The sequence below is a fragment of the Musca vetustissima genome, unplaced genomic scaffold (genome assembly GCF_032173495.1).
Source record: "Musca vetustissima isolate MV318-11 ecotype Yass unplaced genomic scaffold, APGP_CSIRO_Mvet_v1 utg16188, whole genome shotgun sequence".
NCBI classification, from domain to species: domain Eukaryota; kingdom Metazoa; phylum Arthropoda; class Insecta; order Diptera; family Muscidae; genus Musca; species Musca vetustissima.
The window spans coordinates 3,886-138,111 of NW_026880015.1; the positions used below are offsets into that span (position 1 = coordinate 3,886).

A 134,226-nucleotide genomic window follows, 5' to 3' on the forward strand; every position below is an offset into this window, starting at 1 on the left:
TTCATTTAAAGATTTCATGATCTTCTAACCTTGAAGCTTCCCAAAACATTTTTTTTGGTATTTGTTTCCCATTGAATAATCATCGTCTCCTCTGTAATTTACTTCAATTTAACACTTCAGAAACCGAACTACTGATTATGTCATTATCACAAAAAAAATTCGTGTAGTTTTTTTGTCAAGAATACTTGTGTTATTGTGTTTTTGCCAACTTCAATGTGAATGATTTTGGAATACATGTCGAAAATTGGGTCTTTTACCTTGACTTAGATACGAAACTGACGATTAAAGGTAGTTTTGTATTTTTTTTTTATTTTCACATTGTTTGGGTATTGTTCTGTTAGTTAGTTGGTAGATGATATTTCGTTTTCAGTTGTTGGTATTTTTCCCTTCAATTACAGAAGTTTTTTGTGAGACATAAGAAACTGCGGAAAACTAAGAAGAAAATTTTGCAGCTAAAATAAAAAAGAAAAACCCGCTGGCGGCATTTTCTGTGCAAGGACCCTTAGTTTCAAGTGGGTCACAGCGAGGAAATCTGCAAAGCAAAGTGGAAACACATGTTTACACATTGGTTCGCCTGAAAAAAAAACTGCACAAACATAACGGTCTCATCATAATGAGCGACACTTTCATAACAGTCATCATCATCAAAAGGGACACACACATGTCCTTTGTGTGGCTGCATTTGCCCGAGAAGGATTACACAAAGAGCCCATTATGTATTCAAGGCTGACAATTACCCACGCACATGTGCGCTGGCCTTTCGTCACTGTCTATCTGCCTGTCTGACCGCCACTATCCAACAGCAAACAGGAAGTGCAGTCCTTCCTTTTTTCATGGGTTTTGTGTATCAACTTACCAGTATCCTCCTCTCTCGCTGTCTCGAAGGTTTGTTGGCCTTCTATCCGGTTTTTACCTGTTGTCAAATTTTGTGTGCACAGTTTTTTCAGTTGTCTGGCCATTCTCAAGTTCATTAATTATTGTTTTTGTGTTCGAGTTTATTTTGAAATTTAACACGTTTGTTTTTTTTCAGTAGGTTGAGGATTATTTGCATTGCTTGTGAATACAAAAAAAAATTAATGAATCTAAAAATACGTGATGCATTGTCTATGTCTCAACTGCAAAACCACAATGACATGTTCTATAAAATATCGGAATGGGCTTTTTTATAGTACAGAAAATATGATTAATTAGTTGGAGATTTCTGACAAATATATGTTTTTTCAAGCCCCTGAATAAATATATATATTTAAAATTCACCTTCTTGTTATGACACAAGAAATATTTTTTAAAAAACCACAAGTCTTGCGGATACTTGAAAAAAATATTTTCAAAATAAATGCACGATATTTTCTTGCTCAAAGGACCAAATATTTTGTAAAATAAACTCACGTTATTCGTCTGCTCGAAGGACCAAATATTTTAAAAATAAATCGACGCTGCTCTTTTGTTCGAAGGACCAAATATTTTTCAAAAAAAAACGCTGTTCTTTTGTTTGAAGACCACTTATTTTTTAAAATAAATCCACGCTATTCATTTGCTTGAAGGACCAAAAATTTTTAAAATAAATCCACGCCTTGTTGGGCCTTTGAAAAAATATTTTTGAATAAAATATTCTTCAACCGAAAAATATTTTTCAACCGATCTTCAGAATATTCCTTTGTTCGAAGGAACAAAAATATTTTAATAAAACCTTGCCTTGCTTGGAGAATATTATTTTGCTCGAAGGAATAAATATCTTTTTTGACAGATACAGGCATTGCTAGGAGGAAATTCTTTTGCTCGAAAGACCAAATATTGTTTTTAATAAGTCTATGCCTTGCTGGGAGAATATTCTTTAGTTCGAAGGACCAAATATTGTTTTTAATAAGTCTACGCCTTGCTAGGAGAATATTGTTTTGCTCGAAGGACCAAATAATTGTTTGTAATAAGTCTACGCCTTGCTAGGAGAATATTCTGTAGCTCGAAGGACAAAATATTGTTTGTAATAAGTCTACGCCTTGCTAGGAGAATATTCTTTTGCTCGAAGGACCAATATTTTTTTTAATAAGTTTACGCCTTGCTAGGAGAATATTCTTTATCTCGAATGACAAAATATTGTTTGTAATAAGTCTACGCCTTGCTAGGAGAATATTCTTTTGCTCGAAGGACCAAATAATTGTTTAAATAAATCTACGCCTTGCTAGGGGAATATTCTTTTGCTCGAAGGACCAAATATTTTTTTAATAATACGCCATGCTAGAAGACTTCTCTTCTGCCCGAAGGACCGAATAATGGTTTAAATAAATCTACACCTTGCTCGAAGGACCAATATTTGTTAATAAATTCACGCCTTGATAGAATATCGAAGAACCAAATATTTCTTAATAAACTCACCGCTTGCTAGGTAAATATTTTTTCGCTCGAAGGACCAAAAATATTTCAATAAATCCACTCCTTACTAGGAGAATATTCTTTTGCTCAAAGGACAAATATTTGTTAAAAGAAATGCACGCATTGAAAGGAGAATAATTTTTTGCTCGAAGAACCAAATATTTTTCAATAAACTCATGCCTTCCTAGATGAATATTCTTTACCTCGAAGGACCAATTATTTTTTAAATAAATCCACGCCTTGCTTGGACTTAAAAAAAAATATTTTTTAACAAAACCTTGTTTTGCCAATGGCTCGAAGGACCAAAATTCATATTATCGTTCGTTTTAAATTCCTAGGCTAAAAAAATCACAAAAATTTCCACTTTTCTTTCGTTGCTTGAAATTATATTCTATAAAACTGAACGCATGTGACCTGAGACAAATTTCGGAATATTCTTATGCTCGAAGGACCAAAAGGAAGGACCGAAGGAACAATTTGTGTTTTTCATAAAAATCCATCAAAAGTTTCCTAAAACACTACTTCAGTTAGCCAACATAGAATTACCGGTATATGCTTTGGCTCGAAGGACCAAAATACATATAATCGCTTTTTTTCAAATTTCTAAGTTCAAAATTCACAAAAAGTATTAAAAAATTTCATTCTGTGTTAAAGAACAAATCAAATATTTTCCTCTTTGCAAATATCCACAGAAAAAATTTCCTGAAACCCAAAATAACTCGTCGAACATAAAAATCATCACAGGTAAATCATCAAAACCCATTTCTTATTACTGCTCCTTTTTGTTGACATTTTCTTCGTTGCTGTTTCTTCTATGTTTCTCTCTTTTTTTTTGCATATTTTCTGCCAACATTTGCAATTTTTTTTTTGCACCATTCAAATTGTGAACGATATCTCCGAGTGGTACCTACTAACTGCTTGACTGGTTGGTTGGTTGGCATAGTTGGTTGCTTGATGGCTAGATTGGTTGGCTGGCAATGGCTTATCATCATCAGGTTTCCACCAAAAGCACATTTAACGACATATGAATGGAAGCGCAGGGTAGCAGAGAGGTATGACTTTTATGGTGAACAGCAAATCGAAATTGTAACAAAATCTGTTTCACAGAAATAAAGAGCAAAGCTTGAAATAAAACTATTGTGGTAGTGATGGCGTCTAGCCATTCAGTTTGTGGCCTCAATAAAATTGTTTGCTTTCGGTTTGTTGACTGCAAACCCATTGAATCGAAGGACCAAATTTGCAATATCGATGTTAGATATTATTTAATAGAAATAAAGAAATAAATGTTCTCTAAAATATTAATATTGGAAACAATTGAATTGGCTCGAAGGACCAAATATCCAATTGCGAAGCTCAATATACTTTACATGGTCTCTGGAAAATAGATCGAAGGACCAATTGAATTGTAAATTTTCACAGAGGTTGGCAATGACTCGACTCGAAGGACCTTAGTTTAGTAGATCAAAACGTTCGCGAATAACCGATCGAAAGACAAATTGCACGGCAACATTTTAATGAATTTTGGCACCATAAACGTTTCACAGCGTCTCGAAGGACCAATTCATGATCTGTACAAAAAAGATCACGGATTTTCCTCGAATAACAGATCGAAGGACCAATTTGATATCAACTTTTCCAGTACTTAAACACATTCTGTGGAATTTTACTGCAATTTAATTACGAGTATCTTCAGAACTTCTGAAGATATTTGTTCGCATTCTTCTTCAATGTCAGAATGAGTTTGAACATGCCCAAAATCTGGAATAATTGATATTTGTTTATATATTCGAAGGTGAAGTTTATCTAGTTAATGAACTTAATGAATATTTGATAAAGAAAATACATACACACATGCATCAGATAATAGACATATTCTATGTAAATAATCTCTTCATGGTGCGGAAATTGAGGTCGTTCTATCGAATTTTTAAACATTGCAGAGGGATACATGGGTATATAATATTTCACAATGAATTTAGATCAAGTTTAAACGTGCTGAAGTGAAAGACATTAGCGGAAAGACGATCAGTTCAATACAATAACTCACTATGGGGTTTAACAAGGGTGAGGATTTAGATTTTTAGTGATTGAAGTAAATTCAAATTAATATTTATTTCCTATTCTTTGCAGTTTATATCTTCATTGCAATTTGCTACATATTGTGTCCGATTCAAGCCCTAACGATGAAGAGGAAAATCTCACGTCAAAATTCCAATCTTTGTGCCAATCATGCCGTCGGCGATTTGGTAGAAAATCCCTCGGATTGCAGACTTTTCTATTTCTGTGGTGATGATGGTGAACTAATTGAGGCTTCCTGTCCCTATAATATGTTCTATAATCCTCAAACGAAATTGTGTGATGTGGCGGAAAAGGTGCCGCATTGTCAACCGGGAAGTAACCAACAAAGTAGTTCCTCTGTCCAACAACCCAGCTCCCCTGTAGCCTCCGTTAACGCCGAAGATGTCCTGGCAAATGCCAATCGCTATTGCTTCGATTTATATGGCCAGGAATCGCAATCAAATTCCCTCGTTTTCATTGCAAATCCTCAAAATTGCTACCAGTATTTTATGTGCTATCATGGTCAGGCCTTGGTCCAAGAGTGTAGTGCTAATCTCTATTGGAATCCCAAAATGGGAAAATGTGATTTACCCACAAATGTTAATTGTATCCCTCCCGCGGTTAGTAATGCCAACTCTATGCAAATATCACCAGCCCCAGGAGGAGAACTACCGCTGGAACAGGAAACCATGTGCCCCCTATATGGTCATCATATTTTCCCTCACACGGAACGTTGTGATTTCTTTATCTATTGCGTTAAGGGTCATGCTATACTGCAGAAATGTCCTTTCTTCCATTATTTCGACGTGGAAAGTGGTCAGTGTAAGGTACGACCCATGGCGTTGTGTATTAAGGATTTAAATTTGAAATTCCGTATGAATACATTTTGAAAAAAAAATTGAATCACCAAAATAAATAAAATTCCCTTTTGTAATTGCAGAATCGAATTCAAGTTACATTTTTTAATCCAAAGAACATTTTTCAATAAAAAATCGATCAAAATAGCGTTTTCCCAACACAAACAGGTGTTCTTTTATTTACAGCCTAAAATTATGCATCACACATTGCTTTATTTTTTAATGTGATTTTGGGACCAAGGATCTTTTAGAGGTCTTTGATGAAACACTTAAATTTGAGGAAAGTTTGGTCCTTCGATTGAGAGGAAGTCATGTAGGAAGTATTTCATACGACTGACGAAAAAATAGGGCGGTTCTCTTCCACATTCTCTCACTTGAATTGGTTCTTCGATTAGGATTGGTTTTTTATAGGTAAAAACATATTAGAGATAATTTTGGCACCAAGAATACTATAGAGGTATTTGAAGGAACACATAAATACAGCCAACTTTTGGTCCTTCGATTGAAGAGGATATCACCTACATCTGACAAAAAAATTTGAGTTTTATACTCATTTAAATTGAGCGTTCGATTTTTTTTAGATAAAACCTATTAGAGATCATTTTGGGTCCAAGAGTGGTCCATTGATTGAAGAGGAAATCATGAAGAAACTGGTTCCTACGGCTTTCACTTTTTCTTATTTGTATTGGTCCTTCGATTAGGCATTTCGTTACACAAACAACTATTTGAAGGTTCTGAATTATTCGGAATAACATTAATAAATCTACCACCCCTAAGCTTAACGAAGATGGCCTTCGATTAAGTAGTTTTTTTATTAAACATCTTTGAACCAAGATTTTGTTAGTGGTCTTCGATGAACCACTTAAATAAAACCAAATTTTGGTCCTTCGTTTGAAGCGGAAGTCACGTGGGAAGTATTTCCTACGGCTGACGAAAAAGTGACCGGTTCTCTTTCAGTTTCTCTCATTTGAATTGGTCCTTCGATTAGGCATTTAGTAACGCAAACAAGCCTTTTGGGGTGAAGTTTTAATTTTCTTGGGAAGAAAATGAAAAAAAATATTCCACTAAAGAAACGCTTCACGAATTTGTTGGTCCTTCGGTTAAGCGAATTTTTTATTATGCAAAAATTTAAATATGGATTAAAAATTATTTTCTAAAATGTTTGGTCCTTCGATCGAATAGTTTTTGTCTATTTCAGAATTTGTTTTCATTAGAATTGGTCCTTCGATTAGGAACATTGTGACAAAACAGCTATTTTAAAGGGAAGTTTCTATTTCAGATGAAGAAATTTTAAGAAAAAACTTTCCGCCAAAGATAAACTTAACGAAAATGCTGATCCTTCGTTTGAGCTATTTCTTTTATTAAAAACATTTTTTTGGTCCTTCGACCATACACATTTTTTCTTTTTTGTTTGTATTTTAGATTTTCCATCAAATCCACAATCAATTTAAAAAGAAATTCCAACTATTACTCTGTTTGGTGGACGAATAACATGTGGCTTGACCACGCAAAACACAAACATTGCGATTATAATCCCAATCCATATTGGGAGGGCATTGCATCACCATGAGATACCCAAGGCGGCATAAGTAATAATAATTACAATTGGTGGGATGGGGAAAAACATCGACGGTATGGTCTTGACATTGTTCACGTGGTGAAACTGAATGGAGCTGGATATAAGAAGGAAATATTTATTCCAATTACAAAATAATGTAAATTTTTCTTGAAAGACCCACCTGACACTTAACATTTTCCGGATAATCACATTTACGTGTGCGAACATCAAAATGCAGTGAATGTGAGCAATGCATAGCAATCGGTTCACCATGATAGCACATAAAATAATCCGAACAGGATTTAGGATGTTGTAGGAAAACCAAATTCAGTGGATCATCTTCTGCGGGACATTTAACGGCAGTAATGCTAGCTTGAGTTGTGGAACTGGCAATTGATGGGAGTTTTGGGGTAGTACTTGAAGTTGGCACAGCAGAACTTTGGGTTGGTTTAATGCTAGAGGGTTTTACGGTTGTTGTTACTATGGCCGAAGAAGATACGCTTGATACTGAAGGTGATGGAGCTGGTGCTGATGTTACCACATTGGGAGGTATTTCTGGATTACTTGGTTCAATTTCGGGGTTACCGGGATTTACCACCTCTCCTCCCTCGCCTTTTCCATTTCCCTCTCCTTCTCCAGTTCCTTCGCCTTCACCATCTCCCTCATCACCTTCACCATTATCGGTGCCTTCAAATTTTTTACAAACATCCTCACTGACATCGCATGTCTGATCAATTTCCGAAAAATATGGTGCCTCCTCATCACAATCCCCTTCAAAGGACTCTTGGCCATAACAGAATATGTAACGCGAGCAACTATCCGGACTTGCTATATAACGATTATCGTTACCCTCACATTGGGCATAATATTCGGCGGAGATCAATTGACAAAACCATGGTGACAAACAGATCGCCATAAAGGCAACAATCCAGATTGGTGGGCTTCCCGTTAGCATTTTAAGTAATTTTTTATACAGCCGTCTCCGTACTTCTTTGATGAGTAGATTCCAAATAACTAAAGAATTTTTGGCAATTACTGCGATTCTTATTATAAGGTGTTTAAGAAAAAAGTATACCAATTGGAGTTATCTCAGTTAATTGCTCAGACAACATAATCGAGTTGTTATTAGGTTTATTATCGTGGTTAATTGATTTCGTTTACAGATTTTCATTGCTGTTTTCTTTTTCAATAATTAAAATTTTGCAGAAGGGGAATTCCAAAGATAAGCTTGTCATATCTATTCTAGTCAATGACCTTTCCCACTTTAATGATAAGACGTAATGATTTATGTTGCGTACATTCGGTCCTTTGACTTCAAATATACGACGTTTTTAAGTCGAAGAACCAACTAAGATGGAGGATATTCGATAAATGTCATAACAATGATAGATAGATTACAGATAGATAGAAGGTCTTCATGAAGACTAACACATGACTTCTATGTAGAATTAAATCGACCTAGAAAAATAATAAAATATTTTGAACATTTGTTCCTTCATATTCTATATTTAGAAAACCTGTATTCTCAATCAAATCGAAGGACCAATTAAAATCAACCGAATTTAGAAATTCACACAAAAAATCGTATTTCCACAATGACTCGCCTCGAAGGACCAAAAACACGTTATTATCAATGTAATAGCGACGAGTAGACTTCTAAAGATCAATTTTGGGTCGATTTTGAACTATTTTCCCAAAAATACTCAGCTCGAAGGGCCAAAATCACGTTAGAGTTAATGAACAATGACAATGCGGTCTCGATACGAATTGACAACTAGGAAGAAGCCTCTCACTGTCCGAAATTGCAGGAGGATGTTGGAGTAGAACTTTTCTACATCTGTGACCATTTATGGCTTCGGAGACCGCTTGTTTATGCACTGACGTCTTGGATGCTTTCACGATAGCGCCTAAAGTCCTGGCGGATGTGTCGCGGAAGCGGAAAAGCAATCACTGTGTGATGATTGGGATGACACGGCAGATAGCATGCCAGCAGGAACTGTCTAATCAACCACACATTATGTTACTCGACTCCTGGTCTCCTCATGGAAGTGATTGACGCTCGTCATCTAGATCTCTATTATGTGTCGCTAAGGAAAGATGTCCAGACTGTAGCAAGATATTTAAGGATGGAACGTATGTCGTTGCCAATGTTTCTTTATCATTGCCCCAGGAGGTGCCATAGCCAAAGCTTTCCGAACTTACTTCTAGTTTTCACTTGTGGTTGAGGTAGTTGGAATGGCGAGAAGAAATGAAGGAGGTTATCAAAGACCATACCAAGAATTTTCAGATTATGGACGGTGCCGATACGCCTACCTTCAATGGAAATATCAAGTTCCAAATTGACTTCTCGCGTCCAGGAAGTGAAAAGTTACACAGTAGATTTTTTAGTGGATAGTTTGAGATTGAAATGGACCGAATTCTTTTTTTGTGTTTTTTTTTTCGAGTCGATGCCAATAATAAGCCGAACATCACAATACAACCAATGATGAAGGGAATATGGACTAGTAATTAGAAGGGCTGTACTGAATATTGGTAATATTAAGAAGGAAGAGGTGCTGTTGACCTCTAATCGGGCAAGAGGGTGCAACTATCACGAAATATTACCCAGTCTCGTAATAAAAATCCGCAGAAAGTCAGAGTTCTGTGGTAGTTGTGTAGGGTACCGTATGGTCGGCCCCGTCCGACTATACTGCTTCGCTCACTGGTTTTATTATCATCTTATTTCTCATTACTTTTTATTTATATTTGTTTCACTATCTACAAATCATCATTGTACTTTTTATTTATTAAAATCTTAATTATTATTTTCTTGTTTTAATGCCACTTATAATTTACAATCTTTATCCTTTATAAAAAAATGCTTTTAAAACACAAGCCTATAAATTCTACACCTTTATAGTTATTTCATTAAATTTTTTTTACGTATTTTCTTTTATTGTTTTTAATTTTTATTATCACTTTATTTTCTACACTTCCTTCTATTTATTTCTTTTATTTTCTCACATTTTTTATCTCATTAAATAAAAATGCCTTTCAAATAATCATTGATTAACTTACCTTCTGGTTTCTTCAGCAACAGTTGGCAACCTTGTTAACGGCGTTGGTGTTTGTGGTGATGCACTTTTGACAGCTATGCTTCTTGCACTTTTACAATAATGACAACAACAACGACGATGACGGAAAAACTACCCTATTCTCCAAAAAGGTATTAACACATAGAACAGCAATGATGACATAAAAAAACTGAGCCGATGATATTCACAATGAGGAGTTGTTGAGCCGAGGAGCCAAATCACACGAGAGATAGAGAGAGTGAGACGAACACAGCAGGTTGGTGTGAGAATGAATAACCACCGTTTTTATTTTTTTGTTGTTGTTTTCTCGGAGATGAAGGGGTTTCTGTTTTTAATTGCTGCTGCGACTGCTGCTGGTTGTTGTTTCTTTTTTCTTTGTTTTTAATTTTATTTCATTTGTGTGTTAGAATTCTAAAATGCTGTGTTGTTGTTGTTTTTATTTTGTGGCGGGTTATTGTCTTGTTAAAACAGGTGCAATTGCATTTTTATTTGTTTACACTCTCTCTCAAATCAAACACAGATGGATGCCAATCAATGATGGCTGAGGGATTATTTTTGTTTTTCTTTTCTTTGAGAGACACAAATCAAACAACACGACAAAACAAAACTTTGTTTGTTCACAAAATAAGGAGAAGCAGACACTTTGAAAGGAAGAAAAACCAGAAATAAAAAAAAATAAAATTAATGATGATCACACGTACACACACACCTGTACAATTATGTTGATGTTTTTAGAACAGAATAGAACATGAATTATTATTTATAATTAAGAAATGGTCTTATTGTTTTTTGATAGATGATGTTCTTCTTCTATTTGATTTCTGTTTCTTGATTTATTTAACTTGCACCACACTAGACACACACACATAAATAACACCAACGACGATGATGATGACGACGACAACAACCCTGTAGGAAATGTCTACAGTAAATCAGTATTGACTTACTATTGACATTGTCACCAATACTGTTGACCGACTATACCCAACACAATGCATTTTACTATTGACATTTAACATGTGCTTGTCATTGGAAATGAACTAGTGACTTGGTCAGTAGTAAGTCAGTAGTTTTTAGATATAGACACAGCGTCGCATATGTGGACACGGTCAGTAGTAAGTCAATAGTTTGTATATATAGACAAAAGGTCACATATGTCACTTGTAAATTTTTTATAATTTCTTTTGCTCAAAAATTTTTTCACCAATTAATTAATTAATTTAATTATTACCATTAATAACTTTAAACTCGCGTTTTTAATAAAATATCTGTCTATTGCCGCCAACATATTTATAATTAAAGAAAAAAAGAAGAAGCATAACCATGCTCAGTTGGTTGTTAACATAACAAATGCTTCTTCTTATTACATGATATGTAGACAAGTTGTAGAAAATATGGAGACATGTCGCCACAATAGTAGACAAAGGCGATACAACACCCCACATTTCCTTCAGGGAAATTAACTAAAACAACAACAATCGTAATGTACACCTATGTATGTACGTACACACACGCGGGGGGAAACAAACAATCAAACAAACCGAGTTCCTATACAATTGGCTTGTTGTTTTTGTTGTTGTTATTTTTGTTAGCCGGTTTTGGTTGATGAATTTTGTTTCGTTTCGTTTGTGTTTGCTACAACTGAATGCCTTCGTTTGCGTTGTGATTATTCTTGTTGTTGCTGGTTTGCCGTCGTTGTTAAATGCCGCCTTTTGGTGTTTTGTTGTGTTTTTGTTGCTGCTGCCAGACAAAATAATAATGAAGGGAGAGAGAGAACAGGTAGTCGTTGCCTGATTTTTACTTTATTATTATTATTATTTTGTAATTATTTTCGTTTTATATAGATTTTTTTTAGTTTAATAAAAAATATTTGTGATATAAAAAATGTAATCTAATATTGATTTGACTGCAATATTGTTTAACTTGAAAAACTATTTTTTTTTAGCAAAAAATGTCTTTTTTAGTAAAAAATTACTATTTTTTAATAAAAAAATTACTATATTTAGTAAAAAAAATACTATATTTTAGTACAAAAATTGCTATTTTTTATTAAAAAATACTATTTCTTTAGTAAAAATAATTATTTTTTTAGTAAAAAATACTATTTTTTTAGTAAAAAATAATATTTTTTTAGTAAAAAAATACTACTTTTTTTAGTAAAAAAATTACTATTTTTTAGTAAAAAAACACTTTTTTATTAAAAAAAATAGTTTTAAATGTTTGTCTAAATTTTACAACACAATGTTTTTTTTAATTATTTTTCTTAATTTGTATATCCACTTTTTTAGTTTTTTAAAAATTATATTCTTTAAAAAATATTTTTTTTTAATTTGAAAAAAAAAATAATTTTTTATAAAAACAACAAACTGGGATTAAGTCCGGCTACTTTCAAAAACAATTTTTTTTAAATTTAAAAACAAAAAAATATTTTTTGTCAATTTTTAAAAATTATTTTTTATTGTATTTTTATTGTATTGTATTTTTAAATAAAAAAATATTATTTTTTCGATGTTCGATTCATTTTTCTCTTCACTATTTTTATTAATTTTTCGTTTTTTAATAGTTTTTTCTTTAAATTTTTCTAATATTTTGAAATATTTTTTCTTTTTAATATTGTGTTAACAACTCCCTTTCATGGACCACCTCAATTTATTTTTGTTTTGAAAATAGTCTTTATTTTTTTACCTTTGCACTTAGATTTTTATTATTTATTATTGTAAGAAAGCGTTTTTTTATTTATTTCAGCACAATTTATTAAAAATATTTTCTCCACCGATTTTTTTTTTCAGAAAAATTACCTTAATTTTTCACGTTTGTTTTCTCATTTCACAACACTTTCCCCCCGAAATTATATTTTTTTCTTGTTGTTTTAATTTAATTTCTCAATTATTTACAATTGTTGTTGTTTTTTTTCTTCAAAATTTGTTTTTATTTTTTGTAAATTTTTCCCCTCCGTATTTTATTTTAGCCTTTTTTCTGAAACAACTTGGTAACGTAGCGATTATGGTGGTTGTTGTTGTTTTATTTTTTTCGTTTTCCTTTTTGTATTTTATTTTCTTAACACTCTATTTGGTTTATTTCGATTATGTAGGTAGGGTTTAAGCCTTTGTCGTAGCTTACGTTTTATATATATTTTTTCTGCTTCTTCTTCTACGGTTGTTTTAACTCCACAACACGTCGTGAAAACATAAAACTCAAAGCAAAATAATCGAAGAAAAAAAGAAACAAACGGGCCAAAAACGAAATATATACAGCCGTGTTCACAATTTTTTTTTCTTTATTAAACAACCAACAATTTTACACGACAAAAAAGACGTTGCGCGTACTTTTCGTTTTACCGACAATGCTAACGTTTTGAAATCACACGGTGAACTAACACAAAATGCCGACACTCTGCTGCTGCTGCCAGCAATAACATCATAATTACATTGAGTGGTGCAGTAGTAGAGCGCTCTCACTCTCATACACTCTTTCATGTGCCGCACGAACGCACACACACGCACATACTCTGTTGTGGGGGCCTCTCTCACAACACAACCACTGGATAAAAACAAAGAAATGCAGCAAATCAACAACAACAACCAATATGATTGGGGGGACAGAGATTTTATAAGAGTTTGGCATGTGCATGCAAAGAATGAGAGAGAGTGTGTTGTGTGGGAGCATAACATGGGGAAATACAGAGCCGCCGTTAATATTTTGATTCGCATCTCTCTTTTGCATATATCACACAAACAAAACGGTTATTTTTATTTGGCTGTGCATTTGAGTTTCTTTTAAAACTCACCTGACAATGATGACAGGTTGTTGTTTAATGGATGGAAATAGACTATGTAGAAAATTAAAAAGGAAAACAAAATATTAATTTTTTGAATAAAAAAATATTAAAAATGGCAGGTTATTGTATTGGTTAAAATAAAAAAATAGACTAAGTAAGAAATATAAAAAATGTTTTTCAGGAATGATGAATGTACAACAATAATTATATTTTGTAGCAGAGAGAGAGAGAGATAAATAACACCGGTAAATATGGGGCCGGTTATATGGTTTGCCCTTGTCATGATCTGCGCATTTTTTATTTCTTGAAAAAAGGAAAAAGTAGACAAATAGACTAAGTCAAATATATGAAAAATATAAAAAAAATATTTTGGAAAATAGCTTGTTTAAGAAAAAATGGACTAAGTCAAAAATTAAAAATAAAATATTGTTTTCAGCAGATAAAAAGGAAAAATAGACTAAGCCAAAAATATGAAAAATTTAATAAAGATAAAAAATCATTTTTGAAAATTTATTGAAAAAAATTATCAAAAAAATATTTTTTAGAAAAAAAAAATTAAATAAATAATTTTCATTAGAAAAAAAAATGAAAAATCAAATAATTTTTCTTTTTTTCAGCTGAAAAAAGAAAAAATAGACTAAGTCAAATATTTGAAAAATATAAAAAAATTGGATGATAGCTTGTTTAAGAAAAAATGGACTAAGTCAAAAATTAAAAATAAAAGTATTTTTTAGCAAATAAAAAGGAAAAATGGACTAAGTCAAAAATATGAAAAATTTAATAAAAAAATATTTTGATAAACTCATAGGAAAATATACTAAGTCAAAAATATAAAGAGTGTTTGTACTTCAAATGGTAAAACGGAAAAAAGACTAAGTCAAAAAAATATTTTTATTTTTTTTAAGATAATTGGACTAAGTCAAAAATTACAAAAAAAATCACTTGACAAAAATAGACTAAGTCAAATATATGATTTTTTTTAAATATCGGAAATATAAATATTTGTAACATTTTTATTATTTTTTTTTTTTTTTTTTTGAAAATCTTCTGTTTATCAGAAGTTCATTTTAAAGGGGGGAACAAAAAATGGACTAAGTCAGAAATATAAAAATTTTTTTTTTTTGATAATTTTTTTAATTGACGATTCAACAATGGGATTTTTTTTTTGGTCTGCAACGATTCAAACGGTAAATAGACTAAGTCAAAAATATAAAAAAAATATGTAGCTAAAGATTTTTTTTTTTTTTTTTTTGAAAATATGGACCAGCCCAAACGGAAAATAAGAAACTCCCTTTTTTAAGTAAGATGAGGGATGGAAATTCTTAATAGTTTCGAAAAAATAGACTAAGTCACTATGAAAAATAAAATATTTTTTGGAATCAATTTTGAAAAATATTTAAAGCAGCTGCCTTTTTTGAGGACTCCAGGATTTTTTCTTCAAAAATAATAAAAACAAAAATAGAAAAATATATAGCTGTGCTGTTTTTTTTTTATTGCAGACTCCAGGAATTGTTGATTCGAAGAAGTTTTTTTCTCTTAAAAATAAAAGTCCCTCAGGAGTATTTGTAGAGGTTTTTTGCTTAAGTGGCCCATAAGGTTGACGTTGGATGTTCGCAATAGACTAAATAGACTATATTTTTTGCAGAACTATTATCAGTTTTTTTTCGAAAACTTCAGATGATTTAATACTGACCTCGTATATTTGATTGATTCAATTTTAAAAAGAATTACACCCCCTCACCCCTATATAGACCTCCTCGACAAACCATGTCTGCCTTGTGTAATAAAGTAGCAGATATATCAACTTTCCGGTACATGATGGAACTAGACACACATTGGATCGTGATAAAAAAAATCTATTACAACGTCTGCAATCACCTGCCAACAAAACAAACAACAATAATAACAAAAAGAAGAAATACACAATCATTATGTCTTGTAAATTAATAATTAATTTTACAACAAAACAAAAAATTAGAAAACATTACAAAATGCAGATAAAATTGCAGAAAATATCGAGATGGCTCAGGGCAGGGCTCTATATAAATAAATAGGCTCTAGGCCATTCGACTAATAGCAACAAGCAGTCGCACATACAAAAGTTGATGTCTACAGAGCAATGAAGGGCAGTAAGTTATTTCGAATTTTTTAAATTACAATCTATTAAATATCCTTTTTTTCTTTCTTTTCATTCCGCTCATCCTCTTTTGCCGCACTACCTTCATAGTAAATCTTTTGTGGTCATTACTGATCATTGGACCAGTGATAGTAATTGCCAGGCAACCTCTAAATAACAACGTCGATTGTCGCCAACAATCGGATGGTGCATATTTAACAGATCCACGAAGTTGTTCGCACTATTACATATGCTATCAGGGTCAACGTTATCGCCAACGCTGCCCCCAGGGCTTGTTCTACGATGCCCAGGCGAGGATGTGTAATATGGCCGGTTTGGTTAAATGTGTCCAGCTGAGACGAATGGCATTGAGATTGTTGGAATATGTCGAGGAAAAGAAGGCCGCAACAACAGATTGTGGAAATGTAGAGACCACAACACCACCACCCCCAGCTGGGGATTGTAAAACTACGACAACTACTAAGAAACCATGTCATCCTGTAGAAACTACAACAACTCCGTGTCATGTACCTACAACAACAACGACGACGACATGTCATCCAAATTCGCCAACCACAACTACAGGATCCTCAACTGAATCTAGCACAACCACAGGACCCTCAACAGATTCTACCACGACCTCTGAATCCACGACAACAACGACATGTCATCCAAATCCGCCAACCACAACAACAGGACCATCAACTGAATCCACCACTACAGGACCCTCAACTGAATCCACAACCACAGGACCCTCAACTGAATCCACCACCACAGGACCCTCAACAGAATCTACCACCACAGGACCTTCAACAGATTCTACCACGACCACTGAATCCACGACAACAACGACATGTCACCCAAATCCGCCTACCACAACTACAGGACCGTCAACTGAATCAACAACCACAGGACCCTCAACTGAATCCACCACCACAGGACCCTCAACAGATTCTACCACGACCTCTGAATCCACGACAACAACGACATGTCACCCAAATCCGCCAACCACAACTACAGGACCCTCAACTGAATCCACCACTACAGGACCCTCAACTGAATCCACCACCACCTCAGGACCCTCAACAGATTCTACCACGACCTCTGAATCCACGACAACAACGACATGTCACCCAAATCCGCCAACCACAACTACAGGACCGTCAACTGAATCCACCACCACAGGACCCTCAACTGAATCCACCACCACAGGACCCTCAACAGATTCTACCACGACCTCTGAATCCACGACAACAACGACATGTCACCCAAATCCGCCAACCACAACTACAGGACCCTCAACTGAATCCACCACCACAGGACCCTCAACAGATTCTACCACGACCTCTGAATCTACGACAACAACGACATGTCACCCAAATCCGCCAACCACAACTACAGGACCCTCAACTGAATCCACCACCACAGGACCCTCAACTGATTCTACCACGACCTCTGAATCTACGACAACAACGACATGTCACCCAAATCCGCCAACCACAACTACAGGACCCTCAACTGAATCCACCACCACAGGACCCTCAACAGATTCTACCACGACCTCTGAATCTACAACGACATGCCACACAAATCCGCCAACCACAACACCTTGCAATTTACCCCCAACAACCACCACCACCCCGGCCAAATCTCCCTGTGATACAACAACTCCTTCACCAACTACAGGACCTTCAACTGAATCCACAACCACAGGACCCTCAACTGAATCCACCACCACAGGACCCTCAACTGATTCTACCACGACCTCTGAATCTACGACAACAACGACATGTCACCCAAATCCGGCAACCACAACCACAGGACCTTCAACTGAATCCACAACCACAGGACCCTCAACTGAATCCACCACCACAGGACCCTCAACTGAATCTACCACCACCACAGGACCCTCAACTGAATCTACCACCACCTCAGGACCCTCAACTGATTCTACCACGACCTCTGAATCTACGACAACAACGACATGTCACCCAAATCCGCCAACCACAACTACAGGACCCTCAACTGAATCCACCACCACAGGACCCTCAACAGATTCTACCACGACCTCTGAATCCACAACGACATGCCACACAAATCCGCCAACCACAACACCTTGCAATTTACCCCCAACAACCACCACCACCCCGGCCAAATCTCCCTGTGATACAACAACTCCTTCACCAACTACAGGACCTTCAACTGAATCCACAACCACAGGACCCTCAACTGAATCCACCACCACAGGACCCTCAACTGAATCTACCACCACCACAGGACCCTCAACTGATTCTACCACGACCTCTGAATCTACGACAACAACGACATGTCACCCAAATCCGGCAACCACAACTACAGGACCTTCAACTGAATCCACAACCACAGGACCTTCAACTGAATCCACAACCACAGGACCCTCAACTGAATCCACCACCACAGGACCCTCAACTGAATCTACCACCACCTCAGGACCCTCAACTGATTCTACCACGACCTCTGAATCCACGACAACAACGACATGTCACCCAAATCCTCCAACCACAACTACAGGACCCTCAACTGAATCCACCACCACAGGACCCTCAACAGATTCTACCACGACCTCTGAATCCACAACGACATGCCACACAAATCCGCCAACCACAACACCTTGCAATGTACCCCCAACAACCACCACCACCCCGGCCAAATCTCCCTGTGATACAACAACTCCTTCACCAACCACTACTCCTCCCTGCCCACTAAAGGCTAGACAAGAAGAGGAACTTCTACCAGTTAGAATATCTCCAAGACAGGCTCCCCTATTGAAGGCCAGAATAGAAACCCCGGAAGGTTATTCCTTGCCTCGACTACATCCGGTCTGTGTTGGCCAAACCTATGGCACCCTGGTACGTGATCCCAACGATTGCAGTAAATTCCATGCATGCCTGACGGAACGTAGCCTTGAATTTAAATGTCCCAGTGGCCTCTATTTCGATGAGACGAAAATGGTTTGCAATTTCCAGCGTTACGTTAAATGCAGCATCGCGAATGATAACAACCACAACTAAGATCTGGAAAAATGTTTCAAAATAAAAATAAATTGAGAGCTTAATTTAAAATTGATTTATTTGGGGGTTAAGACTAGGCAGGAACGAAGCGATGGGAAGTCCAAACTTCCATTAACTAAGAATTTGAGAGAAAGTGGGACGACAGATACCCCAATTATTGCACCTTTTTCGCCACGGAAGGTGTTGGTGCTTGTGAGTCCTCCAATTTAAAACTAGGTGCCAAATTCTGTTGCCCCGACTTCTTTTCTACACGCAGTTTTTGTTTCGGCACCACCGGTCCATCCGCTCCTCCCTCCTTATCCTTTTTCGCCTTCTCCGCCGTTGTTTTCTTATCCTTGGGCAAGACATTCAATAACTCCGCCGACATATCTATGGACTGTGGAATATTCCGATAAATACCCAAACCCATTTTCTCCTTAACCTCTACAATATTTTGTTGAGCCACCTGGCGGGCCTTCTCCGCCCCCGTCTCTAACAAATAAATTAATTCTTCCTTCCTCACCAAATGATCATCGATCGCCAAACGAATGGGTTTCAAATGTTCGACCACTGCCTCAGCTACCCTTAACTTATAACGTCCAGTATCAATGGAACGAGCCTCCTCCACCACCTTTTCAATTGGTGTTCCACTAACCATTGAATGGATAACAATTAAATTCGAAACACCAGGTCTGGCTTCGGGTTCATAGGTTACATCGGAGGTGAAATCGGTAACAGCTTTTTTAATTTTTTCCACAATAACTTCGGGAGCATCGCGTATATTTATTGTGGCTTTCGTGTCCAAATCAGATTTGGACATTTTCTTTGTGGGATTGCGTAGGGATCGAATGCGGGCACCATCATGATTATCGATCATGGCATGACAAATTGGGAAGGTTTGCCCGAATTTCGTATTGAAGATGCGGGATAAATGTTGGGTTAACTGGATGTGTTGCAGCTGATCTTCACCAACGGGGACATGGGTGGCTCTGGAATAAAAAATGAAATGATAAGTAATCAAAGAAAAAAATCGGAGACCTCAAGAAGGTCTTTTTTTCAATAGAGTAAATTCGGAGTTCATTTTTTTTCTATAGAAAAAAATCCCCAAACCTCCCTGAGGTCTTTTTTCTATAGAAAAAATCGCTAGACCTCCCGGAGGTCTTTTATTTATATAGAAAACATCTCTGGACCTCCCTGGGGTCTTTTTTCTATATAGAAATAAATCGCAAAACCTCCCTGAGGTCTATTTTTTCTTTAGAAAAAATTCGCAAGACCTCCCGGAGGTCGTTTTTTCTATAGAAAAAAATCGCAAGACCTCCCGGAGGTCGTTTTTTTTCTATAGAAAAAAATCGCAAGACCTCCCGGAGGTCGTTTTTTTTCTATAGAAAAAAATCGCAAGACCTCCCGGAGGTCGTTTTTTTTCTATAGAAAAAAATCGCAAGACCTCCCGGAGGTCGTTTTTTCTATAGAAAAAAATCGCAAGACCTCCCGGAGGTCGTTTTTTCTATAGAAAAAAATCGCAAGACCTCCCGGAGGTCGTTTTTTCTATAGAAAAAAATCGCAAGACCTCCCGGAGGTCGTTTTTTCTATAAAAAATCTATAGATAAAATTTCAAGGCCTCTGGAAGTTCTTCTACTTACTTATACAACATAATATCGGCAGCCTGCAATACTGGATAAACATATAGACCCAACGGGACATCCTTGACCTGCCGTGATTTCTCTTTATACTGCGGCAAATGGCCCAGCCGCGGCATGGTGCATAGACAACTTAATATCCAACCCAATTCTGTGTGCTCCTGCACTGAGGATTGTACGAAAATTGTCGATTTCTCGGGATCCAAACCACACGCCAACATGGTGGCAGCCATTTCGAAAATATTTTCACGTAAAACTGCAGGATTCTAATTAGAAAAGATTTCAATTTTAAATTTCAATATTTCAAATTCGAAAAAATCCGACCACCCACCTTTGGTATTGTTATGGAATGCATATCGACTATGCAATAGGTAACATCATCACCACTGTTCTGCAGTTGTGCCCACTTTTGGACAGCTCCCAAATAGTTACCCAAATGCAGTTGGCCGGTGGGTTGTATGCCAGAAAAGATTTTTCGAGGATATTTGGCATTCTAAATGTGGGGGGAAATTTCTTATTTGGAATCTGTATTGAATGGAAATTTCAAATCCTTACCTCCTTTTCCTCTTCAATGGTGTGCGTCGTTGGTGATTCCTTTGTTCTGTGTGTCGTTTGGGTTGAAAGACTTCGTAAATTTATTCGTACATTTTTCACCCTCTGCCATGGTAGATTTTGTAGAATTTTATTCAAATTCATGTTGCCTTTAGTTGTATTCTATTTTTCTTTAATAATTTTTGGAATATTTTCCAATTTTCATAGAAAATTTTAATATTTTGTTTGATAACTTGCGTCACTTGAAGGGAAATGCCTGTCTGTTAGCAGAGTTGATGGCAGCGCTGCGGCAGCAGCGACAGCTGTAGAGCAGCACAACATGTGAGCAATCAAAACAAAACAAAACACAGCTGTTTCGTTGTGTTGCCATATTCATACTGTCTGTGTGAAATAGTAACATTTTTGTCAAAGAGATGGCGCTATAGTAGGGATTTTGTGTGATTGAATAAATGGGAATAAAAAATTATATATCTAAAGAAAAAACCGGTGACCTCCCTGAGGTAGTTTTTTTCCTTATTAACATCTCTCCCTCCTGACTCACGTCCTACTAAAAGTTAGAATGTACAGAGCCATGTATCCATGAGCAGCTAAGGTACATATTTAACTTTCTCCAATGGTGGTGATTTATGTTTCGTATTCATGGATCGACTCCAATTTCTGTCGGGAATTTTACCACAATGTTCAAACTTTCTAAGCCTAGTGAATTTGTGAAATCCTCAAGTGTGGAGAAATCACAAAGTTCCTGAAAGCATCTCCTTGTATTATTAAATTTACGACATCCAAGGAATATATGTGCGGCCGTTTCGGCTTCTCCGCAGTCCTCGCATAAATTATCTGGTGCCACATTCATTTTAGCTAAAGTGCTCTTGCAGAAACAGTGACCACTAAGGATTCTATTGATTTGTTTTTGTGAAAAAGAGTTCAAATTACAATTTTTTAATCGGTGTGTTCTTGTCAGTTAGGGACAGATTTTATAAAAATGAGAGTTACCATTTGGTATGTTCCCGTACTGCAAAAGTCTACTACTTTCTACTACGATAACGAATTTTCAGTGGCTTATAGTGAAATTTTATGGAGAATATTTCTTTCATTGGTATCATACCCCTAAAATTTAGAATTCCGCAAAAAAACACCTCCTATTGAAAAATACTAAAAACTAATCCCCAAAAATAGTCTATTTTCTATAACCCAATTAGTTTACTAATATTTCCGGGTTTTATATTATAGCTAGGCGTTTCTCATGTTCGGTGGCATATAGTGGAATTTTATGGAGAATATTTCTTCCATTAGTACCATACCCCTAAAATGTTTTCTATAGCAAGAAATCACCACCTATTTGAAAATATTAAAAACTAATCCCCAAAAATAGCAACTTTTTTATAACGCAACTTGTTACTGATATTTCCAGGTTTTAATTTATAGCTATGCGTTTCTCATGTTCGGTGGCATATAGTGGAATTTTATGGAGAATATTTCTTCCATTGGTATCATACCCCTAAAATGTATTCTATAGCAAAAAATAACCTCCTGCTGAAAATTACTAAAAACTAATCCCCAAAAATAGCCTATTTTCTATAACCCAATTTGTTTACTGATATTTCCAGGTTTTAATCTATAGCTAGGCGTTTCTCGTGTTCGGTGGCATATAGTGGAATTTTATGGAGAATATTTCTTCCATTGGTATCATACCCCTAAAATGTATTCTATAGCAAGAAATAACCTCCTGCTGAAAAATACTAAAAACTAATCCCCAAAAATAGCCTATTTTCTATAACCCAATTTGTTTACTGATATTTCCAGGTTTTAATCTATAGCTAGGCGTTTCTCGTGTTCGGTGACTTATAGTGAAATTTTATGGAGAATATTTCTTCCATTGGTATCATACCCCTAAAATATATTCTAGAGCAAAAATCACCTCCAGTTAGAAAATACTAAAAACTAATCCCCAAAAATAGCAATTTTTTATAACCCAACTTGTTTAATGATATTTCCGGGTTTTATATTATAGCTAGGCGTTTTTCATGTTCGGTGGCAAATAGTGGAATTTTATGAAGAATATTTCTTCTATTGGTATCATAGCCCTAAAATGTAGAATTCCGCAAAAAATCACCTACTATTGAAAAATACTAAAAACTAATCCCCAAAAATAGCCTATTTTCTATAACCCAGTTTGTTTACTAATACTTCCAGGTTTTAATCTATAGCTAGGCGTTTCTCGTGTTCGGTGACTTATAGTGAAATTTTATGGAGAATATTTCTTCCATTGGTATCATACCCCTAAAATATATTCTAGAGCAAAAATCACCTCCAGTTGAAAAATACTAAAAACTAACTTAAAAAACCTATTTCCTATAACCCAATTTGTTTACTAATATTTCCGGGTTTTATATTATAGCTAGGCGTTTCTCATGTTCGGTGGCAAATAGTGGAATTTTATGGAGAATATTTCTTCCATTGGTATCATACCCCTAAAATGTACAATTCTGCAAAAAATCACCTCCTATTGAAAAATACTAAAAACTAATCGCCAAAAATAGCCTATTTTCTATAAACCAATTTGTCTACTGATATTTCCAGGTTTTAATCTATAGCTAGGCGTTTCTCATGTTCGGTGACTTATAGTGCAATTTTGTGGAGAATATTTCTTCCATTGGTATCATACCCCTAAAATATATTCTAGAGCAAAAATCACCTCCAGTTAGAAAATACTAAAAACTAATCCCCAAAAATAGCAATTTTTTATAACCCAACTTGTTTACTGATATTTCCGGGTTTTATATTATAGCTAGGCGTTTCTCATGTTCGGTGGCAAATAGTGGAATTTTATGAAGAATATTTCTTCCATTGGTATCATAGCCCTAAAATGTAGAATTCCGCAAAAAATCACCTCCTATTGAAAAATACTAAAAACAAATCCCCAAAAATAGACTATTTTCTATAAAATAAAATTATAAAATATTAAAATATTATAAAATATATAATATAAAATTATAAAATATTTTTAAAAAATTCGCCACTTTTACCAATATTTTTTTCTAAAAAGCCTAATTTTTAAAAAAAATTCGTCACTTTTACAGAATTTTTTATCTGAGATCCCTAATATTAATATTCATTTTATTATACACGATTATGATAGTCCTTGGAAAAAATATTTTGTTAAGAAGTGAATACTTTTAAAAGTCCCGAAAAAAATAATTTTCAAAATGTATATATTATTATTTCACCCACAATATTTAGTATTTTCTTCTTAACCAAAATAAATATTTTTTGTTCATTTTGTTTTTTCTTTCAAGAGAATTTTCAATTTTTTCTTTATTCGCTTTGTTTAAAGAGATAAAATTTTATAGACGATTTTGTAGTTTAATTTTTTGTTTCATAATAAAAATTATGAATTAGCATTAATAATATGTATAGATATATTTTCAAAAAAATCCTGCTATAAGCAATACAATATTTTAAATTTATTATTAAAAAAAAAGAAGACAAAGAGAGAGATTGGAAATATTTTGTTGCTGTAGTTTTTTAACTAGTGCTGTGTGTGTGTTGGTTTGCCTAATCACATTTTTTTACACACCATTTTTCAATGGTGTAAGAAAAATATTTTCATACAAAATAAACACGGAAATTCTTTTCTTAGTTTTGAACCATCATACATTTTGTCTGTCTGTCAGTATGTGTGTGTTTTTGGTTAACTATTTTATGTAACTTACACACTAAAGCATCTTTTTTTTGACAAATTGTTTTAAACGAGTAGTATTTTTGTTGGCCTTAATACCTCTACTAATCCAGCAGTCTTATGTGTGGAGGAAGGTATTAAAGTTTTAAACAACACTAGACATTCTTTTTTGTTTTTGCCTTTTTTCGATATCTTATTACCTAACAATTACAACATTTTATTTTTGTATTTCTGTAGCAATTTGTGTGTGTCTGTGTGTTGGTGTTTTCTCTTCCCCCTCCCGCGTCCCTTTAAAGACCACCATTCAGAGGAGTTTTGCTACCCATTTCTGTATCCGAAGCCTCAGCTGAGGTGGTGCCACCACCACCATTTAAAAACAATTCCGCCGCTCCTCGACCATTGGGTGTAAGGAAAGTGCTGCTGCCGGTTCCATTTAATTTCAAATTATTTATTTTTGCCGTAATTTGTAAATCATCTTCATCCGAAGAAGCATCGGATTGTTGCCGAGGCGATAGACGACATCCTCGGGCAATGTAATTCGGCAAACGTCCCACGGAAGCCAATATTAAACCCAAAAATGGGGGTGAGGGTTTCAGAGGGCGTGACAAATATTCCGGATGGTATTGTGTACCCACATAATAGGGATGATTTCTCAGCTCAATAACCTCCATACGCTGCTTGGTATCATCACAGCCCACGAAGCGCAAACCTTGCTCCTCCAATTGGGGTACATATTTGGGATTGACTTCATAACGATGTCGATGACGTTCATCTACACTCTTGGGATTTCCATACAATTGCTTAATAATGCTTGGCTCCTCCGAGAAGATTGTGGTACGTTTACCCAAACGCATGGTACCACCCATTTGTCCTGTGTGATGTTCCGGCATATCAATTACCAAGGGATTCGATGTCTTAGGGTTAATTTCTGTGGTATTGGCATCCTCCAGGCCCAAAACATTGCGGGCAAATTCAATAACAGCAGCCTGCAGACCCAAACAGATACCCAGGAAGGGTTTGCGATTTTCACGACACCATTTACAAGCCTTAATTTTGCCCTCAATGCCACGGGAACCAAAACCACCGGGAACGAGGACACCATCACTTTCACACAACAGCTGCCATTCTTTGTGGTATTTGGAAGGGGCATCCTGCAGGGTTTCATTTTCAAGCAGGCTGGAATCAATGAAGTTCAAATTGAGATTATAGCCCACAGCCAGGGCGGCATGTTGCAAAGCCTTGATCACCGAGGCATAGGAATCCTTGAATTTGGTGTATTTGCCCACCAAGGCAATGTTGACAGTTTTGCGTAAGGTTTCTGAACGGCGGGCCAGGTCCTTCCATTTTTGTAGGCATCTAAAAATGAAAATTAAATTAGCCACACATAACTTCAAAATGTTTTTCCCACTCACTTTTCTCTCTTGCTAGGTTGTATGTTCAACTGCAAACGCTCATTTAAGAACTCAATCACCCCGTTTTGTTCCATCAGCAGTGGAACGTGGTAAATGGAACTCAAATCATGTATACAAATGACCTGATCGGGTGCCACATGACAGAAATTCGAAATTTTCTCCTTAACCTCTGAACCAATAGGTTTCTCTGAACGGCATACAATTAAATCAGGACTTAAACCAAAACCTCTCAACTCCCGCACTGAACTTTGTGTGGGTTTAGTTTTTGGTTCACCCGTCGATGAGGGTGAAGGTACCAGGGAGACATGAGCACAACAGAAATTTTCACGTTTTACACGAAATTGGAATTGACGGAAAGCTTCGACGAAAGGCATACCCTCTATGTCACCAATGGTGCCACCCAATTCGATAATGCACACCTGGGGTTTGGAATCACCACGGACAGGGGTTTCGGCAACGCGTTCAACCCATTCCTGTATGGCATCGGTGATGTGGGGGACGACTGGAAAAAGAGAAAAAATCTGTTATTAAATATTTCGGATCAATAAAATCTTTTGTAATTTTTACCTTGCACAGTCTTGCCCAAATATTCACCCTTGCGTTCCTTTTCAATCACCAATTGATAGATTTTACCCGTGGTAATGTTGTTGTCACGGTGCAGCGTGACATCCAGGAAACGTTCATAGTTGCCTAAATCCAAATCGACTTCACCGCCATCATCCAGGACATAGACTTCACCTGGAGAGAAGAAGGGGGAGGAGAAAGGAGAGATAGAAAACATATTATTATAAATTCTAAATTGTGTTGCCTACTTTTAGGCCCAGTGTAATGAAATATGCTGTGGTCTTTGGCAAGGTAAGGAAATTCAAATTCAATTGAGTTAAAAAAAAATAATTTAAAAAAATCATTGAAAAAAATCTACAAAACAAACATAACCTCAAATGTGAAAATTTTTAAAAAAATTAAGGTGTTGAATTTTCATGGTCAAAAATGTTGGAATGATTTTTTCTAAAAATGCAACTTGTGACATTTTTTCATGGTCTGTTGGAAGTTTTCTTTCATTTGGCACATTGTTGAAGGTGTGGTGAATTTCTCTCCAAACTCACCACACCTTGAAAATTGCGTAATTTTACGTAAATAATGTTAATAATACCATTTCATGGCGTTTAAAATTATTTTAATTCAATTTTGACTCAGAAAAAAATCATAAAAAATTACAAAAATATTCAATTTTTTTAATTTTTCTCAGGATTTTTTAATAAAAATGCAATCTTAGAAACTATTCCATAGACTAGTGGACGTTTCCTTTCATTTGACATATTTTTTAACGTGTTGTGAATTTTTCTCCAAACTCACCACACCTTGGAAATTGCGGAATTTTATGTAAATAATGCTAAGAATGACATTTCAAGTTGTTTAAAAATATTTTATCTCAATTTTGATTCCGAAAAAATAGAGGAAAAAAATTGTCTTCTCATCGGAAACCAATCTCCAAAAGAAGAATACCTGCTGCTCTTCGTTAGGAAGAAGGATATCTCAAAAGTTCAGTGTAGAAAATAGGTTATTTTTCGGGTTAGTTTTTAGTATTTTTCAACAGGAGGTTATTTCTTGCTATAGAATACATTTTAGGGCTATGATACCAATGGAAGAAATATTCTCCATAAAATTGGACTATAAGTCACTGAACATGAGAAACACCTAGCTATAATATAAAACCCGAAAATATCAGTAAACAGATTGGATTATAGAAAATAGGCTATTTTTGGGGATTAGTTTTTAGTATTTTTCAATAGGAGGTGATTTTTTGCAAAATTCCACATTTTAGGGCTATGATACCAATGAAAGAAATATTCTCCATAAAATTGCACTATAAGTCACCGAACATGAGAAACGCCTAGCTATAATATAAAACCCGGAAATATCAGTAAACAAATTGGTTGATAGAAAATAGGCTGTTTTTGGGGAATCGTTTTTTAGTATTTTTAACAGGAGGTTATTTCTTGCTATAGAATACATTTTAGGGCTATGATACCAATGAAAGAAATATTCTCCATAAAATTGCACTATAAGTCACCGAACATAAGAAACGCCTAGCTATAATATAAAACCCGGAAATATCAGTAAACAAATTTGGTTATAGAAAATAGGCTAGTTATGGGGATTAGTTTTTAGTATTTTCTAACTGGAGGTTATTTCTTGCTATAGAATACATTTTAGCGGTATGATACCAATGGAAGAAATATTCTCCATAAAATTTCACTATAGGTCACCGAACATGAGAGACACCTAGCTATAATATTAAACTCGGAAATATTAGTAAACAAATTGGGTTGTAGGAAATATGTTTTTTTAGGTGAGTTTTTAGTATTTTCCAAATGGAGGTGATTTTTGCTATAGAAAACATTTTAGGGCTATGGTACTAATGGAAGAAATATTCTCCATAAAATTTCACTTTAAGTCATCGAACATGAGAAACGCCTAGCTATAATATAAAACCCGGAAATACATAATCTTAAAAATTAATTACAATTAATCTTAAAATTAAATCATCTATAAAAACCAGTATTTTATATAATTCTCTCTTTGATTTTTTTATTTTGAATAGAATTCTTAGAGTCTTAAGACATTTATAAACTAAATTTGAGATACATGTAGTATTTGTTTGTGTAGGTGTTCATATAATAATAAATGCTTTGTTGTTGTTGGTAAGGGGTTTCTACAAAGTTTTTTGAGTGGTAACTAAACCTAGAAATACATTTATATTTTTAAGAAAAGTTATAAAACATATTATGTATATATAAAACTATATAATAATAAAGAATAATAAAAATAAAATAAATGCTGAGATATTCTGAGATTTTCAAACATAATGATAACATAAATTGTTTTAAATTTAATAAAAAACAAAACTAAGTAGATAATTCAAGTAGTTTCTTATGTTTTGTTTTACATTAAAGGATCAGGAAAATAGGTTATGTTTCCTGTTAAAAAGGAACTATATATATTAAAGAATAATATTTATATATACAATGCAATCATCATAGGTCTGCTATATGATTTAAATATATGTATAAGGAATTACAATGTTTAAGGCTAGATATGTTTTGGCACATACATATACATACAAACAATTAATTGAGATAAAAATTAAAATCCCTTATATCTGGGATTTCATTTTTCAAATCCTTCATATTATATATTATCGATTTTAAAAAGTAATGACTTTGGTTTTACGATTTTCCTTTTCTTCATTTTGTTAAGAATGAATGTCCCACTCCTCCTCCTCTTATTTCGATTCCTCCAAATCCTCTTTGTAGAGTTCCTTAAATATTAACTTTTGTATTTTGGTTCGAATCCTCAACTTTTGGGCAGCTGTCAGTTGCTTCATATAAGGATGCAAAGACAGCAGATAATGATAATCATCATCCTCGGGCACCAGGGGAGTGGGTGTGGCCGTCGACGTATCCATTGATGAGGAACCATTGAAATTACTATCTTCCGAAAGTCTTGGTCTTTTTAATTTCAATGCCGGTATGAGACCATTTGTGTAGGAATATTTGGTAAAATTTAAATTTTCATGGCTGCCATGTAGACAATTGGCCCCATTAAGGGGGAAATCATCGGAACGTTCTTTGCTCATGACCAGGGCGGCAGCATTATTATTGCTACTGGGTGGTGGATGATGGGCCTTATTGTAGAGCGGTGGTGGGGAGACAGATCTGATTTTTTGCTGGTGACCACCACCAGTTCCACCACTGCCTGATCCGCCACCTCCTCCGTTTTGTAGACAGGTATTGGGTAGTACCAATGCACTGGGCAGATTGGTGGTAAGGGATAATGGCAATACCGAAGGCAGTGGATTGTTTGAGGAGATTCCACCATTTAGTTGGGCAGCGGCATTGTTCATAGAGGCCAAGGTGGCAGCCACGGCAAAGGCTGTGCTATGGGCCACCGGCGGTGTACCTTGGAATAAATTTAAAGCTGTCAAGGGGGCTGGCACCCCGCCTGCTGCCGATGCCGTGGATGAGGGTGGTGAATTTGAGGTTGTACTAGAAACTGATGATACCGAACAGGAGGATAACGATGAGGAGGATGAGGCGGCCACGGCAGCAACTGGTGCCGTATTCGATGAGGATGAAACTGGTACCGTTTGTAGTGCCAAGGGTGAGGAGCCGGCCAAGGGTGTGGTGCCAGCCACAGCCGATGTTGTCACAGCCATTGCTGTTGTTGTTGCCATTTGCTGGCTGCTTAAACTCAAACCCAATGCCAAGGGACTTACGGCTGTTGTTGAGGATATTGTGGTAGCCTGTTGCTGTGGCGGTGTTGTTGCTGCAATTGGCATTAGTAGAGGTGTTACGAGGCCTGTGGGATTTGCAATTGACGCCTGCGTCAAATTTGCTGCCGCTGCAGCATTATCCAATGATTTCTTTGATAAATCCTGCACCTCCTTATCAAAATTTTTACGCTGATCTTCTAGTTTTATGATCCCGGCTCCCGGTACACTATTTACCACTGAGGTAAGAGGTTGGGAGTGGGCAGCAGGTGGTGTGGTTTCGGTAACTTCATCATCATCCTCCTCAACATCATCTTCATCGAACTCTTCATCACTGTCCTGGAGGCGTCGTATTAGCCCATTGGTGAGATCCGGTTCCACCACTGTTTTCTCGCAATCCTGACTTTGCTGGGCAAAGAAAAAGGCCTGATCTTGTTCATTTTTAGGGACACGATGGCGCATGTGTTCGGCTAAAGGGGGGAAATTACAAATTTTAGAAGCTTCTTCTGTCAAGTTGGTCCACCAATACTTACTCAAAAACAATAGCGCATAATAGTGTATCCACTTCGATTCAAAGGTGGCCGGTTCAACCAAAAAATCACCATTATCTGCACGGGGTATACGTTTGTATTCCACACGGAAATTATCACGCAGACCCTTCCATTTGGCTTTCAAGACCACCTCTGTAAACCAAAAACAAAATTAATAGCCCTCCTCCTCCTTCGAGTAGTTGCTATACTTACTTGGCAGTTTATGTTCCGCCGACAGCTCATCCCACATTTGCTCCAGGAATGCCTTATTACAATGGAAATTTCGATTCCATATTGCCGGACGCTGTTCCACGTCCCGAATGAATTGTTCAACGTTTAAAACAATTGTGGATTTTTTGGGAGCCATTTAAGGCAACAAATTTCCAAATATTTTACGAAGATCTTCAAAAAAATAAAAAATTAGGCTCATCAATTTTCAAAACTTCATCGAGCATTTGACGACAAATTGACAATAGAACCAAGGTGTACCACTCGCGGCGTCATTACAGTAACTCCTACACAACTTGTTCAACCGTTATGTTAAGCACAGCGCAAGCTGAAGAATCTCACAACGCAAAAAACACCAACAACAAAAACAATAAAAAAATTCAAAATCAAAGCAATGCAAATTTCCAACTCCCTATTTCTTTGACTTCTTTTTTGCAATGGGGAGCAGAGCATTGCTTTTTATTTTTCTCCATCTCTCTTCAGCAGGCACTCTCTCAGGCAGGTTGTGAGTGACAGTTCATTCTATGGCTATTCTTTCCTTTTTGCATAGCCATCACACATGTGTGTTCATGCTTGTTCATTTGACAAAGTGGTATTGGTTTATTTGCTTCCTCTCCCCTCCCTCTGCTCCAACATGTTCACCCATCAAAGGGAGCTACGCAAAAACAGAGAACCAAAGACGCTTTGCCAAACAAATGTGTGCATGCAAGAACAGCAACAACAATGTTTATTACTGCTTCTTCTTCTACTGGTATATTTTGATTCTAATATGTGTTTGTTCGTGCATGTGTATGTTTGCCTCGACTCTGGTCTGCTTGGTGACAAAGAATTGCAATAACTATGGCAATGGCAAAAATTGAATTGCTACAACAACAAAAAACATTAGTAGCTCCATCACCACTAGCCAGCCGGTCAAAAACCAAATGACAAGACAGCTTCATCGAAAGAAGCAGCAGCAGCTCAGGATGTGAGGTGTTATTGTCAAATGTGAGACACTGTCACATTAAAAAAACAACTAAATAGCAAGTGAAGTTTTGTTATTGTATGATTAGAGAGACAGAGGGAGAGAGAGCTAAGCTTGTTTTACAGATGAGAGGCTGAATTAGCATAACAATTCAATAGAAGGAATATATCGAATAGAATTATTTTAGACAGGACACATCCGCGATTAAAAAAATATTTTTTTAAATACACGATTTTTTGAGTATTCGAAAAATTCCAATAGATTTTTTTTATACAAAATCCGCGACTTTTTGGATGTTGGAAAAAATAAAACCTCACTGGTTCGAATAAAACCTCAGAGTTCGAAAAATGTTCTTTCAAAAATCCATCCCTAGTGTGGGTATTCCAAAAAATTTTTTCTTTAAAAAAATTTGCAATTTTTTTTTAAATTCTGAAGACCCCTAGACAGCCTGAGTATCAGTTAGTAGATTTTTAATAATCTACTTGATATTTCAATAATAATTCTCCGATTTTTGTCACTTTATTATGGTGTAGGTGAGAAGGCACGTTGGGCGCCATTTTTATTATTTATTTATTTTTTTAGTTGATGACCTAACGTAGCATTTATTTGATAGTTGGTGTAACCTATGCCTATCTAGACGACCTCAATAGATATCTACACGATTGTATACGGAAAATATTGGCGTGGTCCCACGTTGGACGCCATATTTTCAATGATCTGCTTTAAAATCGACTTGATATTAGATGATTAGTGTATAGATATTCTGGAGGATAACTAATTATTATCATATTTTTTAGAATTTTAAGGTGCAGATAAGATCCCACGTTGGGCGCCATTTTTTCGATGGCTTAAATAAATATTTATTTCATAGAATATGCAACTTTTGGGTATCTAGGCAATGATAGATGACCCTAATTGATATCTACACGATTGTAGATGGAAATTATTGGTATGACCCCACGTTGGGCGCCATATTTTCAATAATGTGCTTTAAAATCCACTTGATATTAGCTGATTGGGGTATAGATTTTTTAATCGAAATATTAATTATCCTAGTTTTCTAATTTGTTTAATGTGTAGGTGAGACCCCACGTTGGGCGCCATTTTTTTCGATGGCCTAAATAAACATTTATTTGATAAAATATACAACTTATGGGTATCTAGACAATGACAGAAGGAATATCTATCACGATTGCTGATGAAAGTTATTGGTGTGGTCCGATGTTGGGCGCCATATATTCAATGATCTGCTTTAAAATCGATTTGATATTATATGACTAGTTTATAGTTATTTTAAAGAAATAGTTTTTTTATCCCATTTAGTATTTTTTAAGGTGAAGATGAGACTCCACATTGGGCGCCATTTTCTCGATTACACAAATTAGCATTTATTTGATAGCTGTAACTTATTATTATCTAGACGGTGATAGATGACCCTAATATATATCTAGCATAATTGCAAATGATTGGTGTGGTCCCATGTTGGGCGCCATATTTTTAATGATATGCTTTAACATAGGGTATAGCTACTTTAAAGGAAAAATTTATCCCATTTTGTTAGTTTTTAAAGGTGCAGGTAAGACTTCACGTTGGGCGCCATTATTTCTGATGACCTAAATTAGCATTTATATGATAGTAGATGTACTCTATGGGTATGTAGATGGTAATAGATGACCCTAATAGACCCTAATGTCCCCAATAATATCTAATGGGAATTTATTTTTGTGATCTCACGTTGGACGCCATATTTTCAATGATCTTCTATAAAGCAAGGTATAACTATATTAAAGGAAAATTAATAAGTAATCCATTTTGTTAGTTTTTTGAAGGTGTAGGTGAGACCCCACGTTGGGCGCCATTTTTTTGGATGATCTAAATTAGAATTTATAAAGTACTTATGGATATGTAGATGATTATACATGACCCTAATATACCCTAATGACCCCATGAATGATATCTAATGGAATTTATTGGTGCGATCTCACGTTGGGCGCCATATTTTAGCGATGAAAAATTTTTCAACATAAACATATGATATGCCAATAGGCGGATTTATAAATATAATCATTTTTGCAGAGGCATCTCCCTACCTCCCTCTCTAACCCACCTTATGAAGATTTTAACTCTCTGTTCTAAAGATTTTGTCTTTCTTTCAAATGATCACAAAAATTCAAATAACAAAGATTTTGTCTTTCATAAAAATTCTTAAATTTCAAAACACAATGGTGGTTTATCCCAAGAGTGTCTAGTTACGTCGTCTTCACCAAAACATTTTTGTTGTATTTTTTGGCTGAAATTAGCAAAACCGTCAATTAGCAGCAGTTTTTTTGGGATAATATTTCCAAAGTTTCTGTTTTCACTTTAGAAGAGCGAAGCTTTCAAACCTAGAGCATTTAAATTTTAGTTTGGTCTCATTTTGTTTTTTACTTTTTCTTGGGCGTCTCATATTTTCAGCACTACATAAAGTCTGCTCAAGTTCGCCTTCTTCTTCATTCTCCTGGCAAAGTTTTAGGTGTTTTGTCTGTGTGGCTGTTTCCATTTCTTGGCTGGCAAGCCAAAACGAACAAAAAATCGGCAATTTGCGTTTCAGACTAAAAAAAAACGGCGACCAATTTGTCTGTCCACCAGAGCAGACGCTTGGGCTTGTCTGTGGCTGTGCGCTGCTTCATTCGCACTTCTTTCTTTCATTTCATTCCTTCTCTATATATGGCAAAGATTAAGAAACACTTAGCCAAGCATTTCCTGTCGCACAGCTAGTGGGAATATACAACGACAATAGCAACAAAAAAATACAACTTGAAATCCAAAAAAAAAAACTCCGCAACTCAAATCTGCATGAAATTTACCTACATGCGGATGAACATACATATATATCTGGTAGAAGAAAGAAAGAACTTGGAACATTTTTAGTTCTTTTTTTTGGGAAAGAAAAACAACAACGATCGTTATGTCTGTGCTGCTAATATGCATAGGAGGACCTGAGACGGCATAGCCATGAGCAATTTAAATTTATAGCGGATTTTTTTGTTGTTTGGTTTTCTAGAAGGCAAAATATTTACGGAATAAGAAGTATGTTCCAGCTCCCGCAGTTAAAAAGAAATTTCAGATACAGATTGCCAGTGCTACCAATGGCATGCTTGATTGAATTCCTAATTGATGCAGAGAATTCTAAAGACGGAATTCTAAACCCTTGGTGGATTTTTATTACTTCGAAATTGTCCAGCTCCTGCAGTTAATAAGGGATTTCAGTTGCATGCTTGATTAAATTCACAATAGAAACAAAAAGGTGGAAATAGATTTTTACCCCCTTAATTATTACGCATATGGAGAGTGACATTTCCGAACGCTAATCTGGCATCCTGGAGGCTTTTATATACCCAAACGAACCTTTTAAATAAGGTATAGGATGCTATTAGTCATAGTTATTTTAACGCAATCAATTAATTGTTCGAATTTTTAAAGTTTATAAATGTATTGGTGAGACCCCACGTTGGGCGCCATTTTTTCGATGACTGAAATTAGCATTTGAAAACAGATGTAACTTTTGAATCCCAATCCTCCTCTATAGTTTGCCATTGATTTTGTAATTTGTCTATGAGACCCCACGTTGGGCGCCATTATTTATTTGATAGAAATCGAAACTTATACCCATAAGTATAAGTCCCTAATAGCCCTATACACTATATTTGATGATCTCTATGTGGAATGGAGGTCTGGTATGTAATCCGCTATGGTTTGCCAGCTATTTTAAAGCTATTAGCGAGACCCCACGATGGGCGCCATTTTTTCGATTATTTAAATTGGCATTTATTATACTCCTATATCGTTTGCCACTCATTTTGTAATGCGTCTTTGAGACCCCACATTGGGCGCTATTTTTTTAATGACCTAAATTATTATTTATTTACACCATATTTTATGATCTCTATGTGGTATGGAGGTCTGGTATGGACAATTGTTCAAGGCGTAGGTTTGACCCCACATTGGGCGTCATTTGTTCGATGACCTAAATTAGTATTTATTTGATTGAGGATAAAACTTATGGGTATCTGGACGGTGACAGATACCCCTAATTGCCGTCTACACGATCTTCACTGATGTCTATAAAGGTCGACTATGTGGTAGACCTCCTGAAATCCTCAAACATATTTTTGTTCGAATTTCTGAAGTTTTTTAATGGTATTGGTGAGACCTCACGTTGGGAGCCATTTTTTCGATGACCTAAATTAGCATTTATTTTATTGAAGATACAACTTATGAGTACCTGGACGATGACAGATATCCCTAATAACCGTCTACACGATCTTAGATGATCGCTATGAAGGTCGACTATGCGGTATGTAGATCTACCCTTATCGCTTACCAAAAATCGACGTCCTCTTCTGTAACAAATCTATTAATTGTTCAATTTATGTTGGTCTTTAATGCTTAGGATTCCACGTTGGGCGCCATTTTCTTCAAAACGCTGATAGTAATATCTAATAGAAGTCTACGCGATACTTCAAAATCCCTATGAAGGCCGCCAGATGCCATAAGAACATTTTTTCCTATATTCATATATTTTCCTGAAAAATTCTACCAAATCTCTCTTTTGCACCGATGCTTAACTATTTCCATTTTGGTTTCTCATTTTGTGTCATGTGTTAAAAATTCCATTTGCCTTCGAACTTACATGACTCAGAATTTTAGCCTTCTTCAATGGAGAGTCATTCAGTGAATGAATGAATGCGTGTATATCTGAATGTGTGTGTTATGTGCCCTGGGCCTTACTACACTTAAATGTCGACCGTTATGCTTTGGTGGTTATGACAAAACGTGCTGGCTGTGCCTGAATTGCTGGATGACTGGCAAATAGAATTTTAGCTGATGACTCTTGAAATGTGCCTGCGTTGTGTGTTTTATTCTTTAAAATTGTAGCCACTGTGTTGTTGTTTAATTTTTGCAGATAGGTTTTAAAATCCTCTGATGCATGGGAAGAAGGCAGCAGAGTCCTTATATACACAATGTCCTTGTAAGATGAAACTTGATGACCTTTATAAAAATAATGACGATGATGATGCTTTGTAATTGAATTGTAATGTTTTCTTATAAAGATGAAACAGGTCATTGAAAATATGGCGCCCAACGTGAGGCCCCACCAATAACTTCCATATATCATTGTGTAAATATCTATTACAGGCATCTATCATCGTCTAAGTACCCATAAGTTACATCTTCTATAAAAAAATGTTAATTGGGGTCTAAAATAACAAGTGGCGCCCAACGTGAGGTCTCAACCTACACCTAAAAATTGACAAATATCGTATAAGCATTAGTTTTCCTTCAAAATACCCGCCATAAGTGTAATTAAACATCAGTTTGATGCTAACACAGACCATTGAAAATATGGCGCCCAACGTGAGGTCTCCACCTAAAACTTAAAAATTCGAATAGTTTTTAGGTTTCCTGTAAAATAATCCATTTAAGGTACATATTTTTTAATGGAAATCATTTCCTTTCCTTTAACATAGTTATACCCAAATCATATAATATCAAGCAGAAGATCTAACAAATCAAAATTATGGCACCCAACGTGGGGCACCACCAATAACTTCCATTTACAATCGTGTAGATATCTATTACAGCCACCCATCATCGTCTAGATACCCATAAATTACATTTTCTATCAAATAAATGCTAAATGAACCAATATAAAATATGGCGCCCAACGTGGGGTCTTACCTTAAACCCTAAAAAATTACAAAAATCGGAAAATCATTAGTTTTCCTTTAAAATAGCTAAAACTGAATCTTCTGCGCTACCAAATATGGGATGAAACAAGTAATTGAAAATAGACTTCAATAATTTTATCATTTAAAGATGAGATCCCACGTTAGGCGCCATTTTTTCGATTACCTGAATTATCATTTATTTTATAATTATTGACAGTTAAAAGTATCTAAATACTCCACACAAGTGTCATCAAACATCAGTTAGATGCTAAGTTAGGCCATTGAAAATATGGCGACCAAAGTGAGGTCCCACCCAACCCTCAAAAATTACAAATTTCGAAAAAGTTTTAGGTTTTCTGTAAAATAATCTGTTGTAAAGGACATCTATTTAAAGGAATTGTTCAGATTGAGAATGTGGCGCCCAACGTGGGGTCCTTCGAAAAAATATTAAATTTGGACAATTAAAAGTGTTGTATTTAAATAAATCTTTAATAATCTTAACTAGAGTGTATGAGGGTCTCCAGACTGCATTAGGGCTATCCCGGATTGAACCTCTCTCCCCCAACATAAAAAGAACAATTTGTCTTCATCATTAGAGTATGGCTGTTTGATTACAAATACAACATAAAAGAGTGAAGCTGGGGAGGTATAGACTTCGGTGATGGGTCACTCAATGATGACGATGATGATGCTGGGCACAATTAATATGCCAGTAAAGCCCCCCAACTCCGAACACGCACACACACAAATCCAAACGAAACTGATTTGCGCTAGCATTAAGGATTTCAATTTCATAAATGTTGTTGTTTTTGTTGTTGTTGCTGAATGTGAAGAAGAAGACGACGATGACTACTTCTGCTGGCAAACGATAGAGGATGGTGGCATGGTGATTGCGAATGATGGTGATTGAGGGTCTTGGTGGCTGGCTTTATTGGTCGTCTGTTAGTTTGTTTGTTTGGTTCTCTACTCAATACGATACTCAATGTAAAAGACGCCATTAACAAAACGAACGAATGAACAGGCAGGACAGACAGTCAGACAGACGATATAACAACAAAGTATTAATATTAGCAAACATTCATTTTAGTCTGGCTGCTTGACAGCCAGCCAGCCAGCCAGACCAGTCGACCAGCCAGCTAGCGAGTCGAGTCATCCACGGCAACAACGACGACTAGTTGGAAAAGCAAACATCCATCCATCCAAAAGGGTCGCACACCGCACAGCCCCGTACAAAGTAAAAAAAATCGCGCATTGCGAAAACGCAAACGAATGAAAATTGGAAACAAGCTCGACAAACGATGAACGGCAACGATGACACCGAGGACTACACGGAGAAATAGTAGCTGCCGGGCAAAGCTGGCTGGCTGGCAGACGCACACAAAATTGCCTGGTGTGTAAGTTCCGCTCTTCTTTGCATTCCTTCTTGTCTGGGTCGTCGGTTGGTTTGTTAAACGCCTCTATACTTTGTCAGAGTCCAACACAGAGGATTCAGATTGTGTTAGGCTGTGTGTGTGCGTTCGGAAATTGTGCACACAACCATAGCCCAAAAAGCAAGCACGTCGTTCCTGACAATGTTTGTTCGTCATCATGTTTTATGCCGCCAATATTGGACCACCAGCACCACTACCACTGCCGCCAACGCCAGCCACACAATAGAGACTCATCAGCATAAAAAGGCCTAGCCGGTGTAAAACTGATGGGAGGGGAGAGAGAGGTGAATCATCTGGCTTGTAAAGCTTAGAATGAAGGTAGAACCATCATCTGGTGGTGGCAGAGTTTGTGCTTGCTTTACAGCAAATAACAACTACAGCAACAACAACACCAAAAGTTTCACAATAATGAAGTAATAAAAAATCCCCAGACCAACCATCATCAGCATCAGGAGCTAGCATGACAATAATAGCAAAAGCAACAACAACATCTTTATGTTCCTATTCTTACAAAAAGTCTGCTTCGAACTAACAACCAGGCAGGGCAGGACAGGCAAAAACATCATTATCATCCTCATCCATCCCAGTATTCTCGGTTTTGCCAAAGCAAGATTTTTTAAAGAATATTTTTTCATGCATAATCATACTTTTAGGCTAATACCTAGAACAACAAGATAACATAAATATAATCGCCCGGAAACACATGAAATTTGCCAAACCAAAAAATCATTCAGACAGCAGTCATTCACTGAACTCAACTTCAAAACTCGGGCGTACAAAGGTAGGAAGACAGACGTAGAGAAGTAGAAAACGCAATAATCGGAATAAACGCTATGTACACAAACATATATTTATGTGTATGAATGTGTGTGTAAGTTGAGTACTAAGCAACAATCAGGTCCGACAGTCAATCAACCGTGCAGCTATATAATACGAACCTCATTCAAGCAAACTAATTTAAAGGATTTCGGGGACCAAGAAGAAGGACACCTACTCGCTATCAGATTACGATTTATTTGGGGATCTACAACCAGAACTTCTGGTTTTTTTAAAGAATGTATAATTATATTTTTAGGCATCGCCAGATATATATTTCAACGAAAACACAGGTAATTGTCCAAATATAATAACCTTTCAAAGGACCCCACGTTGGGCGCCATATTCTCAATGTCATGTTTTAGCATATACCTTATGTTAGAAGACAACCTCTGGGTATCTGGATAATTTCTAGTGTCATACATTATCAAATAAATGCTAATTCAGGTCAAAGAAAAAAAGTGGCGCCCAACGTGGGGTCTTCCCTTACACCTTAAAAATTACAAAAATCAATGTAAGATGACAATCTGTGGCTATCTGAATAAGTTCAGGAGTCATTCAACATCAAATTAGCGTTATTTAAGGCCATCGAAGAAATGGCGCCCAACGTGAGGTCTCCCCTACACCTTAAAAACTAATAACATATGATATTAAATGACAATCCATGGGTATCTGAATAACTTCAAGAGTCATACAACATCAAATAAATTATAATTCAGGTCATCGAAGAAATGGCGCCCAACGTGTGGCCTCTAGAAAAATTTCCAAATTCCACGATAGATGACACTCCGTGTGTTTCTGGATAATTTTATGTGTCATGAAACAAATGATATTTCAGTTAATCGAAAAAAGTGGCGCCCAACGTGAGGTATCATCATCATACACCCTCAAAAAGACTAAGTTAGATGTTAGATGACACTTTGTGGGTATCAGCATAGTTTCTGGTGTCATATATGATCAAAAAATGCCAATTGAGGTCATCGATAAAATGGCGCCCAACGTGAGGTCTCTCCACACACCTTTAAAATAACAAAATTTGATGTTAGATGACATTCGGTCGGTATCTGGGTAATTTCAAGTGTCATATATTATCAAAAAAATGCTAATTCAGTTCATCGAAAAATGGCGCCCAACGTGAAGTCTCCCCTAGATCATGAAAAATTACAAAATTCGAATAAACAGTAGATTATATTTTAATAGTAAATGTAAATGTAAGACGATTATAGATGACCATAATAGATATTTACGTTTACAGTTAGAAGTTTTTGATTTGGGCCTCACGTTGGGCGCCATATTTTCAATGGTCTATTTCAATACCTACTTGATATTAGATGACTTATAGACGTAGCGTCTCTTAAATATTAGATGTTTATTATGGGCATATTCTCCTTACGATATTTTCAAATTCGAAATCCACTCTACAAAACCATATATGTTCAGACATGTCAATTATCCAAATCTATAGCCTCCTGCTCCCTCGTTTTCCTCTCAAATCCACTGCAGACATCATCAACAAGCTAGAAGTAAAAAGAAACGTAATAACAGAAACAAAAAACGAAGAAGAAGGCACACCACAACAACAATAAGTTCTTCATAGCGTAAATCGTAAAACTTATGGACAAATAGAGGCTATGTATGTGGTAGATAGATGGATTTGGCGGCAATGAGCCCTAAGCTGTCATAAACATCACCACTTTGCATTTGCAATTTTACAGCGAGACTCGGCTGAGTGTGCCAAGAAAAATCGCAACAAAACGACGGCAACTATGAAGAAGAAGAAGACGAGGGGAAAATAGTCATAAAAAAGCATAGCTGGAGACAAACCAGCAATGCTGTCAATGTAAAATGTTTTGCAGTGCGGAATTTTGAAACGGCAGTAGTAGCAGCAGCAGGCGATGAGAATAACTACGCCGCCAAATATTATCGTCTGTCGTTGTCGTATCAGATTGTTGGAAATTTTTTGCTGATGTAGCCAGACGACCAGCCAACACACCGAGCTAGCGAGCGACTCACCATATGCGAGACGCAATAAAATAGCACGAAAGTAACTGTTGGTAAAAGTTCGAGGAGGAAGATGTGGTGAGGAATCGAAGGGTGGTATAAAGATGCAAAGTATTCAAATGTTGAAAAATTAGCATGTGGTAAAGTTCCGTAACTGCTGTGCTATTCAGAGAGGAGGGAAGTGATGTTGCCTTAATCGACATGTATAGAAGGCGGCTTGTATGGAAGTCTACTGTACACATTATCATGGTCTAATGGGACATGTACTGTACAAGAAAAGGGGTTTTAAACTTTTTTAATATGCCCCACGTTGGGCGCCATATTTTCAATGATCAGAATTAACATTCATTTGATAGTAAATGCAATTTGTAGGTATCAGGATGATCATAGATGGATCTATACACAATTGTAAATAGAAGTTATTTGTGAGGGACCCACGTTGGGCGCCATATTTTAAAAGTTTTGTTTTGACAGCTACTTGATATTAGCTACTTGACGTAGTGTAGTGGCTAGGCTCCAATTTTTCCAACTAATTTAAAGCAAACATTTGTAATTGTTAAAATTTAGCGATTTTATTCATGTGACTTACGTTGGGCGCCATATTTTCAATGATCAGAATTAGCCCTTATTTGATAGTAGATGTATCTTATGGGTATCTGAGCGATGATAGATGGTTCTAAAGAGCTATAGAGGTCAATGTAAACATAAGTTATTTGTGAGGGGCTCACGTTGGGCGCCATATTTCCAATGTTCTGTTTTAACATCTACTTCATTTTATATGACACTTATGGATGCACAGTAGTAGCCAGGTTACAACTTCTCAACTATAAAGGAAAATTTTGGAATTTGCCAAAATTTAACAATTTTTTCATGTGACCCACGTTGGGCGCCATATATTTAATGACTTGATTTCGCCTTTCTTTGATAGTATATGTAAATAGTGGGTATGTGAACGATGATATATGGTCCTAAAACCCCACACAATTGTAGATAGACGTCATTGGTTGACCCCACGTTGGGCGCCATATTTTTTAATTACCTGAGTTAGCATTTATGTGATAATGGATGCAACTTATGGGAATCTGAAAGTTGATAGATGACCTTAATAGCTATCGACACGATTAAAGAGTTTTTTGTGGGGCCACACGTTGGGCGCCACATTTTTTAATGACCAGAATTAGCACTTATTTATTAAAAGATATAACGCATCGGTATCGGGACGAAAATTAGTGGCCCTAAAAAGCTATTTACGTGATTGTAGGCGGATGTTATTGGTGAGGTGACCTCACGTTGGACGCCATATTTTAAAATCACCTGTTTCAGCATTTATTTAAAAGTAGATGTAAATTTTGGGTATCGTGATCATGATAGATTACCCTAATAGCTATCGACTGGGGTCATATTTTCGCCAACTTCAGTTAACATTTATTTGATAATCTGGGTATCTGGACGATGCTAGACGGGTCTTATTTATAGCTATAGATACGATTGTATATAAGATGTTGGAGTAGATGTTGGAAAGACACATAATTGGTGTCAATCTCAATTTAGTAATTTTTAATGTGCCCCACGTTGGGCGCCATATTTCCAATGGCCTAAATTAAATTTATTTCATAGCAGATTTTACAGTGGGTATCTAGACGATGATAGACGGCTGAAATACCTATCAATGCTGTTGTTTAGAAGAGTTTTGAGGACCCTCACGTTGGGCGCCATATTTTCGCCAACTTCAGTTAACATTTATTTGATAATCTGGGTATCTGGATGATGCTAGACGGGTCTTATAGCTATAGCTACGATTGTATATAAAAGTGTTTGCTGTGTGACCCCACGTTGGGCGCCATATTCCCAATGATCTTTTTTTAACAAATTCTGTGCCAATCTCAATTAGTGAATGTGTGACCGACCAGGACAAAAAATTCAGTTTGCATTTTTATTAGATTGATGTAGCGTCCCCCTCTCTCTCTCTCTCCCTCTATCCTTCCCCACTCATCGTTCATGCTCTCCTCGTCATCTTAATAATTCAATTTTTGGCGAAAACGAAAATTTAATTTCGAATTACATCACTGCGGCATTTTTTGGATAGGGTCTTACACGCTTGCTCGTTCAATGGCTCAGTGGTTCTGGATTTCATCATGTCGTTGCAAGGCTATAGAGAATTTGTGGTGACATTGTCAGGAGCGGAGGACCAGAGGACCAAAAAGAAAGAATGAACAAACGACCGGCCACAGCCTGGCATCAACTGAATGACCGGCTGTTGGTTTGGTTTTGGTGAATAAGGGGAGGGAGAGGCAGAAGTCCATAACGAAGTGAATGTGAATATGTTAAGGCTTTATTTAGGGGACCAACAACCACCCTGCTGGTGGTCTGTCCTGCTTTGCTTGCTTTTCGCACATACCGAGCAAATACTGTTTCCATGAAATGAAAGTAATTTTCATTTTTGGCCAAAGAACTACAGCTGCATGGTACCCTCTAGCCCACCCTCCGTTTCCTTTTCACCCAGTGGACATGTTCTACTACCCATGTGGCTGGCTGTTAGGTATTATTGTTGTTGAACACACCCAAGTTGATTGTGATGATGACGATGATGACCATCATGTTGTTTTGTGTGATGATTGGGTTTTGGTAGAGCGCGGATCCCTTGGTTATATGGATGGCTGGCTAGTTGGCTGGTCGGCCGGCTGGACTGGGCTTTCGTCATCAGCAGCAGCAGCAGTACTTATAGCGGCAGTTGTAGTTTAGCCACTTGAAATTCCCTGGCCTTTTCAATTCGAGAAGGGGGAGAACTCTTGACAAACTTGCCAGCCAGTCGGCAGCCCTGCCAACAAGCAGTGTAAGCCTTTGGAATCAACACCATCATCAATGCCATGAAATAGCTCGGGTTTGGCGGCATGGTTGGCTGGCTGGCCGGCCGTTTTGCCCAAGCTTTTAATGGTTAGTCAGTGTTCTACGATGATGGTATTCTGGCCATGCTGCCGTTTTTCTGTGTTCGTCTGTTCAAGTTGACGCTGATGAGGTTTTGCCATTTCTACACAACTACTGTATAGTGGTCGGGACGGTCGGTCGGACGGTTGGTTGGTTGAGTGGTATACCACTCAACTTGTGAAATTCCTGACGCAATTTGCAACACACAAAAGGCAGACGACGAACACACAAGCACACACCGAAACTAGAACCCGGCCTGGCGACTATGACTGGCTGGCTGACTGCTGAACAACAAAGTGTGTGGATAGATTGCCTGGCCGACCGGCCTGCCTGCCGGAGCATTGAAAAATCATTTGCACACACCACGAACAAAGAGTGGTGACCGAAGTTGTGGAGGAAGAGGACGAGGAGGAAAAAATGCCCTCACTCGCTACCTATACATAACAGGCAGGCATTTGCCAATGGTGGTGGTGCTGCTGACGATGACGATGATTGTCATGTCCAGAGGAGTTTGGGTAGAATCATCATCAACAGCCAAATGTGTGTGTCCATATATTGTACGTTTGTATATAAAGCCATAACCCCACTGTATATTCGAACTAACTAAACCATCAAGTCACCAGCCACCAGAGCTCCTCATGTGTGTATGTTCATTGCCAAACTAACAGCTTGTCTGTCGGTCTGCCCAGCCATGCAGTCATCCAGCCAGTCAGCTAGCTAGCAAAACACCACTTGCATGGAGACATTTAATGGGTGCCCTGGCTGACGACGTACTGTGGTGATGTGATGAAGCAGCATTCAACCTACCCTCCCTCCTCCTCCTCTCTCTCGCGTTCGCCGCTTCATTTTGGCAAACTATTTAGCCCCCGTCAGACTCATTCATTTGTTTGTCGATTGGTTCGTTCATTTGCAAAGAGCTTTGCTTTGCGAAAAGTGTACGCAGCGCCAGCAACAGTCAGCCAGTCAGTCACACATTGTTGTTGTTCGGATTTTTCTTATACTTCTTTGTCGCAGTTTGGTTAAAAGCAAAAAAAAAAGCCCAGAGAGCTATAGATTCGGGATATACAGTATTTCGAAGGAGGAAAAAAGATTTAGATCTTAAAACTTATATTGAGTAATCAGAGATGATTATAGGGGTATTTTACTCAAGGATGGAGGTCTATGCAGGTTATCTTCTATAGAATAGATGGCCCTAGGAACACCAAACTAACCTAAGAGAGGATTATGGGAATCGGAGGTGGGTATAGGGGCTTTTGACTCAAGCGTAGAGGTATTTGCAGACTATCTACTTTAGAGTAGAAGATATTTGGGCCGTCCATTATAAAATAAATGGGATATTAGGGTGATTACTAATACAGAGTGGAAGTCTCTTCAGGTGATGGAGATCTTTGTAGGTTATATACTATAGAGTAAATGACCTAAAAGGCCTAATAGAATCAAAGGTGGCTATATAGGTATTTTTTGCAGGTTACACACAACCATCTTCAATAGAATAGGCACCGAAAAATACATCTACTGCATCGTAGATGTCGATAAGTTGCTTCTACAATACCGTAGATGCCTCTAAGGTCCAGTCACTGTAAAACAGATGTACCATGAGACCATCTACTAAGCAATAGATGTCCAAATGTTGCATCTACCATACAATAGATGCGAATTTTTGGCATCTACTGTCTAGTAGATGGATTTTTTGGTGTACGATGTAAGAAATTGCATATACTGTACAGTAGATGACCATAATACTCATTTACTTTACGTAGATTTCCGAAAGTACAATACAGTAGATGTCCAAACATTATGTCTACTATTCTGTAGATGTCCAAAAATCCCATCTACAATACAGTAGATGTCCAAAAATTCCGTCTACTATTCTGTAGATGTTCATAATTTACACCTACTACAAAATAGATGTCAAAAAATTCCACCTACAGTGCAATAAATGTTTAAAATTTACATATACTCTTCTATAGATGTCCAAAAATTCAATCCACAATTCAGTAGATATCCAAACATTATGTCTACTATTCTGTAGATGTCCAAAAATCCCATCTACAATACAGTAGATGTCTAAAATTTACATCTACTTCACAGTAGATGCCCATAAGATCCAGCTACTATATCGTAGATGTCCAAAATTGACATACAGTATACAGTATATGTCAAAAAGTTCAGTAGATGTTCGAAAAGTCCACCTATCCAGTAGATGTAAAAACTTCCAGTAGATGTTCCAAAATTCCATCTACACAGTAGATGTTCCAAAATTCTATCTACACAGTCGATGTTCAAAAATTTATATCTGACGTCCACTAGACTCTTCATCAATGCAGTAGATGTCCACATCTAACATCTACTGTACAGTAGATGTCCATACGAACCATCTACTGTACAGTAGATGTCCATACTAACCATCTACCGTTGATGAGCGGAGCCCTCTGAGCCTTCCCTTTCCAAAATTTACATTTCCTATACAGAGGTTAACCCAGTAGATGTGAAAAGGTCCAGTAGATATTCGAAAAATCCATCTACAGCACAGTAGATGTTCAAAACTTTATATGCGACGTCCTCGAGACCCTCCTGAATGCAATAGATATCCATATTGAGCATCTACTGTACAGGATATATCCACAGTGGATGAGCAGAGACCCCTGAGCCTTCAGTTCCAAAAACCTGCAATAAACCCCTATCCGAAGTTATTGCAAAAAAGACTGGCTGACTCACACCCTCTAACTAACCAATATAACCTGTGCGTGTGGTGTTTGTATGTATGTATGAGTGGAAGCTGATCGATAGCCATCCTCCCCCTCAAATGTCCACCACAAATCGACGAGTAAATTCTAGTGCCAAAAATGAATTGTCAGGAAAAACACAGAAGCTAGGTAGCAGAGCGTACGAACAGAGCAGAAAAAACAACGATAAAAGTCTATCAGGCAGGTCGGTTGTTCGTTCGGCCGATAGACAGACAGACAATGAATGTGGAATACTGCTTTGCTTTACCTATTCGCACATACAGCAAAAAAGAAAAATTGACAACAACAGAAAGAACAGAACACACACAAAATATGAGGGGGCTTTTTATTCGGAAAGCAACCACAGAGCCCCCTCTTACCAATCAAAGAACCATCTACCAAACAGCCAGGCAGGCAGTCATCCAGCAGTAGCAGCATGGAAATAAAGCAACAACTGTCACAGACACACACAAGCACACGCAAAAAAAAACGCACACACACTTATTTTGAAGAGACAAACACACACAATGATACACACATGCCAAAGAGTCCCCTCTAGAGTACACATGTACTACTAGGTATGGCTACTTCGTATATATTTTTACTGGGCTATACCACCTAGTCATCACCCGACCATCATCATTACCCACTGCCAGCAGCAGCAGGCAGCAGTCGAACGAATATCATGAAAAGCTAGCGTGTGATGTCTGCCTGCCAGCCTGTTAGCCAGCCAGGCTGATTGGTTTTGTTGTTCTTCGGAGAGTGTGTGTGTGTGTGTGAGGGTGGCATGGCACCGCATGGGCAAAAGCTTAATGCTTGTTATTTTGCTGTGTACAATAAATGATTGTAGTTGTTTTTGTTGTTGTTGGGGAGAGTGAGAGCTATGAAGGATCATTAACTGATATAACATAAATGTGGTATTAAGGGAACACAGAAGGCCAGAGTTGCCGAACCAGCCAGAACAGCAAATTATTTGACAGGATGTGATGTGAGAGAAGGGGGGCTTCACAGGAGGGTCAGAAGTAGCGGGAAAGGAAGGTAATAAGCATTAGGCCTTTTCATGATGGCCAGGAAAGAACGAAAACACTAAAAATCTATCATGGCATGGTGGTAGGGATGGGGTGAGAAAAATTCTTCGTAATAGCATTGGACACTGTCATCAGCTGTGGTGCAGAAAAATTTGTGTGAGAGAGGTGGGTAGTCAGAAAGCGTATAATAATACATAATCAGTAATCAATAATAAATAAAAAGTAATAATGATGACCAAAAGCAAGGAAGCAAGCAACAGTGAGCGATTTGCCAAAATGCCTCTTTGCACCTGAATGAATGGGTGTTAATTTGATAAAAAGGGAAAAATAAAACCCTATGGGTTTACAGAGGAAATATGGGAATATGAAAATTATACACGTTTTCTGTCTCTCTGCCTCTTTTTTTAATTGTAAGTTCTTTTAAATATAATAGAAAAAAATCATGTTTGTGCATTCATTGTATTGCATACTTTTAGGAGAACAAAAATTCCAAAACAATTTTGGGAGAACAGAGAAATAGAGCGACAAAATTATTGCATTAAATTGCATACTTTTAGGAGAGAGAATATGTTGCTGCGTTCTATTGCATATTTAAAAATTTTCTTTGGAGAGAGCAAAAGAGAGCAAAAAAATATTTTCATTCTATTGCATACTTTTAGGAGAGACAAATTGTCAGTAAACATAAACAATTAATGTTAAAATACGATTTTTGCCTCTCTTCTTCAGTAGTCTGTGCAAAATTTCTATCTACAATACATTAGGTGTCCAAAATCCCGCTTAGTATACTGTAGATGTCCAAAATGTGGATCTTCTACACAGTTTATGTCCAAACATTTTGTCGACTATATTGTAAATATCCAAAAATCCCATCTACAATACGGTAAATGTCCAAACTTTCCGTCTACCATACTGTAGATGCCCAAAATTTACATCTACATAGCCCAGTAGACATCAAATGGTTCAGTAGATGTCCGAAAAGACCTGCTACTAATTTATTTCTTTATTTTTTTCGGATAACAAAAATGTCTGAAACCATTTTGAGGAGAACAATAAAGAAAGAGAGCAAACAATATTTTCATTCAGTTGCATACTTTTAGGAGAGAACATTTGTCGAAAGAGAAGTACAAAATTAATGTTAAATATACGATTTTTGTCTCTCTTCTTCAATACAAAAAAAAAATTAAGATATAGGAAGCAATATTTTCTCTATTCAATTGCATACTTTTAGGAGAAAAAAAAAATCAAAAACCGTTTTTATAAAAATTTTAATAATTTTTGGAGAAAATAAAACAATTATGAAATTAAGAAACAACAGCTAATTGTGATAGGTATTTTTTGAAGCCACCAAACAAAAGAATATTCCAAAAAAAAAAAAAAGACATGACATTATTTGAATGCATACTCTTCTGAGGGGTTAACGAATCGTGGACTACGAGGACGAAAGGACAATTATTTTGCAGTGGGCAATTATTCTATTCTCTTATAGGGAAAATTCACCAAATAGTGGTCATTCTGAAGTTCGAAATTAAAAATAGTTTTTAGAGTTTCAATGCAAAGTTATTGGGCACAAGTTTTCATAATCAATAATTTGTATACATAAGAAAGTCATGCAGCACTGCAGATGTCCAAATAGTGTATCTACTACACTGTACATGTGCATTATATTCATTTATTATACAATAGATTGCCATCAAGTCTATCTACTGCACTGTTGATTTCCAAAAATTACATCTACAAAACAGTCGATGTGCAAAAATTTCATCTACTATACATATGTCCAAAATTTATATCTACTACACACTAGATATTGCAGTATATATCGCAAAATACCGGCTATTATAGACTTTATAACCATCAACCCCATCTACTAAACAGTATATGTTCAAAATAACCATCTAGATAATAGATAGGCCTACGATCCATCTACAATGCAATAGATGTTCAAATTGTTCATCTACTACACAGTAGGTGTTCAAAAGTTAAGTTCTTTTACACAGTAGATGTCCATAATGTTCATCTACAATATAGTATACATCCCAAAATAACGTCTAATATACAGTAAATAAGCATAAAGTCCATCTATTACACAGTAGATGTTCAAAATAGTCATCTACTAGGCAATAGATGTACCTACGATCCATCTACAATGCAATAGATGTTCAAAATTTGTATCTACTACGCAGAAGATGTCAAGATGTAAATATGCAAACATTCCGTCTACTATAATTTAGATGTTCAAAATTTACATCTACATCTACAGTTAATGGCATAATAATAAGTCAATGCATACTTATAGGAGAACATTATTAGGGCTGTTTTTTATTGCATACATTAAGGAGAAAAAAAATGTTCATCATACGTCATAGGCCGATCATTTAGAATGCAATGTAGTAATTTTTCAGATTCTAAGCTGTACCAACTCAAAGGTAACATGTGTTGTATACTTTTAGGGGGTAAGATAATTATTTGTAGTTGCGATTAAAAATAAATCATATTTTATAAAAAATGGACGTTCTAAATTAGTAATAAATTTAAAATATGAGAATGGGAATATGAGGGATACAGCTTATTGAAGCATATCCTGAAATTAGAGAGTAAAGTCTATTTTACATCCCTGTCCACCTCATGTATGTCCTGAATGTCCACCCCATGTATGCTCAATATTTTTTGCCTACGATCGACAGGATGAAATATTTGAAAATATCTACAATTGTACTAAAGATTTTAGTCAAAACAAAACAAAAATAATTAAAATTATTATGTGTTGCATACTTATAGGCAACTTTTAGAAAACTAATTTAAAAATTATATATTTTGCATACTTTCAGGTGTTCATTTTCAGAAATATGAAACAAAAGAAATAAGTGGCGATAGATAAATAAAAATCAAATTTTGAAAATTATTCAATAATAGTATAAAATCAAATCGTCAATATGATATGTTTAAGCTATAATTAATTAAACTATTATTCTTAGTACCTATAAGTATGCAAACATTATTATATTTTTTTCTTCATAATTAACACCTGAAAGTATGCCACATCCATATTTTATTTTATGATTAGTTTTCTACATTTTTAACAATCTCGACTTATTTTCTTAGTATGGGAGAGAGTAATAAAAAGTATTGGAAATCGATTTTAAAAAATATAGATGTTGCATACTTTTAGGTGATAATTTTCAAGAAGAAGAAAATTAATAATGTTGCATACTTCCATATTTTTTATTATTTTATATTTTTTATTACTTTTTTGTATTTATATAAATTTTTACATATATATATATATTTAATTATATATTTGCATATATTTATATTTAATTTAATTTAACATCTAAAAGTATGCAACAGTTTTAATTCAAAAATTAATTTTTTAATACATTTAGACACATCTACTAATAGTGGAGTCTAGTAAGTGGATATATAACATAAAGACCTGTGAGTCCATAGAATTGTATTCAGTTTATTTGTTACTTCCCTTGTAGGCCTGAACCAGCTCCAATAATTACAATAAATTATATGTTGCATACTTTTAGGGTTAATTTATATATTGCCTTCAATAACAATTGAACAAATCATGCGGAAAGGATTCACATCAACCTATCAATAATAAACACACTTTTAACACATTTATTTAAATCCTCCAGAATGAGGAATGTCGGAACGAGTGGTACCTTTTTGGTTCTACTGGCATTTTGTAAATTATCCTGAAATGTATATTTTTTTTTTGTAATTCAAATTACCGGTATTTGTATTTTTTAATTTTATTTATTTTTTTAATTCTGCTTCTTTTCTGGCTGAGTCAACACAAATCAAATTCAAATCCAAATATGTGTGTTGAAGTCCCGCGTAAGGTAATCACTAATGTTGTTGCGGATTTTTTTTTACTATTACTTTGTTTTATTATTATTATTAAAATCTTATCACGACAAAAACACACGTGTTTTTTATTATGGCAAATAACAATGAGGGGAGGGAGGCCAGCCCCTTAGAGGATGGGTGGGCGGGTTGACGGAGCCACAAAATAATCGACACCTCCACACAATACCGCTAATCACAAAAGGCGCGGTAAATACACTGGTCACCTTTAGAAGATGCCTGACTGAATGACTGTCCGACTGACTAACTGTCAAATGACAACACAACAACGCGACACGGCGTCAAAAGACGAGCACAAAACTCAAGAATTATTTTTCACTTCCAACGCTGATTGCAGTCAGCTTACAACTGAACAGAAACGAACTGAACTGAAATTGAAAATTCAGCAAAGCATTGTGAAGCGCATAGCCTGCCAGCCAGCCAGGCAGCCAGAGTCAGCACAACGGCGTCTGATGGCAGAACGACAGAAGTAGGAAAAGCCCCCCGAAAACGAAAAAATAAAAACAACAGCAGTACCAACCAACTAACTAACCAAAGCCAAAGTGAGCCAGCCAGCCAGCAGTAGCAACAACAACCATCGAAAAGGCAAAAGCAGCAGCAAAAACCCACAACAGCAGCAACAACAACAACAAGGAGAAAAATAAAACGCCAGCCGTATAAAACGCTTTTTACGTTTCTCATTTCGGTTGTTGCTGTTGTTCTGGCCTGGCATGCCAAGCAGGCAGGCAGTCACAAACCAGCCAGCCTGTGTGCGAGCATTTTCTGTATGAATGCCAGGCAATGCCATCATCCATACGACGAAGAGCTCAGAGGTGATGGTGACGACTCTACAAACGATGATGATGATGGCTGGCTGGCTGGTCGGCTGACTGGCTGGCTATGACGATGAAGTGGTTTGGTTGTTGGGCATGGATGGGCTCAGAGGATGGTTGTTGCTTGAATGGATGGATGGATGAATTGCTCGGCTGCTAGATGGATATGTGTGTAGATGTATGTATGTGACTAAGGTATGTACGTGTGTGTGTGCAGGGATGTTTGTATGGTCTGTCGGTCGGATGGTTGTTTGGTCGTTTGGTTCATTCGTTCATTTGGTCTGCAGCAATGTGTGTATTTTTTACTGCCACAGAGCGTTCTGTGGTGGTGCCCGATTGCTTGCTTGTGCGCTGCGGCCATGCTATGCCAGGCTAGGCTATAACATCAACATCAGCAACAGCCCCAAAAAGAATTCAAAAGCCATAGCCAGCCATCCAACCAACCATCCAGCGAGCCAGCCAGCCAGTCATCAGAGTGAGGATTGTCATTGTTGTTGGTGTTAGTGTTGTTGTTTTTGCCTTAGTTTTTGTTGCCGGTGTGTTGTTGTTGCTGTCGTGGTGTTCTATTCTTTATGGGCAAAACCATCAAACGAGCAGAGTCCAAATGCGAAAAATGTTCCTTGTGTATATGTGTGTGTACGTGTGAGTGCGTGCATACGTGTATGTGTGTGTGGCTGTGTCAGTTTGTAAAAATTTGTTTCCCAACCATTCACATTTCATTTCGTTCAAGCGTTTGCTGTTCATGAATCGAGCCATTGGTTTGTATATATACAAACATACATACAAACACACACACACAAATATACACACTAACATACATATGTATGTTTGTAAAGAATATTGTAGTTATTGCCAGCCAGCCAGGCTGATTGCCTGCTGCCTGGATGCCTGCCTGTCAATGTGATTACTGCTGCTGCTATTGCTGATGTTGTTGTTTTTGTTGTTGCTGCTGATTCTCCTGGCTGGCTTTTAGCTTAATACAGAAGTAGAGGCCTGCCTGGCTGCTTGTGTGTTGCCTTTGCCACTGACTCTGCTGTTTGGTTTGGTTTGAATGATTGTACCATGGCTGCCCTGCTAGCCAGCCAGCCATCCAGCTACAATCACCATCATCATCAGGGTTCGGGTGCCTAAATTGTTGGATGGAAAATAAATGTATGTATGCAGAGGTGTGTGTGTGTTCAGCAGCTTGTAGGCAGTGAGACAAGACAGTTAGAGCCAACACACATGTTTACAGTGAATGTTAAAATATAAAGGAGAAAATTGGAGCGCCTAAAAATAGGCAACAGTTTTTGAAAATTTGTAGAAATAGAATTTTATCAATATCTGTGTGAGATAGATAATGAAGATAAATTATTTAGGCTGTGAGAAAAGTATATCTACAATATTAAGGAGATGTAGATAAATTATCTATATTATTTAGATAACGTAAATATATTTTTTACTTTGCATAAACAAAGTAGATAAATTATCTACATTATTTAAATAGCGTAGATACATTGCCTATGTTATTTAAATAACTTGGATACATTATCTACGTTATCTAAATAATGCAAATAATTTATCTACGTTATTTAGATAACGTATATACATCATCTCGGTTATTTAGATAACATAAATGCATTATATACGTTATTTGGATAACATAAATAAATTATCTACGTTATTTAGATAATTTAGATACATTATCTACGTTATTAAATAACGTAGATAAATTATCTATGTTATTTATATAACGAAGATACATTATTTACATAACGTAGATACATTATCTACGTTAATTAGATAACGTAGATACATTATCTACGTTAATTAGATAACGAAGATACATTATCTACGTTATTTAGATAATGTAGATACATTATCTACGTTATTTAGATAACGTAGATAAATTATCTACGTTATTTAGATAACGTAGATACATTATCTACGTTATATAGATTACGTAGATACATTATCTACGTTGTTTAGATAACGTAGATACATTATCTACGTTATATTAATAACATAGCTGATTTATCTTCGTTATTTAGATAACGAAGATACATTATCCACGATATTTATCATCTCGGTTATTTAGATAACATAAATGCATTATATACGTTATTTGGATAACATAAATAAATTATCTACGTTATTTAGATAATTTAGATACATTATCTACGTTATTAAAATAACGTAGATAAATTATCTATGTTATTTATATAACGAAGATACATTATTTACATAACGTACACTTGTGCTCATACAATTAAGTCATTCAAACAAAACAATAAGTGCAAAAGACAATTTTATAGATTACGGATGAAATAAAAGTATCTTTATTACTAAAATATAAAAAGGACAGAAATTAACTAAAATAACTCAATTTCAACGTTTTATAACATAAAATAAACATAATTCGACAAAAAAACTGCATTAACTTCATTTTAAGCTGCTCATATAATTAAGTCACTAGGACGAAAATAGGTTAATTGTTAATATTTTTAAAATTTTCACATTGTGAACTAAAATTACGTTAATATTTAGTTGGAAATCCTTTTTGTAGGATGACTTCTGCACATCTCTTGCTCATAGACCTGACGAGTTTGGAACATTGGTCTGGGGTTATTTTATACCATTCGTCCTTTATAATTTCCCACAAGGATGCTTTGTTTGCTGGCTTTCTAACTGAGACAGCTCTTTTTATGATACCCCAAAGGTTTTCAATGGGGTTTAGGTCCGGGCTTTGGGCTGGCCACTCTAGCATTTTAATATGATTGACCGCAATCCAGTCCTTCACTACTTTTGAGCAGTGTTTGGGGTCGTTGTCCTGCTGAAATATCCAGGCCAACGGTAAATCATCGGCATAATCATTTAAAAGGTGTTCTTCTAAGATATCTCTGTACATAACACCTGTCATTTTTCCGTCTATTTGGACAATTGGACCCACGCCTGATGCCGTGAAGCATCCCCATACCATCACAGAAGAACCCCCGTGTTTAACTGTTTTCTTTGTGTAACGTGGATTTAATTCCTGTAAAGGAGGACGTCTCACATAAGGTCTACCGTCATTTCCGAACACATTGAACTTAGATTCATCGCTCCAAACAATTAAATTCCAGAATTCGGGTCGCTTATGGAGGTGTTGCTTAGCAAAGGCCAGTCTTTTTGCAATGTTTCTTTTTGACACATTGGGTTTACGTCGTGCAATTCTTCCATTCAACGAATTTTCTTGCAAGCGACGACGGACTGTTTGCGCCGAGATATTTACTCCATAATACTCCTCCATTTGTGCTCTAATTTCTGTAGATGTGAGAAATGGATCGGCTTTACTCAAATTAACGCAGCGCCTATCATCCGCTGGAGTTGTTTTTCTCGGCTTTCTACGAGGCAAATTCTCAAAAGTTCCATGTATCTTGAAATAATTAATTGCATTATTTACTTTTCCACGGGAAAAGTTCAAAATTCGGGTGACCTTAGCGATATTTCCGTGTTTTTCGAAGCATTCCCATATTATTTTCCTTTCGCAAGGAGTTGAGCTTTGTTTCTTACCCATTTCACTAAGTAGATTGATGAAACTGAACTTAAAAAAGTTTTTTTGTCATGAAATGGTGATTAATAAGAATCAGCGATTGAATACCGTTATAAAAAAATGTATTTGTACAAAAACAACGACTTACAAAAACAATGACTTAATTATATGAGCACAGAAATTTGAGGATGTACAACAAAAAATGTAACTTTGCAGCAAAACACTCAATATTTTTGTAAGCAATAATCAGGAATATTAGAACTCACTACAACAAAACTACCAACTAAAAGAAAATATGTAAAAAATAAGCCGTTATAATTTTGTTGCACCTTTTGAGATGACATTTTGAGGTGACTTAATTGTATGAGCACAAGTGTAGATACATTATCTACGTTAATTAGATAACGTAGATACATTATCTACGTTAATTAGATAACGAAGATACATTATCTACGTTATTTAGATAATGTAGATACATTATCTACGTTATTTAGATAACGTAGATAAATTATCTACGTTATTTAGATAACGTAGGTACATTATCTACGTTATTAAGATTACGTAGATACATTATCTACGTTGTTTAGATAACGTAGATACATTATCTACGTTATATTAATAACATAGCTGATTTATCTACGTTATTTAGATAACGAAGATACATTATCCACGATATTTAGATAACGTAGATACATTATCTACGTTGGTTAGATAACGTAGGTACATCATCTACGTTAGTTAGATAACGTAGATACATTATTTGCGTTATTTAGATAACGTAGATACATTATCTACGTTATTTAGATAACAGATACATTATTTACGTTATTTAGATAACGTAGATACATTACCTACGATATTTAGATAACGTAGATACATTATCTACGTTATTTAGATAATGTAGATACATTATCTACGTTATTTAGATAATGTAGATACATTATCTACGTTATTTAGATAATGTGATACATTATCTACGTTATTTAGATAATGTAGATACATTATCTACGTTATAATAATAACAAAACATAACATCTAAATAACATAGATAATGTAGATACATTATCTACGTTATATAAATAACGTAGATACATTATCTACGTCTAAATCACGTATATGATGTATCTACATTATCTAAATCACTTATATGATTTATCTACATTATCAAAATCACTTATATGATTTATCTACATTATCTAAGCCACTTTAATCTCCTTATTATCTAAATGATGTAGATGATTTTTTCTACATTATAATATATTTTTTTTCAATTTTATAAGTAATCGAAGTGATAAATCAGATTTATCTGCATTATCTAAATCATTTAAATGATTTATCTACGTTATCTACATAATATTATATGTTTCCTTTAAATTATCTAAATACTGTAGATGATTTTTATCGAAAAATGTTATTCAATTTTATAAGTTATCTGAGTGATGAATCTGATTTATCTACATTATCTAAATCATTTATATGATTTATCTACATTATCTGAAAAACGTACATGATGTATAAATTTATCTAAATAATTTATTTGACTTATGTACATTATCTATCTACTTTATCTGCATTAATTTCCCTCTGCGGACACTGTGAAAACCACCCATACTCCAACACACATACACAGCTCGTTTGTTAAAAGCTTCAACACGCGCCGCACATGGCTATTCTCAGTACGTGTGAGTGAGTGTGTATGTATGTATCTGTGTGTGTGTGACTACTATTCACGATTCAAACGAGCAAAAATGCTTTTTGCGAAACACACATCCCAAACACAACCTTAGTGTCCCCCACTGATGAAAACCATACACACACATACATATATGCACACCACTCTGTGTTCCAACTGACATCATGAACATCGGCATCGACAAACTCACACACACAACAGGAACAACAACAATAAAATCGACTAACCAAACGAGCAATATTCGCATCGCACAAATGACACCGCACAGCACAGCACTGACAAAACGTTTTCGTTCTAGGAGGGAAGCAGCAGGGCAGGTTGGCATAAGCACAGCCAGGCATTTATGTGTGTGACTGACGACTGAGTGCCAGGCATGCCCTGCTTGTATAGCTTTGAATGGTTGGTTGGCGGAATGGATGGTTAGGATAACTGCTGCTGTTAGTTGTGGAGGGAAATAGCAGCTTGGACCTGATGTGGATGACTGGCTTTTTTTCGGTGTATGGTTCGTTGGGTGGGCATGGGTATGAGTGTGTGTTCGCATTCGTTGTTGAGGTCTAATAGGCTACCAAACTACCATCGACTTTGGTGTCCTCTTAGAAACAAAGGTAGTGGGGACTATGCCAGCCTGTCATGGCCATGTGTGTTTCTCTCCCTCCATCCATCCAGCTGGTTGGCTGGCAGGCTGACTGCCTGACTGACAGACTCTAAAAGAGGCGTCCTGGCCAAACACAACACGCTCATGGCCAATGATTTCCATTATGAATGATCAAAGTACATGACTGCTGAGGACCCAGGTGCTTGCGCCAGCCAAAGGGGAGGAGAGGGGAAATCGGGTTGCAAATATCCAGAGTTGTGACTATGTGACCACTATGACGACCAGGAGGAGGGCTTGCTTAAATCTCATATTCAGTAAATGAACAGCTGAAGCCAGGAGACCCTGAACCACTATATATAAGGGAGAGGGGAAGGGTTCGATAAAGCCCAGCGAAACACAGCTACTACTGGATAGTTATTCTATTACTCCATAATCTGAAATGTTTTTGTGAGCCATAGCTGATCTATGGGGAGTCACCTTCCGAACATAGTTTCCAAGTACTTGACAACAGCTGAAGCCAGGCGACCCACCACCAATATTTATAAGGAAGACAGAGGAAGGGTTCGATAAAGAGTTATTCTACTGCTCCATAATCCGAAATACTTTGTGAGCCATAGCAATTGCAGAGTCACTGGGGAGCCAGCCACCTTCCGTAAAAAGCTTCCAAGTACTTGACAACTCAACAAAGAAACGAAAATCGGAACGGGTATTTCAATACAAATTGTAAATGACAGCAGGCTGAATGGCTGGCTGGCAGCAACAACAATATTAAAATTAACACCACCACCAGTTGCAGCAACAACAACAGCAACGCCAGCATCACATGTGCCATTAACTACAACACAATATCTTCATTATCAAGGTTCTCCTCCTCCTTCTTCGACGTCTTCGGCTGCCACAAAACAAAAATCGTTTTTCCGACCAACCAACAACAAAGTAAAGCCAACGTGCCAGGCAGCCATCCATTCGAACAACCAACCAAGCAGCCAGCCACCAGTCATCCAGCCAAGCCGCCAGCCGTCCTGCCAGCAGAAGTTATCAACAATGGAACTGATGATGTTGCTGTTACAAAGTGTGGATAATGGGGCCACAAGAAGAAGAACAACAAACCTTACCAAGAGATGTAATGATGACGACGAAGATGATGATGAGTAGCAGCCGCAGATGCTGGCGACAACGATGACTGGATGCTTGGATGGCTGACTGACTGGCAAAGGAACACACGGACGAACTGTATGCCTGGTTAGGATGGATAGATGGAAATAATGAATGAATGGATTGATGGGTGTGTGTATGTTTGTGTGGGTGTGAGTTTCAAGTCCTGAACACACATCTTAAGCGAACAACTTTATAGCCAAGCAATAAAGAAGAAACAAAAATACCAAGAGAAGAAGGAGTGGAAGTTCAAGGGAACCGGGGCCGAGGCTCGAGGGGAGATATGAAGGATAATGAAATTGTAGCAATCATTGCCGCCAACATCTAGGTGTGCGGGTGTGTCGATGTGTGTGGAACAGTTAAAGAGAACAAGCTGGTGACTGACAAGCTTTACTAGCAATCAAACACACACACACACTGAGACAGACTGGCAGGCAGGCATATACGCGAGACAGGACATACCTAACGGTGATGGAAGAAACACACACCTACACATACTCACTTGAATTGTAAAAGGACTTGAAATGGCATAAGCCTTAAAAATCACAAAAGCACACACACACCTAAAGGAACAAAACTAAAACCTAGAAGTTGTGTATAATATGAAGGTCGTATGGCTAGATAAAGATAAATTAGCTATGGTATGCAGATGATTAGGATGAGGGTATGTGTCAAAGAATTTAATCTGGATAAATTATATTAAATTGAAAACTGTAGAATTTATTAAAACGACTCAGATAAATTTGCATAGTGTAATAACAATATTATATATTATCCAGATAATGCAGATAAACCATCTATCATATTGAAAACAACATTTTTAATAAATTTCAAATGTTCAAAGAGTGCAGAAAATATATAAATAGGCAGAAATATGATTGAAAAAGTATATAGATAAATGTTATTTTGAATCTAGATAATGTAGATATTTTTTTATCGTATTAAAACAACGTTGATAATCATTTACATCTTCAAACATCACAGAAAATTTACTTATAGCCGTAAATGGCATGAATAAAGTATGTAGATAACGTAGATAAATTATCCACAGCTCCCAAATTTCATGAATGACCTACAAAAACTCCAAAAATATAATATATAGTCTATCTATAGTAATCAAATAGCTCGAATAATAAATTTCGCCTATTTAGATAACGTAGATAAATATTTTTAAAACTTCAAAATCATTTGGTCAATGTATCTAAATGTTTTAAAAGTCCAGATAATATGAAGCTAATTATGTAATGTAATTAGATAACGTAGATAAATTATCTTTAGCTCCAAAATTATTTTCATAGACTATAGAAACACACAAAGATGAAAAATATTTATTATTTAGGCTAAAAATTACATGAATTTTGTATTTCCATTATTTAAAATGTAGATAAATTATCTACAACTTTAAAATTGTGTAAATAATATATCTAAATGTTGCAATAATCCAGATAATATATTTATTGTTAGGCCAAAAATAACTCAAATTGTACATTTCCATTATGTAGATAACGTAGATAAATTATTTATAACTTCAATAAACTTGAATAGTTTACTTATACTTCATAAAGATGATAAGTAATGATTATTTCGGCCACAAATAACTCGAATTGTAGATTTCCATTATTTAGATAACATAGATAAATTATCTACAGCTCCAAAATTTGTTGGTTATAAGCCTAAATGCTTTTAAAAAATTTCAAAAATATAATATCTATAGCTCTGAATTTCTTAAATTATGTATAAACGTTATAAATATGATGTATAGTGCCCATGTAACCCTCATATTCTTCAGGTTATAAATTTCGCTTATTTAGATAACGTAGATAAATTATCTACAATTCACAATTGACATGATTTAGATGCATTAATCATGTCAATTGTGAATTGTAGATAATTTATCTACGTTATCTAAATAAGCGAAATTGGTTTATTAGTCCAGATAATGCTTTATAAACTATATACAATGAAGATAAATTTAGATATATAAATAAATTCTAGATAATGTAGATAAATTATCTATCATAATGAAATAAGGTTTATAATAAATTTAAATAGTCCGGATAGTATATAAATGGGCAAAAATATCGTGGGTAAAGTATCTAGATAAATGATATATAGTGGCTAGATAATGTAGATAAATTATATACTCTATTGGGATAACGTTAATAAAGTATTTATAACTTTTAACTAAGTGCATAGTTTATATTTGGTCCTAATTGACCTAAATAATGTACGTAGATAACGTAGATAAATTATCTACAGCTCAAATATTCCTTAAATTTCACATTAAAACGTTGAAAATATAATAAAAGTGCTCGTGTAGGCCTCACATACCTCAGATTACAAATTTTGCTTATTTAGATAATGTAGATAAATATATACAGGTCAATATATACATGGTTAGTGTATCAATAAATGTTTTATATTAGAAAACTTATCCAGATACGTTCTATGGGATTGAAGGGCATGACTAAAGTATGTAGATAACGTAGATACATTATCTACAACTCCAAAATCACTTGGTTATTGTTTCCAAATGCTTTAATTATTCAGATAATATATTTAGAGCCTTAAATGGCGCAGATTATGAATCAAGATAACGTAGATAAATCATCTATAACTCCTATAAAACGTAGATAAATTGTTAGATAATGTATCTATAAGGCCTTAAAAGCTCAAGTGAATATATATATACATTATCTAGATAATACGGATAATGTATCTACATTATTTATATAATATTTAGATAACAATAATAATGAATCTACAATATGTAGATAAGACGGATAATGTATCTACATTATCCAGATAGCGTAGATAATGTATCTACAGCTCGGAAAATGTATATACAAGCTTTCGAAGAAGCCCAAAAATATATCTAAGATCGTTTAATATGTCAGATTATGTATCTACAGTATAGATAATGTATCTACAGTACGGATATAAGTCATAAAAATCTCAGTAAATACATATACATTCATCTGGATAATACAGATAACGTATCTACATTGTCCAGATAACGTGAAAAATGTATCTGCAATATTTATATAACAAGGATAATGAATCTACAATATCTAGATAATACGGATAATGTATCTACATTATCCCGATCGCGTAGATAAAGTATCTACAGCACGGAAAAGGTATCTACAAGTCTTTAGTAGCCCGAACAATATAAATAAGTTCGTTGAATATGTCAGATAATGTATCTATAGCGTACATAATGTATCTACAGATCGTAAAAGGTATCTGCAAGCCTTTTAAAAATCCAAAAAATATATCTAAAATCGTTTAATATGTTAGATAATGTATCTATAGCGTAAATAGTGTATCTACAGCTCGGAGAAGGTATCTGAAAGCTTTCAGAAGTATAAACAATTTATCTAAGTCCGTTTATTATGTGAGATAATGTATCTATAAGCCTTAGCTGTGCAATAAACGTATATTCATTATTCAGATAATGTATCTAGAGTATAAAAAAATGTATCTAAAGTATAAACAATGTATCTACAGCATAGATAAATTATCAATATAGCTTCAAATTATCACAATGTATCTCCCAGACCAAAAAACCTCCATCGATGTATTTCAATTATACAGATAATGTATATGCCGATCTTAAATCACTTCGAAATGTATATACATGCCTTAAATAGCTCGAATGGTGATTAATTCCTTATTTTAAAATCCCCTATACCCGCTGCACACCCCTCGTAATCACATGCCAATACCATTTTTCGTTTGGAGCAAGTCCCATTCAAGAGTGTACTTCAAAAAATTTGCTCTGACAGGAAATGCTTTGCAAGAAAGAACGAAAAACAAAATCACAAAAACAAATACTAAAAAGCCAGTTGAAGGTATTGAATGTTCTGCTAGTGTTTTTGCTGCATAAAAGACCGACAGGCAGGCAGGCAGACCAATGTCTACAGTTATATTGTCGTCATATAGACGACGTGCTATATGCTCGAAAACATACACATCCAAAAGACGACGACTGTGTGGAGAACAGTGGAGGTGAGTAAGCGGAGTCGAACACCATTTAACAACAGAGAGACGTCGTCTGAACGCACACCAAGAATGCCAACAATAATAACATTCATCAGCAACAGCTCCATACAATGGAGGGCGGAGGGTGCAAGAGAGAATTCACAACTAGCTAATGACTGATGCTCAAAGAGAAAAAGAGGAGCAAAGCAAAGAAAAGCTTGCAAACGAGCAAGCATAGTCAGCAAAATGTGCTAAAATGTGAATGAAGAAGAAAAGAATAGAGCAGAGGAAATGGAGAAGGTATGGAAGCCATCAACAACAGCACACAACAATAAAATAACAACGACATAGTCATTGTCGTCATCATCATCATCACCATCGTAATCGTCAAGCCAGCAAATTGAACAGTATAGCGAGAGCCAGGCAACCAGTCAGCCAGCCAACGCATTGGCATCATCACCAGCAATGGCAGTAAACTCCAACCATTCATTGTGCCAACATAGGTTAGGCTGACTATCGACAAGGGAGCCAAATGGCAACAACAACAGCGGCAATTATGTCAGGAGGCATGGAGGAGGCAAACATAAACCAGCAGCAACCGAGCCAGCCAAAGCCAGTCATCCACTGCAAATGGCCAGAATTGTAAGCGAGCGAGTCATGACCAAGTCCAGGGTGATATTTAAAAAGCCTAAATTGCTTCGCATATAGCACACAAGTTGTTGAGGGGAGTCCAGGGGAGATGGGAAACGTAAATGTTTGAATATACACACACAGGAGATTCATTAAGCCTTAAACACACACTCACAGAGTCATAGCACACATTTCTCTGGAATGGATTATGGGCCACACTGCAGAAACACCACATGGAATCATTCACACAAACACACACACACAAATAGTTCAAGCAATCAACGACGACACCAGAAGTCCAAACAATTGATGATAATGGTGATTTGTTTGGGGGGTGTTATGGGGAGGCAAAAAGAGTTGCCATCAGGACAAAAGAGGAGTTTTTAAAGAGGGTTAAAATGTCTCTAAGGGATCTAGGAAACCTAGAGATATATTTAAAAATCAAGGCCTTGTAGGAGACTCTAGAAAAATACCTACAAAAACCCTAACCTTAGAATCACACCATAAAAATATGGAGGTTCAAAAAATCCTGGACATATATTGGACTCCAAAAAAAAAATATTTAAAAAAATTATGCACATATATTGGATCCTAGAAAAATAGCTTAAACATTGCTGGACATATAATTAAAAATCTCCTGGACATATATTGCTCACTAGAAAAATATTTTAAAACCTGTGAGCGGAGAAGTATAGTCGGAAGGGCCGATCATACGACCACGGAACTCTAACATTCTGCGGATTTTTATTCCGAGCCTGGGCAATATTTCGTGATAGTTGCACCCTCTTGCCCGATTAGAGGTCAACAGCATTACTAATATTCGGTACAGTTATTCGAATTACTTGTCCAGATTCCGTTCACCGTTACTAAATAATATCTGAATACGTAAACACCTGTAATACGATATAGAATACAAATTTTATAATTTTCACACAAAAGTCAGGGTCCATTTGACCCACATGTTTATTCTTTGGCCCGATGCCCTTCCCCATGTAAAAATTCGCGATGTTTAGTCCATATTTGCGGCCTCTAGAGCGACCAAAAACCGACAAAAATTAAATATTTAGTCCATTTCATCCCCTAAATATCGACCGATCTTTACCAAAAACAATAGGGATATTTATTAGGTAGAACTCATCCTACGTGCAAAATTTCGTGAAGATTGGTCTATAACTGTGGATTTTTTTCCTATGGAAAAAATACCGTCAGACGAAGCTGAGGCTGGTTCGGTCTTCGGTCTTCAGCGTCTGAGGATATTTTATTATAGAAAAATTGGTATTGAGCTCTTCGGAGGATTCTTTCTATGGAAAAAATCGGTCCTTAGCTTCTGAGGAAGATAAGACTCCCGAATTTTTGTCTATAAGAAAAACAAAATTGGCTCACAGGAAGCTGAGGCTCTATACGAAAAAATAGCTTCAGACGACGCAGAGGCTTGCGATTTTTTTTTTCATTAGAAAAAATACCGTCAGACGAAGCTGAGGCTGGCTCTAAGGAAAAATCGGTCTTCAGCCTCTATTTTGCTGGAATTGATAAAAATCGGCCCTACTAAAAGGTGGGTCTAGCACCAATTTTTTGTGGCGTTACAAACTGTTGGGGCTGCACAAAGCTATAATACCCTGACAACATTGTTGTGTAGGTTATAAAAATCTACACCAAGATTTTTGTAAATGTCTACACCTTCTATTGGGCCTTAGAAAAATATTTAAAGAAATCTACAATTTCGGTTGGAGCCTAACCTAGACCTTGTACCGATCTCTAGAGAAATATTAAAAAAAAAAAATCCTTATTGGACCTATACAAACCAATTGGTTTTACTAAAGTCTCGCGGTCCATATTCGGACTAATTGGTTTTTATAATGACCTGTGATCTCTATATATCCCTTTGGTCATTTGTATCTGCACACAATCTGGCAATTATCTATTAGCAACATGACAGCTATGTGCTACACCATACCACACCACACATGGGACAACCACTCACTCATTCCAGATGAAAATAAGGAAATTCACCCGAAATAAGTAAGCCAGACAGCCAGCCAGGCAGCCGGGCAGCCAGCATGAAAGCCAAATCAGTAATTTGAATCATGCGTTCCAAACAGACACACACGCTCTCCCATAGGTAAATTTTATGTTAAAATACATACATCCATATATACAAGAGTACATGAATGTACGCCAAGCTCTTGGCCTGCAAATTAATGTTCGGAGCTGCTTTGCAAAAAAGACATAAAAATCCAAAATAGTTTAGAAGCAATTTGATGTCAATAAGTATGAAACGGAAAAACAATTACAGCAGCAGGAAGCTATATACACATACACATTCCAGCCCCCATGATAAGCTACAAAGAAAGTGTAGAACGAGCAGATAGCTTAGTTTTGCCAGACATTCAATACGGTTTAGAGAATCATTATCATCGCCAGCCTCACTACAACAACAACTACCACTGTCAAGTCATCATCAGTTGGAGTAATGGCAGGCATTCCGACCATTCATTCAGAACTAAAAGTTGGTGAATAAGAGCATGACTAAAGCTGTCAGAGGTAGGTATATCTGAAGAAGAGGAAGGAGATTCAGAACAACAACTTATAAGGGGAAGAATACGCAAAACAACACGCAATTTGCAGGATATACGAGGGAGGTTGGTTTTGATCAGGTTAAGATATTTAATTATGCCTTCTTAAAATAATAATTTTTCAGCTGAACCCTAGAAAAATATTTTGAAAAACTCACGACTTGTGGAGGACTTTGAAAAAAAAATTAAAAAAAAAATTCTGGCCTTGTGCTTGAAAATAAGTAGACGAAGAAGAAGCTTTGTGAAATCCAAAAACAAGATCTATGGAACTTTGTAAACCTCCCCGAGAAAAAGGTGCAATAGTGAACACACATTCGGAAAATAAGCAGAAACAATCATCGAGGAAACCTGGCAGGATGGCTGGATGGATGACTTACTGCATGGTATTGGACGAGCAAAACCATAGCCAGCCAGCCAGCCAACAACAACAAAATGTATATTTTGTAGCATGGATGAATGGCAAGTCAGACGACAGTCAGCAGGAACGGAAATGCCAGACACAGGCGCACACACAACACACGGAGACTGAAATTCACTGATGAAAGCATGCAAGGCTATGGTAGCTGTTGGCGGTAGAACTGTTGTATTCCCTGATTCCTTGTAATTTTTATATGCGCCAGTCAGGCATTACGATGACAAGCAGCTATGGCTGGCAGTTTGGGTTCGTAACATTTCAAAAGAAGAAAATTATACGTGTACAACCAACAAAGAACGAAACGGCAAGCAATTTAGCCATCACAGTCGGACAAGGCAAGGCAGCCAGCCAGGCATAAATTGTCCAGAATCGAAACATAGAAAATATGCCTCAGCCTGCCAGAAAACAACGAAGAGGAAGACTAAATGTAAGTTTGGAAAACGTGGGGGGGGGGGCTACAAGGAGTTACATTTGCTGTCACTCTGAGTTGTTATTGTTGTTGTAGCAATGGGCTGAGGTGACAGACGTTGGCCGAGTAAGACTCGAGTCGTTTCGGATCGTAGAACTCTCTGTCGTGGAAACGGTTACTCTGAGTTGTTGCTGCTGTTGTTATTATAACCAAAAGCTTTAGTTCGCGAAGACATCATAATGAAGTGCCTGAGGATAATAATCGTAAATGATGATGATGTTGATTCATGTGATAGTTATTCTAAAATTTAAAGCTGCAAATGGTAGCTATGGTAGTTCGAGAAGCTTTGAATTACATTAATGAAATGTAAAGCAAAGATTTTACATGATGAAGAGAAAAGAGACTACCTCCAATCGCTACAGAAAACGATAGCAGACAGAGAAATTGTATACAGGGCAGCAGGTTGTCAAGATGGCTGTGTAAAAGGTAATCGACTTTTACTTGTTGTTGTGTCTTAATTGAATTCAAGGATACTTGTGGAGAACATTTCAGTTAGCAATTGGAAAATACAAAAATAATAAAATAAGGGTCGTAATCCATTACAAGAGCTAAATAAATACAAAATTTGAAGAAAACTCAAGACAGTCATTTTCGGAATAAATACACTTTTCAAAAAAATACGTTTTCTCCTCCTTCCGATCACCATTACTTTTCCGATATTTAATATAAACAAAGTATATACCAATGATTTCCCCTTAGAACTTAAGGGTTGATTGTAAAAGAAATATGCAAACAATTCTAGCCTAAGGTGCTTAAGAAAAAATCCCAGGTTAGAAGAGTTCTTGAAAAATGTCAATTAAAAAATGTCCGAAGATAACTAGGACTAATACCGTTTGAAAAATCCGAAATGCTTTAGAAAAAACCATTTAAGGGAACCCCACCCATTCTCGATTTTAATTTTTCAAGATTTTCAATGGGCTGGTAAATCAATACCAATGCTTGTTAAGGTTTGTAACTTTACACATATATAATTGAAGATTTAAAAGAGAAGAAAAATAATTTACAAAAAAAAATTGTTATTGTTTTGTTATTGTTTTTTGTAATTAAAGAAAAGTCCTTATTTTCGATGGCGGGCATGATAACTCCTCACTGGAACATCGGAATCCGAAAATTCCAACGGTGTTAGAAAGAGTACATGTCTGGCTCTCGTATGAACTAGGATTATTGACTTCGCTCTAAAATTAACAAAATGGTGGACCTTTAAAAAAATATTTTTGGAAAATCGCCGATTTTTTACCAAAACCCAAGTCAAAAAATAAGGAAGATCTTCACCGATTGGCTTTATCCTAGTTCATACGATAGCTACACACTCACAGAGAAACGTGTAAAAATTTGAAGTTTTTGAGTTATCGTGCACGCCATTCGCAAAAAAATGTTTAGAGAAAAACGCGTTTTAAGTTTGAGAAGCCCTTCAGCCGTCACTTGATGCTGACACAATAAATCGGCTATATCTTCAAGACTTCTTGAGATTTTCATTTGAATTTTTTTAGGGACATTCTTTAATTAGTGTAGATTCGAATTATATCAACAAAATTTTTGACCCCGAGAATGGGGGGGTCCCCTTAAGTGGGCCTTTTCATTTTAATTTTAAAATTTTGACGATTTAAAAAAAAAATCTTCTTTCGACCAAAACCCAAGCAGGAAAATAAAAAAGAACTTGACCGACAGGTGCGGTGGATATAAAAAAAACTTAGGACCGGAGTATAGATTTTCCGCCATAAGAAAAATCCCTACATCTCTAGGAACGATTTTTCCTATAGGAAAAAAACTAACTGATTATCTATTTTTCATATAATATATTTTTATATAGAAACAAAATCTCTAGGTTCTAAAACATCCTCATGTCCGGAGATATAATTTTCGTCTACAGGAGAATATCGATTGATTTCAAATCCTCAGATTCCTCATATAATGGACGATTTTTTTTTCTGGGAACAAAGTAGATTCTAAGAATTTTAGATATTTTTTCTGAAGAAAAAAAAAATAGATTTTCAGAGACGATTGATCTAAACCTGAGATTCAACAGATACTTATCGATTTTTCCTATAGCAAAAATATCGAAGAAAAAAATTATCAGGTCCAGAGGATAATTTTTATTGTATAATCGCTTTTCAGAATCACTACTAAGGACCGTTTTATGGGGGTATCTTATATTATATAAGGCATCTTATGGGATCTCACATTTCAAATCGATTTTCAGATCACAAATATTTTTTTTATGACAACGAATAAAAATGGATAATATTTTAATCATAGGGAAAAGTGGATTGATCTGAAAATCCTGAGATTCCACAGATTCTGAAAATTGTTATCTGAAAAAAAAAATCAGAATTCTACATTTTTCCTGAAGAAAAAAGTCGATGTTCAAGCCATACAATTTTCGTTATCGTTAATATCGTTATCCCTCGTTGTATCTCTAATACTGAGATTCCTCATATACGGCATGTTTTTATGAAAAAAATCGCCGAGTATTTAAATTTTTTTAGAAAAAAATCGATAATCTGGTCTTAATAATTTTCTTGTGAGAAAAAAATGGATTTCTGAACTCAAAGTCCCCTTGTAGGGTCTCTTATATACGACTTTATATGAGGTCCGGTTTTTTATACCTATGGGTGGTTTTGGCTGGAAAAATCGCAACCCCAAATTGTAGATTTTATGACCAAAGAAAAAAAATCGATGTACAGGTCGTAAATTTGTTTTTATTAAGAAAAAAAAAAAATGGATTTGTGAACTCAAAGTACAGGTCGTAAAATTGTTTTTACTAAGGAAATAGTTTGAATTTCTGACCTCAACGATATCTTATGGTATCTCTTGTAGCATATAAGACCCTTTTAAAGGGGTCTCATGCAGGCATTTTAGGATTTCTCATATTTTACATAAAACCTTATATGGAATCACTGATTTTTATATATACAAGCTTCCATATGTTACATAGGACCTTATCTGAATTATAAAAAATTCCCACTTTAATCGTACCTTCTATACAGAACTATCCTTCCCACGGTGGAGCTCACATGGAGCTCTTAAATAGTCATTAATATTCGATGGTCATAGAGACCATTCTTACTTCTTACAAATTTACAAAAATCTCAGTAACTTAATTACTAGAATAACAACAATAACAAAAAGTGCTTAGGGATTTGAATGAATATATGGATATAAATAATAATAAAAATATTACAAAAAAATATTTCAAATATAAACACAAATATTATTGCGCCATTTCAAAGGCAATGTAAACAAATCAAACTATTTGTCTTTTTTCATTTTTTGCAATAACAAAACTATGCACGAGTATCGCCACACATATAAATGGTTCATTCATTCATTGCAAAAAAATAAATGATGATAAGAAATTAGACGAGGAACAAAAAAATTCAAATCAAAACAACAAATATTAATGTATGCACATGGTGTAAAAAGAAAAAATGTTGTTGCTATCATTCAAATGACAATGGACATTGTTTGGGTTTTTTTCTTCTATCACAAATAGTTGTGTTTATTTTGCGAAAAAAAAATAATTTATTAGTTGCTAATAGGGGAGACGGCATCAATAAAAAGAGAAATTGATAACATAGTAATAGACACATGTGATTTGTAATTCCTTTTAAGAATAAAATAATCGGGAGTCATAAATGTGTAAAAAAAAGAAAAAAAAATTTTGACATAAATATTAAATTAAATCTAAAATTCAATGTCTGTACCAGAACCTGCAAGAATCTTTTGGGCTGTTCGCTTACTGCAAGTATCTACTACTTTTTATTACGATAACGAATTTTCGATATCGAAGAAATTATTAAAATCTAGTAGATTCTTGCTGTACGGTAACAATTCATATATTTTTTACTACGATAGCAATTAATAACTTTATGATATCGGAAAAAATAGTACAAATTAGTAGATTCTTGCATTTCAGGAACAGACCATCTGTCTTCAAAATTTTGTAACCTTTGTTCTTTAATCTTAAAAACTAAACTCTTTCTTAACTTCAAAATATTACCCTTTGAACTTAGCATGTTTTCATGTTCGGAAGGGCGTGTGAGAAATAAATTTGAAAACAAAAAAAAAATACGTTTTGGGCGACGACGACATTTCTTTTGGCTGCGAACCAAAACAATATCAAGCGCTAAAACGCCACACATAGGCGAACCATCGTATATACATACATAGGTATATATTCAACAAATCATACAACCACGCCGTTTTGCAAAGAAGGAAATAGAATAGCTAAAAATCAATGAAAGATAAAGAATAAAAAAAATAAACATAAACAAATGCTAACAAAAATTAAATAAGAGTAAGACATACGTACACTAATGGGTAGATAGTAGCTAGGTATACAAATCTGACCTTCGTAATAGCAAAAAAAAAAGTGTATAGATATATAAATAAATACGTCACTCAGCAGACATTTGTTATTGTTGTAAATAAAGAAGAATATTTTTAAAACCTGTTGCCAAGATCACATACATATATATCATTGCTTTACGGGTTTTTAAATATAAATTAAAAAAATAAAAATTAATAAATTCTATTCGAAAAAATTTTACTACTTACCATGTTCATAGGGTGAAAAGGTACCGGCATCTATATTTATATATGGATCGATTTTAATGGATGTTACATCCAAACCACACGATTTCAACAGGGTACCAAATGATGAGGCAATGACCCCTTTGCCGACACCACTGATAACGCCACCAGTTACCAAAATATATTTCATATTTTTTGTTGTTGGAATTCTAAAAAATACAAAAAAATATTAATTTTTTTTAATTAATAAAATTTTTCAAAACAACTAACCTTTTGCCAAACGGAGGAGGAGCAGAGCAAGATGCAGCAGAATTTTCAATTAAGCAAAAAAATCAGCAGAGCACAAATTTGTCTTGTTGTTGTTGTATAAACACAAGATATGTCTCTATACAAAAAAATCAGCAAGCAACAAAAACAACAATTGTATCAAAACAAAAAAACGTGAACTACGAAGTTGTTGTTGTAGCCAAAAGGGGAAACTGTGCAAATCAAGTTGCTGCTGTTGTTGTTGTTGTTGTTGTTGTTGGTATTGTTATTGCTTGTGGGGGAATACGTACGTCGTTGGTAGAAGTGCGCGGCCCGGCAAGCAAAAGCAAAAAACACGCGGTCGTTCTTATTTTTTTGGTAGGGGACGACGAAGAGGATCCGGTATATAGGATATAGAAAATATAAACTTCTTTAAAAAATCAATAACGCTTTTTTACTACACAAAAATATCACACACTGTTTCTAATTATATGTCTTTTTTTTTTGCAGAAATAATTCCAATATTTTTTACTGTATTGGAATTTTGTTTCGTTCACAGCACTTTTTAAATAATGACTGCATGTGATTTTCTCAACCAAACATGCTCTGTTATGTTATGTCTTCGTCTTCTTTATTTCTCTTTTACTTTTTCTATATTATTTAAATGCTAAACACTTATTTAGCAATGCTTTTTACAGTGGCCACGTTTCACTTGGTTTATTTAATATATTAAATAATTAATTATTGTTTTATTTTTGCGCGCATTTATTGTTTATTTGCAACCGAGCAAAAAACTAAAACTAATCGCCACCATGTGTTTCTTCTTTTCGTCTTATTGGGTTGTCGTCGCGGAGTTAGGGATTTAAATGGCGAAAAACGACTTGTTAGGGATCTATCAATCGACTTTTGACTTTGTAGTTGTAAAACAACAACGGTTTTTTGAAGTCTCTTTCCGTTCGATTGTTTGTGCTCTGATTTGAAGCTCATTCACATGTTGCTTGACACAGTGCCTCATGTGTTGTGAGAGAGCAACATTGACACTGAACATACCACACGTATATTATTCTTATTAACCGGTTGCATGGGAAATTAATAAAAGAAAACGATAATTAAGGGAGTTTTTTTAGTTATTTTGGATATTTTTTACAATTATTCCCATTCCTTTTTAATAATAATTTTTAATAAATAATATAAATAACAAGCATATGTAATGTAAAAGCCCATAGTATACAACTCTCACTGAAGATACCACACCATACATTATTATTATTTTTTTTTTAAGCATTTGCATGTGAAAATTAAGGAAAGAAAGCAATTAATAATTTGTTACTACTTTTCCAAGCACATTTTATAATTATTTCCGGCTAAAATACAAAATAAAATAAAAAAAACAATGAATAGCATATGTTCAATAAAAGCGCACAAGATACTACTTTCACTGAACATACCTCCCTATACATTATTATTATTTCAAGCTGTTGCATATGAAATATAAAAAAGGAAGCAATTAATTATTTTTATACAAAAACAAACAGTAATTAACAACATCTGTTCAATTAAAGCCTACATAAAAAATATAGCATTACTATTACTTACACTGAACATACCACGCCATACATTATTCTTTCTAAGCCGTTGCATGGGAATTTAATAAAAAAACTCAGAGATTTCTTGTTTTTGTAGATTTTTTATTACTCTTACAAAAACTTTTCATAATATTTATCGACTAAAATACAAAAAAGAAGTAAATAAATAAAGTATGAGCATCTGTTCAGTTAATGCCCAAAAAACATAAAATTAATACTACTTACACTGAACACACCCCACTGTCATCTAGTCTTTCTGTGCAACTGCATGAACAATGATTTTAACGGCAATTGTTTTTCACAGCAGGAAAAAATTAAAAATACAAATAAATTAATTGTTTTTATTATCGTGGCATTATTTTATTTGTTCCGACATATTCTGGCAATAATTATTTCGGTATTAAATACGAACAAAAAAATAAAAATTTGAGCAACTACTAATTGAGCAAAAACTAACATTCCTCCTAGTATTCCCATTGACACTGAACATACCACAGTGTAACGTATTCTTTCCAAAGTTGCTAAAGCGAAATTTAGAAAATAAATGAATCAAGATCTATTTTTCGATCGTGTTGTTAAATTACTGTACGATTTTCTTTTGGTAATAATAGTTCTAGCTTAAAATACCAAAAGAAATAATATTGAATAGAATATGTTCAGTTAAAACCTAACATAAGTGTCTTAACATTTACACTGAACATACCCTCATTGTGTTCTTTAAAAATAACACCAGTAGATTAATTAAAAATTTACCGTCTGGGTCATTAACAATTTTGACTAGCATTTTCTCTACTATTTTTAAAAATTAAACTCTTATTTTTTCAATTTGCTTTAAGCATTTTTATTTATTTAAAAAAATAATAATTTCGATTTATCTGTTACATGTGTTATTTTGTTTTATAAATGCGCTGTAAACTTTATATTTTCTTTTATAGATAAAGCAAAAAATTATAATAAAAACCCAAAAGAAAAAGAAACCAAAATTGAGTCGAGTTAAATAAAAAAAAAAATAAATCAATCAGTAACTACAAAAAATAAATAGCCATAGGTAGTAGATATATAAGAAAAAGGAAACATTATTTGAACAATTTCCAATTCTCACCTACACCTCCTTACTTAGTGGTAGCCTCTTGCTGTTCGAACAATGGATATTTCTCCAAAACTTGTGACCATTGCATTCGGCCAGTCGATAGATCCTTGACAACATCAATCACTTCGTTGATGTCAACACGAACCTGTTTCATGGTGTTGCGATCTCTCAACGTGACAGTGTGTGGCTCCTTGAGGGTATCAAAATCAACGGTGATACCAAATGGTATGGCAATTTCATCGGTACGGGCATAACGACGACCAATTGAACCACTGGAATCATCAACTTTGTGAGACAATTCAGCCTTGGTCAAAGCCGAGGATAATTGGCGTGTATAAGGTTGGAATTCAGCATTATTGGATAAAGGCAAAATGGAACATTTCAGTGGTGCCACCACTGATGGCAGGGTAAAGTAACAACGTTGTTCATCACCATCACGACACATAAAGTTCTGTTCCAGAAGGGCATACATAATACGACCAATACCGAAGGATGGTTCCACAACACTTGGAATGATTTCTTCAACATGTACCGTCTTAGTGGAGTGCTTTACGGAAATGGTGTCGGGTGTCAATTTGAATTCAGCACCTTCATCAGTTTTCAAAGTGTATTCCTTGGCATCATTTAATTGTTGCTCCACGCTCTTGACATCGTCCAAGGACAATTTTGCCAAAGCATCGGTAATGGCCTTGGCATCCTTTTTGAAGGTCTTACCCAAAGTTTGTTTGTTGGGCACGATTTCAGATACCTCAACGGTCTTGGGAGCTGGCAAACGTTTTTCAGCCACCAAACGGACACCAGTGGCAGCCATATGCTGGCTCAAATCATAGGCCGAACGATCAGCACAACCAACACACTCAACCCAACCGTAACTGGTCAAACACTCAGCATCCCAACAGTCACAGGCATAATGGGCCATTTCATTGCTCATGTGTTGGCGGAAACGCAAACATTCCGTCTTAATGCCAATGGTCAGAAGGAATTGATGAATCCTGGCCATGTAATAGCCCAATGTTTCATTGGCCACCAAACCAGTCTTGACAGCATCTCCAATGCGTATCTTTTGGGCTGATTTACCATCCATTTGATTACAGGCGGAGTACAAGGTCATTTCTGTATCGGCAATGGTCTCAAACTTGGGATGATCCTTTTGCGTGGGATCACAGAAATGTTCAATTTCAGCCATGGTGAATTCACGCACACGAATCAAACCGGAACGTGGTGAAATTTCATTACGGAATGAATTGCCAATTTGGGCCACAGCAAAGGGTAATTTACCCTGATTGAATTCCAGCAGGCGTTTAAAGTTCACGAAGATACCTTGGGCAGTTTCGGGACGTAGGAAACCCTTGACTAAGCCAGTGGGGCCGATTTGGGTGGCAAACATCAAATTAAATTCAATGGGTTCGGTCAAATCGTTGCCGGTTAGGGGAGATTTGATATTATATTTCGTCAAAACATCAGCCATTTCTTGTTTGTTCATGCCATCTAATTTAATGCAAATATCTTCACATTCAGCCTTCAACTCAGCAGTGGCAGTTTTTTCACGTGACAATTTTTCCAAGGCATTTTTAATTAAATGATCCAAACGGAAACATTCACCGGTTTTAACATCCTTCACCATCAAATCGGCAAAACGATCCACGTGACCGGAAGCCTTGAGTACAGGTTCGGGTGTTAGAATGGAGCAATCCACTTCCAACATTTGTTCCTCGAGGCTAAAGAATTGACGCCATAAACTCAAAATATTCGATTTTAGGGCACAACCCATGGGTCCGAAATCATATTGGCCGGTGATGCCACCATAAATGGCAAAACTTTGATCATAGAAGAAACGACGTTTGAGCAGATCTTCCATTTTTGAACGATCAAATGTCACCACAGTGGGGGTCAATTCCAGCTCCTTGTCTTCGAGTACCTTTTTCCTCAGCTTCAATTCGGCCACAGCCTTTTTCACATCAATTTCAGCGGCACCATTTGCCTTGAGTTCGCGCACCAAATTGCCCTGCTCTTGGACGGCAGCACGCAATGGAGCCAATTGTTCTTCAATTTCAGGATTAGTCATGATGTCTTTTAGATTTAAGCGGACGTTACGTTTGGTTTTCTTTGAACCCCAAGTGGGAGTTTTATTTGGTGCTGCTGCGGGTTGTGAACTTTTAAAACGTCTTCGCGGTGATGACAAATCACTGTTGGTATTGGAAAAAAATGTTGCAACTGCTGCTGTTTCTGCCGAAGGGTGCCGCCGGGGTACTGCAGACGACAACAATGATGTGCTGGCAAATTCTCTTCGTTGCTTTGCAAAGCCACCAGCAAATTTATGGATATTCGCGACGAATTGAATACGGGTTTTCAAAACGGTATTCAAAATCTGTAAAGACATTGAGATTTAGTTATTTTTATAAAATTTTCACGGGGTTTACATCACAAAAATCCGGCAAAAAGAATTTTTTGACTAAAACGAACCTCTCAGTGCAGCATGTATGCTTCTTCTTGTGAAATATGTCAATGCTACCATGTGTTTTGAGCGAAAGGCTAACCGAGAGAGCCAAACAAAATTAAAAGCGTTCCACCATCAACAAAAATGGGGGAAAAGAAAAAAATGTAAATGAGGGGTAAGTTTTTTTTTTAAATAATTTTTCCGGGCCTATTTGAGGCGTGGATATTTTAATATCTTTTTTTCGGGCCCATAGGAGGCATTGGTTTTTAAGATATTTTCAGGGCCTATCTTCTTAAGCCTGGATTTTTTAAATAATTTTTTTCAGGGCCTATCTTCTATGGCGTGGATTTTTAAATTATTTTTTCAAGCGAGGATTTTTTTAAATAATTCTTCTTCAAGGTCTATCTTCTAAGGCGTGGATTTTTTAAATGATTTTTTTTTCAAGGCCTATCTTTTAAGACGTGGATTTTTTAAATGATTTTTCAATGCCTATCTTCTAAGGCATAGATTTTTTAAATAATTTTTTTCAGGGCTCATATGAAAGGTGCAGTTTTTAAATAATTTTTTTCAGGGCTCATAAGAAAGGTGCAGTTTTTAAATAATTTTTTTCAGGGCCCATATGAAAGGTGCAGTTTTTAAATAATTTTTTCAGAGCCCATGAGAGGCGTGGATTTTTTAGTATTTTTTTTTTTAATTTTTACCTCATTTTTCATTTTTCTCTATAAAAAATTAATTTAATTTAACCTCCTTTGCCCACACGTAAATTTCGCCAGACGCCAAACTCTTTACGCCGTCGCTTTATTTGATTTCAGCCATCAGCTGTTTATAGCTGTCACTGTGTAGTTGTGTTGTGTGGGCAAATGTAAACATAAACACGTGCAGAGAGCAGCAGCCATACAACGCAGATTTTTTGTAATTTCATAAAAAATTAAAGAAAATTCGTATTTTTCTTGGAAAATTATTAGCAATTTTACAAAATATTTATACTACCAGGCCCATTTTATATGATTAATATAAAATATGGCCGATTTACATCAATTTAGTGATGCAGAAGAAGACGAGCAGATTCCCTACAAGGTAAGGTGTCTACAATTGGGTTTCTCTTGGGAAATTTTTTGGAATTTTTCATTAATTCCTGAATTTTTACAGGAAAATTTGGTTGCCGGTTTTAAAAAGTTAACAGTAAAAGATGAAATCTTTAAAGATTTAAAGGGTGTGGTGGAAAACACAACAGACGACTTGAAGGAGAAAATCCTAAGCAATGAAGATGCCGACGAAGAGGAGGACCAAGAGGAGGCAGATGCCAACAATGACTATGATTATTATGACGATGAGGATGAAGATGATATTGATTATCAAGATAATTATGATTATGAAGAAAATTATGCAGGTTTTCAAAAACACAATAATCATTTGTCGGCATCCTCCGGAACTGGTGGTGGAGGTGGCGGTGCTGCACATCAACATTCCTCACAACGTGTTAGCAGTTATCAACCCAATGAAAAGTTATTTACACGCTACTCAGCCCGTATTAATGTGGAAAAATACGATCCAACCACAAATATGTCAGCCCAGGCGGCTAATCGTTTGGTCTCCTTCGATTCGAAACAGGATAATAAAATCAAAATCCGTGATAAACATGATCGAGCCACGGCAGAACAGGTTATGGATCCAAGGACACGTATGATTTTGTTCAAACTTTTAAATCGTGGTTTAATCCAGGAGATTAATGGTTGCATATCCACCGGTAAAGAGGCAAATGTCTATCACGCTGTGTCCCGAGATACCGATGACGAGTTTGCCATTAAAATCTACAAGACCTCAATATTGGTATTTAAAGATCGTGATAAATATGTGAGTGGTGAATTTCGTTTTCGCCACGGCTATTGTCGTCACAATCCCAGGAAGATGGTGCGAACTTGGGCCGAAAAGGAAATGCGTAATTATTTGCGTATGTATAATGCTGGAGTGCCGGTGCCAGAACCCATTCTCCTGAGGTCTCATGTTTTGGTAATGCGTTTTTGTGGTAAAAATGGTTGGCCATCACCCAAACTGAAAGATGTGGAGCTGACCACCTCCAAGGCTCGAGAATTGTATCGTGATTGTGTTGTACTCATGTGGAAAATTTATAACAAATGCCGCCTGGTCCATGCCGATCTTTCGGAATTTAACATTCTCGTAGAAGATGGCCAATTGATAATTATTGATGTCTCGCAATCTGTGGAACATGATCATCCCCATGCTTTTGATTTCTTGCGTAAAGATTGTACAAATATCTCGGAATTTTTCCGCAAAAAGGCTGTGGCCACAATGACCGTAAAAGAGCTATTCGATTTCATCACAGATCAAACCATTACCGAGGAAAATATGGAAACCTGCTTGGAGAAGATATCGGAAAAAATTAAAGATCGTGATTTTGAGGCCATAACGGCCCAGGAGAAAATCGATGAAGCGGTGTGGCAACAAACCTTTATACCCAAACGTTTGGATGAAGTGCGCTACTTCGAACGCGATGTGGACAAGGTGAAAAAGGGTGAAAAACAAAATTTAATTTATGGCAAAATTACCGGTCTCAATGAGAATTTGGAGGTACAAAAGAAACCGGCAATTTTATCGGAAAAGGAACAGCAAGAAAATGAAAAGAATTTGGAAAAGAAGGAGGGTGAAGGTGGGGAGGAGGAGGATGATGAAGCTGAAGAGGATGGTGGATCAAGTGAGGACGACGAAGATGATGGTGATACAAAGTTTAAAAATTCCGCCCGTCCCCGTGATGAATCGCCGGAAAGTAAGAAGGCCCGCAAAAAGGCCGTCAAAGAAGCTCAGGCCGAAAAACGCAAAGTGAAAGTCAAGAAACATGTCAAGAAACGTAAAGAGAAGATGGCCAGTGCCAAGAAATAGAGAATTATTTTTTTTAATCTTAGATTTTTGTAATATATTTTTTTAATTGGAAAATATATTTTTTTAGATATATGCATGTATATATTTTTTAAATCGGAATAAAATATACTAATATGTATAGAAAAACACTAAAATCCTCCCTGGATTTTTTAAATATTTGATTTTTTTCGGGGTCCAAAGGCGTGGATTTCTTAAATAATTATTTTCAGGGCCCTAAAAGGCGTGGATTTCTTAAATAATTATTTTCAGGGCCCTAAAAGGCGTGGATTTCTTAAATAATTATTTTCAGGGCCCTAAAAGGCGTGGATTTCTTAAATAATTATTTTCAGGGCCCTAAAAGGCGTGGATTTCTTAAATAATTATTTTCAGGGCCCATTATTTTCAGGAGAATCTTACAATCACCAAAGAAATTTTCAAAGTCTTCTAGAAAGTGTCTTGGAAGTTTGCTGGAACAAACATACTTCAACCTTTTATGTGTCTAAGTTTTGTATGCACCTATTTACTGTTCGCTGCAACTTCTGAATGCTGGAACTCGAGTCTGTGGTAACGTCAATAATATTTTCAGCTGTTCGTTCACCTGCATCCTTTGATTCTGGTATCTATCGATTACATTTTTCCACGCTAACTCGAATCCATATAAGGCGTGGATTTTTTAAATAATTTTTTCCAAGTTCTGCACTCATTTTTATGCTTCTGTATATTTATTATTATAAAAAAACAAGATGGAATTATTATACACCATTCATATAAAACATATAATAATTAAACATTCTTTGGATAAATGGAATATTTAATATTAATAATAATAAAAAAATCGAGAGCTTTATGTTCATATATGTATATACAAAAAATATTTTGAAAAAATTCACTTAATAGTTATCACAGTAAAAATTACCCCCCACATACGTTTTAATACAAAAAATACAAATACATTCTCTTAAAAAATAAAATAAAAAACCAAACTACTTCTATGTCTTGCAACGTCTCCACAACGATATAAACAATGATATTCGAAAAACAACAAACAATACAAATAAGTACAATATCTGATGGAGTACACTAACATTTTCTAGATTTAAAAATTTCAACAATACCCTGGGATTACTAAAATGACAATAGATTTCATCGCAATCTAAAATGTCACGACCATAACCGAATATGGTTATGACCAGGGCAACAACACCGTCACGCATAAAACTAATTTTCATAAACCAATCCATGGCGGGGGAAATTTGTCCGGCAAAATCAAAGCCATAAATGGCCAAGCCCATAAAGCCGGCAATGCTCATGGGACCAAAAACAGAACCGTTCTGGGGGGAAGATGAAAAAGAGACAATTATAAAAAAATTACATCGAAATGTGTATCTATTACCCACCGTTATACTTAGTGCGGCACCAATTGTCAGACCCAAACCTTCGGCCACCAGCGATACCATTATGCCAACTGCCACAAAAATGGCAAAACGCCACCATTGAAATGGAAATCCAGTCATCCAATAGCTAAGGGTAAGGAAAATAATATTGTAGAACAGTTGGAGGGGCATTCGACTCATGCATAGGGCCATAAAATATGTCGATAGGGAATACCAGTGGTTGAATGTTTGTTTCTTAACAATTTTCACTTCCAAGGGATCTGAAAGAAGAAAAAAATGTTTTCAATGAGGAGTAGATTTTTTAAATAATTTTTTTCAGTGACTATATGAGGCGTGGATTTTCTTTCTAGGACCCATATGAGGCGTGGATTTTTTAAATAATTTTTTCCAGGACCCATTTCAGGCGTGGATTTTTAAATAATTTTTTCCAGGACCCATTTCAGGCGTGGATTTTTAAATAATTTTTTCCAGGACCCATTTCAGGCGAGGATTTTTAAATAATTTTTTCCAGGACCCATTTCAGGCGTGGATTTTTAAATAATTTTTTCCAGGACCCATTTCAGGCGTGGATTTTTAAATAATTTTTTCCAGGACCCATTTCAGGCATGGATTTTTAAATAATTTTTTCCAGGACCCATTTCAGGCGTGGATTTTTAAATATTTTTTTCCAGGACCCATTTCAGGCGTGGATTTTTAAATATTTTTTTCCAGGACCCATTTCAGGCGTGGATTTTTAAATATTTTTTTCCAGGACCCATTTCAGGCGTGAATTTTTAAATATTTTTTTCCAGGACCCATTTTAGGCGTGGATTGGTTATTTTTGCAAATCTGACACTTATTTTGAATTGGAGTCTTAGGTTGTTGAGAAACATTTGCATTAAAATAACTTCGTAAATTTGTTTTTCGGATTTTTGATTGATATTTGTATGAAAACTATTTGAAAACTTCGGTTTGATGTTTCCCACAGACTCTAAAGTCTTAAATCTGTGGGTTAAAAATTTGTCAAATTCCTCCCATTATGTGAGGATCTTACAATCACCAAGGAAATTTTCAAAGTCTTCCAGAAAGTGTCTGGAAGTTTGCTGGAACAAAGATATATTAATATTGGGTCCCATCCTGAAACTTCAACCTTTAATGTGTCTGGGGTTTGTATGCAGCTATTTACTGTTCGCTGCAACATCTGAATGCTGGAACTCGAGCCGGTGGTAACATGGGGCAACGTGAATAATATTTTCAGCTGCTCGTTCACCTGCATTCTTTGATTCTCGTATCTATCGATTAAATTTTTCTACGCTAACTCGAATCCATCATTTGTCAGTGGGAGGCGTGGCTTATAATTTCTCTGGCTTCACCGGTTTGTGTTTTTGGGTCAAATGAAAAAGTTTCTCCACATTGCTTAGTTTTGAGTTCTTAATGTATATTGCTGTAAATAAATCTCGAAATGTCGGCCAAACATTGTAACCTCCAAAGAAAGTGTCGGTGTTTGCAAATGGTGTGGATTCGATTGGTATACTTACAGCTAATAACCGGTATAATTGTCTGAGTATAGGTGATCATTACAATTACACTGATGCAGTACTTCAAATGGCCAAAAAATTCCGAACCTTGATTGCCTCTCTTGAAATAAAGGACACCTGAAAAAAAAAACAAAATTATTAAAAAAGGTTCATTCCTAAAAAATTATTTCTTCAAACCTACCAAACAGCAATCCCACCATTAAATGATGTAGAATTTGTATAATTATCGGAATGCGAGCTCGCAAAATTCTCAAAAACAAAATATGTAATAGAACGGAAAATTGTTGAAATCCTGATATATGACCATCCGTCTCCTGACGATCTGTCGATAATTGTCGCAATAGGGTTTTAGCTTGATCCAGCAATACAATTTTACCATTATTCAACAGAGTGCTACCATCCGACTTTGTTTTGCTGTTGAAAATGGAGGAGAATGATTTCGATGGTGGTGATTCGGGAAATAATGAAAATAGAGCCTGGCGGAATGGCATAAAACTATGACTCGTATGCTGATCATATTTCATTGAGAACGAGGAATATTCTTGATCACACTCTGCCGTATATCTCAATTTGCCATTATCGACCAGGGCACTGAGGGTCGATATCATTTGGGGATCCTCAAAGTCACACAGTTCAATAACTAGGAAAAGAAAGGAAACAAATTATTAATTTTAATTTCAAAATTTAGAAGTATCAACTTACTATAATCCGCTGGACTATAATGTCGGGGGCACTCCTTTTCGGCATGACTGAGATAGGACACCAAGGCCTTCGGTGAACCCTGATAGACACATTTACCCTTAGCCAAAACGTATACATTATCAAAATAATTAAAAATCGTAGCCGATGGCTGATGTATGGTACACACAACGGTATGACCCCTTTGGGCCAGAGATCTTAGCAGACGTATACATTGAGCCGCAGTCACCTCATCTAAACCGCTTGTTGGTTCATCGAGGAAAAATATTTTCGGATTTGCCACCAATTCCAAAGCAACCGACAAACGTTTTCTCTCCCCACCACTCAAATCATTGGCATTGACATTACGACGATGATTTAAATTTAAACTTTCCAAAATATCACTTATCAATTCCGATTTCTTTTGTTGATGATTCCGTTTCAATTTGAGATCACAGGCAAGATTCATGAGTTCCTCAACACTGAGCAATGTTTGATGATGATCTTCTTGGGTAATATAACAGGAGTGTTTGCGATCTATACTTATTAGGCCTTCAACGCCGGATGTGCTGTGAGGGAAAGGGAGATTAGGGGAAATAATTTAATTGATTGTAAATCTTATTTATAAAACTTACACATATCCCGATATGGCATTTAGTAAACTACTTTTTCCGGCACCAGACGGACCCATAATGGCCGATAATTGGCCATTGCGAAAGCTTCCGCTAACACCTTTGAGAATTTGACGCTCTCCAATCACTTTTACTGGAAATAAAAAGAATACAAAAATTAATATTATTGAGCAAAATAGGCAAATAGGACAGCTTAGGAGTAGGAAGATTTAAAAGATCTGGAATTAAAAAAAAATCTATTTTTCCAAGGGCCCATATGTGGCGTGGATTATTGAAATATTTTCCTTCAGGACCCATATGGGGCGTGGATTATTGAAATATTTATCTTCAGGGCCCATATGAGGCGTGGATTATTGAAATATGTTTCTTCAGGACCCATATTAGGCGTGGATTTTTTAAATAATGTTTTTTCTTTTTACACTATTGACTTCGATCGATAGAATCAGCTACAGCTTGTCTCTCTAAATCAATCCCTTAAATAAATTATACTATCTTTGATCGACATATGTAATCGCCTACATGCTACTGCTGATATTAGGTTCGTTCGTTTACTCAATAATTTGTACGAATTTGTACAAATTATTACAAAATGTTGTTCGTTTACCCAAAAGTCCAGTAAAAGAGAGTGAATTGAGAGAGCAGATTTGACAGTTGTGTTACTGAGTATTTGCAAATTCTTACAAGGAAAATTTACTCAGTAAGAATTTTCTTGTATCATCAGCTGATATTTAATCAGCTGTTTTGTTATGTTTTGTAAACAAACAAAAAATTGTTCTCAAGAAAATTGATTGTTTTGTGAATTTTATATTGATTTTGTATCATTAAATACCAAAATGGATGAAGAAAACGCAAGTATTTAAAAATAAGGTAATACAAGAGTAATTGGCGAACGATTTTTTAGGTTCCAAATCCAAACAAAAAAGTGTGCATCCCTAACATGTCTGGAACACCATCGGTTATGTCCACCCCAATATCAGTTGCAGATACAGGAATAACAGGTCACAACCCTTTTAAATGTTTGTGGGGAACAAACAACATCAAATTTCCGCTTGTTATCCATTTTTCTAATAAAAATGCTGTTTTTTTTCGCGCCAATTTGTTTGTTGTTTTAATCAGCTGAGTCGAAACAATCTTTACTGGATGTTGTTCGTTTACTTTTTGCAGTTTTCTCTCTTGAAAAGGAAAAAATCGTAAAACTCTCTGCAAATTCTTACTGAGTAAATATTACTGGGAAAGTAAACGAACGAACCTATTGTCACGCCTTTATGAACCACATGAAAAATTATCGACCGCTTAAAAAATTGCATAATAAAACTTCTATTGTTCTAAAATTACGTCAAACAAAATATTTAAATTAAATAATAAATAAAACAAAAGAAATCTGTTATTTAATACCTTTTTTTGACCGGTAATATTTTGTAGCCATCAATGGTGCTAACAATCGTAAACATCTCTTAAATGTTAATTCATTGATAATTAAATTTGCATTTTCATGTCATTCGCAAGCATTTGTCACCATAAAATTATAAAACTGCTATAAAATGTTTTGTGCAGTTATTCCTCAACTTCAAGGTCATTGTTATTAATAATAGTTGATATTTTTTGCGATATTGTAGATTAAACTATCATAAATCGATAAGAATTGCAAAGAAATCTACACAGAATGTTGGCTATTTGCAGAATATGGCGGGAATCGGCTGGCATTGTTTATGACATGCAATGAAATGAAAGAACAAACTCTGCTCTCGCTCATTAATGCATGCAGTTCAATTGACATGATACTGCTTCTCTCTCAGCTCAGCTGACTCACTCTGTCGTGCTCTCTCTTTTGCCCGTCGTCATTACAAAGAAAAATCAAAACAATGCACGATTTATATCAAAGGCCTTTGATTCCGTATGGCATCAGGGATTATTGTACAAACTGCAGCAGTTTGGTTTTGATTATCAAACCTGCAGGTTAGTAGGTAGTTTTCTAGCTGATAGATTCTACAGGGTGAAGGTTGGTGAGAGACTCTCTAGTCGGAAACCCCTTCTGGCAGGCGTACCCCAAGGATCACTCCTCGGGCCGATGTTATATAACATCTACGTCAGTGATATGCCACAACCTCCTCATGGAGGGTTAGCATTATCTTATGCCGATGACGTGCTTCTGGCGTTTACAGGTCCACTGGCTCGCACAGTGGAAGCACAGCTGAATGATTATCTTGCGATCCTAGATAGGTTCTTTACCTTATGGGGTCTAAAGATTAATGGCGAAAAGTGCTCGGCTATAATGATAACGGGTAGCACACGATATATTTTGCCAAGTTATAGGACCTACCGTCCGGTCCTACAAATTGGTCTTAATATCGTGGAGGTAAAGGACAGGATAAAATACCTGGGAGTCATTTTTCATCAGAAATTTGACTTCAACAGGCATATAGATTTTATCCTGGCTAGAGCAAAAAGGGTCTTCTTCAGCTATCACGGCTTGTTGAAGATGCGCGGCGGGCTAACTCCCGAAGTAAAGCTGCTGATATATCGACAGATTATCCGGCCGATAATTGCCTACGCTTTCCCAGTCTGGTATGACATCTCGTCACACCAGATGGAAAGGCTTAGGAAGTGGGAGCGTAGGGTTCTGGCTACTTGTGTAGGCCTAAGTGGGCTCGCATATAGCCAGGACGGAACTATCAGACGGCATTCTAATAGAGCCATCTATGATAGGGCAGGAGGTGAGAGAATTGACAGGGTCCTGATTACAGGTGCACTGGAATTCTTAAGTAGGAGTGACGGACTGCAAAATAGGGCGGTGGAGGATGCCTTGCGTTGCGACCTAGACGCAGAAGGTCTCAGAAGGTGCCGGTACCTACCCCCGGGTGCCCTGTCCCAGCTTCTGCAGCAAGATATGCTGTACATCGACGGTGAGTTGCTGTATTACCACAGGAGACGGAATACATACAACCTCGATGATATTGTATATAATAATGCGCAGTAGTTGATCACATTGGAACTTTGTCTTCCATAGCACAATGTGGTCAGCCTGTGCACTGTAAATATTGTAAATATGTATATAGTAGTTTTTAGTTTTAGTTTTAAGTATTTAGTATTAAGTTTTTAGTTTTAAGATAAAAAATAAGTAAGCCCATTTTTTAATATTGGATTTTTTGGGGCAATTTTTGTTTATGTTTCCTTTTGGATTTTTGGTAAATATGTACTAGTGGTTAACCCACAGTTAAACTTTGTATTTTAGTTGTAAGTAGCGAGTAGCCACATAATATAAGATTTTAGTACAGTAAGCCATTTCTGTTAGTTCGTAAGATTTTATACCAAATAAATATGGCCATAGGCAAAAATTGAAAAAAAAAAATAATTGCACGATTTATATTACCACCAATAACGGCAACAATAATAACAACAACAACAATGTATGCAAGAACATGATTTGCATTACCGCTAATAATGGCAATAATAATAACAACAACAACACAACAATGTATGCAAATGTATAACAAAATCACAACACTCGGTTTTATTGTTGCTGTTGTTGTTAAGCCACAAGACCGACCAACAACAACAACATGAAAAGGCTTAGCCGATAATTACATCGTCCATTGTGAAGATGATGATGATGCGTGTGCTGTCTGTTTGATCAAAGGTAAAATGCATGCAAGTGCAAGATCATTTACACAACAGAGACACACACATACGTACATACCTACATAAATAAATAAAGAACATGCACAAAAATAGAACAGAGTTCTTTCAGCATATGACACAGAGATTGAGGTGTATAAACAAAAGAAGAATATGAAGGGAGGGGATAAAGAGAGTTGAGAGTGAGTGCGAATAATGAGGTTGGCTTGGCAGTGTTGATGGGGGGTTTCTTTATTACAGTATATTACAGAGTTTTTGTGATGATTTAATAAAATTAAAAAGAAAAATAAAAGATTATATAAAAAATTAAGGGGTTTATTATAAAAAAAATAAATAATTATATTTATTGGTATAAGAAATAAATAAATATATTTAAATTATTTCTTCAGACTTTTAATGATGTGTTATTGAGAAGAAGAATATACTTGGGTTATTATTGAGGGAGAGAGAGTCCTTGTCTAATGGGGTATTATGTACGGTTTACACAAGGTGAATTTGGAAGTGTTGGCTAACTTTTAAATGAAAAAAATACATTTTAAGCATAGGTGCCCATCAGTATACTTTAAAGTAGCTGCCTACTCACACGCATTGTTATGCTCTTTCAGTCAGTCGTTGTTTGACAGGCAACGAATGAACACATACTGGGGTGCGCGCACGACGTCGTGTCCGCAGAACTAGAAAATCAACGAAATAACACTTAGGGATAAAAGTGTTTCAGTATATTTGGATTTTTATTTTATTATTCAAAATGCGTTTTGTATGTTTAAAAAATTTTAAAAACAACAGAACAATTTCTGTTTTTTTAAAGAATTAAATATTTGATAATTATCGTAGTATTTAATATTATAATATGATTATTATCTCGGTATATGCTACTTTATAAACTTTATTAGATTTTTATGACATATACACTTTGTAATTCATATAAAAACATTTTTAATAATGCTTTTATTTTATATAATAACAAAAATTGAATTCATCAATAATTTTTTCCGACCACAAAAATGTACACACAATTTTGTTCAGTACTGTTCTGTTTTCTCTCACACATACTAACGCATTTTAATTTTGGGCACCTATGATTTTAAGTAAAAAAGTAAAAAAAATCATGAAAAAAAGAGAAAAATATAAAAAAATATTATAAGAAAAAATATTATAATAATAATTGAAGGTAATCAAATTTGTCCTTCGAAGTCTTATTGATTAGGGGAAGAGACTTGACTTTTTATTGTGAGAGAGAAAGAAACAATTGGGTTATTATGTACGGTTTACACAAGGTCGATTTGAAAGTTGATCGTTATTATTTAAACAAAAAAAAATATATTTTGGTAAAGAATGAAATTAATTAATAAAAATAATTGTAAAAAAATAATCATATCAATATGACATACAAATATACACATTTCAGAGTTGTATTTTCCTTAAGTTCTTCAATTCCACTTTTCTAAATTGTGCAAATTTCACAAAATTTTGTAAGCCAGTGTAAGTCTGCCATTAAAATAAAAATGCAAAGAAAAGAAGGAAAAAACGAATAGCCGACGAAAGGTAAATTTCATAATGACAAGCCCACCACCACCGCAGCTGATTATAGCACATCTGTTTGCAAGACAAATAAACAAAAAACAAGACTACAGTCCATTAAAAAAAATCTTGTACCTGCATTATTTTTCATTTTGGATAAAGAGATCATTGAACTTGTCAGTGGCGCTCTGTCATTTTATTACAAAGTCAGATGATATTGAGAAGATGAACAAGAAATATACTACTTTCATCATGGTAAGGTAAAAAAATAAATAAATACTGTTTATTTACGGAAATCCCCAAACTAAATAAACGAAAAATTGTGTATATAAAAAATATTAATTTAATTTTTTTTGATTATGTTATTATTTAGCAACTTAAATAGCAGGAGTTTACACAAGACAGATTTCTTGGAAACAATAGTCAGAAATACAACACTGTTTTTTGTATCTGTTTATTTCAATAATTTTTGACGGAAATAGGAAATCAACTTCACGCAAAAAAATACATTAATTTATTGCCGATGCCTCTGCATTTTTCCCCAAGTGACACTATCATCTGTCACTTTGAAAGATGAAAACAATACATTATTTTATTAATTACAAAGATAAACTTTTGTTAACCTATCAACATTGTTGAGATGGGGAACATTAATTTGTTTTATTGTTTTGATTTTTTCTATTTGTGTGATTTAATAATTACATTAAATAAAATTACAATTTCTGTAAATAATAAAAAATCGGACACACACTTGCAAAAAAATAACTAAAAAATATTTATTTAACAAATAAAACGTGTCAACGTTTATATTATTGGCCTGATCATTGTCAGAAGGCAAATAATGTTTTCATTATTTTTTTTTCTGTTCCTCCAAGATTTTATCAATTTCACGACATCATTGTTTGATTTTTTTTCAAAACATTTATTTAGTTTTTTTAAATAGTAAAGTAAATTAATTAACAACAACAATGACTTAAACAAAAATGTTTAACATGTGCTAACAACTCAAATAAGCAGGCAAGTAAGTAATTCCGAAACCTGACCCAGCCTAAGGTTTGTTTAAATTTCTGTTTCCATTTGAATGCATTTTAGCGAAGCGGGGAGAAATATATAGGTAGGACACATTTATATAAATACTATATGGTAATATGAAATACTAACAAAAATAATATTTTTTACTATGCGGTATAAAAACTTGGGTTTTTTTCGGAGAGAACAAAAATACGCAGAATTTTTAATTAGACACAAGATGATGATGCAGTCACATTTGGCGGCATTGATAAAAAATTCTTATGGTGCCAAGTTAGCTCAAGGATAGGCGTAATAAATGAAAATTATTTGATATCTGTGAAGGTTGGGAAGTGCTACCAGGATCAAGGATCTGGAACCATTGATTCAAGTTTCGGCGTGAGTACCATATAACAGGCCATCTAATTTGATATTTTGGGTACTTATTGAGTAAGAAATCCATCTATACCAAAAATGCTGAATATTGACGCAATTTTAAGCGTAGTCCCTATATGAGGGTATCTCCCGAATTTCCATATATTAGGGAGCTTAGGCACGTTTTCAATGAAAATTGCTAAAATTTGGTATTTTGGGTTCTCATTGGGTGGGAAATCTTCCTACCAAAAATTTTTAAATTTGGTCAACTTTTTAGCGTAGCCACCATATAACAGTACCTTCCGAATTTCGTTATATTAGGGAGCTTGGGTACGTTTTTTAACGAAAATGGCTGAAATTTGGTATCTTGGGTTCTCATTGGCTAACACATCTTCCTACAAAAAATTATCAATATCGGTCTACTTTTTAGGGTTGCCCCCGTATAAGGGTACCTCAAAATTTCGATATTTTCGGGAAGTTTGGTCAAGTTTTTCAAACGAATTGGCTGTAATTTGGTATTTTTGGTTCTCGTTGGATATCGGTCCACGTTTTAGGGTAGTCCCCATATAACCATGCCTCCCAACTTTCGGTATTTTTGGGAGATTGGCCACTTTTATTATCCGAATTGGCTGTAATTAGAGATTTTGGGTTCTTATGGGATGGGTAATCTTCATACCTAAAATTATCATAATTGTTCAAATTTTAAAGGTAGTCCACATATAGCGTTACCACTTAAATTTCTATATTTAAGCGAGCTTGGGTACCTTTTCCAACCGAATTGGCTTTAAATTAGTATTTTGGGTTCTCATTGGGTATCATATTTTCCTACCAAAAATTATCGAAATTGGTGGAATTTTTAGGGTCGCCCTCTTTGGAAGTTACTTCCTAAATATCGATATTTTGGCAATTTTGGGTACATTTTTCAACCGAATTTGCTGTAATTTGATATCTTGGGTTCTCATTGGGTTCTCTCAAAAATTAATAATATTCATATTTTGGGTAGTTTGGTCACATTTCTAAACCGAATTGCTTGCAATTTGATATTTGGGGTTCTCACTGGGTTACAAATCTTCCTTCCAAAAATTATTAAAATTGGGCCACTTTTTAAGGTAGCTTCCATATAACCGTACCCTTAAAATTCGGTATTTTGGGGAGTTTGAGCACGTTTTACAACCGAATTGATTGTAAATTGATATGTTGAGTTATCATTAGGTGGCGAATCTTGCTACCAAAAATTATCAAAATCGGTCCACTTTTTCAGGTATCTCCCCTATTGGGGTACCTCCCAAATTTCGATATTTTGGGTTCTTTTTCAATCGAATTGCTTGTAATTTCGTATTTTTGGTTCTTATTAGGTCAAATGTACCTACCAAAAATTATCAATATCGATTCAAAATCACGTATACTTTCCATATAGCGGTACCTCCGATTTTCGATATTTTGATGATTTTGGGCATATTTTTCAAACAAATTAGCTGGAATTTCATATATTGGGTTCTCATCAGGTGTTAAATCTTCCCACCAAAAATTATCGATATAGATCCACGTTTGGTTATAGTCTCCATATAATGGAACCGATTTTCGATTTTCGGTATTTTGGGGAGCTTGGGCAAGTTTTTCAACCGAATCGGCCGTGATTTGATGTTTTAGGTTCCTATTTTGTAAAAAAAATTATAAATATTGTTTAATTGTTTAATTTTTTGAAGATTTCGGGCACGGTTTTCAATCCATCCGTCCGAACTTAAATCTGTTTTTATTTGTTCCTCTCTATTTTTTGAAATACCCAGCCTATTAGTGGTTCGCCGTTTCATACCACCAGCAATTCAATTGAAGTCAATTTTGAGTAGCGAGGAGGAGGAGGAGGGAACTGAAGCATGCTAAATTATGGCTATCATTAAATGAATGAATGCTCCCCAAAACGACCGACTTGACTGAGGGAGTGAAGTGATCATGCGATTACATGAATGAATTCATGACAATACCCTCCCTTTTAATGCTGCTGAGTGTTGTCACGATGTTGTGGCTTCCACAAATTAATTGAAGTGTCAGTTATGAGGTTAATCTCGGCTCAATTCACATAGTCGTCGTTGAGACGTCAAGTAGCTATGACCGGGGCTGGCTGGCTGGCTCGCTGGTTAGCTGACTGTCGGACTATTAAAGTTTAATTAATCTTCCGCCAATGTAAATGATATTGCAAAGCATGACTGTTAAATGTTTTGTTGTTGTTTTTTTTATGGAACAGAGGAGGGTCTAGGTTGCAACCCAGGTTGAGATTTAGTTTGGAGATTATGGAGGGCAGACAAGTCGAGCATATAAACTAGAGGTAATTAAAATTAAAATGTTTCCCAAATAATTAAAATATTGCAAAAAAGAAAAATAATTTTTCTTATTTTGTAAAAAAAAATTATAAATATTGTTCCATCTTTCGGCATCTCCAAAATTTAATTTTTTGAAGATTTCGGGCACGGTTTTCAATCCATTCGTCCGAACTTAAATCTGTTTTTATTTGTTCCTCTCTATTTTTTTAAATACCCAGCCTGTTAGTGGTTCGCCGTTTCATACCACCAGCAATTCAATTGAAGTCAATTTTGAGTAGCGAGGAGGAGGAGGAGGAGGAGGAGGAGGGAACTGAAGCATGCTAAATTATGGCTATCATTAAATGAATGAATGCTCCCCAAAACGACCGACTTGACTGAGGGAGTGAAGTGATCATGCGATTACATGAATGAATTCATGACAATACCCTCCCTTTTGATGCTGCTGAGTGTTGTCACGATGTTGTGGCTTCCACAAATTAATTGAAGTGTCAGTTATGGGGTTAATCTCGGCTCAATTCACATAAACGTAATTATGAAATACTGTCGGACTATTAAAGTTTAATTAATCTTCCGCCAATGTAAATGATATTGCAAAGCATGACTGTTAAATGTTTTGTTGTTGTTTTTTTTATGGAACAGAGGAGGGTCTAGGTTGCAACCCAGGTTGAGATTTAGTTTGGAGATTATGGAGGGCAGACAAGTCGAGCATATAAACTAGAGGTAATTAAAATTAAAATGTTTCCCAAATAATTAAAATATTGCAAAAAAGAAAAATAATTTTGAGTTTGTTTTGTAATTAAAAAAAATATGGAAGTTAAAAAAATTTTTTTTGAACAAAAAAAATTTTGTTTTGTTAAAATATTGCAAAAAATTGAATAGGAAAATAAAAAATACGATTTTTTTTAATTATTTCGAATTTTTTTTTAAATATGGAAAATATTTTTTTTAATTTTTTGATTTTTTTTGAATTTTTTTTTTTAACAATTTTTTTTTTAAGTTATTTGAAAAAAAAAATTTTAAAAATATTTTTTTTTTAAAATTACTTTGAAACATTTTTTTAATTTTTTTAAACTATTTTTTAATATTTTTTTTTACATTTTTTATTCAAATATTCCCATAATAAAAAAAAATTTTAATTATTTCGAATTTTTTTTAAATATGGAAAATATTTTTTTTAATTTTTTGATTTTTTTTTTAAATTTTTTTGAACAAATTTTTTAATTTATTTGAAAAAAATTTTTTTAAAAAAATTTTTTTTTTATTTTTTTTTTTAATTACTTTGAAACATTTTTTTAAAATTTTTTTTGAACTATTTTTTAATTTTTTTTTAAATTTTTTATTCAAATATTCCCATTATAAAAATTATAATAGCTATTATTTTTTATCATAATGCCACATAAAAATTTGCCAATTTTAGCCAAAAAAAAAATTGTTGTTTACCTCAAATGTCAAAATTAGCCAAGCCAGGCTAACTACCCAACCAACCACCGATTGACCAATAGACCAACATAATATTAACCACTTAACAAAAATAAAAACAAAAAATAAAAACTACAGATTTCAACATTCTTTTTCTTGAACTTTTTTCTTCTTGTTGTTGTTTGTTGTTGTTGCAATGCGTTTCTTCATTCAGAAATTGAAAAAAAAAAATTGAAACTTGTTTTTTCCACAACATTCGAAAAATATAATAACTGCCAGCCAAGAAGTGTGTGTCTGTGCAAATCCACAAGCTCTAACTTGCATTTTTAGCCATGATGTTCGGAAACGACATCTAAAGCAGGTGGTCTTATTGCCTGTGTGCCAGCCTACCACCAGGTTGGAATCATCTAGAAAACTTCTAATAGCAAATGTGGCACAAGATACAAAAAAAAAAAATGTGGCCACAGACGACGAAAAAGTAGCGAAAGACAGCCGGTGGTCAGACGACGCTGATGATGATAAACTAATCTCATTGGTTGTAGCCATAGAAGTATCAATAGCGATAGGGAATAAATACTGCCATTGGCGGAACGCATACATCCCTCAGCTATTGAAAATTTTCGGCACGAAGATCCATTGAAAGCCCAAAATATCAAAATTACAAACAATTCGGTTGGAAAACGTGGCCAAGCTCCCCAAAATATCGAAATTTGGGAGGTAAATTTATATGGGGCCTACTCCGAAATATGGGTCAATATTTTTAATTTTTGGTAGAAAAACTTGCCACCCAAAGAGAATCCAAAATATCAAATTACAAACAACTCGGTTGAAAAAACCGGCCCAATATCCCCAAAATATCGAAATTTGGAAGGTAAATTTATATGGGAGCTACCCTTAAAATTTGACCAAAATTGATAATTTTTGGTAGGAAAATTTGCTACCCAATGAGAATCCAAAATACCAAATTACATACAATTCGGTTGCAAAATCGGCACAATCTCCCCAAAATATCGAAATTTGGCAGGTACCTTTATATGGGAACTACCCTTAAAATTTGACCAAAATTGATAATTTTTGGTAGGAAGATTTGCTACCCAAAGAGAATCCAAAATACCAAATTACAAACAAATCGGTTGCAAAATCGGCCCAATCTCCCCAAAATATCGAAATTTGGCAGGAACCTTTATATGGGAACTACCCTTCAAATTGGACCAAAATCGATCATTTTTGGTAGGAAGATTTGCTACCCAATGATAATCCAAAATACCAAATTACAAACAAATCGGTTGCAAAATCGTCCCAATCTCCCCAAAATATCGAAATTTTGAGGTAACTTTATATGGGAGCTACCCTTAAAAATGGACCAAAATTGATAATTTTTGGTATGAAGATTTGTTACCCCATGAAAACCCAAAATACCAAATTACAGGCAATTCGGTGGGAAAAATGTACCCAAAACCCTCAAAATATCGAAATTTTGGAGTAACCCTCATAAGGGGACTACCTTAAAAAGGGGACCGATTTTGATAAATTTTGGTAGGAATGTCTGACACCTAATGAGAACTCACAATAACAAATTACAGGCAATTCGGTTGAAAAATTTACCCAAAACCCTCAAAATATCGACAATTGAGGGTTCAGCTATATGAGGACTACCTTAATAAGAGGACTGATTTTGATCATTTTTGGTAGGAAGATTTGATATCTAATGAGAACACACAATAACAAATTACAGCCAATTCGGTTGAAAAATATACCCAAAACCCTCAAAATATCGAAATTTTGGAGTAACCCTCATATGGGGACTACCTTAAAATGAGGTCCGATTTTGATAATTTTTGGTAGGAAGATTTGATATCTAAAGAGAACGCAAAATACCAAATTACAGTCACATCGATTGAAAAATATACCCAAAATAACAAAAATCGGAGGTTACGTTTAAGGGGAGCTACAACTAAAAATAGACCGATATTCATATATTTTGGTAGAAAGATTTGCTACCCCATGCGAACTTAAAATATCAAATTGCAAACAATTTGGTTGAAAAACGTGATCAAATTCCTCAAAATATCGAAAATCGGAGGTATGCTTATATGGGGACTACCATAAAAAGGGGATCGATTTTGATAATTTTTGATGGGAAGGTTGAACACCTAATAGGAACCTAACATATCAAATTACAGCCATTTTGGTTGAAAAATGTACCCAAAATCCTCAAAATATCGAAATTTTGGAACAACCCTCATATGGGGACTACCTTAAAAAAAGGACCGATTTTGGTCATTTTCGATGGGAAGATTGAACACCTAATGCGAACCTAAAATATCAAATTATAGGGAATTCAGTTAAAAAATTTACCCAAAACCCTCAAAAGATCGAAAATTGAGGGTTCAACTATATGGGGACCTATACGTGATCTTGGACCGATATTCATAATTTTTGGTAGGAAGATTTGATATCCCATGCGAACTCAAAATATCAAATTACAGCCAATTTGGTTGGAAAACTTGCTTAAACTCCTCAAAATATCGAAATTTGGGAGGAACCTTTGTATGGGAACTTTAATAAAATTTGGACTAATATTGATAATTTTTGGTAGGAAGGTTTAACACCTAAGAAGAACCCAACATACCAAATTACAGCCACATCGGTTGAAAAATATACCCAAAATGCCCAAAATACCAAAAATCGGAGGTTACGTTTAAGGGGGGCTACAACTAAAAATAGACCGATATTCATAATTTTTGGTAGGAAGATTTGCTACCCCATGCGAACTCAAAATACCAAATTACAGCCAATTTGATTGAAAAACTTGCTTAAACTCCACAAAATATCGAAATTTGGGAGGAACCTTTGCGTGGGAGCTATAATAAAACGTGGATCAATATTGATAAATTTTGGTAGGAAGATTTAACACCTAAGAAGAACCCAACATACCAAATTACAGCCAATTTGGTTAAAAAAAATGTACTCAAAAACCCCAAAATACCGAAAATCGGAGGTATCGTTTAAGGGTGGGCTAACCTAAAAACTGACCGATATTGATAATTTTTGGTAGGAAGATTCTCTACCCCAAGAGAACCCAAAATATCAAATGACAGCCAATTTGCTTGAAAAACGTTCTCAAACTCCCTAAAACTTCGAAATTGGGAAGGAACCTTTATATGGGAGCTATACCAAAAGTTCGATCGATATTGTTAATTTTTAGTAGGAATATTTTCTACCCCAAGAGAACCCAAAATATCAAATGACAGCCAATTTGTTTGACAAATGTGCTCAAACTTCTGAAAATAATTTGGGAGGTGGAACTATATTGGAGCTACACGGAAATTTAAGTTAATATTTATCTTCATTACACCCTAGTGTATTTATACAAGGAAAAAATATTATTTTGCATATGAACTTACCAAAGTTTTTCCTTTGTTTGACGGTATAGCAGACGTCTTGAAATTCAACATCTTTTGTTTGATTCAACGATGTCAATTCCATGGTGGTGGCCGAGATGATGATGTTGCAGATCGAGGCGATGGATAAGAGGATGGCCGATGTCCGTTGATGACCAGAAAGACGATGACAAAGGGTATAATAAAATACCTGGCAAGCGCAAATGGCAAGAAAGAAAAAGTCTTTTGTAATGGATGAGGGAGATCTGAATTCCTATGAATTCCACTATTTTTTTTAATGGCTTCCAGTAACGATTCGGGTTGAGTGTTGAGATGGAGGAGCCAATTATTATTTTTTATTTGTTGATTTTAAAAATTTTTTAATGGCAGCAACGACGGGACGTGTTTGTGACATTAAAATGCCTGATTAAAACAAAATAGGCCTCACATCATCATCAGCAGCAGCTGGGCGGATTGGCAGCCAGGCTATAATACCATGGGCGTTTTAACAGCAAACTTTTTTGTGAACTTGTTAATAGTAGTTTTTTGTTTCGATTACAACGCCAACACCACAATGTAGTACTGCAAATAAATTAAAAAAAAAAATAATTTTAATAAAAATAATATCATGATGATGGCGATAAAAAAATCTGCAGTTTTAAATAAATCAATTCTAATAGATTATTCGTCATTGTCACATCGGCGCGGCGCGGAATAAATAAATTCAAAGCGCAAAAGTCCAGTAATTTGTTTTAGTAATTAATTTGTCACCATTATTAAGGGAAAATATTGTAATTGGAATTGCATTGGAAAATAGGGATTATTTGATGGCTGAGGGGATTTTTGAAAATCCCAGAATTTCTGCGGGGAAAATCAATTTTTATAGTGGAAGGGAGTTATAATTGAGGGAAATTTATTGAAAAAAAAAATTTTTTTTAATTTAAATATTTTTTTTATAAATTACTGGAGATTTTCAAAAATCCCAGAATTTCCCCGGAATTTTTTTTCCAATATTTTGAGAAGATTTAAACTGAGGAAAATATTGTTATTCCTTAAAAAAATTTAATAAATGAAAATTTTTTGTAAATAATTAGGGATTTTTGTAACATTTCCTAGTAGTTTGAATAAGGAAATTTCTTTCAAATAATATTATTTTAAATAAAATTTAATTAAATGTTTTTTTTTTTTTGTAAATTATTGGGTATTTTAAAAAATCCCACAATTTCCCCGTGAAATCCCTAATTAATTCCCTTATCGCCAACATTGTTCAGTAATGACAAGTAATGTTAATATCATTTCCAATTTCGTTGCCATTATTTGTTTTTAATAAATTCAATACTGAATCTCGATAACACAGCCCTTCTCCAGGGAAATTGATTGATTTCGTAAGAAATAAATGTGGCGGAAAAACAAAACTTTGTTGCACAATGTAAATTAGATTTACGTTTATTAATTTTCTCATTGTGAAATCATTACATGATCCAAACGTAGTGTGAGGAGAGGCGGAAAGGGAGATTGAGGAAATCGAGAGAAGGAGTGTGATCTTCATATGGCAAACTTGGTATTTTTTTTGTTCAGTCACCAAATTCCTGAAGCCATAATTTCCAAAATATTCGGCAGATCTTTACAAAATCACATGATTTAGAAAGTGGAAGATCTAATTTATTAAATTAATATGAAATATGTAAAAGTAGCGAAACAAATGATCATGTTGTAACCAAAAGTTTACAAGTACCTAAAATCTTTAAAACGTGGACATATTTTGCGTTATCACTTTTCCGAACCCATAAGTTGGAAACAAATTAGTGGATGTTATTGAAATAAATTTATTTCAAAAATAGAAAAAGGTATCTTCAAAATATGATAGAATATTAAACTGTAACGAAATAAAGAACTGAGATATGGACAAAAGTTGAATTGTATTTCAAAATTTTCTACGTTGGTTTTTTTTCTGTCATCTGATTCCTGAAGCCATAATTTCTCAAATATGCCGAATATCTTTACAAAATAGCATGATTTTGAAAGAGTTAGATCAAACTTATTAAATAAATATAAAATATGTAAAAGCAGTGGAAAAAATTTCCAAGTTATAGCCAAAAATGTATATGTACCTTAAATTTTCACAATTTAAAATATTTTGCGTCATAACTTTTCAGGACCCATAATTTCGAAATAATTTATAGGATATTATTGAAACAGATTTGTTTTGAAAGCAGAATAAGATATCTACAAAATGAGTTATATTATTTGACTGTATCTGCACAAATAGCTGATATATGGCCAAAAAGCGTACAGTACCTCAATTTGCCATACCTTGGAATTTTTTCTGCCACCGGATTCCTGAAGCTATAATTTCTGAAAAAATTCGTCGGATCTTTACAAAATTGCATAATTTTGAAAGTGAAAGATCTAATTTATTAAATAAATATGAAATATGCAAAGCTAGGGGAACAATTTCTTGAGTTATCGCCAAAAATTTACAAGTACTTAAAATTTTCAAAATTTGAAATAACATGGGAATATTTTGCGTCTTCTGTTTTCGGAGCCCATAGGTTCCGAAATATTTATTGGATATTAATGAAACATCGAAACATGATTTATATTACAAATAGAATAAAATATCTTCAAATTGAGTTATAATATTCCACTGTATCTGTACAAATAGCTGAGATTTTGCCGAAAATTGTACAGTACCTCATTTTACCATACCTTGTGAAATTTTTCTGTCACCAGATTTCTGAAGCCATAATTTTTGAAATATTTGTCGCATCTTGTTAATATAGCATGGTATTGAAAGATACCGATCTAATTTGTTAAATAAATATGAAATATGCAAAGGTAGCGGAACAATTTCTTGAGTTATCGCCAAAAATTTACAAGTACTTAAAAATTTCAAACATGGGAATATTTTGCGTTATCAGTTTTCGGAGCCCATAGGTTCTGAAATATTTATTAGATCTTATTGAAATAAATTTATTTTAAAAGTAGAATAAAATATCTTCAAATTAAGATATATTATTTGACTGTATCTGAACAAATAGCCGATATATGGCCAATAATTGTACAGTACCTCAATTTGCTATTTTTACCAATTTATATGATTTTGAAAGAGGTATATGTAGCGTATTAAATAAATATAAAATATGTAAAAGCACGGAAAAATTCCTTAAGCCAAAAATAACTTTTGAAATATTCGTCGGATCTTTACAAAATGATATGATTTTGAAAGAGATAGATCTAATTTATTAGATAAATATGAAATATGTAAAAGTAGCGGAAGAGTTTACAAAGTTATACCCAAAAATGTACAAGAACCTAAAATTTTCAAAAATGGGAATATTTTGCGTCATCTGTTTCCGGAGCCCATAAATTCAGAAAAACTTATTGGATTTTAATAAAATGTATATATTTTTCAAAGTAGAATAAGATTTCTTCAAAATGGTATACAAAAGTTTAATGTAGCTGACCAAATTCCAAAGTTATAACCAAAAGTGTGTATGTACCTCAAATTTTCAAACATTGGAATATTTTGTGTCATCAGTTTCCAGAGCCCATAAGTTCGGAAATTTTTATTGGATCTTAATGAAATATATTTATTTGGAAAGCAGAATAGGATATCTTGAAAACATGGTATAATATTTAACTGCATCTGATCAAATAACCGAGATATTGGCAAAAGTTGACAAGTACCCAAATTTGCTAAACCATGGATTTTTTCCGTAACTGAGTTTCTGAGGCCATAACTTCGAAAGTATTCGTCGGATCTTTATGAAATTACATAATTTGCAAAGAAATATATCCTAGTTACAAAATAGATATGAAATATTTAAAAGTGTCGGAACAAATTCCCAAGTTATAGGCAAAAGTTTATAGGTACCTCAAATTTGCAAATATTTGAATATTTTGTGTCATCAGTTTCCAGAGCCCATAAGTTCGGAAATTCTTATTGGATCTGAATGAAAATAATTTATTTGGAAAGCAGTGTAGGATATCTTCAAAATGAGGTATAATATTAAACAGAGCTGATAAAATAACCGAGATATTGCCAAAAGTTGAGAAGTACCCAAATTTGCTAAGCCATAAATTTATTCCGTACATGAATTTCTGAGGCCATAACTTTTGAAGTATACATCGGATCTTTAAGAAATTACATAATTTGCAAAGAAATATTTCCTAATAATAAAATAGATATAAAATATTTAAAAGTGGCGGAACAAATTTTCGAGTTATAGGCAAAAGTTTGTATGTACCTTAAATTTTCAAATATTGGAATATTTTGCGTCATCAGTTTCCAGAGCCCATAAGTTCGAAAATTTTTATTGGATCGGAATGAAATAAATTTATTTGGAAAGCAGAAGAATTTATCTTCAAAATGTGGTAAAATATTTAACTGCTTCTGATCAAATAACTGTGATATTGGCAAAAGTTGACAAGTACCCAAATTTGCTAAACCATGGACTTTTTTCTGTAACAGAATTTCTGAGGCCATAACTTCGAAAGTGTTCATCGGATCTTTACGTTATTGCATAATTTGGAAAGAGAGAGAGATCTAATTTATAAAATAAATATAAAATATTTAAAAGTAGCGGAACAAATTCCCAAGTTATAGCCAAAAGTTTTCAAGTACCTAAAATTTCAAACTATGCTGAATTGCATTTTCTCACTTAAACAACTGGCTGAATAGGGCCCTTTCTAGCTGAATATAAATTCTTCTTCGAGGAAAAATGTATCTGAATATTTGCTGAATACATTAAAACAAAATTAATCTTCCTAGTTTTTTTTTTTGTTTTACCCACAACCACAAAACAATGTGGTCACAATACAATTAAGGAAAAGAAAAGTAAAACTAAAAACAACATCGAACGCATCGATTATCTAACCCAAGAATTTCAAGTTGAAAAGAAAACCCAAAACAGAAAAATAAATAAAACAAACAGAAACAAAAAAAAAAATCAATACTATTATAAAATTCGCCAAGTTTTGAGGTCTTCCCCCATAATTTACCGGTTTTTTTTGTGTGTTTCGATTTTGTCCGCTATAATTCTATGTCATTAAAATGTTATGAGCAATCAAACTGGCCAACACCATAGCCAATAATTATTCATGAAAAATATAACTATAAATAATCGGTAAATAAATAATAATTAAATATATAGAGAGAAACAAAATTATCGAAATGGAAAGCATTATTAAAAAGAAGTATGATTATTGGCTAATTTTTAGATAATTAGGGGAATTTTTTTGAAGTGGAATTTCAGTCAGGCTATGTAACATAAAATGAGGGGTTATAAGGGAGAAGAAGGAGGGGTCCAGGGGCTTCTGTTTTGTAATTGAAAATTTAAATTCGCACAGATTTCCATAATCACTAATTTACCTTTAATTATGAAGCATTTAAATCAGTTTTTAAATACTTAGAACCAGTTTATAATTTGAATTGGATTATTGAATAATTTCATTAACACAATCAAGAGTTCATGACGTCTGAAGTATTTTTTTGGAATCGTAATGAATTCAGTTAATTTTGAAAAAGAGAGTGTTATTTTTAAAAATGTTTTATAAGAATTATTGCTAGAAAGAAATATTTGCGGAAATTTTGAATTTTCAAATGTTTGCATATTTTTGGGCAATCATTTTAGGAAAGTACTTATTATATATATATAACTAGGAAAGTACTTATGGCATCTTAATGAATTTGAGAGAAGTATGAAAGCACACTCTCTTAGCTTTGAAATGATATATGTCATTTGGCTCTAGCCAATCAAATACCGAAAATATGGCCAAAAGTTGAAAAGTACTTAAAAATCTTTAAAACATAAATTTTCTCCGTCATTAGGTTCCGGAAGTCATAACTTCTAAAATATTCGGTATATCTTTACAAAAAAGCATTATTTGGAAAGAGGTAGATCTTTTTTATTAGCAAAATATAAAATATGTAAAAGTAGCGGAACAAAGTATCGAGTTATCGCAAAAAGTTTACATGTATCCAGCATTTTCAAATATTGGCAAATTTTGCGTCATCATTTTTCAGAGCCCATAAGTTCCGAAATATTTTCTGGATCTTATTGAAATAAATTTATTTTTAAATCACAATAAAATATCTTCAAATTGAGGTATAATATTTAAATGTAGCTAAACAAATATCGGAGTTATGACCAAAAGTTGATTAGTACTTCAATTATCCACAACTTGAATTTTTTCCGTCAACAGATTCCTGAAGCTATAATTTCTGAAATATTCGTCGGACCTGAACAAAATTGCATAATTATGAAAGAGGTAGATCTTTTTTATTAAATAAATATAAAATATCTTAAAGTGGCGGAACAAATTCTCGAGTTATCGCCAAAAGTTTATATGAACCCAAAATTTTTAAACATTGGCAAAAATTTGCGTAATCCGTTTTCAGAGCCGATGAGGTCCGAAATAATTATAGGATAATGTAGAAATTAATTTATTTTGAGAGTACAATAAGATATCTTCAAAATGGGCTACAATATTTAAATGTAGCTGAAGAAATATTGGAGATATAGCCAAAAGTTGAAAAGTATCCTAATTTTCTACATCATGGATTTTTTCCGTCATCAGATTTCGGAAGTCATAATTTCTGAAATATTTGTCGGACTTGTAAAAGTAACTAAACGAATTCCCGAGTTATCGGTAAAAGTTTATATGAACCAAAAATGTTCAAAGATGGAAATATTTTGCGTCATCAGTTTCCGGAGCCCATAAGTTCCGAAATATTTATTGGATATTAATGAAACAGATTTATTTTGAAAGTAGAATAAGATATCTTCAAATTGAGTTATATTATTTCACTGTATCTGAACAAATAGCTGAGATATGACCAAAAATTGTACAGTACCCAATTTATCATACCTTGGAAATTTTTCTGTCAGGAGCTTTCTGAAGCCATAATTTCTAAAATATTCGGAACATCTTTACAAAATAGCATGTTTTGGAAAGAGATGGATCTAATTTATTAAATAAATATAAAATATGCAAAAGTAGCGGAACAAATTTTCAAGTTATCGGCAATAGCTTACATGAACCGAAAAATTTTCCAATATTGAAATATTTTGCGTAATCACTTTTCTGAGCTCATAAGTTCCGAAATATTTATTGGATATTAATGAAATAAATTTATATTGAATGCAGAATAAGATATCTTCAAATTGAGTTATATTATTTGACTGTATCTGAACAAATAGCTGAGATATGGCCAAAAATTGTACAGTACCTCAATTTACCATACCTTGGAAATTTTTCTGTTAGGAGATTTCTGAAGCCATAACTTCTAAAATATTCGTCAGATTTTTACAAAATCACATGACTATGAAAGGGTTAGATCTAAGTTATTAAATAAATATAAAATATGGCAAAGTAGTGGAACAAATTCTCGAGTTATCGGCAAAAGTTTATATGAACCGAAAATTTTCAAATATTGAAATATTTTGCGTCATCAGTTTCCGAAGCCCATAAGTTCCGAAATATTTATTGGATATTATTGAAATTCAATTTTTATTGAAAGCAGAATAAGATATCTTCAAAATGAAGTATAATATTTAACAACATCCGATGAAATGACTGAGTTATGGCCAAAAATTGTACAGTACCTCAGTTCACCATACTGTGCATTTTTCTCTGTCATCAGATTCCAGAAGCCGTAACTTCTAAACTATTCGCAATATTTTTACATAATGAAATGTTTTGGAAAGAGTTGGATCTAAGTTATTAAATAAATATACAATATGGCAAAGTAGTGGAACAAATTCGCAAGTTATCGGTAAAAGTTTACATATACTGAAATTTTTAAAGATGGAAATATTTTGCGTCAGCAGTTTCCGGAGCCCATAAGATCCGAAATATGTACTGGATGATAATGAAATTTAATTTTTATTGAAAGTAGAATAATATATCTTCAAAATGTGGTATAATATATAAATCTACATGAACCAATAGCTGAGATATGACCAAATGTTGAAAAGTAACTCAATTTTCCAGGCTTAGAATTTTTCTCCGTCATCGTATTCCTGCAGCAACAATTTCTATTATAATCGAAATATTTTTACAAAATGGCACAATTTTGCAAAGAAGACATCCTGCTTTACTAGATAAATATAAAATATTGTAAAGTATTGGAAGAAATTCACGAGTTATCGGTAAAAGTTTACATGTACTTTTTCGATTTCATTGAAATAAATTTTGTCCCAAGTTCAAAACTTTTTTTTCTTCGAGTTCCGTAAATATGTTTACTCTAAAATATTATCGCTATTTTTTCGAATAAATTGTATTTTTCTGAATGGTTTCATGTTCATCGGGGTATATTAATCACTTAAATATGTAATGCGACAATACTCTGGATCACGTAGAGGGTTCAATTGTTTTGCTGATTTTTTTTTTTCAATTTTGTCGTATTGTTTTTGCGGAACACAACACATGCTTTGGGGATTAGAATTTCGTTTTAAAAAAAATAAATCATTGTTATTTTCAAAATGTAAACTGATGTCGAACACATATCAATGTATGTGTTCGGCAACAGTGTATAGATTTTTTGCAGCAAAAAAATAAACGGGTTGATAAGCAGTGCATTGGAGTCAATTGATTTTTTATGGAGACCACGTGCATCGGAATTTAGAATTGAACGCAATTTGATAAAAAAAATAATTTGAAAATTAATTTAATTGGAAATTTTTGGAAGCAAGGAAGGGTCATATATTATCCTAGTGACAGGCTCTCCAAATCCTTCGAATAGTATTCTTTAAAATTCGATACTCTAACCGATATTCTTTAGACCCTGAATTACTTTCTTAGACTTCAGATTTTTACAGTTTTCAAATCCTCTTTGGTACCATGGCTCAACCATGCCCTTTAGCTTCACTTTCCGAGCTGTACGTATTGAAATATATCTTGAAGTATTTCAAAAATTTCCAATACTTTGTGAGATTCTCACACACCAAACCAACCATCCATCTATCCGGCAACAAAGTGAAACTGACGGAAGTCAGTCATCAGACAGAATCATTTGGAGAGAATGATACCCCACCCCTTCTATCACCAATCATCAAATTGTCATTGGGTTAATTTACGATGCCGCATGTTCCGATCTCTGTATGGCTGACTGAATGAATCTGAGTCTGTGTGAATTAATTTATTAATGGGCAGTGCAGTTAATTTTTTTTTTTTACTGGGGAAGACGATTTTGCAAAATAATTATTTGGCAAATCGAAAACAATAGGAGACTTGTTTTTTGTTCGGAGGGTGATAGTAGATACTAGTCTCACAATTAAATCGACCAAAAGAAGAGGAGAAAAAATTAATTACCGAAATTTGAAAAAAAAACTTCCTCCTGTGTTGCAGATTAATTAGAATGTTTGAAAACTAGTTTTGTATCGAATTGTGTTTCAATAACTTGCCCGTTATTCTGCAATGCAATTCTATTGTTATCACAATAAACCTTTGCGGAATTTTATGGGGGATTTTTTTTATTGGTCCTAAAATAATATTTCTATTTGCAAATCAAAAGATGTATAGGGACTTTGGTGCACCATTTACCTAAAATCGGACGAATATATATATGGGAGCTACATCTAAATCTGAACCGATTTAGCACACATCATTCTACACTCAATTAAGTGCGCTGTGCCAAATTTCGTGCACATCGATGGATATATAGGGACTTTGGGGCACTATTTACCATAAATCGGACGCAACTATATATGTGAGCTATATCTAAATCTGAACCGATTTTCATGAAATTTAACACATATCATTCTACACTCAATTCAGTACGTTATGCCAGATTTCGTGCAAATCGAATGATATATAGGTACTTTGGTGCACCATTAACATTAAATCGGACGAAAATATATATGGGAACTATATCTAAATATGAACCGATTTTCATGAAACTTAGCGCATATAATTCCAGACTCAATTAAGTGCTCCGTGCCAAATTTCGTGCAAATCGAAGGATATATAGGTACTTTGGTGCACTATTTACCTAAAATCGGACGAAAATATATATGGGAGCTATATGTAAATCTGACCCGATTTTTTCCCAATTTCAATAGGTTTCGTCCTTGGGCCGAATAAGTGACCTGTGCCAAATTTCATCCAATTCGGATTATAAATGCGACCTGTACTTTGTTTACAATTTAAAATGGACAGACGTACGGACGGACATACATAAATACACAAAGACATAATACCCTGTACCACAGTGTGGTGAAGGGTAGAAAAAAAATAAATTTCAGGCCTCGGAAAAATTTCTTAAAAAAACCTAAGCTTCGAAAAAAATATTTCTAGAAAAATGTCGAACTCTAAAAAATTTTACTTACAAAAATTTTAACTCAAAAAAAAAAACAATAAAAATTCCAGGCTCCGGCTTCAGACTTCTTTAAAAATGCAGACCTCAAAAAATCCACTAATGAAAGGTCTTTGGAAAAATATTACGTAAAAGAGCCAGGCATTTAAAAAAATAGTTAAAAATATCGAGGACTTCAAAAAATGACTAAATTTTGGCCTCGAAAAAATCTTTAAAAATATAAAGGCTTAGAAAAATGTAAAAAATTCAAGCCTCAAAAAAATCAGGAATCAAAAAAATCCAGTACTTGAAATAATTCTTAGTAAATTCTAGGCCTCGAAAAAAACTTTAAAAATATAGAAGCTTTGAAAAAAAAATTAAAAAAAAAATACGACTCGTGTTTATAAGAAGCCGCGCTCAGAAAATCGTTAGAGAAAATTTAAATTCTTAACAAAAAACACTTTAGATTTTTTTAATATTTTTAAGCGTAGATTTTTTTATCAAAAAATATTGCGCTCTAAAATATCGGATTATAGGTCCAACAATTTTTAAAAACGATAAAAATCATAAAAATTTCCTCTATTCCCATTATTATTATTATTTTATTTATTTATTTTTATTTATTTATTTATTTTGTATTTTCCCCAAATTTCTTTTGGAAAAAAAATATCCACATATTATTAATATCCACATATATTAATTTTTTAAATTAAATTTTCTTACAAAAATTCCAGAACTGTCTCTAAAAATCCCTTTATAGATTTTACAATTTGTACATTTTTAAATCCCAACTTTTATTTTCAAATCCTTTTTGATTATCCATTCCACCCTACAATACATCGCTATGCTGCCTGCCTCTTCAAAGTAAATCATGATTGACACATAAACATGACAACAAATACTCCTCCTTAACAAAACAACAAATTTTCCCGGCTGTCTTACTAACAGACATAGGCCAGGCTCCAAGACATGTTTCAGAGGTTTAACCTATTAAGTACCTGTTTGAGTGGGGACAGACGAAAACAACAACAACAAAAAAACAGGAATATTTGTTAATGGCCATAAAAGCAACTAAAACTTATATTTTCTTTTAAGGAGGAGAATGGCAAGAAAAAAACAACATACACAACAACACTACCAACACAAAAAATCCCAATACAATGTTTTCTTTTTTCTGGGGGAAAAGCCCAACGTCAAACCTACCTCCACTCTGTAATTTTTTCTCCGTTTTCCTTTTAAAGCCCAACCTCAAATCACATAACTTTAAGTAGATGTTAGAGAGAGTGTGAGTGGGGGAGAGAGAGAGGGGGGCAGGTTTGTTTATGCTTTCACGGTATTGTATTTTCCTTTTTGTTATTACCTTTGTTGTTTTCTTTGTTTTCCTTTTGGACCTTATTTGTGGTCTGCAGCAATTAATTAGCAATAACACGAACTAACTATTGTTGTAACTTTTTGTCGCTGCTTCTTCTTCTTCTAGAAAAAAACACTTTTTTTAATTTTAAACTGTTTATTATTATTATTTAGTTCTTAATTTTTTCTGTTTTATTATATATTTTTTAATATTTCTCACTAGTACTTTTATTTTCAAACATACACTTTCCGTTATTCTTTTATACTTCTTGTAAAGAAATTGACACAACACGCACTCACTCTTTTCTTCTAATTAGAATGTTTGTTTACGTTTGTCTCTGTTGTTTCTTTCTTTCTATTTTCATTTATTTTGATTTGCAACTAAGTCTTGGTCGTTGTCGATTTTTACCGTTATTTTTCGCGACAAATTTTGCACAACACCGCCGCCACACGTGCGTTCAGTTCAAACTAAAGAAGCCAACTGTCAAGTCAGCTGAAGAATAGCAGCAAACAAACCAAACATCGCGCTGTGTTTTGGCATGCATGAAGCATGCAAAAAAACAAACACAGCAACACAACAACCAATAGACCGAGAGCGACAACGGCCAACAACAGTTGCTGGCAGAGTTGCCATGTTGAATGTGATTGATAAATAAAAGGAGTTAATGCAGTGGTGGGCATAACTACGTGAGAGTAAATATAGGTGAGCGTAACTGAGAATCCATCACAGAGAAAAAAAATGGCTGAGAAAAAGAAAACAAATGAGCATCAATGCAGTAAATATCATGCTCATAATACTTGCATTGGCATTTGTATGTTACTCTCCCGAGCCTATGCAAACGGCAAATCTAAAGTGAGTGAGCGAATACGCGGGGTTTGTTGTCGCGAAAACGTAAAGGGCTGAGCAACAATAAACAGGCTCAGTTTATCCGTGGTGAGATCGGTTTTAGTGATGCATATGTTGAAATTAAAGTAAATAACGTTTATTCCCGAGAAAATATTAATCATAATAAAAAATAGAATGTTATTACTTTGCGAAAAAGTATCTGTAGAAAATTTTAAGTGTTACTGATCATTTATTTACCGGGGACAGTGTGGAATTTTTATGTTTCAAATCCTTTTTTTAGATGTTTGGCATAGCGTACTGAATTGAGTCTAGAATGATGTGTGTTATGTTTCATGAAAATCGGTCCAGTTTTAGATATAGCTCCCATATATATGTTCGACCGATTTAATGTAAATGGTGCATCAAAGTCCCTATATATCTCTCGATTTCCACGAAATTTGGCATTGTGTGCTAAATAAGGTCTAGAATGATGTGTGTAAAATTTCCTGAAAATCGGTTCAGATTTAGATATAGCTCCCATATATATTTTCGCCTGTTTTTATGTAAATAGTGTACCAAAGTCCCTATATATCTTTCGATTTGGACGAAATTTGGCATAGCGTAGTGAATAAGGTCTAGAATGATTTAGATATAGCTTCCATATATATGTTCGACCGATTTAATGTAAATGGTGCCCCAAAATCCCTGAATTTTTTATGAGCTATTCGAAAAATGTATGTTTTAATTCTAAGACGAGGATTTTTTTTAAATTTTCTAATAAAAATTTAAAAAAAATAATTTTACGTCTTGAAAAAATATTCTTAAAAAAATCCAAACCAAATTTTCAAAATTATTCTTTAAAATACGTAACATAATTCCTTTTTTTGTTTCTTGACATAAAATTTGTATTCCTATTCTTCGCCGACAACCTATTAGAATTTCAAATAATTCAGAAAAAAAAATAATTGTATCGAATAATTTACATTTTTACCTTGACACATAATGCCCCGGCAATCAATGTTTCAGTCAATGGCTATGTTTCAATTTTGTTTTTTTTTAATTTTTAATATTGGTTTCTAAATGATTTTTTATTAAGTTGTTTTTATTTTGAAATAATAAACAATAATAGTAATTTCTATGTATACAAAATAATTCGGTTTCCTTTTGGAAAATTTTTTCCACACACAAATTTGCAAAAAAAAAATTCGTATCCTTATCAGTAGTTGCTGCTGATGCAGCAATTTCATGCATGCCGACACAGACATTTTGTATTTAATGAATGCCAAGTTCAAGGCTTGCCGATTGATTGTAAATGACGGCTGGAAAAATCATATCAATATAGTTTCAAAAAAACAAAACGTGACAATAATGGGGTTTAAAGTGATTAGAAAATTTAATATTAAAAAATAAAATTCTTTAAAAACAAATTTTGATATTTTCCCTTAATTAGAAAATATTAAAATGTTTAAAAAATATTTTATAATTTCTCTTAAAATATTCTTGCATGTGGCTGTGTTATTAAAAATCCATGCCTTTAACTGTTTAATATTTTATTATTTGAAATATTCTTTAAGATTTCTTAATAAATTTTTAATAACCCTTCCCTTTTATAATTTTTTTTTCAGAATTATATCCTTTAAAAAAATCCTTGTTTATATCACTAAAAAAACTATACAATTTTCCTATTATTTTTTTTAATATTTTAATTTAAAAATATTTCATTTAAATTAATCCATTTATTACCTAAAGACTGCTGTTTAATGTGTGAAACACCCTGTTGTTGAAATAACAGCGCCATCTAGTGGTGAATAGCAATGACAACATAAGTAGCAACACAACAGTAGATGACTGTCATATGACAACAAACAAAGGCATGATTAGGATTGATAACGGTAATTGAATTAGACGTTGTTATTGTAGCAGGCCTATTGCTTTTACACAATGGTGTGAGGTGACAGACGTTGGCCGAGTAAGACTCGGGTCGTTTCGGATCGTATATCCCTCGGCGCGGGGAAACGACGTTGTTATTGTCATTGTTCTTTTCATTAACAAGAACAACAACAACAAAATTCTTTGCATGGCAAACACAACAGTTAAGCATCATGCCTACCATACAATAACAGTACATATGTGTGACAGAGAGGGAGAGATAGAGAAACCCCCATGAGAAGAGCAAATGTGTGCATGCCGGAATTACTGTTATTGAGAGACCAACATTAAATGTGATATTCTTTTATTATGTCAACAGAGATAGAAAAAGGGATTGTGTGTGAGAGAGAGAGAGAGAGAGAGAGTAACACATATGAGATGAGCTAATGTGTGTGATAGAATGCCGTTATGAAGAGTTCGTTGTTTACTTACCATTTTCAAGAGCGAATCAGTGCATGATTGAATTGCTGTTATTGAGAGCCCCGTTATGTACTTACCTGTTTACAATGACAACATCAAATGTTTGTGATATACTTTTATTATGTCAACAGATATAGAAGAAGGGAGTGAGAGAGAGAAAGAGTAAATAACACCAATGAGAAGAGCTAATGTGTGTGATAGAATGCCTTTATTAAGAGCCCGTTGTTTACTTACCTTTTCACTGTGGCAAAATTAAAAAAATGACATCAAATGTCCTTGTTTAATTTGTCAACAGATAATATATCTGTATATTTAATTTTATATAATATATATTATATATTATTTAAAATAATAATAATAAAATAAAAACTATAATAATTTATAACAAGTAAAAAAAGAGTACTACCCAAAAGCAACAAAATAAATTAAAATTAAAAAAAAAAACAAATGATTAAGAATTTACAAACAATTTTTTCTAAATAACAGTTATAATTGAAAAAACATAACAAATATGAAGAATATATGAGATAGAGAGTGTTTTGAAAGAGAAAGAGATATAGAGAGCAGCAATGAGGCATGTATCAGTTCCAGTTTCAGTTCATTTAATGAGATGAGAGTCTTTTTCTTCTTCCTTCCACTATTATTATTTTTTAAATAGGTTTACTTGGCTAAGTTCTAGTTAAGGCATGAAATGCATATTGTTCGATTAACGAGATGTGAACTATAAAATATGGCAACACTGTTCGACATTTGAGGCCGTTGAACTACGTGGTTTTGTATTACTATAATCATTGGTCTGAAAGAAAGAAAAACAAAAAAAAAAATAAAATAGACGATAGAAATATAGTATGAGAGATAGAAAATAAAGACAATATGCATACATATGAGATATTAAAAAATAAATGTGGTAATGCGAAAATATATAGCATGATGAAGGGTACTAATGTATTAACTCTCTATGATAACTGTCAGTCAGAGAGAAAGTTTTTTTTTTTTGAAATGAAGAGTTTTTCTCTCAATATTTATTTAATTTAAAAGAAATAAAAATATGCTTCGTACCGGAACCCTCAAGTATCGTCTATTACTCGAAAAAATTTTTTTTCGATTTTCCTATTAAAATTTTGAAAAGTTTTTTTTTTACTTCTCGGCTTAGGGAACATGAGAAATACATTGTCTGTCTGACAAATGTCAAGGGTTTGTCATTTTTCATAAGGTGATATTGCAAACAAAAAAAAATGTGGTTTCTCAAATGTAATTTTTAATTAAATTTTTTTATTGTATAAAATGTTGAATAGGAAATTAAAAAAATCAATGATATAGAAGGAATAGAAAGCGATTGCTCCTACTTAAAGATGAGCGTTTAAAACCTAAAATTAAAAAAAAAAAATAAAATTCAAATTAAATTAGAAAAAAAAATAAAAAACAAATAAAAACAAATAAAAAATTTAACAAAAATTAAAAAAAAACGAATAAATTTAAAAAATAATCACATACAAATTAAAATGATTCCAATAATAATAATAAAATATTAATAAAAAACATTTCAAAAAGGACGAATATTTTACAAATATTAGACCGTGATTAAAAAAAAAAATATTTTTATAAAAACTAAAGAGTTGGATTTTATTACAAAAGCTATTTTACATTTTTTTAAAGAAAATATTCTCTTTAAAAAAACCCTAAATTTATAAAAAAATCTGAGCAAAAAACATTAAAAATAGATTTTTTCTTTTGTCTAATTCAGAGCTGATATTTTTAGCGAAAATATTTTACAAATCCAAGGCTGATAAAAACGTTTTTTTTTTAATTCAAAATGAGTGCGGATTTTTTTTAAATTGATGATTTTTTTAAAATGTTTTTTTTTAAGAATCCCCGCTTTTAAATAATTTTTTATATTATTTTTTCTCATAAAAAAAGGATATTTTTTCAAATATAAAATGAGCGCGAATTGTTTAAAAATTTTTTTTTAAGATCAAATCCGAATGAAATATTTTACAAGTCCAATCAGAAGTTTAACAACCTTCTTACAACAGTTTAAAACAGTTTTTTTTTAAATTCAAAATGAGTGAGAAATTTCTTTAAATATTTTTTTAAAGATCAAATCAGAATTCCAATTTTTTTTTAAATGAGATTTTTAAGGATCCCCGCTTTGAAATGATTTTTTATATAATTTTTTTTTATAAAGTATTTTTTTTTCAAATTTAAAATGTGCGCGAATTGTTTAAAATACTTTTTTAAGATCAAATCCGCATGAAATTTTTTACAAGTCCAATCAGAAGGCTGTTAAAAAAGATAATAGCGGGTATAGATAAAAACCGTTTCTTTTTTAATTCACAATGAGTACGATTTTTTTTAAATATATATTTTTAAGATCAAATCAGAATTCAGATTTTTTTAATGAGATTTTTTAAGGATAAGGATGATTTTTTATGTTAATTTTTTTATAAAGTCTTTATATACCCCATATGGGGTATATAAAGACTTTATGGGTCTTGGGTCTTTTTATACCCCATGTGGGCTGTATAGAGACCATAGGTCTTCATATACCCCATATGGGCTGTATAGAAACCATAGGTCTTTATATACCCCATATGGGCTGCATAGAGACCATAGATATTTTTCAACACCTTTTAGGTGAAAATTTTTTCGGGACCTATCAGAGTCAAAAATCCCTTTAAAATTGATTTTTTTAAACAAGGTTTATCGCAGGACAATTGGAGCCTAGAAATAATCATTCTTCTTCTGTTGGCTGATACCCTAAGAATTATAATTCAGCATTAGTAGACCCTATTTTTCCTCAGAGTAGTATACCTGAAGAGCCTCCTCTTTCACACATGTCCCGAAGATTTTTATTCTTATGTATTTGTATGTGTGTGTTGGTAACCAATTTTGCAAAATTTTTTCCAAATAAGAAATTTGTAGTACACTAGACTTTTGGTTTTTTCAGTTATATTTTTATTTAGACTATTTTCTTTCTTACTGTTGTTGTTGTTGCGGTAATATTATTTTACTTCATTTTAATAATAATTCATGTTACGAATAGTTAGCCGTATTTTTTTTCTATAGATATATATTTTTGTTTGTTTCAATAAATAATGTTGTTGTTGTTTTACAATTTGCATTCAATAAAGAGTGAGAGAGAGAGTTTGAGTATTGTGGCGAGGGGATACAATACTATTATTTTACTTTTTTTTAAAAATACAAACTAGTTTGTGTTACAGTTTGTAAAAAAGGCGGGAATAAAAACAAAAAAATAAATAGAAATTGGAGGGAGGAGAAATAATAAAAAAAACTAAAGAAAATAATTTGTTTACAGGAACTTTGTTTTAAAACAAATATGGGACGGTCTATTTTTTTGTTGGGGGAGGATTGAAAACATAATTTTAAATCTTGCCTTTTATATAACTATATAATAATATACTATAAATTACAATATATTTTTTAATTTGTATTTATAGTTTGGAATAGAGTTTGGAAATGCCGCCATCATAATGGAATTTTTTTCTATATTAAATTGCATTTCTCTATTAGTTATCATTTTGTTACTTGCTTTTTATTTATTGCCAATGTTGTGGGTATTTTTCATTTTTGGTTCTATAATTCATTCATTTCAAAATGGTGGTAAAATAAAATAAATTTCAATTTATTTTTTTATATAAATTTCTTTATAGATGCTTACTAATTTTTGTTTAATCTTTTCTGGTTTACAAAAGTCAAATACTTTTGGGGGCAGAAACAAAGAAAACCCAAAAATCAAGATAAAACATGAGTTTTTAAATTAATTTACCCATTTAGCAAGAATGTCCTGTAACAGAAAAAAACCAGATTAAATACCAAAATATGAAAAAAGTATTTAAAAAAATCTCTAACCTTCATATCATCCATTTCCTCTTCCGAAGATGAATGCGACAAACCATTGTAGGTTTTGAAGGTAACATTTTTCATAAAGTTCTTCAAATAGCTAGCACTCAATTGGCCAAATTTATAGGGTACAACGGGATCAAAGTCACCATGGCATTGGAAAATCTAAAAAAAAACCAAATTAAAAAAAAAATCATAAAAAACAACTACAAAAATCAAATCATTTTTCTCTTACCGGTATTTCATCGGAATTTGTTTTGAGCCCAGGGAATTGTTTATGCAATGGCAGCCAACAGGATAGAGCCACAACACCGGCCAGCGGTTTGTTGTAGGTTAGGGCCGAGTACAGGGCCAAGGCTCCACCTTGTGAAAAACCCCCTAGAACAATACGTTCAGCTGGCACCCCTTTTTCAATTTCGGTATTGATCATGGTATGGATATTCTGTGAAGCTTGCTTAATGCCTTCCTCATCTTCAGGGCCGGAAATATCCAAAGTTTTTAAATCAAACCATGATGGCATACGAAAACCAGCATTTAATGAAACGGGTTGTGTTGGTGCCGTGGGGCAAACCACTTTCATGCAGGCTGGACGTATGGCAGCCAAAGCACTGCTCCAACCATGGCTGAAAGGAAAAAAGAAAGCAACGTTAAAAATAGGTAAAATAAAGAAATGGGAATAATATAATTCTATGAGAGACCTCATAGAGAATTTCTAGTCAATTAGCGCTTCATAGAGATTTTCTATTTATAGGAAAACTACAAGAGGTCAAAGAGACTATATAGACCACATTGGCTGTATAGCGACCATAGGTCTTTATATACCCCATATGGGCTGTATAGAGACCATAGGTCTTTATATACCCCATATGGGCTGTATAGAGACCATAGGTCTTTATATACCCCATATGGGCTGTATAGAGACCATAGGTCTTTATATACCCCATATGGGCTGTATAGAGACCATAGGTCTTTATATACCCCATATGGGCTGTATAGACACCATAGGTCTTTATATACCCCATATGAGCTGTATAGAGACCATAGGTCTTTATATACCCCATATGGGCTGTATAGAGACCATAGGTCTTTATATACCCCATATGGGCTGTATAAAGACCATAGTTCTTTATATTCCCCATATGGGCTGTATAGAGACCTTGGGTCTTTATATACCCCATATGGGCTGCATAGAGACCTTGGGTCTTTATACAGCCCAATTGGGCTGTATGGAGACCTTGGGTCTTTTTAAGAACCAATTGGTCAGTATGAAGTCATTGGGTCTTTATAAGGACCAATTGGTCAGTATGGAGTCATCGGGCCTTTACAAGGACCAATTGGTCAGTATGGAATCCTCGGGTCTTTATAATGACCATTTGGCCTTTATGGAGTCCTCAGGTCTTTCTAAAGACCAATTGATGTTTATTAAGCCGAAAGGGGTCTGCATAGACATAGAAATATATTTTTTTGCTTCCTTTCCGCACAATCCAAAGTTCAATCTTGATAAGGAAAATACTGGCCGCTTAGAATAACTTTAGGTCTCTGTTTTACATCATGTACATACATACATACACACCACAGATGCTTTGTGATGACATACAAATAAAATTGATTAGATTATTTTTATATAGAAATAAATGTCAAAGTAATACAATTATTAACACTCTACATACCCAGTATCGCCAAGACCATGCATAAATATCAACTGTAATTAGAAGAATTGGCATGAGAAAAAAACAGTACGAAACAGAAAAAGAAAAGGGTGGGTAGGTGGTTAAAAAAAATGACATTAACCTTGTTATGGTTGGTAAGGTTCGTTTGTGGGAGGAGAAGGAGGTGGACCGACAAAAAGTCAATAGTATTTGTAAAAAGAAACTTACCGTAGCCGTATGTTTGGCTGTAGCCTCTATAATAACGGGTGCAATGGACATTGTGTGGACTTGCTTTTCGAATTGATGGGGAGAAATTGGTTAAAAAGAGTTCTGACTGGCTTCCTAGTATTGCTTGTTGTTGATTGTGTGTGATTTTTTTATCTCTTATGGATCCAGGTACACTTTTTTTCTTTTGCTCACACCAAATTGTGGCTCTGCTGCTGATAATGTTCAATGCTATGCAAATCACAACACGTTATAACTACAATAAAAAAACAAAAAAATTACAAATTATTAATCAAGTTTTTTCGTGATTTAACCTAAAGCGGTCCATAATTAATAGTTCTCGTACGCCACCAGGGCAAATTTATGTGCAAAATTGATTTGGCTTATGAAAGAACTTCGAGACATGTTTAGGCATGTGTGCAAATGCACTTCTTTTGCTCATAACTTGTTATTTATTAATAATTAATGACTTTAATTAATTGTGTATTGTTTAATTAATATTATTTATTGTTTTTTTGTAATTATTACCTATTTATTTTTTGTTAAAAATCTTGAAATTATTGCCGAAAAAATTGGGGTAATTTTACTATCTGCATCAGCTGTGTGACAGTTGCTGTCACAGCTCTACGTCATGGCAAAGGGGATAGATGCTCTAATCATGACGCCCAGCGTTTGGAGTCAGTTGTAAGGGGTGCAACGTGTATGAAAGCGTATGACAAGTGGCAGACAATGGACTTTTCAGTAGAAAATTCATGTTTTTGGATTATTTAAACATTTTTTTGTGGGTTTTGAGTTATTTAAAAAAATGTATATAATAAAATGGATGTTTTTAATTATTTAAAAACTATTTTTTTTATTTTTTATGTAATTTAAGGCATAAAAATGTAAATAATGAGTGAGAAATAAATATGCATTAAAAAATGTACGACCAAATTTGAGATTTTTGAAAAAATGTTTAAAAAAACCAGCACACGTCTTATTGGACCTTCGAAAAATGTTCATTAAAAACTACAGACTAAAGGGTCCAACACCTTAAAATTAAATCCAAACCCAGTTCGGCTGGTTGAAAAACAAAAAGATTCTTTAAAAAATCGATGCTATTTTAAAGTTTTGAATAATAGTCTTTAATTTATTAAATGCATTAGTTTAATTAATTTCAAGAAAAAACTAAAACGAATTTCAAAAAAAAAGAAAACTAAAAATACTCCATTAAATTATGGCCACCATTCTGCCGAAGTTATTTCAAATCTTCCTCGACGCGCGTAAATATTTCACAACATTTTGCAAAACGATAAAGTTCCAGCGGATTTAATACCCTCGGTTGTTGTGCCTTTTTCTTTAATTCCATTAGCCTCAGCTTCAATTGCAAGGTCAAAGATTTACGCAACTGCGTCATATTGTACAGTTTCAAGATCATTTGTGACCGTTGGGTATTCAGCAGTGGAGACGCATCATCATTGACAGTTTTCGAATTCTTCTCTTCATTCTTTTTGTCATCATTTTTCATTTCAGAATTTTTGCTTTCATTTTCATCATCATTGTTCGAAATTTTATCAATTTGATATTTCAGTTCCATTTCCCGATATTTAAGGTTATTCAAAAACCAAGTGGTGGCCAGCATTGCTACCGAAACACGAATAGCAGCAAATTCGATATGAAATTTTGATGCATTATTTAGAGCTGTTTTTAGAAAATCTTCAAATTCTTTATTCGCCTTTTCCATTTGGCTTTCAATGGTTTTCTTCACGGTTCTCAAATCCGACATTTCCATTTTTGAGGTAAAAATATTTTATTTTTTTACTTTACTTAGAACGTAGCGATTACAACGAAGCTCGCTGTTAAATGCAGTTTCGAGAAATGATTCACAGTTGGAATCTGGGTATTGATAAAGGGGAATTCCCATATTTCTCAGAGTGTGAGGGAATTTATTTACAGGGTGACACAGTTATGACAAAAAATAATTCGTGACTGTGGCAACATTTGTAATAGCCATGACAAGTTCGAGGGTGACACATCGAAACAATCTATTTCAACGTAAAACGATAAATTTTGGTTATAACCTACACAAAAACCCGAAGAACCGGTTACAAGACCTAAAATGTTATATGAAATATGTTTAATATATTTAACAACTCATAATAAAAACAGAATAGTAGCAAAAAACAGCATATTAAACCATACAAAAACTTTGAATCAAATAAAAAACCGAATAATCGGTTCCAGAAAAAACCGAAATTTTAAACGAAAATTTTCAGTTTTGTTTAATTCGAAAGCCCCAAACAAGAATTTCAAAAATATTACCAAAAAAAGTTGGAAACATTGCAATAACCGACAACAAAAAACCGAATAACCGGTTTAAAAACCCACGATTTTATAAACATTTGGAAATTTATAAAACAAATCATAATGAAAAAGTAATCCTACTAAAAACTACTAATGAATCCATTTAAAAACACTAAAAAAATGCAAAAACCGAATAATCGGTTCCAGAAAAACTGAGATTATTGAATGTAACAACTCATTTTTCGAAAGCCCCAAGAAAGAATTTAAAATATATTACCAAAAACATCGGAACCTTTACAATAACAGACACCAATAAAACCGAATAACCGGTTTATTTATAAAACAAATCAAATTGATAAATGTAAGACTAGCAAGAAAACAGTAATTTATCTATTCAAAATCACGGAAGCAATACAAAAAACCGAATAACCGGTTCCAGGAAAACTGAGATTTTTTGAATGTAACGACTCGTTTTTATTTAATTTGAAAGCCCCAAGAAAGAATTTCGAATATATTACCAAAAAAAAAAATCGGAAACATTACAATAACCCACACCAAAAACCGAATAACCGGTTACATAACCTACGATTTTATATAAAATATTGTCAATTTATTTAACAAATCGTTATGACAAATGTTATACTAATAAAAAACACCGATTAAACCTTCCTAGAATACTGAAAACAAATAAAAAACCGAATAACCGGTTTTAGAAAAACGGGAAATTTTTTGACAAAAAATCCGATTTTAATGATATATATAACTTTTGTAACATTCGGAACCGAATGGCTACCATAAGCCTATAAAATATTCGAATAATTATAATAAAAAAAACGAATAACCGGTTATAAAAATTTCTGATTTTATATAAAATTTTGCAAATTATTACACAAAACGTAATGAAAAAAGTAATACGACTATAAAATACCAACTATCTCTTTCCAGAGTGCTGAAAAATAAACAAAACCGAATAACCGGATCTAGAAAATCCGATTTTAAAAACGATGTTTTATTTTTGTGTTATTCTATACCCCTATAGACCCAAATAGCTACGATAAACCTATAAAATATTCGAACAACTTGAAAAAACCGAATAACCGTTTATAAAAACCGATATTTTTGTATAAAATATTGCCAATTTATTTAACATATCGTAATGGAAAATGGAAAATTGAATAACCGGTTATAAAAAACCGGATTTAAAAATAGTTTTTTCATATTTTTAATTCGATACATAAAACATTCGTATATTGTGAATAAAAAAGCGAATAACCGATTATAATAGACCAAAAACCATGGAATTACATAAAAAACGTTGTAAAAACCGAATAACCGGTTACCTAATATATATATATATGTATATATATATATATATTTATTTGAATTACGTTATGTTAGTTCTAAGTTGGAGTTTTGCAAGAACTCACGAGAAACAGGAATTACATAAAAACATCCCAATACAAAACCCGAAAAACTGGTTCTATGAAATCGTGTTTTTTTAATAAATTTAAATAAAATGTCAATTTTTTTCAAGAGTGTTAGGAAAGAGGTGCTGAAACCTGGGATTTTTTCGCAGTTTCTTTGGATTTGTGATATTTTATTGTCGATGTGTCACCCTTTAAGTTGTCAAGACAATTACAAATGTTGCCACTGCCACAAATTATTTCTTGTCATAGCTGTGTCACCCGGTAAATAAATTCCCTACGCTCTTTAAATATGGGAAAACCCGTTATCAATTCCAGGAATACAACTGGGAATCATTTCTTAAAAGGGCATTTATCAACGCTTTTCAGTGCATTCGCTTCGTTCGCTTCGTAAAGTAAAAAGCCTTTCACCTCGGGAAAAAATGTCGGATTTGAAAACCGTAAAGAAAACCATTGAAACTCAAATGGAAAAAGCGAATAAAGAATTTGAAGACTTCATAAAAACAACTTTGAATAATAAATCGAAATTTCATATTGAATTGGCTGGCACTCGTGTTGCGGAAGCAATGTGGACCACCACTCGTTCTTTGAATAAACTCAAGTATCGAGAAATGGAACTGAAATATCAAATCGATAAAATTCCGTTTATAGATGATGATGAAAATGAAAGTGGAAATTCTGAAACGAAAAATGGCAAAAAGAATGAAGGGAAGAATTCGAAAATTGGCAATGGTAATGATGCGTCATCACCGCCGCTGAATACCCCGCGGTCACAAATGATCTTGGAACTGTACAATATGACACAGTTGCATAATACCCTGACTTCGGAATGGAAGAAGAGAGTAATGGAGTTGTTGAAACAGGCACAAGAACCACGGGTATTAAATCTCCAGCAGCATCATTATATGGCTGCATTTTGTAAAGTATGTATGGGCGCCGTAAAAGGTCTGGAATAATTTTGACCGGCATGATGACGATGACAGGGTGACCATATTTCAATGGAGTATTTTGTGTTTTCTTTTTTTTTTGTTTTGCTTTATTTTTTCAAATGTATTGAACTTCATTTTCTTTTGTTGTTGTTGTAATCAATTAAAAAAGTATTCAATAAATTCAAGATTTTTTTTGAACGCTCGTTTTAGAAGAAAATTTTTTTGAAAAAGTATTTTTTTAAATCCATGCCTTGATGGACCTTTGGAAAAATATTTAGCTTAACTCTTGCTTGGTAAAAACGGTCTGAAGATTATCCAGAGGTAGGTATTTTTACCCTAATTATGGGGATATCTTTTTTTCTTGGGGGACATACCCGGTTATTTGACCCGGAAGTTTGGGTACGGTTACCGGTATCCGATTATATCCGGTTGTATGGATCCGTTTAATATAAAATGGGTTTTGGTCCCCGAAAAACTCCCTAAAAGTCGAACTTGGGTCCATTATAGTCCCTCTCCAACCCTGATGGACCATTGAAAAATATTTGTTTTATACCACGCCTTGATGGACCTTTGAAAAATATTTTCTTTTTAAAAACACGCCTTGATGTACCTTCGGAAAAAATATTTTTTTAAATCCACGCCTTGATGAAATTAAAAAAAAAAAAATTTAATTCCAGCCTTGTTGGTCCTTGAAAAATATTTTTTTAAAATCCATGCCTCTATGGACCTTTGAAAAAAATTTTTAAAACCACGCCTTGATGGACCTCTGAAAAAATATTTTTTTTAAGTCCCCGCCTTAATGGACCATTGAAAAAATATATATTTTTGTTTTAATCCTAGTTGGACCTTAGTAAAGAAGTATTTAAAAAATCCATGCCTTGAAAAAATCTTGCATTTATTGAATACGCTGTTTTTTAATTGATTACAACAACAAAAGAAAATTAAATTCAATACATTTGTAAAAAAAATAGAACAAAAAAACGAAAAACAGAAAATACTCCATTAAATTATGGTCGTCACCCTGTCATCGTCATCATCATGCGGGTCAAAATTATTCCAGAGCTTCTACAAAGCCCATACACACTTCACGGAATCCAGTCAAAAAACGATGCTGCTGGAGATTTAATACCCATAGTTCTTCTGCCTTTTTCGAAAACTCCATTGCCCTCTTCTTCCATTCCGAAGTCAGGGTATTATGCAACTGTGTCATATTGTACAGTTCCAAGATCATTTGTGACCGCGGGGTATTCAGCGGCGGTGATGACGCATCATTACCATTGCCAATTTTCGAATTCTTCCCTTCATTCTTTTTGCCATTTTTCGTTTCAGAATTTCCACTTTCATTTTCATCATCATCTATAAACGGAATTTTATCAATTTGATATTTCAGTTCCATTTCCCGATATTTGAGTTTATTCAGGGAACGAGTGACCGTCAGCATAGCTTCGGAAATACGAATACCAGCCAATTCCATATGAAATTTCGATTTATTTTTGAGAATTGTTTTTACAAAATCTTCAAATTCTTTATTCGACTTTTCCATTTGAGTTTCAATGGTTTTCTTTACGGTTTTTAAATCCGACATTTTCTAACAAGGTGAAGTGTTTTTTTAGTTTACGAAGCGAACGAGGTGAATGCAATGAAAAAGAGTTGTTAAATGAGAAATGATTCGCATGGCCTATAAATTTTTTATTTATAGGCCATGATGATTCGTAATTGCAATCTGGGAATTGATAAGGGGGATTTCCCTTATTTCGAGAGCGTAGGGAATTTATTTACAGGGTGACACAGCTATGACTATAAATAATTTATGACAGTGGCAACATTTGTAATTGTCATGATAACTTAAAGGGTGACACATCGACAAAAAAATGCCTAGGCCCAAAGAAACTGGGAAAAAATCTCAGGTTTTTTTTGAACCGAGTATTGTTAAAACTGTTTTTGTGAAATTAGTTATTCGGTTTTTGTGGAACCGGTTATTCGAGTTTTTGTGCAATTCCGATACGCTTACAAGACTATTTTGGGGATTATTCGGTTTTTTTGGGAGCCGGTTATTCGGTTTTTGTGGAACCGGTTATACGGTTTTTGTTTTTTTTATTATTTTTATTATGATTTTTAAATAATTTTTTAAAATTTTATATAAAATCTTCGCAGTTAAAATCTTTGAAATGAAAACGGGATTTCCCATACTTTGAGAGCGTAGGGAATTTATGTACAGGGTGACATAGCTATGACAAGAAATAATTTGTGTCTCTGGCAACATTTGTAATTATCATGATTACTTAAAGGGTGACACATCGACAAAAAAATTCATAAGTCCAAAGAAACTGTGAAAAAAATCCCAAGTTTTTTCGGTTTTTTGAAACGGGTATTTTTTGAAATATTGAAATTTTAAAATATTGTTTTAAAGTACCATTTTTATAAAAAAATATGTTTTTATATTAAAACATATATTTTTTTATATTTAAAAAAATTTATTTTTTTATATTTATTTATATTAAAAAATATTTTTTTTAAAGAATATTTTTTATATTAAAAAAAATATATATTTATAAGAAAAGAATTATTACAAAAAATATTCTTTAAAAAATATTTTTATAAAAACATTTTTTCGAAGCGTATATTTTAAAAAAAATATTCTTATGTATTTGTATAGCCTTCACCACACTATGGTACAGAGTATTATGTCTATGTGCAAGGTTCCTTTTGAAAATATGCATAGAATCACTTTCTGAGTTGATTTATGCATGTCCGTCCGCCTGTAGATGTTAAATTGTAAACAAAGTACAGGTCGCATTTATGATCCGATTTGGATGAAATTTGGCATAAAATCACTTATTTGGCCCAAAGATGAACCCTATTGAAATTTGTGAAAATCGCTTCAGATTTAGATATAGCTTCCATATATATTTTCGTCCGATGTAGGCACCAAAGTCTCTATATGTATTTCGATTTGCACGAAATGTGGCATAGGGTACTAAATTAGGACCAGAATGATGTGTCTTAAATTTCGTAGAAATCGGTTCAGATTTAGATATAGCTCCCATATATGCTTTCGTCCGATTTAGGGTAAATGGTGCACCAAAGTCCCTAAATATCCTTTGATTTACACGAAATTTGGCATATTGTAATGAATTAAGCCTAGGATGATGTGTGTTAAATTTCGTAGAAATCGGTTCAGATTTAGATATAGCTCCCATATATAAAAGTCGAACTTGAGTCCATTATAGTCCCTCTCCAACCCTGATAGACCTTCGAAAAAATTTTTTTTAAACCACACCTTGATGGACCTTTGAAAAAATATTTTCTTTTTAAAACCACGCCTTGATGGACCTTGGGAAAAGACATTTTTTTTTAAATCCACGCCTTGATTAAATTTAAAAAAAAAATATTTTTTTAATTCCCGCCTTGTTGGTCCTTGAAAATATTTTTTTTAAAATCCATACCTCTATGGAAAAAAAAATTAAAAACACGCCTTGATGGACCTTTGATTTTTTTTTTAATATATTTTTTTAATCCAATCCTAGTTGGACCTTAAGAAGTATTTAAAAAATCCACGCCTTGAAAAAATCTCACATTTATTGAATACGTTTTTTTTTAATTGATTACAACAAAAGAAAATGAAATTCAATACATTTGAAAAAAAAGAAACCAAAAAATCGAAAAAAACACAAAATACTCCATTAAATTATGGTCGTCACCCTGTCATCGTCATCATCATGCGGGTCAAAATTATTCCAGAGCTTCTACAAAGCCCATACACACTTCACGGAATCCAGTCAAAAAACGATGCTGCTGGAGATTTAATACCCATAGTTCTTGTGCCTTTTTCGAAAACTCCATTGCCCTCTTCTTCCATTCCGAAGTCAGGGTATTATGCAACTGTGTCATATTGTACAGTTCCAATATCATTTGTGACCGCGGGGTATTCAGCGGCGGTGATGACGCATCATTACCATTGCCAATTTTCGAATTCTTCCCTTCATTCTTTTTGCCATTTTTCGTTTCAGAATTTCCACTTTCATTTTCATCATCATCTATAAACGGAATTTTATCAATTTGATATTTCAGTTCCATTTCCCGATATTTGAGTTTATTCAGGGAACGAGTGACCGTCAGCATAGCTTCGGAAATACGAATACCAGCCAATTCCATATGAAATTTCGATTTATTTTTGAGAATTGTTTTTACAAAATCTTCAAATTCTTTATTCGACTTTTCCATTTGAGTTTCAATGGTTTTCTTTACGGTTTTTAAATCCGACATTTTCTAACAAGGTGAAGTGTTTTTTTAGTTTACGAAGCGAACGAAGTGAATGCAATGAAAAAGAGTTGTTAAATGAGAAATGATTCGCATGGCCTATAATTTTTTATTTATAGGCCATGATGATTCGTAATTGCAATCTGGGAATTGATAAGGGGGATTTCCCTTATTTCGAGAGCGTAGGAAATTTATTTACAGGGTGACACAGTTATGACAAGAAATAATTTGTGTCTCTGGCAACATTTGTAATTGTGTTGACAACTTAAAGGGTGACACATCGACAAAAAAATAAGTCCAAAGAAACTGTAAAAAAATCCCAAGTTTTTTCGGTTTTTTGAAACGGGTATTTTTTGAAATATTGAAATTTTAAAATATTGTTTTAAAGTACCATTTTTATAAAAAAATATGTTTTTATATTAAAACATATATTTTTTTATATTTAAAAAAATTTATTTTTTTATATTTATATATATTAAAAAATATTTTTTTTAAAGAATATTTTTTATATTAAAAAAAATATATATTTATAAGAAAAGAATTATTACAAAAAATATTCTTTAAAAAATATTTTTATAAAAACATTTTTTCGAAGCGTATATTTTAAAAAAAATATTCTTATGTATTTGTATAGCCTTCACCACACTATGGTACAGAGTATTATGTCTATGTGCAAGGTTCCTTTTGAAAATATGCATAGAATCACTTTCTGAGTTGATTTATGCATGTCCGTCCGCCTGTAGATGTTAAATTGTAAACAAAGTACAGGTCGCATTTATGATCCGATTTGGATGAAATTTGGCATAAAATCACTTATTTGGCCCAAAGATGAACCCTATTGAAATTTGTGAAAATCGCTTCAGATTTAGATATAGCTTCCATATATATTTTCGTCCGATGTAGGCACCAAAGTCTCTATATGTATTTCGATTTGCACGAAATGTGGCATAGGGTACTAAATTAGGACCAGAATGATGTGTCTTAAATTTCGTAGAAATCGGTTCAGATTTAGATATAGCTCCCATATATGCTTTCGTCCGATTTAGGGTAAATGGTGCACCAAAGTCCCTAAATATCCTTTGATTTACACGAAATTTGGCATATTGTAATGAATTAAGCCTAGGATGATGTGTGTTAAATTTCGTAGAAATCGGTTCAGTTTTAGATATAGCTCCCATATATATGTTCGTCCGATTTTATGTAAATGGTGCACCAATGTCCCTATATATCTTTCGATTTGCAAGAAATTTGGCATAGGGCACTGAATTAAGCCTAGAACGATGTGTGTTAAATTTTGTAGAAATCGGCTCAGTTTTAGATATAGCTCCCATATATATTTTCGTCCGATTTAAGGTAAATGAGACACCAAAGTCCCTATATATCTTTCGATTTACACGATATTTGGCATAGGGTACTGAATTAAGCCTAGGATGATGTGTGTTAAGTTTCGTGAAAATCGGTTCAGTTTTAGATATAGCTCCCATATATAGTTTTGTCCGATTTTATGTAAATGGTGCACCAAGGTCCCTATATGTCTTTCGATTTGCACGAAATTTGGTACAGCGTAATGAATTAGGTCTAGATTCATGTATGCCAAGTTTTGTTAAAATCGGTTCAGACTTAGACATAGCTCCCATATATATTTTCGTCCGATTTTATATAAATGGTGCACCAAAGTCCCCATATATCTTTCGATTTCCACGAAATTTTGTATAGCGTTCTGAAATATGTCTAGGATGATGTATGTTAAATTTCGTGAAAATCGGTCCAGATTTAGATATAGCTCCCATATATATTATCGTCCGATTTTATGGAAATGGTGCACCAAAGTCCCTATATATCCATCAATTTGCACGAAATTTGGCATAGGGTAATGAATTAGGACCACAATGCTGTGTGTTAAATTTCATAGAAATCGGTTCAGTTTTCGATATAGCTCCCATATATATTTTCGTCCGATTTTAGGTAAATGGTGCACTGATTTGCACGAAATTTGGCATAGCGTTCTGAAATATGTCTAGAATGATGTGTGTGAAATTTCGTAGAAATCGGTTCAGATTTCGATATAGCTCCCATATATAGTTTTGTCCGATTTTAGGTAAATGGTGCACTAAAGCCCCTATATATCCTACGATTTGCACGAAATTTGGGATATTGTACTGAATTAAGCCTAGGATGATGTGTGTTAAGTTTCGAAAAAATCGGTTCAGATTTATATATAGCTCACATGTATATTTTTTATAAACTGATTTCGATTTGGATTTAAAAAAAAAAATATTTTTCAACTTCTTTATTTTTTTTAAATAAATTTCAGCTTTCCCTAACCCCCATTTAAAATAAAACACTTGTTGTTGCTTTTTTTCTTCTTCTTCTTTTTTTCTGTATTTATTTATATATTTATTTTTTTGTTAAATTTTCTTTCTCGTTTTTTTTTGTATTTAGCTTCAAATATGTTTTTGTTGTTGTTGTTTTTGTTTAATTTTAAAATATCGTTTTTTCTTTTCATTTCACTATCCATCGGAACAGATAAATAATCTGTTGTTGGTCAATACCATTCAAACATATATCAATTAATTTATTTTTAATTTTATTTTTTTTTCAATATTTTTTTTTTAATTTTTCACATTAACAATTATTTGTGTGTGTGTGTGGTTGTATGTTTTTGTTTTTTTTTTAAATTTTTTTTTGTTTATCTTAAATTATGCATATTTAAGCCTTTGTATGTTAATTTATTTTATTTTTTGTTATATAAGTTAATATATTTTGTTGTTGTTATTTTAATGTTAAGTTTCTGTTCCATCGGTCTTTTTTTGTGATAAAAAGTCTTTTATTTTTTCAATTTTTTTTTTAATATTTTTTTCTTCAAATACCATTAGAATTTTCTTACAATCTTCCATTCTTTCTTCATTCTTTTAATTTTTTTTTATTTTTTGGGTTTGAATTTTTTTTTTGAGAATTTTGTGAAATGTTTTTTTTTTGTGGAGGCGGGGGGATAATGGGAATAGTCGGGGAAATATTGTTTACAATATTTATTTTTGTTGTTGTAATATTTTTTTTCCATATTTTTTTCATAGTAAATTTGTTGGTCATTTGGTTTTGGGCTTTAGAAATTTTATGCAGATTATTTTTTTTTTGAAATGTTTTTAGGTTAAGATTTTTTATGTCCTCTTTGAAAAATATTTAAATTCTTTTTTTTTTTTTATTTTACTACAATAGTTTTTTTTGTTGTTGTTGTGTTTTGTTTTGTAAGTAAAGAAATAGTTTCTTTTGTTGTTGTATTTTTTTTATTTTCAAAATATTGAAAAAGGGCGGGTCTTTTTTTATTTTGGTATGTATGAGTGAGTGATTGAGTCAGTGAGTGAGTGATTGATTGCTGATGTGCTCGATTTTTTTGTAAGACATGCAAAGGAAAAATATTCCGATTTCCAAATTTTGGAATTCAAAATTAATTTTCCGAACATTTTTCCTTGGCATGTTTTATTCTGCTTAGTGTGATTTTTTGTAAATGTCATTTAAAGCTTAGATTTTTTTTGAAACAGATGTTGGCGCAGATATTTATTAATTTCATATATTTTGTTGTTGTTGTTGTAATAGAAAAATTTGTTGTTGTAGTTTTTTATTTTCTCGATATTAACTATTTTTAAGCACTAAAAAAAATATTTTAATTTTCCCCAATTTAAAGAACATTGAACAAACCCCCACAACGAGGGCACAAGTAAGTAACAAATTGTAAAGCATATTTTTAGGCGCTTGGGGGGTTAAAGAGCTTTAATTTCATTGGCTTCAGTTTTTTGATTTCTTTTTTACTTTCTAAGATAGTAACACTAGGAGAAAGAAAGAAAAAAATCATTACTTTAATTTGTTATTACACTACAAAAAAATTATCTATTTTTTGTTGTTGTTGTTGTAGTATAGAAATATTTGAAAAAATCCTTATTTATTCTTTCATATGATCGCCTACAAAAAATATCAACATTTTTTTTGTGTGTGTGAGTAAAGATTTTTCGAAATCCTTTCAAATCTGTGATTTTTATGGTGCTCATTTCAAATTTTGTTTTTGTGTTTTGGTTTTTTCTTTGAGTGTATCATGTGATTATTTTTTTATAACAGTTTTGTAGGTTAAGTAGTATTTTCTTTTGTATAAACTCCAAACTACAAAGGGGTTTTGTTCAATATTCTTTAAATAATATTTTTTTTTGTTGAAGAAATTGATTTTTAATTTTTTTAAAGAAATAGTAATTTTTGTACAGTGGTTTGGGGGTATTTTTTTCTTTGGTAAAAATTTACGAATATTTAATAATAATAATTAAAATATGTTTGAATGGAAATACAAAGGTGTTGGAAATTTATTTAAGATATTTTTTGAATTTCATATTTTTTATAAAAAAATAAATAAATTAAAATAAAAAAAAAAAAAAAAAATAAAAAACCGGGTTTTTCAGAACCGGTTATTCGGTTTTTTGAACCGGTTTTTTTCTAAAAAAAACTTTAGCCATGGATTTTTTCATGAATCGTATTGAAAAGTGAATATTTAAAAACCGGGATTTTTCAGAACCGGTTATTCGGTTTTTTGAACCGGGTTTTTTCCAAAAAAAAAAAATATTGTCATGGATTTTTTCACGTATCGTATTAAAAAGTGAATAATCAAAAAATGTTTAATTAATATACAATAGAAACGTTATTTTCTTGTAACCGGTTACGGTTTATACGATTTGCATAAAAAATGTATTGTCCGGTTATTGGATTTTTTTTGTATCGATTTTTTTCCAAAAAAAAGTGGATTTTTTTTGATCAAAAACATAATGAAACCGGTTTTTTTAGAACCGGTTATTCGGTTTTTTTGAACCGGTTTTTTCCAAAAAATATTGCTATGGATTTTTTTTATGCACGGTATAAAAAAGTGTATAATCAAAATATGTTTAATTAATAAAAAATTAAAAAAATTTTGTAAAACATGTATTTAAAAACCGGGTTTTAGATTTTTTTTGAGTTTCATATGTTTGCTATTATCAATATTAAACTAGAATTTTTTTTAAAAAAAAAAAATAACGGTTTTTAAATAAATAAAATAAAATTAAAAAAATAAAAAACCGGTTTTTTTAGAACCGGTTATTCGGTTATTTTTTTGAACCGGGTTTTTTCCAAAAAAAATATAGCCATGGATTTTTTTTCATGTATCGCATTAAAAAGTGAATAATCAAAAATGATTAATTAATATCAAATTAATACTTTATTTCCTTGTAACCGGTTACCGAGTTTTTGAGTTTTTTGTTTTGAGATTCCATGGATTTTTTAAGTATCGTATAAAAAAGGGTTTTTAGAAACATTTTTTTTAATTTAATTTTTTGTTTTTCATTAAAAAAAAATTAATTGAAACAGGGTTTTTCCAGAACCGGTTATTTTTTTAACCGGGTTTGGAAAAAATTTTAAGATGAAACATCTTTTCTTTAAAAAAATGTTGTCAAAAACGTTATTTGGAACCGATAACTCGTTTTTTTTCAAAAAAAACCGGTTATGTTTTAAACGGTTATTCGTTCCACAAGTTTTTTTTTTATCAATTTTTTACAAATTTTTTGAAAGTGATTTTTCAAAAAAAAAAAAAAAAAATATATATATAACATACATTTTTTGTGAACCGGTTATCGATGTTATTGAAAA

The 134,226-nt window shown here is 33.9% G+C and overlaps 9 protein-coding genes across 9 annotated transcripts; 3 read left to right on the plus strand and 6 right to left on the minus strand.

Annotated features, from left to right (window-relative positions):
• Positions 1-4,418: 4,418 nt before the first annotated feature.
• Positions 4,419-5,986, plus strand: LOC133325286 (probable chitinase 10). Its single transcript, XM_061534074.1, has 3 exons — positions 4,419-4,434; positions 4,501-5,255; positions 5,867-5,986. The coding sequence occupies exons 1-3, from the start codon at positions 4,419-4,421 to the stop codon at positions 5,984-5,986; spliced, it is 891 nt and encodes a 296-aa protein (XP_061390058.1).
• Positions 5,987-6,727: 741 nt separating this feature from the next.
• LOC133325290 (chondroitin proteoglycan-2-like) lies at positions 6,728-7,798 on the minus strand. Its single transcript, XM_061534078.1, has 2 exons — positions 7,021-7,798; positions 6,728-6,948 (listed from the first exon to the last, which is right to left on the minus strand). The coding sequence occupies exons 1-2, from the start codon at positions 7,796-7,798 to the stop codon at positions 6,728-6,730; spliced, it is 999 nt and encodes a 332-aa protein (XP_061390062.1).
• Positions 7,799-15,814: 8,016 nt separating this feature from the next.
• On the plus strand, positions 15,815-18,861 carry LOC133325291 (mucin-2-like). Its single transcript, XM_061534079.1, has 2 exons — positions 15,815-15,824; positions 15,923-18,861. Exons 1-2 carry the CDS (start codon positions 15,815-15,817, stop codon positions 18,859-18,861), a joined length of 2,949 nt encoding a protein of 982 aa, XP_061390063.1.
• A 154-nt stretch (positions 18,862-19,015) lies between these two features.
• LOC133325293 (tryptophan--tRNA ligase, mitochondrial) lies at positions 19,016-21,173 on the minus strand. The gene is made up of 4 exons (XM_061534080.1): positions 21,033-21,173; positions 20,809-20,970; positions 20,481-20,743; positions 19,016-19,829 (listed from the first exon to the last, which is right to left on the minus strand). Exons 1-4 carry the CDS (start codon positions 21,171-21,173, stop codon positions 19,016-19,018), a joined length of 1,380 nt encoding a protein of 459 aa, XP_061390064.1.
• A 3,822-nt stretch (positions 21,174-24,995) lies between these two features.
• On the minus strand, positions 24,996-73,200 carry LOC133325294 (CTP synthase). Its single transcript, XM_061534081.1, has 4 exons — positions 73,020-73,200; positions 26,685-26,855; positions 26,118-26,619; positions 24,996-26,061 (listed from the first exon to the last, which is right to left on the minus strand). The coding sequence occupies exons 1-4, from the start codon at positions 73,183-73,185 to the stop codon at positions 24,996-24,998; spliced, it is 1,905 nt and encodes a 634-aa protein (XP_061390065.1). The 5' UTR covers positions 73,186-73,200.
• A 2,739-nt stretch (positions 73,201-75,939) lies between these two features.
• Positions 75,940-78,064, minus strand: LOC133325284 (glycine--tRNA ligase). Its single transcript, XM_061534071.1, has one exon. The coding sequence runs from the start codon at positions 77,980-77,982 to the stop codon at positions 75,940-75,942; it is 2,043 nt and encodes a 680-aa protein (XP_061390055.1). The 5' UTR covers positions 77,983-78,064.
• A 1,310-nt stretch (positions 78,065-79,374) lies between these two features.
• Positions 79,375-81,252, plus strand: LOC133325285 (serine/threonine-protein kinase RIO1). Its single transcript, XM_061534073.1, has 2 exons — positions 79,375-79,431; positions 79,504-81,252. The coding sequence occupies exons 1-2, from the start codon at positions 79,375-79,377 to the stop codon at positions 81,250-81,252; spliced, it is 1,806 nt and encodes a 601-aa protein (XP_061390057.1).
• A 954-nt stretch (positions 81,253-82,206) lies between these two features.
• Positions 82,207-99,231, minus strand: LOC133325295 (ATP-binding cassette sub-family G member 1). The gene is made up of 7 exons (XM_061534082.1): positions 99,137-99,231; positions 85,456-85,585; positions 84,845-85,389; positions 84,324-84,782; positions 84,143-84,265; positions 82,629-82,885; positions 82,207-82,562 (listed from the first exon to the last, which is right to left on the minus strand). The coding sequence occupies exons 1-7, from the start codon at positions 99,216-99,218 to the stop codon at positions 82,221-82,223; spliced, it is 1,938 nt and encodes a 645-aa protein (XP_061390066.1). The 5' UTR covers positions 99,219-99,231; the 3' UTR covers positions 82,207-82,220.
• An 18,443-nt stretch (positions 99,232-117,674) lies between these two features.
• On the minus strand, positions 117,675-119,726 carry LOC133325282 (acyl-protein thioesterase 1). Its single transcript, XM_061534069.1, has 5 exons — positions 119,676-119,726; positions 119,469-119,500; positions 118,034-118,421; positions 117,808-117,963; positions 117,675-117,742 (listed from the first exon to the last, which is right to left on the minus strand). Exons 1-5 carry the CDS (start codon positions 119,724-119,726, stop codon positions 117,716-117,718), a joined length of 654 nt encoding a protein of 217 aa, XP_061390053.1. The 3' UTR covers positions 117,675-117,715.
• Positions 119,727-134,226: the final 14,500 nt, after the last annotated feature.

Excerpts from the sequence above, each read along its gene's own strand:
- LOC133325295 (XM_061534082.1), bottom strand. The coding sequence starts at position 99,218 with ATGGAATTGACATCGTTGAATCAAACAAAAGATGTTGAATTTCAAGAC. Across the intron at positions 85,390-85,455 it reads AATGCCATATCGGGATATGT|CACATCCGGCGTTGAAGGCC; the intron begins GTAAGTTTTATA and ends TTTCCCTCACAG. Across the intron at positions 84,783-84,844 it reads TTATAGTCCAGCGGATTATA|TTATTGAACTGTGTGACTTT; the intron begins GTAAGTTGATAC and ends TTCTTTTCCTAG.
- LOC133325294 (XM_061534081.1), bottom strand. The coding sequence starts at position 73,185 with ATGAAATATATTTTGGTAACTGGTGGCGTTATCAGTGGTGTCGGCAAA. Across the intron at positions 26,620-26,684 it reads TTTGGGCAAGACTGTGCAAG|TCGTCCCCCACATCACCGAT; the intron begins GTAAAAATTACA and ends CTCTTTTTCCAG. Across the intron at positions 26,062-26,117 it reads CAACCTAGCAAGAGAGAAAA|ATGCCTACAAAAATGGAAGG; the intron begins GTGAGTGGGAAA and ends TTTCATTTTTAG.
- LOC133325293 (XM_061534080.1), bottom strand. The coding sequence starts at position 21,173 with ATGAATTTGAATAAAATTCTACAAAATCTACCATGGCAGAGGGTGAAA. Across the intron at positions 20,971-21,032 it reads CCATTGAAGAGGAAAAGGAG|AATGCCAAATATCCTCGAAA; the intron begins GTAAGGATTTGA and ends CCCCACATTTAG. Across the intron at positions 19,830-20,480 it reads GCCGATATTATGTTGTATAA|AGCCACCCATGTCCCCGTTG; the intron begins GTAAGTAGAAGA and ends TTTTTATTCCAG.
- LOC133325286 (XM_061534074.1), top strand. Across the intron at positions 5,256-5,866 it reads TGGAAAGTGGTCAGTGTAAG|ATAAAACCTATTAGAGATCA; the intron begins GTACGACCCATG and ends GATTTTTTTTAG.
- LOC133325285 (XM_061534073.1), top strand. The coding sequence starts at position 79,375 with ATGGCCGATTTACATCAATTTAGTGATGCAGAAGAAGACGAGCAGATT. Across the intron at positions 79,432-79,503 it reads ACGAGCAGATTCCCTACAAG|GAAAATTTGGTTGCCGGTTT; the intron begins GTAAGGTGTCTA and ends GAATTTTTACAG.
- LOC133325284 (XM_061534071.1), bottom strand. The coding sequence starts at position 77,982 with ATGACTAATCCTGAAATTGAAGAACAATTGGCTCCATTGCGTGCTGCC.
- LOC133325282 (XM_061534069.1), bottom strand. The coding sequence starts at position 119,726 with ATGTCCATTGCACCCGTTATTATAGAGGCTACAGCCAAACATACGGCT. Across the intron at positions 118,422-119,468 it reads CATGGTCTTGGCGATACTGG|CCATGGTTGGAGCAGTGCTT; the intron begins GTATGTAGAGTG and ends TTTTCCTTTCAG. Across the intron at positions 117,964-118,033 it reads CAAATTCCGATGAAATACCG|ATTTTCCAATGCCATGGTGA; the intron begins GTAAGAGAAAAA and ends GTTTTTTTTTAG.
- LOC133325290 (XM_061534078.1), bottom strand. The coding sequence starts at position 7,798 with ATGCTAACGGGAAGCCCACCAATCTGGATTGTTGCCTTTATGGCGATC. Across the intron at positions 6,949-7,020 it reads AAATGTTAAGTGTCAGGTGG|TTTCACCACGTGAACAATGT; the intron begins GTCTTTCAAGAA and ends AGCTCCATTCAG.